Below are 144,179 nucleotides of genomic sequence, written 5' to 3'. Positions count from 1 at the left end.
GCTGGGGTGGCTGTATTTTGTTATTCTGTCACTGTGAATTATTGGCGTTTTAGGATAACGAGCTCTGCTTTATGGCCTAAGTGTTTATGTTGTTTTATGTGGGCACATTACATCTATGTCAGAAATATGGGTACGTTAATAGCAACAGAAAACGAACCCTCGGATAAATCATAGAAAAGATAGTCCCCTTAAGAAGCAAAAGCTTATTTCTTTTATTCCCATTTTCAACCTATCTATATTTTACTATGTGAGGAACTGCCTTACCCTGGCTTCTTTAAAAGCTCGTTCCACTTTCCTGTCATATACCGTCAGACAGCAATTCCTGCCTCTGTACCGCACGCTAGCAACACGGAGCGTGGGTCTGCTGTCCCGAGGCTCGGAAGGCTGCCTGAGAGCCACACGCTCTAGCGTGAGCCTCTGTCTAAACACAGACAGACTCTGAGGGAGCCTCGCCTGGAGTGACCTGTGGTTAATCTGCTCAATTGTAAACAAATACCCTCCCTTCAGTGTTCGTTTGCTGCATTTCTCTGCCTCTGCCTTTCTTTGTCACTATATAAGGACTGGCTCAAACTGGGCTTCAAATTTCATTCCAAGGCAAATTTCATTAGAACAAACTCTGCTGTACTGTCTCAATTATTTTTATTATTGTGCACTTTGTTATATCTAGTAATGTTTATTGTTAATCAAGCATTTATCTGGGTACCTTGAGACCCTATTGAATCAGTGAGGCTCGTTTTATAATGAATGAAATTTATTATTATTTATATACGGTGGAGTGGTTAGGGTTTTGCAAAACCAGCCAAAGAGATGAGAGCCCTATATTCTAGAAATTTACACCTAAAAAAATCAGTGAGGGCACTGCCATCAGTGCAGCTAAACATACTTATACATTTACCTGCACATAGAGAGCAGCCAGCATCAACCAAGACCAAAGCGGAAGCACGATGTCCGTTAAGCATAGACTTTGCTGTCTCTTAGGCATAGTGATATTAACAAGGACTTCAAAGCATGACATGCTTTACGCCGACCGTTGTCAATCAGGCTTCTCCAGTTGCAAACAATAGAAACCCTCCTCAGCATGCTTAAGTAGACACAGAGTTTACTGAAAAATGTTTAACAGTTCACAGATTCTCTGGAAGGACCAGAGGAACCGTCTTGGAAGCAATGCTTCCAGGAACAGTGCCCAAATCACACGCTAGAACCAGCCCAGTGAAAAATGCAAAGGCCCCACTAACGAATGGCCATAAAGTTTCTGTGAAGCAAGGTGAATAAGCTCCAGCTACCTCTATGCAACATTGTGCCTATGTGCTGTACACTTAAAACACTGGTAGGAGGGTAGAGCTCACGTTAAGTGTTTTTACAACAATAAAAGACCATTTTGAAAAAAAAATGAAAAGACTGCAGGTCACAGACACTGAACATTGTGTTTCTGATACTGAGTTGGGGCCTCTCCTCCTGGAAAGGCTGTCTCTGCCGCCGCCAGAAGCCTGGGGTGTCTGCTTCCGCCCAGTCCTGGGCGCATCGCCTTCTCATACAGTCTTACGTGGCTGTGTCTGGTTGGTTGAAGTCTGGAACCATCCCCTGCTCCCTGGCTGCCAGCGAGGCTGAGAAAGCATGCTTCTGTTTGCACAGAAGGCTGGAGGAGCTGGTCTGGAGGCACTGACGCATAAGACAGGGAATTCCCAAACACAGGAGGAGTATTTAAAGGTCCTGGTCAGCCAAACAGAATGGAAAATGTCGAAGTCATTTCTCAAAGTGCGGTATTTAGCCTCTGCATTGTAATAACTCAAGGCGCTGAAGAAAAAGCAAGATTTCTGAGCCCTCCCCCCAGATCTTACAAACTAGAATCTCTGCAGGGGAATCAGCAACCTACATTTCCCACAGGCTCCTTGGGAGATTGGGATGAAGGCTCTAGAGGGAGAATATGCCCCCACAGTTGACATTTTCAAAAGCACTTTGAAAATTGTTATTTGCTTTATTTTTAGAATTGAATAAGAACAAGCGCAAACGACTTCTGTCAGAGATCAAAATCTCTGTAATCCTACACAGAAAGGCCTGTGGATAAAAGAGATGATAAATGTCGCTCTTCTTTCCACAGGAGAAGCATCAGAGGAAGAGGAAAGGCAGAAAGGATGGACTCTGGGCTGTAGCTTTGCTTGGGTTTGAATACATTCTATGTACCTCGATTAGCGTGTGTATCAGAGCGTATTTTCCAAAGGCAGCCACAACATTGCCCGTCGCACATGCTATTCTAGAATCTTTTAAAATCTTGACTTTCCCCCCATCAAGAGATGGAAGCAATTTCTCCCCCTCTTGAATCTGGATGGGCCTTTGTGACAGCTTCAGTCCGTCCAATGTAGCTGAAGGAATGTGTCCTGACTCCTGAGACAAAGTCATATAAAGTGCCAGGTGCTGCTGCCTGGTCCTCTGCTGACACTCACTCCAGGAACCCAGCTGTCACGCTGTGAGGAAGCCCAAGCAGCCGCAGACCAGCTGACACAGTGGGCCAGGGCCCCTGGCTGGCCTCCCAGGTGACCGACGTCCTGCCATGGGAGCCATCATGAAAGTGGGTCCCCAGCCCGCAGCCGGGCGGCCCGCCTTGATGCCACACACAGCAGGGTCAAGTCACTCCTGCAGGTCCTTGACACAATTGTAGAGGACTGCGAACTATTAATCATCGTGGTTGCTTTGTCACTGTATCAGGGAGGTTTGCTGCAATAGATCACTGGTAAGGAGATGAGTTAATTAACCTCTTTGTGACTTGGTTTCTCTGTATACAAACTGAGAACAATAATTGTATCCACTTCATAGAGTTTCGATAAGAAATAAATAAAGTATTGTGTGTAAAGTACTTAGAAAATAGCCTGACTATAGGGGCTTCCCTGGTGGTGCAGTGGTTAAGAATCCTCCTGCCAATGTAGGGAACACGGGTTCAATCCCTGGTCCGGGAAGATCCCACACGCCGCGGAGCAACTAAGCCCGTGCGCCACGACTGCTGAGCCTGCGCTCTACAGCCCGCGAGCCACAACCACTGGAGCCCGTGCGCCTAGAGCCCGTGCTCTGCAGCAAGAGAGACCACCTCAATGAGAAGCCCGTGTACCACAATGAAGAGTAGCCCCCCGCTCGTCGCAACTAGAGAAAGCCTGCACACAGCGACAAAGACCCAACACAGACAAAAATAAACACAAGTAAATAAATTAATTAATTTAAAAAAAGAAAGAAAATAGCCTGACTATAATAAGTGTTGTATGAGTGCTTGTTTGAAGAAATAGGTAAAAGTAGATAGGATGACCAAATAAGACCTTAATAGGCAACCCAGAGTTCCTTAGATATATGGTACAATTGCCCCAGATTCATGTCTCTGACGGGCGGCAATTTAACTTAGTAATCACCCAAATGATAACTGTTTTAAAATGTCAAATAAATTTTACCAGTGTTAATTCTACCTGTCATTTCAGCTTGACTAATTTCAATGAATACTTATTTAATTTAGATGCATTATTTATTCTTGCCATGAATCATTTATTCTTACCATTTCCGAGTCAGACCTTAGAGTCTAGATACCCAGTTCGGTTTCAAATCTCTCTTTCCCTTATAGCTGAATGACCTTAGCCAATTGCCTTCGTTGTCTCCAAAGGCCCAGTAGCTAGCAAATAAACATTTGGAAAATACATAAAGCTATCCCCCTACGATACACATTTCAGCTCTGTTCTTTCTAGGATGTGGTTCTTTTTTTTTTTTTTTTTTTTTTTTTTGTGATATGCGGGCCTCTCACTGCTGTGGCCTCTCCCGTTGCAGAGCGCAGGCTCCGGACGCGCAGGCTCAGCGGCCATGGCTCACGGGCCCAGCCGCTCTGCGGCACGTGGGATCTTCCCGGACCAGGGCACGAACCCGTGTTCCCTGCATCGGCAGGCGGATTCTCAACCACTGCGCCACCAGGGAAGCCCAAGGATGTGGTTCTTTTCCAGGCAGATGACCTGTTGGAAATAACAGAACCGAGAGTCAGAATATATGACACTGCAGCTCAAATGTGATAGCATCTCCCGGGGCACCAAGATGTCGAAGGGACGAGGTGTCAGCGGCTGGACAGGAAGGACCTATAGGAGGACTGCGCCCCCCGGCGCAGGGTCCCAAGCGTCCGTCCCTCTGCAGAGGGGCCTCTCGACACGGCGGCCTGCTTCCCGCAGCGCAAGCGGCCCACGAAGGAGGGAGGAAGAGCCGGGGCCGGAGAGAACCCGGTGGGAGCTGAAGCATTTTTCGTAACCTCGTCTCGCATGTGTGGCTTGGCAGCCAGGGCTGCCGCATTATCCCGTTTCACCGAGCGACCCACCCCGGCCCGAGGGGGCGGCCCGCCCCGGGGCCACGTTCAAGCCTGCTCTCCACGGTCACCTTGTGTGACCGGCTCTGTCCCTCGTGCCCCCCTCAGGCCTTCCCTCAGTGCTTCGGCCGCATCGCAGTGCTGGGGCTGGGCTGGGAAGGGAGGGGCCGCCGCGTTCACGTCGTGTCCGTGGCTCTCCGTGCAGGCGGCGCCGCGTGCGTGGCTCGGAGCTGCTCGCTACGGGGCCTGCGGAGAAGGACGGCTGCGCGCGGTGCCCGCAGAGCGGGCGTTTTCCCGGGGAAAATGCCAGAACGTGCATAATTACAAGACAGGGCAAAATACTGCAGGTATAAAGCAAGGAAGTTGTGTTTCACATCAAGCACGTCGTCAAGTGTTACTTAACTTTTAACTAGTAAATTAAAGGAAGGGGTTAGGCTAGGTGATCTCAGATCCTGATCAGCTTTGAGTTTTCTAGGGATTGTGTGTCTAAGGAATATATCAGAGTAGAAGGAAATCCAGTGCGGCCTCATGATCTAGAAGCTTCCACGGTTGGCCAAAACGGCCTCCTGGCCCTCACAGAATTATGGGATGTCTGGGCTAAGAAAGAAAGAGGTGGAAATGCAAAGTAGTGCCTATAGGACGGGTAAACAAGGTCCTACTGTAGAGCCCAAGGAACTATATTCAGTATCCTGTGATTAACCATCATGGAAAAGAATATGAATATATATATGTATATATATATATCTGAATCACTTTGCTGTACAGCAGAAATGAACACAGCATTATAAATCAACTATACTTCAAAACAATAATTTTTTTAAAAAAAGAAGGAAAGGGGTGAGGTGAGGGAGTACAGTTATTTCTGAAAGTCTCAGAGGCCAGAATTCACAATTTCATTGCACTTTAGCCAAGAATGACTGGAGTGATTTTGAAATTTCCAGCAGCTTTCCTTGTGTACATTTCATGAGAAAAAAGAGGGACTTAAATGTCTCGTTTTCCTTTGAAAGCTATACATGACTATACATTGGAACAATCTATGTGATCATGTCTGTTTTTTTCCCTGATGTCCTTATTTTCTCCCCCCTTGAAAATTCATAAGTATTACTACTTAGGGTGAAAAGTCACCCCACTTCACTTAAAAGGCTCATGGTTTGCTCTTGTCGCCGTGGGGGAAGACGAGCACTGGAACAGCATCCCAGCAAAATCCGTACCTACTTCAATTCATTTCGTCACAAAAATTGACCCAAGCTGAAAAACAGGTATTGGGGGTGAGTCAAAATCATGCTGAAGTTGTTCCTTTTTTTTTTTTTTTTTTTTTGCGGTACGCGGGCCTCTCACTGCTGTGGCCTCTCCCGTTGCGGAGCACAGGCTCCGGACGCGCAGGCGCAGCGGCCACGGCTCACGGGCCCAGCCGCTCCGCGGCACGTGGGATCCTCCCGGACCGGGGCGCGAACCCGCGTCCCCTGCATCGGCAGGCGGACCCTCAACCGCTGCGCCACCAGGGAAGCCCTGAATTTGTTCCTTTTCCTTCCACGAAACTTCTATTTTTTTAAAAAAAAAATTGTGGATATATTTTTTAACATTTTCTTTCTCATTATTCCCCTATATGCAGCTTTATCGTCTATTTCTTCACCTGTCTATAGGGATGCTTTTAAAACAGGCAGTATTCTGCAAGTCGTGGTTGCTGAATGTCTTCCCTGTTCAAGAAAGCCAACGTGCTCTAGACTGTTCCCCCGGGGACAGAGTACCAGTAGAGTACCCGCACTAGGTAGAAATGCAGAATTACAGGTTCCACCACCGACCTACCGAATTAGAACCTGCATTTTACACAAGATTCCCGGGTGGCTAGTATTCGTGTTAAAGTTGGGAAGCTCTGTTCTAGAACTGTCATTGCGAGTGGAGTGTTACTTGTATTCCTCGCCAGTGCGTGTGCACCAGATCAAGCTTGCAGATGGACACGAGGAGTACCGGGGGCTTCTGGAGATCTCTCTCTTTCTCTCTCCCTTTCTTCCTCTCTCTCCTCCCTCCCTCCCTCCCCCATCCCTCCATCTCTTTCTCTTTCTCACTCCTTCCCTCTTACCTGCATTGACTTTATCCTTTGATTTTCCTCTGGAAATATTGAAACAATCGAGACTTGGTTTTGTTTTTCCTCATCGCTTGGAGCTGATCCTTTTCATCTTTGGTTCAGCCAGTTCCCTTCAAAGCTAAATATTAAACAGATCTGTCTCCTGACAGCTGACCCCAGATCGGGACGTGCCCGTGGTCCTCCCCCTGGGGGCGGAGAGCTGAGCCGACAAAGGTGGAGGGGAGACAGGATGGAGCCAGCCCCCGGCCCCTGGGGACGCCCCTAAGTTGTGTCTCTGCCTTCACGTCAGCCAAACAGCCAAGAGTCCAGCAACGGAGCACTTCTGGAAGGCATTCTTGTAGAAATTCCTTTTTTGCCAGAGGGTGAAAGGCTTACTAATTGATTTTGTCTGCCTTTCAGATGAACTTAGAGAGACACAAGGGTTTGAATTCTAACTGAGAGGTACCATTTTTAGATACTGGAACAAATGTTTCTATGTATGTCATATGACTTAGCTTTGCATGTTAGTTTGTTGTTTTTTTTTCCACAAGCTTGTCATTCTGTTCAGGGAAGTAACAGCAGTTAAAGCTCATTATGCTGACTTTTAAAAAATGTATTTCTTTCAAAAACCATTACTTCTTCACAGCAAGTTAATAAAAGAAAGCTAGCTCTTCCCAAACGCTTTGAGACTTGACGGCCCTGCTTCTCCCTGAAGACCCCTGGCCACTGAGAACCCACCTCAGGCTCTTCGCTGCCCCCAGGGCTTGTGCCTAAACTCGGCCTGCTGTTGGGCTCACATCTGATGAGCTGTGTGTCTCATTATGAAAATGTGGAAGCGAGGAGGTGGGCAGAGAAAGCAGAGAAATGACAAAACGCCCCTTTGCCCGACCACTGCGAGCCGAAGTGAGCAATGGAAAATGACAGAAATGGCCGCCTTACAATTTCCAATTGTTTTAGACACAGAAAAGCCAACCGGCCTCCTAGGCATTGTGAATGACCAACGTTTTTTTTTTTTTTTTTTTTTTTTTTTTTTTTTTTTTTTGGTATGCGGGCCTCTCACTGTTGTGGCCTCTCCCGTTGCGGAGCACAGGCTCCGGACGCGCAGGCCTAGCGGCCATGGCTCACAGGCCCAGTCGCTCCGCGGCATGTGGGATCTTCCCGGACCAGGGCACGAACCCGTGTCCCCTGCATCGGCAGGCGGATTCTCAACCACTGCGCCACCAGGGAAGCCCTGACCAACGTTTTTAAGAGGACAAAAATCACGGGAGTCAGAAAGCCCGCACATAATCCTGAAGGAAAGGACCTGGGCTCAGAGTAAAGAGTTGGTAGGGGTACCCTTGCTCATCTAAAAGGAAAATTGTGCAAAACCTATGGATTTGGGTTCACAGTCTTACGCCCTGTAATTTCACCTTCATTTCTCCTGTCTTGTTCTTTTGGATTGGGGTGTTGCTTATGTGAGTTCTGAAAAAAGGAAAACATGGGCTAGTACACTTGCTCATTGCATGAATCTCTGGAAATAAGAGGTGAAAAAGTGTGTTTATTTCCTCTTTAGCCTGACGTCAACTAAATATAAACTTAGGAGCTCTTAAAGTGTTTGTAATATAAAGTAGAAACTAGGGATATATTGGGTTTTATTGTTATACCTTGTTTATCTTTTAATTTGTAACACCATAAAGTTTTGTGGACACTATGAAACTTAAGATGATTAATATGCATTTAATACAGTAAGTATTATAAATGGGTAGTGGAAAATAATATTCATAATTGTATGCCCTATTTCTGAGAGAAATCTCTTGACACTCAAAAACTGCACTGGGTTCGTAAAAGTATAACCCCAGAGGGAAAATTTTAAAACAGGGGGGAATATTATCAACTATCCTTTGGAAGGAGAGAGAGACAGATAGAGAGAGAGAGAGAGAGAGAGAATTATTAACCTCATTCAGAGCTCCAATTTATATCCTTTTTTCCCTACAACCCCTTCATACATCTTTCTGTAATTTACTTATTTCTATGATGGACCAAAAATCTTTCTGGAACAAGCAAGAATATAAATTTCTTATCTGGATAGTTGTCTGTTCAAAATTAATCTTTACCTTTTTTTTAACCTAAAAGGTATCCTTGAGCTTAGTAACCGATGACTTTGTAGCTATTATTAAAAAGCAAGGGCTCCTCCTAGTGATCCGGCTAAACCAATGCAGTGTGCTGATTCCAGGTACATTTGTTTTATTTGTGATGTAACAGGTTCATTACCCTTAAACACAGAAGGAGAATCTACCGTCTTCAGAGACCAATAATGAGTATGTGCGAATTTTAACGAAGCTGCAGTAACGCCTTCAGGCCACTAGGGGCCATTTGAGTAAATTACCTCTCCTGCTCAAGGGAGAGCTCCAGCGTGGGCCCCTACAAAAGCAGGACCTGCTCCCATTCCAAACTGGGATGTTCTTGGGGTACTAATCAGGCTCATCATATGCAATCGTTCAGTATTTCTCTAATCTGATGGTTGTTCAAAATCTCTTTAAAAGGAAACATAAAATGCGTACTGTCTCCATCCTGACTTCACAACCAATTGTTCCACGGTAGAGCTGCTGGAGTCAGATAGTCCTTGCCTACCCCTTACCCTAAAAAGAAACGTAGCTAAGAACGCGACCGCCCAGCCCTCACCAAATCCCGCATCCGTCACCAGCCTTTCCCCCGCCGTGTAAGAGAATAAAGAAGGAAGGCACCAGTTACGGGGGGCAGGGGGTGCTATTTTCTTTCTCCTTCCCTGCCTGAGTTCATTTATTAAGTAGTACTATTCCAGGCCAGGTGCACAAGGAACCGTGGGCTTTTTGAAAGTAATCAGCAGATTTTGTAGGACAGCATCTTCCTGGTTTTACAAGTGTTGAACTCTAGAAAAGAGTATTGGACACACCCAGGTAACCACGCAGGTCCGGGACACCCAGGTGTCTGAGCAGGTTACAGGGAGTGGGACCCAGGCTCAGGCAGCAGCAGGAAGGCCCCAAGACAGTTCCTGCTGATGGGTTTACAAGACGGTCCATCGTTAGCATGTGGAAATCGCTTTGAAGCAAAGCATTGCAAGCCGGTTTGTTGCAACTGGGTTTCAGCGCTGTGTTGAATAGAATATAAAAGTGACGCATACTCCTAGTAATTACACTTGTCGCGTCTCCAGGTTTCATTCGAAGCTTTAGTCATGCTCCAACGGGCAGGTTTGCCTTAAACCTTCCACGCTCCGTCTCAAAAGGCACTGGCTGTGGGTGAATCCAGAAGCAGGTTGGAATTTTCCTCCACAAAGTACTGTGTTCTTTTTTTCTTTTTATTTGAAGTATGGTTAATTTACAATGTTGCGTTAGTTGCAGGGGTACAGCAAAGCGAATCAGTTATAAATAGATTCTTTTCCCGTATAGGTTATTACAGAATATTGCGTAGAGATCCCTATGCTACACAGTAGGTCCTGTTGGTAATCTACTTTATATATAGTTAAGGTACTGTGTTCTCCACACACGATCCTGGTCATCTGGACAGCCTGTTCCTGCCACGTGGGGTGGTGGCTAAACAGAGGGTTTCAGCATCGCTGGACGTTTCCGCTTCTTCTCACGCATGCGGTGCTGGGGGCGCCTGCGTGAGGGCTGAGCGGTCCAGGCTGGCGTCTTCCTGTGGTCTCAGCTCCCTTACCCTGGCATATGGACTTGGCGGAGATCAAGTCTGAGCTTCAGGATGTGGACAGGAGGCCGAAGCTTTGCCTGTCAATTACAACAAAGTCTGAACTCGCGGGGCCTGGCAAGGGGACAAAATGGCCACGACAGGCTTGGGCCCAGGGCCAGGGCCTCCACAGAGCAGGGGGTGAGCTGGGGACCCTCCCAGAGCCGCTGCAGCCCGGCCTGTGCTCGGATGGCTCACGAGCTCTTGGCCGCTTCTTCCAAATCACGGAAACAAACAGGCCCGGCCAGGATGGAATCAATGAAGCTGAGGATTAAAGACAATTTCAAGAGAGACACGAGTTAGAGAGTTGCAGAGGCCGACTGTGTCTGTCACGTTCTCTTTCGGTCCAAGTATCCTCTCGCCGTCCCTCTCCTTGCGCCAGTGAGACCAGGGTGGCCGGTCTGGCAGCTCAGGCCTCTAGCAGGACGTCCGGATGCAGGAAGACCTGGAGCTGGCGGTGTGGACGAGGGGGAAGGCACAGGAGGGCCGTGGCCCGGAGCCCGATCATTGGCTTTTTCCCCACCCAGATCGGGAAGGCGGTCAGGGCCCGTCATGACGGCGGCCCATTATTTTCCTGAAGAGCTGAAAGTGAAGAACGGGGACACACCCGAGAGCCCACAGGTTAGTTCTACCCCAGCCCCTGTCGCCCCCCAACCCCCAGCCCCTTAGATGTCTAGGGCTTCAAGATTCCTCTGAGCTCACCATCTACTGCCCTTGGCCAGGACTGCAGGCTGTTTGTCTTGGTATGTTTATGAAATGAGCACTGGAGACTACAGTTTCACAATCAACAATGTACCTAAAAATAGAAGAAGTTTTGTTCAGAGATAATTTTGGCTTTAAACAGCAAGATCAACAAAAGATGCCTTCCGGGAACTGGTGGTCCTGCTCTCCAGTCTAATGAGACTGTGCACCGCCTCCCCGAGGAAGGGGACGAATGCAGCTCCAACACGATCCTCTTCCCGTCTCCTCACGCGGCCCCAGAGTAGAGACGAAGCCCCCATGGCTTAAAGTCAGCTGTGACTTTAAACCGTGATGACCTCATGACGTGGGTCTAGGTGGCACTATTTAATGGACTATCTCAGGGCAGAGCAAGGCCTGTGGTCTAATTGGTTGGAAAGCTTTTTAGACCCCCAGAATGCTGGTTGCCAAACCCCTCTTCCTGTCAATTTTTAAATCCCTGGATAATTCCCCGGAAATGTAATCCGGATGTTTCTGACTCATGTATATTTAAGCCCATCCCCTTGTTGTTTTCAGAAGGAATTTGATGGAAATTCAGAGTGAGATTTTTGCTTTTTCTCTTTACCCAATCAAGGACTCCTGTAAATTAGACCCACAAAAGTCAACATGGGTTGCTGTGAAGTCTGACTACTTCTGTCTTATGTTTGCTTACTTTTTTCTTAATAGTCTTGTTAAGTGTCCCAAAAAGACAGGAAAGAAAGGTACTATCCCGTAGCGCAGGGTGAAGCATTCTCCCCCTGAGCTGGCAAATTGGGATTCCAGCAGTAAGCAGTGAAGTAATAATGTTTCCAGCAAGTCAACTTAGGAAAGGGAGTGAAAAAAAAAAAAAATCAAAAATAAATATTGATTCTCAGGTTCTTGCTGTATTGTAGGAAGTCCTTTTCTCCAGCTGGTAGATAGAGGGACAGCTTGGTTTTGTTATGTCAGGAAGTAACAGATCCCAAAACACAACCTGGATTCAGTATAGGGTTTTGGAGCCATAAAGACTTGGAGTTGAATCAGAGTTCTGTCCCTCTCACCCCATTCGCAGCTAGATGTCTGCCCTGGATGCGTTACTGGGTGAGTTACCGGAACCCTCGGAATACCTATTTCCTCATTTTTCAAGTGGAGCTCATAATATTTAACTTGTAACTTCTAGCTAATGTTTATGGAGTGCTTCCTATGTGCCAGATATTTTGCTAAGAACTTGACATGCATTATTTTATTCTACCTTTATAATATCCTTATTCTCCGGATGGGAGAATTGGTACTTAACGGTGTTCCTCGAGCTGGGACACAGACACAGCTTTCTTTCTCCGGAGTTCTCACCCTATTGCTGTGAATTCCAAACGAGATAAAAGATGTATAGGGTGGTGCTCATAGAAGGTAGAGAAGAGAACCAATATTTATAAGAAACTGACCCTCTCTGAGCCATCCCCTCTACATGTTCCACTTTCCAAGGCTGTCCTTTGGCTTGCACGTGCAGAGCTTTTGTGGAATTTATTTGAAATCTCTAGCAAAGGATCCCGGGGACATGCATATCTTGACTAAAGGAAAGTTCCCCAATTTCCCTGGAAGAGGTTGTTCTTTTCCAACACGGCCACAGCTTTAAGAAGGATGCATTTGGAATGGTAAGTGAGGAAATAGGCAAGGAGCCAGTCAATCCTTGAATTAAATGGGGCAAAAGATGTCTCTTATGGACCCCACACTCTTCCTAAAGGGATGTAACCACACCCTGGTTCAGCACCAACATTAAATCTAGAAAATGCAGAAGGAGAAAACTTTTTCTGTTCAATGAATTATTTGTGCCAATGACAAAGTTTCTAAAATTTTCAAAAACATAGGAGTTGGGGCTTCCCTGGTGGCGCAGTGGTTGGGAGTCCGCCTGCCAAAGCAGGGCACATGGGTTCGAGCCCTGGTCTGGGAGGATCCCACGTGCCGCGGAGCAACTAAGCCCATGTCCCGCAACTACTGAGCCTGCGCTCTAGAGCTTGTGAGCCACAACTACTGAGCCCATGAGCCACAACTATTGAAGCCCCCACTCCACAACAAGGGAAGCCACCGTGATGAGAAGCCCGCGCACCGCAACAAAGAGTAGCCCCCGCTCGCCGCAGCTAGAGAAAGCCTGTGCACAGCAACGAAAACCCAACGCAGCCAAAAATAAATTAATTAATTAAAAAGAAAACCCATAGCAGTTGGCTCCATTCAAAAGGGCTGATAGTAAGTGCGTGCTCTGACCCACCCCCCAAAAGATTCTGGAATCCCACCTGGTCTGTACTCAGTCACCCTGATTCAGGAAATATAGCTCTCTGTAGAGATATGTGTCCTAAAAGTCCCTGGATTACTCCAATTAAAACACAAATACAACATGTTTGCACGATTGAGCTAAGACGTTGTGCTGAGAGCAGACAGTGTGGTTACATCAGATAAAAATAGGAATAAAAGTGCTCAGAAAAGTCAAATTCTTTTTTTTTTAAACAATTGACTCACAGGAGATAAATCCCATAGCCATGTTTATATTATAGACATTGTAGGACTTTGCTTCCTAAGAGATAATAGTTTCCATCTAACCGAATCTACTGGAACGTATATTAATCCCTTTTTTATTTCAGGAGGAAGAGAAATACATCGCAGAAAAGATATGAAATGATTGAAATATCCTTTTTTGCTCCCACAAATCATGATTCAACATAAGATTGACCTCATAATCTTAGTAGCATCTGTGCTTGACATGAATTATAATATAATAATGATGACAGCCATAACTTCTGCTTACTGAGCACGTCTTCTGTGCCCGGAACGGTGCTGGTCCTTTGACATAAATTATTTCATTGAAACGTCTCAGTTTTCCTATTGAGAAGATTGAGACTCAGATTTTAAGTGATTTTTCTGAGGTCACATACAAAATGCATAAATTTGAATTCCATGTCTCTTTGACTCCAAAATCTACAGGAATCCATATCTCCCGCCTCTAAAACACGAATGACCTATGAAGGGGAAGAAAACAGGGGTGCAGGGGGATGGGGATTGGCATCTGGGAAATACCTGGTCCACATCAGGCGCTTTACACGGGGTCCAAGTTTACGTCATTAATCAGCTGAGCTGGGGGTTAACAGGAAGCGGATCTGCTTCCAGAGTTCACTCACGTTCCCTCAACTGAACTTGCTGCCTGCAATTCTTGAAATTGAGTTACTTTATGTGAATTTTGAAACATTGAAATACATATTACAACTAGACTTAGGAATCACCTAATCCTGAATCTAACTACAAACAATGTTAGGAATTCAGCTTGAGGCATTGATGTACCCGTGGTCTATTCTCCACGGCAAATTACCCTAAAGTGTAGTGGCTTAAAAATAACTGTGATAATTATCATGATGATTCTGTGGGTCAGAAATTCAGGCGGAGCTCAGCTGGGAAATACCTGAATGGTTGGAGAAGTGAAACAGCCAAGGGCAGACTAAGCATTCTCTCTCTCTCTCTCACACACACGTTCTCCAAATAGCAAGCTTGGGCTTCCCCACAATATGGCATCTCAGAGTGTCAAGACCAAGGGCTCCAAGAGCTAGAAAGTGAGAGCTGCCAGCCTCTCAAGGCCGGCACTCAGAAGCTGGGTACCTATTGTATTTCTACCATATTTCGTGGGTCCAAGCAGCCACAGAGCTCACCCTGATTCAAAGGGAGGGAACGGTGAGCCCACTTCTTGATGGAAGGGGTACCAACGAATTCGGGGCCATTTTTAATCCACCGCAGTTAATTTCAAAATTACCGAAATACATTCACGGCGGCTGAATCTCTGACGTCAACATGACAGGATACACAGTGAAGTGTTCCCCCCCCACCCCCAGGCTTTATCCAAACTTGTCGATACTTATTAATATTAGCCAATGAGTATTTGGACTTTCTTATACCTGCATGTGAAGATCTTAGAATGTATCTTCAGGAAGGAGTAAAGGACTATTTTTTGGTATCCCACCATGCCCAAAGCAGATAGGCTTTCCCGTAATGGTTCCTTTAATCCTCTAACTTACCTTAATGCATATGCCCACTTTACAGGTGAGGAAGCCAAGACTCGAAAAGGCCCAAAGTGGTTTCTAAATATCAACATCCTTGGTGCCTCAAAATTCTTCAAGCCTTCAGGGTCATTCTTCTTTTAGAATTTACAGGCAAACAACTCCAGCCTACCTCACACTCCATGTGAAAGAGGAATCCAAAGATCTACATCTCTCCGTCGTTCTAATTTCTTGTCTCTACCTGTGCTTGGTCAGGCGGAGCTTCTCTCTGGTTACCGGTCACATCTTTTCCTCCCACCCCACCCTAAATGTGAACCCCAACCACCTGCCACCGGGTCCATCCAACTCCTGTTAATAGCAGGAGGTTTGGGCTGTGCCTGAGTTATTCGGAAAGTTTGAGGGCAGCGGGGAGCTCGCGTCCTACTTGGCAGAGAAAGGGCTTTTCAGTGAATACTAGACAATACTGTTTTTTAAAAATTCCCAAGCCATTTCTGTCCCTGGGAATTGGCTGTCCCCAGGAACTACAGGCTCCCACCGTGGTCCTCCAAACTCACCTCACTCCGCCACTGGCTGCTGCTGAAAACGAATATCCCAACAACTGGTTTTATGCATAGCAATTCGGTCCCTCCTCTGTTTTGCCCTTGGCCACTGCAGCTGTGTCCTGACCTGGTGGTGTCTCCCTTCACGTCCAGAGAGGTCATCAAAATACCTTCGTGCACCATGACACTTCTCTTCCTAATGATTCTACTGTTACCTTCTAGGAAAACCAGGGTTTTCCCCTCTCCTTACTGCACTGCAATTAGACACAAGCCGATCTGAGTCTCTCTAGCCCGATCCTTTCTCTCTCCTTCTGCTCCTGCAAACTGGAGCAAAGGCACGGATGCCGCCGTGAAGGCGCCAGGGCAACGGTGCTCACATGCTGGGTACGCCTTGGGCCTAGTTTCAGGTCAAACGAATATTTTTAAAATCTAAAATTCATTTAGCAAATCAATATTCTCCGCACGTAGCAGATATTTATTAAGTACAGGAAGAGTGAATCAATGAACACTAATGAACGAGGAGCCATGATGTTGAATATGGTAGAAAAAGTCTCGGTACTTAGTTTCATAGTTTGACAGCTAAGCTGGCAAAATAAGGAGTGAAATTCAACAAGGGAAAAGGTGAAATTGCAGTAGAACACACCAAGCACGGCCAAGGGAGACCAGGGAAGGATAATGAATGGCTATAGACTGAGGTGGAAGAAAAGCTAGCAAAGTCTACAGAAATTAGTATTGGTTGGAAAATTTTTAAGTTTATTTAATAGAAACTTGGAAGAGTAAATGTTTTACTATAGCTTTTCAATCATTTGCAAAGTCCTCTGAATGCCAGGAAGTCATAATGCAGCTCGGGTTTACCTAAAGAACCACGAGGAGGGCTGTTCTTGGGACAGAGAAATATTTAGACAAAGGAATATGAAAATAAGGCAGCTCTGAATGCAGATAGAACCATCCAAAGAGGAAAACACCAGCATCAATGAAATATATATCCAATTAAAAGCCAACACAGCCCCCTTTCTAAGAGCTCGAAGCTGGGTATTCCATAGAGCTCCGTCCTGCTGCAATGTTGTTGTGCTAACTTTACAAGGGACTTTGCTACACACGATGGTGGATCATGGAAACTGTGGCGGGAAAATCACGCCCCGTCTTTAGCTCCCTTAATAACAGACCTCGGTCTACACCTCGGTCTACAGCAAGTCCACAGTGTGGACCGATATGTGGAAAAGAAGTTTCGCCACAGTGCCGATTTAGTGAAATGTGGAGGGCCCAGTCACTGTTGCCCCCAGGGCTTGAGCCCCACTGGAGCTAATCTTGATCCCTAGATAGAGTGAATCCTTGATGAACAGAAATGATGGTTCTCCTAGGACATGGAGTCCTGCTGAGGTCACCACACCCCTCTGCCCACTGGTAAATGTAGCACTTCCCTTTCTTATGTCAACAAATCCCAGATAGTGATTTTCACTACATTCCTAAGAGCAAAGGAGACCAAACAACAAAGAGTTCCAGTGACGAGCTATGATAATACAAGAGACAACTTAGTCCCACATTCAGTGAACATCTGGGGGACTCCTGGTTTATGACATGCTGTCATAATTCCATTTGTATACCTTTATTCTACAATTCTTAGTCTTCTAAGAGTTTCTAAAATATACCAATTCAGAAAGAATGCCATTATTGTTGTCATTTTTTTTTATTCATAGCAAATGAAAACCAACACATATACATTTAGAAAGTGATATTAGGGATGCTTGATCCTGTAGGAAACCTATATCTAGAAAATATGCTGCCTGGTGCCTTGAGATGATTTTAAGAACACACTGACCCCCCGGCAGTGTTTTACTTTCTTTGGGTGTATTTTCAGTATTGCACTCCCAAATGTTGTTTGGGGTTAAAAAAAGACTTTTCTTTTTGGCCTTTTCTGTAAAGCATATAAGGGCCCATTGGATACAGCCCTCTTAAAATTTAGTAACAGGAAAAGCAAGTATCTTCTGAAACAGTGAAATTCTCCCTTTCATCAGAATCTGAAAACAATGTAATCCATTGTGTTTCCTCTTTCCATAAACTGCCAGCAAGCCCAGAATTAAATTTAATGTTAAGTTACATTAACTATTTTAAATCTCTCTGTTTATACGCTTTCTGATTTTCTATTTTAACCACCTTATTGGGAATGCACATTTTACTGAAACCTGCCTAAAATATTTTCTGGGAGAAGGGAAAATAGAAGTTGTTCTTTCAAAAAAAACACACAATTCTAATTCCTTTGGAATGGATGGGTTCTTTTAGATGAAATTCCTCAGGTCAATCACGAATCATTAGTCACTTGGGAGAATGGTCTCCACACGTTCCCTGTGTCCTTGTGCATAAGAACACCAAATTAAAGAGGGTGTGGAGAAAAGGGAACCCTCTTGCACTGTTGGTGGGAATGTAAACTGATGCAGCCACTATGGAGAACAGTATGGAGGTTCCTTAAAAAACTAAAAATAGAACTACCATACGACCCAGCAATCCCACTGCTGGGCATATACCCAGAGAAAACCATAATTCAAAAAGACACATGCATCCCAATGTTCACTGCAGCACTATTTACAATAGCCAGGACATGGAAGCAACCTAAATGCCCATCGACAGACGAATGGATAAAGAAGATGTGGTACATATATACAATGGAGTATTACTCAGCCATGAAAAGGAATGAAATTGGGTCATTTCTAGAGACATGGATGGACCTAGAGACTGTCCTACAGAGTGAAGTAAGCCAGAAAGAGAAAAGCAAATATCGTATATTAACGCATGTATGTGGAACCTAGAAAAATGGTACAGATGAACCGGTTTGCAAGGCAGAAATAGAGACACAGATGTAGAGAACAAACCTATGGACACCAACGGGGGAAAGCAGGGTGCAGGGGCGTGGTGAGGTGGTGGTGTGATGAACTGGGAGACTGGGATTGACGTGTATACACTAATACGTATAAAATAGATAATTAATAAGAACCTGCTGTATGAAAAATAAAAACGAAATTGAGAAAAGTAGAAAGGCCATTTGGGATTTAACTTCTTGATGAAAATCTACCTTCTGATTTGATTCTCTGCTGAGTTTCTTCTCTGGGCATGGAGAACAGAAAAAATTCTATCTAATCACAATTTTTGTTCCTAGTTGATCCCAGGTGACAGCAGAAGAGAGTTCTTTGCCCCAGACTAGGACGCTGTGCGGACACTTCTCTTAGATGCATGTGGGTCTGGGTCTAAAAAACTAGCATAGGGCTTCTTTAAGCATCTTTATCAAGAGATGCTTGTGCTGTAAATTAACACAACATTGTAATCAACTATACTTCAACTTAAAAAAAAGAGAGAAAGACGCTTGTTCTTGCTGGCTCTGGAGGTGTAAAACAGCATCAAGTCGGACTTACTGGTAATGACATTAGTATTCTAATATCTGATATGACAGATTCCAAAGGGCTGCAAAAATACAGTCTAAAAAAGCCAACCAAATCACTCTAAAGCTTTAAAAATAAACATGTGTGTTTCAATTATGGGTAAAGGCCTGGGAAAGAGGAAAAGAATCTGCAGAAGCGTTTAAATGAAAGCCGTTTGTCCACCTCGAATCACATTCTTCGACCAGTGGCTTGTGCTGGTGGGGTTCTTCAACTCCTTGTCATTTTGCAGCAATAATAGCTTTTTAAAGACTTTATGAATTGTGATTAGAGTTTAATGCTGTAGTCCAACACTCCCTTTAAAAAGATATGTAGTCAGTGAATCATTCTTTATAACAAAGAGCCTGGGAAAAATTAAGGAAGGTCACACAGGAATTTGTGGAATTAGTAACCAATCAGAAATCCTGAGATAAAAAGTTCCCATTCGGTCTGACCTAGAGAACATTTTGGAAATTCAGTAAACCTGGAGCAAAGTAATTTGAAATCCCCCAGTAATAAATAAAATGGTTAAATTCCACTCATTCTTGCAACTGCTCAGAGCTGATGGCTGGGTCTTATCTGGGAACACAACCTCCAACCCTTGAAATCCCTGATGGGATCTGCCTGCCCTGGGACACAGCCGGCAGTGGGAAAGGGAGAAATTTCCCAAGTGCCTTATCTTTTACGATTAGTGCTTTCCACCAAAGCTGTCATCTTTTACTGCCATCCAAACTGGAAATTAAGGAGCACGGCCTCCCAGATGGCAGGGGCTACGGATGCAGGCAATAAATATATGAGGGAAATAAAAACAGACACAAAAGACCAAATTAAAACAACCACCTGAAATGCACAGCTTCCACTCCCAACAACCCTCTCTCAATTGATGACAGGCTTATTAATTCAGAGGTAACATGTCCAAGGTTTGAGTTTCCTTTAAAGAGCCTAAATATATACTAATATATATATTTTTTTTTTTTTTTTTTTTTTTTTTTTTTTGCGGTATGCGGGCCTCTCACTGTTGTGGCCTCTCCCGTTGTGGAGCACAGGCTCCGGACGCGCAGGCTCAGCGGCCATGGCTCACGGGCCCAGCCGCTCCGCGGCACGTGGGATCTTCCCGGACCGGGGCACGAACCCGTGTCCCCTGCATCGGCAGGCGGATTCTCAACCACTGCGCCACCAGGGAAGCCCACTAATATATATTTAAAAACTAAGAACATCTGATCTATGGTAAAGAATATTTAAATATGTAAACAAAGTAATTTTCTTTTTTTTCTCACCCACACATCTCACTTTATTCCAATCTGAATAAGGAAGAGGAGTTAAAAGAAAAACCAGAAACATCTGTATTTTAAATATAGTCAACAATTGCTTTAGACAAAACTTGAGCCTTTAAATCCTAGAAAGCCAACCCATATTCTAACGTAACTGATTTTTATTTACTTAAAAAATCAAATCTATTAGTATATAAATGGAATTCATCTATGAAAAACTGTTTCTAATATTTTTAAAGTTATACTCCATTCATAGTTATTGTAAAATATTGGCTATATTCCCTGTGTGGTACAATATATCCTTGAACAAAGTAATTTTCAGATACAACTACATTTTCTGATCATACTAAATCAACGGCGTAACAAGAACCCCACTGCCTGCCATGCTGTTATTGTGAGACCTATAGGCAAGATGTCTCTTTCCTGTTAGGAAAATGGTGGAAAGCTTGTCCCCAAGAGACAATGGCTGCTTTATGTGCCCCAAACGAATTTCATTTGACTGCATGTTCCTCTGTCCGTCCATGCCCTCTCTAACCGGACAAAGAGGAGCTGGGAAGAACAGTGAGTTACCAGGTCTAGTTTGTATTCATTTATCAAATATTAACAAGTGCTAAATCTGCCACTTCTTTCTGTATTAGTCTCTTCTGCCGTTTTCCCCCAGTGAAGTTAATTACAAAACATCCTTTTCATCGTTAGACCTAAGAGAAATGCCTGACAAAAATACAATTCCTTTTGTTATAAACAGAGGCACACAGTGCTAATAAACACAAGCTTTATGGTTTGGGTTGAACATTGCATTCCACTGATTTTGAGGATGTGTGGTTTTACTGGGAACCGATGGCTTTCAACATTGTGGTCCTGGGTTCCCGGAGCTTGTAGCCTGTGCAGATGCTCACAGGATAAGCGTGCAGTGGTGCTTGGGCAGCAGGGCCTGTGGGCACCTGGCATCCATAAGCACGGTCAACACATTTACAAATGGTCTTTGATGGGTACGTTCACAGATGCCCAGGGATAACCAGAATTTGATGTGCTAGAAGCTCCCATTCGCTGCGCTTTCTCCGTTGCCCATTCGCAGCCTCTGCATTTCTGTGCTCTTTGTGCCGTGAAAGCTGATTTCTGCAGGTGGCATCGTCCGTCCGGGGCATCTGCTGCCCTTTGACTTTCTTGGGGTTTTGGCACACAGACGGCAAGGTGTCTGCTTTCCTCCCCGGCTCCCAGGCGGAGATCCTACAGCACCTGCTGGGTTTAGGCTCAGAGGTGGCCGTGGGTTCCCACTGATGCCCAGAGAGGCTTCACCACCCCTTGTTAGGTTCTCTGCCCAAATCTTTGGATAAGGTCCTTCCATTAAACTCTTTGTAGTCACAGTTTTCCAGTGTCACCTTTTTCTGGCACATACATGTAGCTGTGTAGGTCATGGGGAATTGCTATACTTTAAAAAAAAATTAAAAATCAGTGAATCAGACTTTTCATTCATTCATCTGATATTTACATATAATCTAATAAGAATAGAAAAAAAATTTAATTGGTACTCCCTCCCCGCCCCACTTGGTGCAATGTATTGTGCAATATTGAAATATGAGAGTGATTACTAAAGGCTAATAATATCCTGTATTGAGTACTTGGATGCCAAATGTTTTCCATATATGATCTCACTTAATCCTTATTACTACTCCAGAAAGCGAGTGTTATTAGCCCCACTTTTCCACACCAGGAAACCGGGTCACAGGAGTGTGAAGAAACTTGCCCGAGATCGCCCAGCTGCTCATCTGCCAGGAGCTAGAGCCTCTGTTCTTTTCTCCACGCGCAGATACTCACCTTCCTTGCTTCTACTCTGCTTCACCCTTGCTGGATTTCCTTCTCTGTCTCCTACCGCATTTTGTCTTGCTCTCTACTCTGTAACTGCACCCGGTCACCTTCTCCTGGCTCTTCTCTTTTGCTTTCCTGTGAGCTGTAGGATCTCCTTCAGTGCCACACAGAGTGGAATAACAACCAATTGCTTTAAGAGTGAGATGTAGCCATTAGAAATTATGTTTATGGAAAGTTCTTATTTTTTTTAAATTGAGGTTCAGTTGATGTACGATATTATATAAGTTTCAGGTGTACAACAGAGTGATTCACAATTTGTAAAGATTATATTCCATTTATAGTTATTATAAAATATTGGCTATATCCCCCATGTTGTACAATATATCCTTGTAGCTTGTTTTTTTTTTTTTTTTTTTTTTTTTTTTTTTTTTGCGGTATGCGGGCCTCTCACTGTTGTGGCCTCTCCCGTTGCAGAGCACAGGCTCCGGACGCACAGGCTCAGCGGCCATGGCTCACGGGCTCAGTCGCTCCGCGGCATGTGGGATCTTCCCGGACCAGGGCACGAACCCGTGTCTCCTGCATCGGCAGGCGGACTCTCAACCACTGCGCCACCAGGGAAGCCCTGTAGCTTGTTTTTAAAGATTATATTCCATTTATAGTTATTATAAAATATTGGCTGTATCCCCCATGTTGTACAATATATCCTTGTAGCTTGTTTTATACCTGATAGTTGTTATAGCTCTTAATTGCCTCTCTCGTCTTACCCGTCACCCCCTTCCCCACTGGTAACCACTAGTTTGCTCTCTATAGCTGCGAGCCTGCTTCTTTTTTGCCGTATTCACTAGTTAGTTTTATTTTTTGATTCCATATATATGTGATATCATACAGTATTTGTCTTTCTCTGTCTGATGGAAGTTTTTTTTTTTTTTTTTTTTTTTTGTGGTACGCGGGCCTCTCACTGTTGTGGCCTCTCCCATTGCGGAGCGCAGGCTCCGGACGCGCAGGCTCAGCGGCCATGGCTCACGGGCCCAGCCGCTCTGCGGCACGTGGGATCTTCCCGGACCGGGGCACGAACCCGCGTCCCCTGCATCGGCAGGCGGATTCTCAACCACTGCGCCACCAAGGAAGCCCTGATGGAAGTTCTTAATGATATGGAGAAGCTGGATGATGAACTCACCCAGGCAGCACCCACGTGGCTCACTGTGTTTCCCCGCACCTAGCTCAGAGCAGGCACTCAGCAGACACTCTACACCCATCTGTTTAAGGAATGCAATATTAAGCTCAGAAAGCCAGATACACAGCCCGTACAGTACAATCCCAGGAAGAAATCACGTGTGAAGAGCGAAGACTGGGTGGATATGGGCCCATACAGGATCCGTAGTTGCTTTGAGATCATGGCTTGTCGGGTGTTTATCTGCATCTTTCGACTTTCCTGTATTTTCCAAATGTTTCACACTGGCCACGTGTTACTTTTTTAGATAAAAAAGTAATCAAGACAAAGCAAAAGGGTTCCCTGTAGCTGGGTAATGGGCTCTGGTTCTCTTGGTGTGGCTGGACTCTGCCCATGACCTGCACCTGATGTCCAGCCTTCCTGTGGTGTCATAGGCACTGCACCTCAAAAGGCTGTGCATCTGATCCAGAACTGTGAGTGATGTCAATGACAGGCACAGCGTCTGGGGAAACCTAAGCTATGACCTCCGGTCACTGTGTTCCTAGTGAAGAGCTCTCTCCATTTCTCTTTGCAGCTACCTACAAACCTAGAAGAATCATTTTCAAAGTTTGATGTCGAGCATATTTATTTCAACAAGTGTTTAACTGTGATTTCCATTCTTGAGATCAGGCACTACTGAAAAGACACAAAAGTGCCTGGTCTCCAAAGTACTCAACTAAAAGAGGCCACTTCCTGACGGTTCCAGAGACAGTTGTCAATGATTCTGGCTCATGACAGGAGTCTTATTTCTTCAGGCTGCTGGAGGAGTATAGCTCCTGGCTGCAGGCAGAAAGGCAGGAAGTGGCATGAGGACTGCACAGAGGGTGTCTGGACCCCAGATCCCAAATTCTCTTGCCTTGGCTTCTTACCCTCAGAAGCCTCTCTGCAAAGGATGTCACTGCTTTGAGCTAGTCTAGTGTGGCTGGAAATAAGTCGGTCTACTTGCCGCATCTGTTACAAACGGGAAGATTTGGTTGAGCATGTACAGAGCTCTTGAAGTTTGAATACCAACAGTTGCATCACTTTAAGAAGAATTTTATCTTTTAGAGAGAAGGATTGCACAATTTAGAAGCAATTGTCCGTCACAAGACCCTGGCGTTTGATGTCCATTTCCCAGGATGCGTTCTGGACACAGAGACTGTAGGAGCTAGAGGTGGACGACCAAAGCTTGATTCAGAAGACTTCAGACCAAAAGCATCTTGGAAACTAAATTCAGGGATAGTGGAGTTATGTCCAGAGGCCAATGGCACCTGAAATTTCATGGAATGGAAAGAAATGGGCCCTCTGCTCTTAATCAAAAAGCTAGCACTCTCTGGTCAGGAACGGAAGAGATCTTATGAGCCAGGTCTGATGTGTCTCTAAAGCGGGTGGTTGTTTTCCTCCTGGAGACTCTCTTCCTATTTCCTTTTCCTCCTGGGGGTGCCTTTCTTACTAGCTGACCCTTGCTATTCCAGATACCATGAAAGTGCTATAGATATTGGGAAGGGGAAGGCCGAAGTCGCCACCTTAAGGAATGAACAGTGTGTGGTCTACTGAAATGGATTTAACTGGCTTTATTAGTTTCTAGAGTCTCCTGAGGGTAGAGATCATTTTAAAAATTTATATGTTTAGTCTCTCCTAGTGTTGCTATAAACAAGTCTGCTTAAAGGAAAGAAAATGAACATACTTCTTGTTTCCTTGCAGTGTAGTTTTTTTTAAGCTAATACATGTCGCCTTGCCTCTTTTAGTGAAGCTTGTTATTCAAGTTGCAATATAGTTTTTAAATCTGGAAATATTTGTCAATAGAAATGAACTGAATTGGACAAGCCATTAATTTTAAGTAAGTTTAGAAAAAAAAAAAAACCTTGGTGGTTTGGTTGACTGCATTTACTATGATTCGGGGTTTGAACATTAATTCTACTCCAGTAGGTTCAGTCCGATAGACATTTACATAGTCCATCCTACATGCAGGAATGGTGCAGCCGCGCTGGAGGACAGAGATAAGAAGGACAAAGTCTTTGCCCTCAGGCGCTCACAGGTTAGCGGCTTCTAGAACTTTCGATCTGAGACGGGACATTTTTCTCACCAGATCAGCATGCGCTCCTGCAACACATGCAGTCATCTTTGTACAATCCAGGATGTCCGTCATCATTCACGGCATAAATGCTCATTAAACCCATGGTCCATCCCGAGCTCCAGACTCACGTCTCTACTGCCTGCCTGGCATCCGCCCTTGGTTTCCATGCCTGGAACCCAACTGCTTCTCTCACCCACCATTTCCACCCCTCCCCGCATTTCGCCCATCACATTGAACAGCAACTCCACCGTCCGGGGTGTCAGGCCCCGGCGCTGGCATCCCCCCCGCGTGGCCGCGCTTCCCTTCCTTTCCTGTGACCTTGCCGACAGCTGTTCCTGTGCCCCCTCACCCACCCCGGGCACACAGCTCTCAACGCAGCCACCAGAGTGAGCCTTTCAAGAAGTCAGATCATGACATCCGCTCCCGTGGCCCCTGCTATCTCACCTAAAATAAAAGCCAATCTCCCTCCAACGTCCTTTCAATGACCCCTGGGTCCCCTCGTGGTCTGGCCCCCTCAGCCCCCCGGGGCCCACCTCCTGCTAGCCTCCCCCCTTCCTCCCTTGGTCTCCTTGCTGCCCGTTGGAAACACCAAACCGGCCCCCAGCCTTTACTCTTGCTGTTCCCTCGGTCTGGAATGTTCCTTCCCTGCATGAGTGCCTGGGTCACTCTCCCCCTCAGCTCTAGCTTAAATGTCACCCCACAAGTCAGACCTTCCCTAAACAACCCATAGAAACAGCTACTAGCCTCCTGCCTCCGATCTCCCTTATTCTAGTCCATTTTTCTCCCGTAGAGCTTTATAGGCTGATACACGATACGTTTCCTTGTTTATCTGCAAGTTGTCTGTCTACCTTCCTCTCCACCGTCCCAGCCCCCGACTTGAATACAGGGGCAGGGTCTCTGTCTTATCTGCTTCTCCGTCTCCCACACCTAAGCAGGACCTAGCATGTCAGATATAATGCCCAGTCCCGGGTGGCAGAAAATGTAGAGCTTGGGCTGACCCTTCACACCTCCAGAACTCACAAGTTCTGCTTTGATGGAGACCACGAGATGGGTCTGTTTTCTAATCTTTTGTTCCATTCGTAGCAAATGGAATTTTAGCTTCTGCTAATTTGGGAGTGTCATTTTCTCAGAGGCTATTTTGACAATTAAAAAATCGCAAAGTCCAGTTAAATCACACATCACACTATGTGCCGTCATCTTCCAAGCGTCTGCCCCAAACTTAATCTGCCTTAAAGTCATAAAGGTGATGTGAGCACAAAACAATGAATTAGATAATGGTGGCTTTTTATGCAGTTAGACATCACTAAAATAAGTATTATTATTTTTAAAATCTACGGTTTTATTCAATAGCAAGCTGAATCTCTTTTGTTCAAAACTCCTCAATAATCTTCTGTTTTTAATTCTTGGAAAAATAAATAAATGAAAGAAGTTTCATTAAAGCTGAATCGTCTTTCAAGCTCACGATGGTGTGAAATAGCAGACCTGAGTTCAGACTCTGAACGCGTTCCAGTCCCCGGTCTGTCCCATGGAGCAATGGCAGGCCGGACAAACAGACCCGTCCACACCTCAGGTTTTTTGTTTTTTGTTTTTTGTTTTTTGTTTTTTTGCGGTACGCGGGCCTCTCACTGTTGTGGCCTCTCCCGTTGCGGAGCACAGGCTCCGGACGCGCAGGCGCAGCGGCCACGGCTCACGGGCTTAGTTGCTCCGCGGCACGTGGGATCCTCCCGGACCGGGGCACGAACCCGTGTCCCCCGCATCGGCAGGCAGATTCTCAACCACGGCACCGCCAGGGAAGCCCCACACCTCAGGTTTTTCATCCTTGCATCGGGAGTAGTAACAATGGTACTAAACTCACTGTGTTATCACGAGGATTAAATGACGTAATGGGTATAAAGTCCTTAGCGCGGCTCTTAGTTATCCCTCCGTAAACCTCCCTCGTTTTCTCTGGTTGCCAACTCGCATTATCTCGTGTTTTCAAAATGTGGGCTTACCTATCCTTCTCCAAAGAGGACTTGGGGTAGCTGTGGCTGACTACAGAAAAGATAAAGCCACACGACGGAGAGAAGCTGGAAAGCACCATCAAGTAAGAGCGGATTCAAATACTCTAAGTGAGGTGGTCCATCGGATTATTCTGGTCGAGCTTCAAATTAGATTGTGGACTTGCTGGCATCCCAGACTCCAGAGTTTCGTAACTCTCTTTGTGGGAAGGGAAAAAGGATACCAGCTCCTTAGGATGAGACACCAAATTGTGAGAAGAACTTTTACATCAGAATTTTATATGGAGACTGGTGGTGCAATGGGAATTGTATTTTGATTCCATCCTATTTTATAATAAATGTGGTTGAGGAGTCCTTCAAGCCGTTTCTGACGTGGCCTGAATAAATGGTTGAATTCTGGCATCAGGAATGAAGCAGAAAGACCAAAATACTCTTTTTATGACTGATAAATATCACATTGGAGGATGTGGCTCTTACCTGTATGCAAGCTGGGTTCCTAGCACTGAACCCCCAGACCTGGGAGGTTTGTCTAACCGGTCGTGGGCAAGGCTGGTCCGCCATCCACCTCACGTGTGCAGGGACCTGTCCCTGTGAGACACCCACAGGGGCGGCGTGGAATGCTGCTTTCTGTATGCAGGGTCACGTCCACGAGCAGAGAAAGGGTTGGGTTACACCAGCATTCTGCTAGGTGGGTGGGGGTACTTAGCTCGTGTTTTTCTTCCCAGGGGTACTATGTACCACCTCACACGGTAGTTTCTGCACTATTTCATAGGAAACAGCTTTACATCATTTTCAGAACTTGTATAATAAATATTCAGCTGCATCCCTATGCAGTCAGAGGTTTCAGGTTTGGGCAGAGAGGTCTTTTTTTCCCCAAAAGAGATTATCCGTCATTTATTTTATTTTTAGCCAATCCTTGAAAAAATTAATTATGGCTTACGAACATGTGTCAGTGGTAGAATGAAAACGTAAAGTATAAGTATGTGACCAAGAAGACGCAAGGATGGGGCTGGGAGGGTAGGTCCTCGCAGTGGAGCTGGAGCTCCAGGCGGCAGCCACATACATCCAGCCTTGGTGTGACGGAGGGGGAGGCGGGTCTCAGGCCTTTGGAATCTCTGTCTCTAAGCATCGTGGTCTCTGCTGTGCTCGCCTGAGTGCTTTGACTGCAAAATATACCTTTGGTAATCAAAAGTGATGAAGTGATGGCATTCGGAGAACACAAGTAAAACAGTACTCTTAAGTGTGTCCTAATTAACAGTAGGCCATTATTTCAGGCAGTAATGGAGTCACTTTAAAGATCACGACAGGTTCTTTCTCATAAAATGTTTCCTTAGGACATGGAAGACATTTTTCTTTCTTTAGTAGGCAGTTATGCAAGCAATTAATCTAAAAGAGTTTTAAATCATTCGGTCAGAAATAACAGGGAATTGGAACTCAGATGTTTTACACAACTTGAAAGTATATTGTCTATCTAGAGCTTAACCCAGTTCATCTTGATTCTCTGGCTAGAGTTAAAATATAGGCTTTGCAAGAGCTTTCGTATTCATATTCATAGTCAGATTTCATATAGACTATAGCATCCCCTCAGTATCGATGACTAAATACAGGTGAGTGAAGAACAGAGCTATCTCAGCTTTAAGGCAGATTTATCCATGAAATGATAAGATACGAAAGTAACTCTTCGTGAAAGCCTCTTGCTCCTTGATTAGAAGTAGTAAAGAAGCTAGTGGATTTTTTAAAAAGGGGGACAGACAACCAACCGCGATTTGTACTCTGTGTCTGTCTGTCTGCACCCTCCCCATCCTTCCAAGCTTCACGTTACCTGCGAACGCGATGAGATGCCTTCTACATATTCACTCGGGCCGCTGGGAACAGGGCTAAACAGGATCCGGCTGAGAACTCAGAATATCCCTCTAAGAAATTACTGTGCAGGAGGACATCAGTGAGCGTTCTTCGAATCCTTAGAGCTCTCAGTCCCTAAGTCTGTGTCTTTTCTAGAGAACAGCAGGAAACGTACGCATCGTCACGTGTGCCTTGGGGAAGGTCGCGTTCCCTGCGTTCACCCCTTCCCCCCGCCCCTGACCGTCTGTCTAATAAGCTTGACCGAAGCGGAAGTTTAAGTGGTTGGACTTGACCCACCCTTCGTGAACTGTACCTGATTCCTCTTCGTCCTCCAAGAGTCACCCTCTCCTTGACTGTCTAGATTGAAGACAACCTCAAGTCTGGGTTCTAATTCTTTTTTTTTTTTTTGTCGGATGAGAAAGTGCAGTTTGTCAATACATTGGATTTCGGTGACTCTCTATTTGACCTTTGGCGATCCTAACCGGGATCCGTTCAGACTCCCTATGAATTGACCCCCCCACCCCCAGTATTTTATTATTCAAGGACATTTAAGGTTTTCCCAACTTGCTTATGACAAAAGCAGAGACACACACACACACACACCCGGGGTAAGATATGATAGTCTAACACATTTTTTTCTATGTTTTTTTTTTTTTTTTTTTTTTTTTTGCGGTAAGCGGGCCTCTCACTGTTGTGGCCTCTCCCGTTGCGGAGCACAGGCTCCGGACGCGCAGGCTCAGCGGCCACGGCTCACGGGCCCAGCCGCTCCGCGGCACGTGGGATCCTCCCGGACCGGGGCTCGAACCCGCGTCCCCTGCATCGGCAGGCGGACTCCCAACCACTGCGCCACCAGGGAAGCCCTTTTCTATGTATTTTTATATGGTCTTTCCCTCCCTCATTCTTATGCAAGAGTTTCCCCCCTTTCTTTCCTTACCTGGGTCCCTCCAGGAACTTTCGGCATCTCAAACTTCCACACCTGTTTCAAACCGTCCCCGAAATCATCCTGTTGACCTGACTGAGGAGTTGTCTACGGAGCAGAATTATTCTGCTCTGGTGTCTCAACCAAGACTTCCCTCTCTTACCTGCTATTTTTGTATATGGGCCTCAAGCGCAAGATAGGCCTTCCTTAATTTTCTCTTCTAAGCATCAAAAAATAGTATCTGCTGACCTTCGTTCCTATTGTAAAAGGACTTTACTACTGGATTACCTTATCAGAATCCATCCTGAAAATAAACGTGGGATGTTGTTTCGGTTTGGGTTTGGGTTCTGAGTGACGGCATTCTGCCTGATTCTTGTAACTATGGTCTATGATTACGCGAAGTTCCGTGGGCTGTGGCCGAGACAGACAATTCTGGGTTTCTTTGTTTTTCTGGGTTTGCAGTAGAAATACCAACAGTAGTCTCACTGAAGAAACAGGCCCAGCACAGACAAAAACAGCCTGCTGAGGGCTAATGTGTCTCCCGGCTGCTGCCGGCGCCAACAGAAGCAGCTTCGTGTGAGCCAGAAGCAGAAAATAGCAGACACCCCCATCTGTGTAGACTCGGGAAGTGTCATCAGGAATCCCTGACCTCCTGCCCTGAAGGCAGCCAGTTTATCCATCGGCTATAAGGTCTGGAGAGCAGGACAGCAGCAGATTCCAAGGGAAGCGCTGGGGTTATCTCACATTATGTCCTGTTGCCAACTTCAACACAGCCTGCCCTCGGGCTGAACTCCACTCTGCCAGGCTGCAGAGGACTAAGCCCAGTGGCTACAACAAACGTCAGCTTTCCCAGCCAAGCAGGAGCCACCTGAACAAACCTATGGCCTGTTCCCCAGAGAACTTTCTGGTTGTTTCCGAATAGGGCAGTGGTGCAGCTCCACAGTGGTGGCATGAGATGGTCAGGCTGCGCTGGTACAGACTCAGAGCATCTGTGTTACGCCACGGCTGCAGCCTCTCCTCACCCAGAGCGCCTCGACCTCTTCTTGGACCCCTTAGAACCCTGAATGAAACCCAGGCAGAGAGGGTGGCCACCGCAATTTCTTAGTGGCCGGTGGGAGTCTACTTTTCCTTTTCCCCTAAGGGGGAAACAGCACCTGGGTGTAGGTTCCAAATCTGATGTCCTAAAACGGGAACTACGCGTTGCCATGCGTCCTGGGTACGTGCCATCCAACAACACGTTGACACTTGTTAACACATATATTCATTCATTCATCCTCAGAACGATTCTCTGGGGCCACCTCTCGAGGTCACAGGCTGACCAGCTCCGTTCACAGTTGGAAAAACCCAGGCACAGAAAGGGTGGGTCCTTTCCCAGCTGACAGGGAGAGGCAGGGGCCGGTCCCGAGTCATTTGAACACGGGATCTGCAGATTTGCATTCTTTCTGGGCACACACGGGTCACGGGGCAGAAGCTGCGCTCGGGGTTCTGGGCCAGGGCAGGCCGGGAAAGTCTAGGCGTCTCCGGAGCTTTTAAGTCCAGAGGAATGGGAGGAAACAGCAAAAGGGACCCCCGCAAGGGTTCTCTGCAGAATTCCGACCAGGCTACGAGGGTTTGGAAGGTGGAAAGTGCCCCCCCCCCCACGCTTGGCTGTCCTATTCCCAACCGCAGCCTGCAGGCAGAATTAAATTGCAAAGCCATTTCCATTCGGAGGCGCTTGCCCTCGTGATGTTAAACTCCTAGCGCCCTCAATCCAGACTCGCCTAACCAGAGAGACGAGGCCTTTCGCTGTAAAGAACGCCCTCCTTCTGGGCTGTGCTCACTGCCCGGGTCCGGCCCTCACCCTCGTCTCCGCGCCCTCCCAGCACCGCCCCAGGCAGCCCCCTGGCCCCGGCTCGGGCAGCAGGGACGGTCCATTCGTTGGCGCGTCTCACATGCTCTCCACGAAGGACGCTGATGTCCCTAAAGTGACTTTGCTCCCCTCCGAGGTCAGTCCGCAGTGACCACCAGAGAGCCAGACGTCGACGTAAGTTTTGTTCACACGGGCATCTGAGTATGTTTGGCGTCTTCGAGAGCTGCAATCAGGTGCGATACAGTGAACGCGGCTGTCGGGTTCTTTCCTTTCCTCCCGCGCTGGAGGCTCTCACCCTCTTAGTAGGAAGCGTCCCCGTGCAGGTAGTAAAGCACGAAGGGTACTGCTTCTCCGAGGCCAGCAGAGCGGCTCCAAGCGCCACGCAGGTCCGACAGCCTCAGGCGCTCCTGGCCAGCAGTGCCTCCCAACAGAATTTCTCAGCCTTGAAGGCGTCTGCAAGTGGCCCAGAGAGCTTGTTAAAAGGCAGATTCTGATTCAGGAGGCCTGGGCTGGGGCCTGAGACGGTGCGTTTCTGAAGAGCTCCTGGTTGATGCTACCGATGAAGAGCAAGCCCTTAAAGATTGCCTTTATCCTGAGGCTCTGTGAGGCCCAGATTGACGCAGCACAAAGGGACGCAACCCAGAGCCTTCCGGACGGTGTGCGCTGCTGAGTACTGACGCCCCCGGAAAGAAAGCGAACTCTCCCCGGGCTCCTTGGATGGGAGGGTCTTTTTAGATCTTGATGCTTTTCCATGTTTTGTCTGAGTGTTTTCCCCTAACCCAGAAAATATGTCCTGTTTGACTGATGTTCTGCTTTAACAGAGACACATCACTACCTCAAGGGAAGGCCCCGTTTCTGAGTTGGAGCACAGGAAGACGTTTCTGGGCCCTCGTGGGTCGGTTATTTCATGTCTCTGCACGTGGGTTACAGGGTCGGGCGGAACCGGGCTGCAACAAATGTCCACTCTGTTAAAACTGGAAAAGCGATCAGGACGAGAACTTTTCTCTGTTAGAGGAGAGCCGCCTCACGTAACCCCGGACGGGCCCCTGATGTCAGATGCAACACAGCAGGGAGGCGAGCCCCAAGGCCGTTCGCTCGGAAACAGGGGACCCCATTCAGATGCTCCTTCCGGGAGCCACGGGCGCTGTTGTGTTGGGCAAACTACCAAACCTGAGCCTCCTTAGCCGTAAAACAAGTGAGAACGCCATGAGCAAAGGAGATGAGAGAGGTGAACCTGCACGGCTCACCGGTTTGCCTGGGACCAACCCCCCACGGGCCCCATCAGGGCCCCCTGGCATCAAAGGCTGCCAGCCTCTCGCGGTTTTCCCCGGAGGAGGAGGATCTGACTTTTTTTTTTTTTTTTTTTGCGGGCCTCTCACTGTTGTGGCCTCTCCCGTTGCAGAGCACAGGCTCCGGACGCGCAGGCGCAGCGGCCACGGCTCACGGGCCCAGCCGCTCCGCGGCACGTGGGATCTTCCCGGACCGGGGCTCGAACCCGCGTCCCCTGCATCGGCAGGCGGACTCCCAACCACTGCGCCACCAGGGAAGCCCGAGGATCTGACTTTTGAAATACTGTGGAGCGGCTCCCTCACAGTAAGAAAGCAGAGACTCAGTCGCGGGGTCCCTGTGCAGAATCCCATCTGGGTTTTCTCCGCAGGGCACCTCCACTGCTTTGACAGGTGACGGGGCAGGTGGCGGGAGCGCTGAGGACCGCAGACAACTTGCCAGGGGCTGTTTTCTCCAACAGCCACGAGCGGGTGGCGGTTTAGGGCACTGCATAGGAAAAACATGCTCAGAAGACACCTTTGACATTTTGTGTTTTGGGAAAAGAAAACTCAGATCGGGTTCTCCTATTTAAGTTTCTCAGCTGAGTGCTTCCCGTTCTTTAGAAAACGTTTCCCACTTGCCTTTAAAAAAAAAAAAAAATTCTCAATGTAAGTGCCTCTACATCAGCGGAAGTGAGGAAAGCCAGGCTGTATTTCATCCGTCCGCCCTCCAGCTTGCAGTTAAGATGCACAGGTTCCGCAGATCTGGGCGGGGCCCGAGAGTCTCAGTTTCCAACCAAGTCTGGGGTCACGCCACTGTCGCTGGTCCTTGGGTCACACACTTTGAGGGGCAGGTACCAGCGATCGCCAGCCTGGCCGGCTCCCGACCCCCTCCTTGCATACAATCCTCATCGACTGGCGCTTCTCTCTAGCTCAGAACTCTTGACTGAGTGCCTGGCGTTAATCCCCACTTCTTTTGCCGCCCTGACCCTGTGTCCTCCTTGCCTGACTCTCCAGGGTTTGGGGCTGATTCTCTGCTGGCTGATTTGTGGTCTATGGCCCAGTCCTACGACTCGGCACCTTCAGTGTCTCACTGAGGACTCTCCAATGCAGTCTGCAGCCCCCCTGCCCGTCTCTTGGGCCAACCTGTTCTGAATGCCCAAAGGCAGGCTCACGAGGAGCTGGTCACCGCAGCAGCAAGACACAGAGAAGGACCATCCTCCAGCGGACACCTGGGACCTGCTGTATGCGTTAAACTCTGGAGGCAGAAGCCTGGTTTGCGCAAGCCTGAAGAGCATCGAATTTTAAAATCGAAAAGAGTCTTGGAGGTAGTCCTGTACAAAACCGTCGCTGTGTAGAGAATCAAGGTCCGTAATAGGAATAATGAACACTGACAGAACACTTACTGTGTCTGCTTTAATCTTTTTTTTTTTTTTTTTTTTTTTTTTTGCGGTATGCGGGCCTCTCACTGCTGTGGCCTCTCCCGTTGCGGAGCACAGGCTCCGGACGCGCAGGCCCAGCGGCCATGGCTCACGGGCTTAGTTGCTCCGCGGCATGTGGGATCCTCCCGGACCAGGGCACGAACCCGCGTCCCCTGCATCGGCAGGCGGACTCTCAACCACTGCGCCACCAGGGAAGCCCTGCTTTAATCTTGAGATAGGTCTAATCATCACGCCCAAGGGATGGGTGCAAAACTGAGGCTCAGAGAGGTCGAGTAACTTGCCCAAGATCGCTCAGCTTTGAAGTGATACAAACCCAGGTTTGTTTGATTCCGCGTTTGTGCTCCCAGCTACACTTAAACACGGCTTTCAATCAAGAGAAGCCGAGCAGTTCTCTCTGAGGAGAACACAGCCGTATCCAGAACCAGAACCTATCTCACCTGACTCAAGTCTTTCCCGACGGCAGCAAGATGGCTGTCTTAAAGCAAGCTTAGGTCACGTGTTTCTGGCTCGGAGTCTTGGCTTTGAGCACAATTACAGTAGAGAAAAGTATTCGTTATCTCACAAAGCATTTATAAGTGGATCGACAATAGTACAGAAAAAATATCTAAATCACATCAAAACGCAGATAAAAGGCTTGATTCAAAAAGGTCCCGTTTTGAAAGAGCCTATCAGATTTCCTGCTGTGTCTGAAAGTTTTGTACGGGGTACCCAGTACCACAAGCACGAGGCCTCAATGACACAGCATTTCTCACAGCTATTTCCACACGTAGGAAGAGTCTACCTAACTTCAAAGGAATTGACTGAGACATTGTTTCAAGCCAATGAATCAGCTGTTTGATGTTGTATATGAAAAAGACCTGCCTAAAACTGACTGATCTTCTAAATAAAATGGACTGCAATGTCCAACGCTTGGTTAGGAAGTAACATTCTGGGCTTATGGACTAGCTATTGATTTGTTCCTGTTACTACCGGGGAGAGGAGTTTGAAGGGCTGGTATGTTAGTTACGGAAAAGAAAAAGAGTGAGTAAGAGATTACCTGAACTTGTCAGAGAATGCAGAGTGAGAATTGTTTTCCAACATGCCATGACAAATTTCCCGCTGAGTGTCCCAAACCTACTGGAATATCCAGGCAATTACTTTAACCGAGCTTAGGGGCTGGCGTTCTGAAACGACGCACCTATACTTTCAAAAGCGCTTCATCTTTTTGCTTCTTTGAATTAAAGTTTCTGCAGAGCACTGGGATTTAATGAAATTTCTCACTCCTTTAATAATACCATGGTCTCTTTTAAACTCGACTATTATCTGCCCCGACACGTGGCTGGCTTGACGGTTCATTCCTCAGGGCCCCTGCCCGCCCAAGCCACGACCACAGGAGGGGTTCACCCGCCCCTCAGGGAGAATTCAAGCTATGGGGTTCATACTCTAGTACAGCTCTAGGGTCCCTACATTTTAGAAGGATAGAGTGGGATAAGGCTTTTGACAATGTCTACCTCAGAGGTTTTCAAGCTGTTCTAAGGCGGTGTTTTATAAGCAGTAAAAATCTTTACTCAAAACAAATCCTCCTCAGCCACCATCTATGAGAGAACTCAGGCAGGAGGTGCTCCGGGGGAAATGGGATTAGGTGCCCTCTCTTGATTCCTACATCCACAAGGTCCGTCTAAAACACCCCCAAACGCTCCAGAAGACTCTTTGTAATCATGCAAACGTCCAGCTCAGAGAATGCTTTACCAAAAGGTCCGGGAGCTGTTTGGCTCGGAGTGTGAATGGCTCCTCTGTCTCCTGTCACCTAGCAGAGAATTTACAACTAACTTCCAGCTGCTCGAAGAAAAGCCTCCATCTTCCCAAGCCCAGCGCTGCTCCTTTCAGCTCCTTAGCAGCGCCGTCCTCAGAGCGGTGGCCGGGAACGCCGCCGAAGCCCCCGAGGCCCGAGGGCAGAGGCCACCTCTGGAGCTGACTTCCATCCCTTATAGCCAAACTATGGAGCGGACATCTAGCTGCTACACTCCGGTGCCCAAGGGGGAATGATTCCTCTGGGTGATGCAACAAGGTGAAACCAGGACGTCGCCAGGTCTCTTGTATGATGGATGCATTGGAGCTACATGGGAACATGGGGGAATCCAGGAACTTTCTTGTCTGTGGACACAGCTCTTGCACGTAGCTCCGTGGGTCACCTGCAGGGCTACCCGCAAGCCAAGAGCTGGCAGATGCTGGGCTCTTCCGGCCCACGGTGCTTAGCCTTCGTTAGCGCGACGGGAGGAGACGCACGGCTCTTGGGGCAAACGTTCACGGCAAAGGCTGAGACACCACAACAAACCCTGGACGCTGGCGGGAGCGGGCCAGACCGCGGTGCGGGGCCATTACACACCAGGGGGCGGATACAGGGAGTCACGTCCTTGACGCCCTAGGGTGCCTTCACAAGGGCCCCACCCAGAAGGCACGGTTTCAACACCCGGACACGTCTACGGGCCCTTCGAGTTCATGGCGATAGCTTAATTAACAACATAAAGCTCGACAGCAAACGCCCCCAGATCCCTAGGGCTGAATGAGGGGTGGCGCCCCAGAGCTCTCCGTGTGAACATGCCGTGCACTCCGAAGCCACTTTTGCTCGGAAACTCGGTGTCCTTCCCTCCCTCATCTGATACAAGGGTCCCTCCCCACGGGCTGCGTTCTCGCTTTAATGCACCAGCTTCAAATCCGGTGCATCTAAGGGGGCAGATGTCCTGCATCAGTTGTGACACTGGAGCATGTGGCCGAGAGAACTGGGCTGAGTCGGGGAAGCCTTGGGCACTGCAGATCCATCACACAAAACTAGAGGTGGGCCTGATGCGCCAAACTCAGCGGGACTGTTAGAAGTTGTGTGGGATTCCCAGGAGGCAGAGGCCACGGCTGCGCGGATAGAAAATGGGGCGGAGACACAGAAGCCACAGGCATTGGCTCGTCTGGTCCTTGAGCCTGAATAAATAATAACGCCTCTATCCCCACAGCCAGCAGTCTCCCAAAATGTCCCAGTGGCCTCTCCTTCCAAACTTCAGGAAGCTTTTACACTAAGAGGACTCAGTTCTCCCCTTTTGAAGGCAGCACAACTTCAGTTTCTTCTTAGGAAGCGACAGGAAACTGGGGGTTCTCTAAGGGCATTTTTAGAAAACTGAACGTAGAGCTTTTATCAGCGGATGCACAGCCAGCCTTAGCACACAGCCCTCGCATTCATCAGAAGCCCTTCAGGGAGAGAAAATTAATGATAATCCTAAGTGCATAATGGCTTGCTGGAGACCAGAAGGCCCTCCTCTGACGGCTGGACCGTAGGCTTTGCCCTGCGGTAATGAAAGATGCCGCCTGTGTGCTTGACCTTGGTCACGGTTCACGCTGTAGAGGAAAGAGCTGCAGAGTTGGTACCGACGACTTACATCTCTTTCCTGGTAACTGAAAGCCACTCAGGTTGGGACCATGTCTGGCAGCGTTGTACTTGGTTGTTCAAAAAAAACGAACGAAAGAAAAAAAACCCTTGCTTTCAATATTTCTTTGCAGTTTAAACATAAAATGTCACAGAGCCCTGGGAGAATATTACAGCAATCACCAAATAACAGGTTATTGTGTACAAAGGACTCAAAGCCGGCCGCAGCCTTCGTGTCAGAGCACGTTAGATCTGAGGCGTGTCTGCAGGCAGAAACCAGCTACACCCCGCCTAGCGTGTAGGTGAAGCTGATGCTTTGCGTTTTCCAGAACATACGTTTTGTAGCTATTTCCCAGCGAGACAGTCTGCAGTGGCTTCGGCGGGTGCTGCCTTTCTCCTCGGTGCCCTATTGGGAGTGATCCTCCAGAGTGGCTGTCCCACGCGAGACGTCGAGTAAAGTGTTAGAAAAAAATCCTCCCTGAGGTGTCCATGACTGATACAGAGTTCGTTCTTGAAATCAGAGAGGGAAGGAGAAGCCTGGCTTCACCAAGCGCCGGAAGCCGGGGCAAGAGCTTTGCAGAGTCCTTGGAAATTGTTGTTTAAAGGGGAGATTCCAGAGCTCTGTTGAAGTGGTCGCCACTGAGGTGTCTTCTACACAGAAGAGACCTTGGAAGGAGCAGGGCCACGTGCTAGACGGTCTGAAGCAAACCTCTCCTGCTCAAGCTGGTGGACTTGACCTCCACAGCCCCGCCCAGTTCTGCTGGGGAGTTAGGCGAGGCCCCTTCACGTTCACCTCTTACGGCTTCTGCCCGTATTCCCGTCCTTGCAGTGTACACAGGTTGACGGCGGGGGCCTGAGCCGTCTGCGTTGAGTTCAAGGGCACGCCGGGCGGGAGAAGGGGAAGGGAGGGAGGGGGGCAGGGCAGAGGCGGGAGGGGGGCTCCAGGACTTCTGCCGCCCCAGGCTGGGCTGGCCTGGCTGTCGCACGGTGAGGCCCATCGGTTCTTTAGAAGCCGAGGCCCTGGTTGGCCTGGTGCCACCCCTGCCAGGGTTCAGAGCTAGGCTTTGTCCAGAGTCTCCGGATGCTACGGACCTACCGTTTCCAGGGGCCAGGGGCCTTGGAGTTTGGAGACCCAGCACCTCACAAGGAAGGAAGGAGACAGGAGCAGTGCAGGGCTCACTTCCTCCCCTGGAGCCCAGTGGCCAGATCTGGGGAAAGCTGCCCGTCCGCAGACCTCGCCTCTGTGACAGTTTTCCAGAACATAAGCAGGGCTGGTCTCTTCTCTCTTGAATTACAATTAGGAACAGATCCCCTTTTACAGAGGGTTGTAACCGAGCAGGACCCTAGGGGGCCTTCCTGGGACAGACCCCTCCCCCATGTCCTCTGCTGTAGCTCCCCTCTGAAGCACCCAGATAATAGTATCTGATGCACATTTCCTGAGCTGTTTTAGAGATGCTGGAACCACCACCAAATGGAAGAAATTAACTAATTCATGACCATGTGCACATAGCCCCCAGACCTACCGAAGCCTGAGAATTGACGTTGACCCTGTGACACCGTCCTGTTACCTCACCATCAACCAATCAGAGAATTGTGCCTGAGCTGATCACCTGTCCTGGGATGCCCCTGCCTCCCCTGGCCTTTAAAAATGCTTTCATGAAACCCACTGGGGAATTCAGGTGTCTTGAGTACTAGCTGCCCTGGACTCCTTGCTTGGCACCTGCAATAAACCCTGCACTTTCCTTCAACACAACCGGGTGTCAGTAGATTGGTTTTACTGCGTGTGGACAAGCAGACCCGAGTTTTGTTCTGTAATAGGGTGACCTGCTCTGTTGCCACATTCATGGCTCTGCACCGTGCCTCTCTCTCCTTTTAGGTCCTCAGTGCTGTGGTACACAGATCCTTCTTCACCTGGTGTCCTTGAATCTCAGCTTCTGTAGGGAGGAAAAACTTTTCTCTAGCCTCTTACATTCCTCAGCTGGACCCTGCAAATTAAACTGACGAAAGACAGATTAATAAGAGAAAAGGCATACACATTTTTTTTTTTTTTTTTTTTTTTTTGCGGTACACGGGCCTCTCACCGCTGTGGCCTCTCCCGTTGCGGAGCACAGGCTCCGGACGCGCAGGCTCAGTAGTTGTGGCTCACGGGCCCAGCCACTCCACGGCATGTGGGATCCTCCCGGACCGGGGCACGAACCCGCGTCCCCTGCATCGGCAGGCGGACTCTCAACCACTGCGCCACCAGGGAAGCCCCAAACACATTTTTTGATGTTAATATTTTAATACTTCCATGCACAGAGAACTTCCCAGAAAAAGTGAAGTCCCAAAGAAGTGATTAAACTTGACTGGCTTATATACCATTTTAACAAGGGGCAATAAATTGTGGAGAAGTGACAAGACAAAGGAAACGGGGGTTGGGCTTCTAGAGAAAACTGTGTGAAGGTAAACATGTGGAGGAAACTAATGGAAGATATGGGTGAGACAGTGAGGTTTTGTCTATAAAACTCATCTCAGTGCCACCTCCATCTCCAGTGAAAACCATTATTTTTCCCTCCCTGGTACGAAAGTGAGGGAAGCCTTCACAGGGCTATTTATGCCCTGTTTGGGGCAGAGAGTGGAAAGGCAGAGGGCTTTCCCTGGGTCTGTTTCTTCTCAGTTGTCTTCAGCTCAAAATAATCCGTATCCCATAGTGACGTATGTTGGGCTGGCATAGTCTGATCCCTTCCCCCACCCAGAGCTTGCCAAGGCCCCCGGTCAGCTAGCTCCTTCGAGGGCATAACTGGAGCACGCGGGTGCAGGGGGCAGGACCAGAGCAGGCCACCAAAGGCAGAAGCCATGCCATTTGAAAGGTAACCTCTGCACACCATACCGCCTGCAGTCTTTAAAAGAAAAATGCCATTTCAAACTTTTTATCGAGGTATAATTTTATACATAAAATAGATACATCTTAAGTGTAGAGTTCTATAGTTTTCACAATGTCTATACCCCTGTACACAATACCTGGAACAAGATTCAGAGCAGAAACATCCTTCCCAGCCACCCCCTCATCTCAGAGGCAGGCACTGTTCTGATTTCTGTTCCTGACATCCTTTGTCGGTGCGGCTGTGACTCTACTGGTGGAGCTTTCACCGCTCATAACAGAACGGGGCCTGCACTTTCTCCGTTCTCTGCTGGGCCTGTGTTGGCTGAAATACCCCTGGATGGGGCAGGCTGCAGGGAGGTGGACGGCTGAGGCGATCGGAGGGGAGGAGAAGGTGACGGAGGGCCACTGGTCTGTCCTGGGCAGGGGTGGACCTGGATTCTGACTCACCAGTATGGGAGAGAGATCTCGCTTGATTAGAGAGGGAAGCGTGCAGAGGAGAAGGGAGCGTGGATGGGAAAGTCTGTCCCCAGGCTCGGAAGGAGCGTGTCTCAGGGAAAGCACAGGCTCCGGGCTCAGGCGGACCTGGCTCTGAACCCTCGCTCCTCAGCCCTGTCCCCTTGGGACGTTCGCAGCTTCCGCGTCAGTTACGTTGGGTTAGCAATTTGGAAGCTAATAGCCAAGGCTGCAGTGAGACTTAAAAGAAGACCTAGTGCAGTGCCTGACACGTGACAGGTGCTTAATAGATGGGAGTAGCTTTGTTACTGCTTCCAGGTAATCCCAACTTTTAGTAAATTGTTTTCTTTTAAATTGTTTTGAGAAAGAGCTCCAAATGGATGATAGGATACACCTCTGCTAAGATCAGAGAAGAGGCTCTTGCTCTGCGATGAAATATCATCACTGTCTTATCATGGAACAAATTACACAGCAGTCACGTGAAGTGCTAATTTATTCTTTAAAAATGAGTGATCTCACAAGTTTCCTATTAGCATTCACTGCCTCTGTGAGGAAAGAGCCAACGTGGTTCTGTATAACTAACATTAACCACAACACGTTTCCATTCGGCCAAGAAAATGACAAATTGCTTAGGATTGATAGGTCCTGTTTTTAAATATATAAAAAGTCATTATTGGGGCTTCCCTGGTGGCGCAGTGGTTGAGAGTCCGCCTGCCGATGCGGGGGACGCGGGTTCGAGCCCCGGTCCGGGAGGATCCCACGTGCCGCGGAGCGGCTGGGCCCGTGAGCCGTGGCCGCTGCGCCTGCGCGTCCGGAGCCTGTGCTCCGCAACGGGAGAGGCCGCAACAGCGAGAGGCCCGCGTACCGCAAAAAAAAAAAAAAAAAGTCATTATTAAAGAGTGTTTGTCTGTAACCATGAGCTGGGCTCCCTCTAAACTTTTATTGCCACAGCAGACCACCAAGTAAAAAAACAAAACAAAACAAAACAAAAATGAATAGATATGAGTGTTCAAAACCAAAACATAACAAACAAAAGAACCCAAACCCCAATTAAGCAACTTCATAATCAAATAAGACCAGAGATACTGGATTCATATGGATCGATCAATTCTGGCACAGTCCAAGTTCCAATCCCTCGTGTGAGCCAGACCAGACAGAGCTGGTCGGGCCCATGGAAAATTTTCGGGAGGTTGTTTTGGGTTAACGTTCAAAATGCAGGGAGGAAAAACTGAGCCGCCGTGCAGCGCGATCTGCTGGGCCAACGGCAGTCAGAGGCTATCACGCCTGAACGCATAGGCACTGAAAACACACAGAGACACACCGCCAGCTTCGTGGGCGAGTCCCCAAGAAAGCAGGGCCGGCCAGGACACTGAACAGGGTAAGGCCTACGGTTCCTTCCAAGTGTGGGAATCCGCAGTCCTCGGTCACTCCACCCTCCCAACCTGCAGGGAGGTCAGGCAAACTCAAGGAGAGATGGAATCTCATCTATAACAGGAAAACGAAACGTCTGGGAGAAAGAGGCACTTTTCATTTTCTATAAAGCGCGGTGTTAAGAGAAAGGTTTCTGGGACCTCTGTTTCTGGTTACGGTACAGGAGGTAAAAAGACTGTCACTCTTGTCCCCCAAACCGAAGCAAGGTGAATCAACAGGAAGAGGAGAGATCTACTGTAGACGGTAGGGGGAAACCCACCAAACTTGTGAGAAAATCATAAGGACCGTGTGACACAATGTGAAAACTCAGAAAGCCGAGGAGCTCCGGTCACAGAGTCAATCCGTTCGCACCTGTCACACTTTTCAGTACAGGTCTTCACCAAGCTCGCGGACAACGTTTTGAAGGCTGGGACCAGAGAGCTGAGAGAGGTCTCCCGGGAGGTAAGATGGATCTCGCCCAAGTGCAAGGCAGCTGCCCTCGAAAGTGGGGCAAGGGAGACAGGGCACCATCGCAGGCAGTTAGCAGGAGGCGCAGGAACTCCAGGCTCTCAGACGTCAGAGGCATGGACGGTTCGCCCGTGAGCCTGGCGGCGAGGCCGTAAGGTAGTGTGAGATGTCCCGCGGTTTGGAAAACTGGCAGCTTTCGGTAAGAAGCATAAAGAAATATCTGGACCCTCGCAGATGCTCAGATTTCAAGACCTGCTGGAGGCAGTGGGAAACTGAATCAAGTTAAAACTGCAGCAAAGCTCAGATCCAGGCTGACCACATATCAGACGGACTCAGCCGTCCAATGTTGAGGACGAACGGGGGAAGGGACCTGAAATTTCCTAGAAGTATCATCTGCTTGTCTCTCTAGTGTCCTTTTGTGTAAAATATTCATTATCCAATAAAAATTATGAGACATTTGAAGATGGTAAAAACAAACAGAAAAAACCCAGGTGACTCACGGTGAACAGAGGGAACGGGTGAAAGAGCACAGCTGGAGACGGAACAGATCAGAGTTTTGAAACAGCGGTGATGAGTGCGCTGAAGGGTGTAGTGGAAGAGCTAAGCAACACGGAGAAAGAGACACGAATTTCAGCGGAGGGATGAGTGCAGTGAAAAGTAAGAAAAATAAATGCTAGTGAGATTCCACTTCTGACCCAGGTGGAGTATCTGTGATTAGATTTACCTTTCTGCATGGAACAAGTAAACAACAACTGGACAAAATATGGGAAACAACGATTTTTTTAAATTGCCTTGTTTTTTTTTTTAAACATCTTTATTGGAGTATAATTGCTTTACAGTGGTGTCTTAGTTTCTGCTTTATACCAAAGTGAATCAGCTATACGTATACATATATCCCCATATCCCCTCCCTCTTGCGTCTCCCTCCCACCCTCCCTATGCCACCCCTCTAGGTGGTCACAAAGCACCGAGCTGATCTCCCTGTGCTATGCGGCTGCTTCCCACTAGCTCTCTATTCTACGTTTGGTAGTGTAGATATGTCCACGCCACTCTCTCACTTCGTCCCAGCTTACCCTTCCGCCTCCCCATGTCCTCAAGTCCATTCTCTTCGTCTGCGTCTTTATTCCTGTCCTGCCCCTAGGTTCTTCAGAACCATTTTTTTTTTCTTTTAGATTCCATATACATATGTTAGCTTACGGTATTTGTTTTTCTCTTTCTGACTTACTTCACTCTGTAGGACAGACTCTAGGTCCATCCACCTCACTACAAATAACTCAAATTTGTTTCTTTTTATGGCAGAGTAATATTCCATTGTATATATGTGCCAAATCTTCTTTATCCATTCATTTGTCGATGTATACTTATGTTGCTTCAGTGTCCTGGCTATTGTAAATAGTGCTGCAATGAACATTGTGGTACATGACTCTTTTTGAATTATGGTTTTCTCAGGGTATATGCCCAGTAGTGGGATTGCTGGGTCTTATGGTAGTTCTATTTTTGGTTTTTTAAGGAACCTCCATACTGTTCTCCATAGTGGCTGTATCATTTTACATTCCCACCAACAGTGCAAGAGGGTTCCCTTTTCTCCACACCCTCTCCAGCCTTTCTTGTTTGTAGATTTTTTTTGATGATGGCCATTCTGACTGGTGTGAGGTGATAACCTCATTGTGGTTTTGATTTGCATTTCTCTAGTGATTAGTGATATTGAGCATCCTTTCATGTGCTTGCTGGCAATCTGTATATCTTCTTTGGAGAAATGTCTATTTAGGTCTTCTGCCCATTTTTGGATTGGGCTGTTTGGTTGTTTTTTTTTTTTTTTTGATATTGAGCTGCATGAGCCGCTTATATATTTTGGAGATTAATCCTTTGTCAGTTGCTTCATTTGCAAATATTTTCTCCCATTTTGATGGTTGTCTTTTCATGTTTTTCATGGTTTCCTTTGCTGTGCAAAAGCTTTTAAGTTTCATTAGGTCCCTTTTGTTTATTTTTGTTTTTGTTTCCATTTCTCTAGGAGGTGGGTCAAAACGGATCTTGCTGTGATTTATGTCATAGAGTGTTCTGCCTATGTTTTCCTCTGAGAGTTTTATAGTGTCTGGCCTTACATTTATGTCTTTAATCCATTTTGAGTTTATTTTTGTGTATGGTGTTAGGAAGTGGTCTAATTTCATTCTTTTACACGTAGCTCTCCAGTTTTCCCAGCACCACTTATTGAAGAGGCTGTTTTTTCTCCATTGTATGTTCTTGCCTCCTTTATCAAAGATAAGGTGACCATATGTGTGTGAGTTTATCTCTGGTCTTTCTATCCTGTTCCATTGATCTATATTTCTGTTTTTGTGCCAGTACCATACTGTCTTGATTACTGTAGCTTTGTAGTATTGTCTGATGTCAGGGAGCCTGATTCCTCCAGCTCCGTTTTTCTTTCTCAAGATTGCTTTGGCTATTCGGGGTCTTTTGTGTCTCCATACAAATTGTGGAATTTTTTTGTTCTAGTTCTGTGAAAAATGCCATTGGTAGTTTGATAGGGATTGCATTGAATCTGTAGATTGCTTTGGGTAATATAGTCATTTTCACAATGTTGATTCTTCCAATCCAAGAACATGGTATATCTCTCCCTCTGGTTGTATCATCGTTAATTTCTGTCATCAGTGTCTTACAATTTTCTGCATACAGGTCTTTTGTCTCCTTAGGTAGGTTTATTCCTAGGTACTTTATTCTTTGTGTTGCAGTGGTAAATGGGAGTGTTTCCTTAATTTCTCTTTCAGATTTTTCATCATTAGTGTATGGAAACAAGGGATTTCTGTACATTAATTTTGTGTCCTGCTAATTTACCAAATTCAGTAATTAGCTCTAGTAGTTTTCTGGTTGCATCTTTAGGATTCTCTATGTGTAGAATCATGTCATCTGCAAACAGTGACAGTTTTACTTCTTCTTTTCCGATTTGGATCCTTTTTATTTCTTTTTCTTCTTTGATTGCTGTGGCTAAAACTTCTAAAACTATGTTGAATAATAGTGGTGAGAGTGGGCAACCTTGTCTTGTTCCTGATCTTAGAGTAAATGGTTTCAGTTTTTCACCATTGAGAACGATGTTGGCTGTGGGTTTGTCATATATGGCCTTTATTATATTGAGATAAGTTCCCTCTCTGCCTACTTTCTGGAGGGTTTTTATCATAAATGGGTATTGAATTTTGTCAAAAGCTCTTTCTGCACCTATTGAGATTATCATATGGTTTTTATCTTTCAATTTGTTAATATGGTGTATCACATTGATTGAATTGCATATATTGAAGACTCCTTGCATTCCTGGGATAAACCCTACTTGATTATGGTGTATGATCATTTTAATGTGCTGTTGGATTCTGTTTGCTAGTATTTTGTTGAGGATTTTTGCATCTATATTCATCAGTGATATTGGCCTGTAGTTTTCTTTTTTTGTGATATCTTTGTCTGGTTTTGGTATCAGGGTGATGGTGGCCTCGTAGAATGAGTTTGGAAGTGTTTCTCTCTCTGCTATATTTTGGAAGAGTTTGAGAAGGATAGGTGTTTGCTCTTCTCTAAATGTTTGAAAGTATCTTTAATTCAAAGAAAGGAAGATCAAATAAAGACAATTTCACACCAGAAAAGCTGAGAGAATTCACCTTTAACAGACCCACAGCACAGGAAATGCTAGCAAAGTTCTTCAGGCTGAAGGAAAATGACACCATATGAAATCCTGGATCTCGTGGAAAGAATTGAGACCACAGAAATGGTAAGTATTAAAGACTGAGTATGTTCGTGTGTGTGTGTGTGTGTGTGGGCACAGATGCACACGTATGTCTGTATGTAATTTATTTTCTATTTATAGCATATATAAAAGTATAATACAGGCATACTTTGTTTTATTGCACTTTTCTTTATTGCACTTTGCAGATATTGCCACAAAGTGAAGGTTTGTGGCAACCCTGTGTTGAGCAAGTTTATCGGCACCATTTTTCTAACAACCTTGGCTCACTTCTCTCTGTCACATTTTGGTCATTCTTGCAATATTTCAAACTTTTAAATTATTTTATTGTTGTTGTGATCTGTGATCAGTGATCTTTGAAGTTACTGTTGCGAAAAGATTACAACTCTCTGAAGGCTCAGATGATAGCATTTTTTAGCAATAAAGTATTTTTAAATGAAGCTGGAAACATTGGTTCTTTTAAGACATAACATTAGTGCACTTAACAGACTGCGTTACAGCCTAAACATAAGTTTTAAATGCGCTGGGAAACCAAACATTTGGTATGACTTGCTTTATTGTGATATTTACTCTGTTTCAGTGGTCTGGAACCAAAGCCACAATATCTCCAAGGTCTGCCTATATAAGACAAAAAGAGAATAGGTTGAGAAGAGATTAAATTATGTTCCTGTAAGATTCCTATACTGTCTATGAAACACTACAATATTATGTAAAAATAGTGCACTTAAATATACATATTGTAATTTGTAGAGCAACCACAAAGAGATATAGTTTGAAAGTCAACAGAGGAGCTAAAATAGAATACCGAAAACTATTCATCCAAGGAAAACAGAAAAGTAGGACTGGAGGAATGAAAAAAAACACTTGGGATAAATAGAAAACAAATACCAAGATGGTAGGTCTGAACTCAACTATGTCAGTAATTAGCTGTGGTTTTCTTTCTTCCTTCCTTTCCCTTTGTTTTCTCCTTCCTTCCTCCCGTCCTCCCTCTCTATCCTTTTCTCCCTTCCCTTCTCCCCTCTGTGTTTCCCTCCCTTCTTCTTTCTTTTGTATCTTTCCTTCTTTCCTTCTCATCTTCTTTCTTTCTTTCATTCCTCATTCCCAACCTCCTTCCTTTCCCAGATACCCTTTACCAAAAGTATGGCCTGGTAGTCTGTGCACTAGTTCTTGAAAGCTAGTGGATTTCCTCTTGCGGCTGCTATTTGAGTCAGTTTGACTGACTTGTCTGCTTTAGGCAAGAATAAGCCTCAACTGGCCACCTTATGTCCACTTTGTCTAAAGCAGTTGGTTCTGCAATGATTGATCCATGTAATGATCCATGTCATGAAGACATAATCACATGATGTGTAATCTATAAAAGTTCAAATCACTGTGTTGTACACCTGAAACTAATATAACAATATTGTAAGTCAACTACACTTCGATTTAAACAAAAATATATTCAAAGTCAGAACGTACACAGTCAAGAAGAGAATAGGCGTATATCCAGCTTTGGTCTTTTTAACGACATTGTGAAGTCTTCTCCCTTCTTCCTCTGAGACTGGACATGCTCTTCACAGACATCCACGTCATAACTATGTCAAAAGGAAATGACCGTTATCTCAGCAGAAGTGGTCAATGTGAGAAGAATCTGAGGTGTACAGAGCCTCTCTTATTCCCCATGTCTCTTGGCCCCAGCTCTACCTCGCCTACTCTGCCCTGGACCTCACTGACACAGTAATTTTAACACCGCTGTTCCCACAGCAACATCTCTTACAGATATTTTTCAGATCCTAGGTTGGAGTAATTTGAGGGGATCATATTTTCCTGATGTTCATTCTGATGTCTGACACACATTTAAAGTTATAAGATAGATCCAAAAGGATGTATTTTCCTCCTAGGGGTGATGACTGTAGTTCCAGTAGGTGACATTGGGGGTCCCAGTTAGAAGGATGGGGCTGATCAATAGACTTGCTGCAGATTCATCTAACTAGCATCTTAGAGGAATAGACATAATTTCATCATTTATCCCACATGAAAGATTAAAGATGAGTCACCTCCATTTCCATTTTAATAATAATGAATGCAAGTTTTGGAAATAACATCTTCTATAGATATATTTTTGTCTGTTTCAATGATGGTTTAACTTAGCAAAACCCCAAATTTTTTTTTAATTGAAGTATAGTTGATTTACAATGTAGTATTAGTTTCAGGTGTACAGCAAAGTGATTCAATTATACATATACACATATACGTACATACATAGCACATATATATGTACTTTTTAAGATCATTTTCCCTTATAGGTTATTACAAAATATTGAGTATAGTTCCCTGTGCTATACAATAGGTTCTTGCTGGTAAAACCAAAAATTATTTTATCTGATTGCTGCCTTGCTTTAGTATTGAAAGCTTTTCTGAGATTTACTTATGTGTATAGCCAATTTGTTGACGTGTAATGCTCTTCCTTTGTCTGAGAGCAAAGCCGTCAGTACTCAGAGCTAATAGGGATGGGTGACAGCACGGAGGTAAGCACTGATTCCACTGGAAGCTCACTTTTCAATCTTAGGCACATCTTTAAACTTCTCTGAGCCCCAGTTTTCGTCCACATAATTTCTGCTCATATCTAATTCCTGTAAAACGGAAGTAGTCTAACCTAGTCCTTAATTTTTAAATAAAAAAATCCCCATTTTTATTAGGAAAAGGAACTTGCTTTCTGGAGAGGGAGTTCAATTAGTGTAATTCCAAGCCTCTCTCTGGACCTTTACTTTCTGGAAAGATGGAACGCCCTACATGACAAATTTGGGGAAAATGCCTGGGCACACATAGCTCAATTTCCTTCCTCTGGGGAAGAAGCCTGTCCATAGAAAGCATGAGTTTCCATTTTCTCCTCCAGGTCTTGGGCTTCTGAGATAAGACCCCCTACATGAGTTTAACATTGCTTTATTGGGAGGATAATTCTGCCTATTTCTAGAGTCCAGTGAGTAGACCTGTTGGCTATTGCAGAAAATGACCTTCTCTAATAATTTAGTGATATCAATAATAAAAGCATTTCACACTCCTTATTTAAACTATTATTTTATTTTATACAAATATGCAAACTCTGGTAGAATGCAGGATGCAGGTTATTGGGGGTTTCCTTGGAAACCCCCAAATCTATCTGATAGAGACTGGTGAAGATTCCACACAGAACAGAGAGGCAACACAGCATAGCGGTTAAAAAGGTAGGCTCTGGTACCAGCCTACCCTAGTTTTAATTCCAATTTTAGCTCTTCCTGGATGTGTCCTCAGGCAAATTGTTAAGTCACTGTGCCCCCGTGTTCTCATCTGTAAAATGGGGGAGAAATAGTACCTGCCTTATAGGGTGATTTTGTGGGTTATATGAATTAGTGTATGTAGCACTCAGACCAGTGCCTAGTACATTGTCGGTACTCGGTAAACGTCCATTACCATTCTTAACCATTATTATAGTGTAGTTGCACACAGTACCTGCATCACAGTGAGCGTTCAAGAAGTTATAGCTATGATTATCACCACGGCAGTGGGCTATACAAAAGAGACACTTGTGTTATTTAGGATAAGTAGGCAGAATACACAGACATGCTATAACAAATAGACCCAAATATTCGATGGCTTTGAGAAGAAGTTTACTTTTCAACTCAAGTAACAGTCCAGAGAAGGGAAGACTTCTGTGCACATAAAATCCTGTATGTGAGTGTACTCATAGCAGCTTTATACATAATGACCAAAGACTAGAAAGAACCCAGTTGTCTTTCAAAGGGTGAATAATTAAACAAACCGCAGATCACTAGTCAATAATACAAAGGTATGGACTGTTGATCCACATGACAACTGGATGAATCTGCAGAGAGTTAGACTGAGTGACAACAAGGTAACCCAAAAAGATTACATTTAGTAGGGCTCCATTTATAGACTATCTACGAAGTGTCAAAATGATAGAAATGGAGATGAGATCGGTGGTTGCCAGGCATTAAGGAGGGGAGGGTGGCAGCGGAGGGTGTGTGGCTATAAAAGGTCAACACGAGGGATCCAGGGATCCACTCAGGGCTGGGGATGTCCTCTACTTGACCGTGTATCAGTGTCAACATCCCTGTTGGGACATTGGGCTACAGTTTTGCAAGATGTTACTAGACGGAGGAACTGAAGCAAGAGCTCTCGGGGCCTCTTCATGTTTTTTCTTACAACTGCATGTGAATCTACAAGTATGTCCAAATTAAAAGCTTACTTTGAATACCCCCTGACTTGTTTCTTAACAAACAACATAAAAGATACAAAACATAACTTGCATTTTAAATTTTCAGCTGATTTTAAAAGATAGCTCAAAACTGTTCTTTAAAGAAGAAACTCCTCATTGGAGAGCTTATTCTCACTGGGAAAATATACACATTTGTAACAGTTTGTCATGGTTTCGGCTCATACGGTTCATTACTCGACCCCCACTCTGAGGTCATTCTAGACGGTTGTTCGCTGTGGCAAATGCCATTTTATTCAGAGTGCGCTGATCTCCAGACGGGCAATCAAATTCCAAAAGACCAGCAAGTGACCCACTGCCGATTTCCGGGGAGAAGCAGAAAGGTGGGTGTCCACTGCTCTTGACTTGAATGGTCATTTTGTGGTCCCTGGACCTAGCGTCTAGCAGTTTCTGAGACAGAGTCCGTTGGAAAGAAGAGGTTCTGGTATTTTCCAAAGGGCCAAGTCCCAGCGATTGCAACTGTCATGTCAAGGTGAATTTGGGGAGAAGGGTCTGGGGCTGGCTGACCCCCTTCCTCCCCCACAGGTCACCCTCTGCAGTTTATGGGTCCCCCTTGTGATAGCTCTCCCTCCGCATGGCTCCCCAGATATCCACCTTAATCAGATTCTTCGACTTCTTTAAAGATCAGTCATTTGTTCAAAAAATATTCATCGAGAGCCTATATTGTGCCAGGCGGTGGCATATAGTGGAGACCAAGGCAGCTCTGGCATTCCACCATCATCACCTTCCCTGTCTTCATCACGTGACGTATTTTTTGAGTGCCTTCTATGAGCAAGACACAGCGCATAACATTCGCTGACCCTGGTGAAGCCACTACTATCTATCCTCATGTACAGACAAAGAAACGGGTGCCCAAGGAGCTGTCAGTGGGCTCCACATTGTAACCTATCTATTTCCTCTGGGTCCGGCCACTGGCGCTCTGAGCCTTGACTTAGGAAATCGGAATGAGCTTTCCCTGCACCGATCTGATGAGCTCTTGTTCTCTCTGTGTTCTTGACCTCACATCCTCTTTGCTACATCTGCCTCCGTGGAAACCTGAGCCCTGCGCTGACGATCCCATTCTGACCACCTGACCTTCATTTCGCGTTCATTACTTGGAGATCTGATGTATCTTTTCTTTTTATCTAAACCACCGTCCCTCAATCTAAGGCAAAACTTGTAAAGGTGGCACGAGGACTTCTGTCACCACTATTGGACAGTCCATCATGCGGAAGGACCTGTGAAAACCCTTGCCCTCTGGCCACCTATTCCTTATTCCCAAGGATGACGTACAACGTCTCCACTGCCTTCTGCCGGCGTCACCCTTCTTTCTTGTCGCCTCTCCAAGACAGCAATGCTAATAACTCATATCTGAGGCCACTGTGGTCGTCCTTTGGTTAATCCCCTACCGAGCCGTCCGAGATAGTTGCTATTATTATCTTTAGTCAACACATAAAGAAGCTGAGGTTTAGAGAGACTGTATCACGTCCCCCGGGCCCTGCGGCTGTAGCAGAGGCAAGACCCGAGGCCCGTTTGCAGTTGCTCGTACCTCCCCGCACTCATCTACCTCTAGGAAAACGGTCCTGACCGACCGGGTGCCCTGCCGAGCTCTTGCCTGGGCGGCACCTTGGCTCTGTCTAACCAGGTGAACGGGTGCGTCAGCGGGAAGGATTCCTAAATCCCTTTGGCGCAGTTATTGCCTCGTGGTAGCTTCGAGGGCAATGGCCGCATCCCAGAAATAACGCAGGACGATTGCGAGGTTGGGTGGAGCGTGTGCGCAGTCCTTGCTCCACTGCTTTTACTCTGTGGCTGTCACTAGGCAGGTCACAGAGCTTTCCTGCACCTCGGTTTCCTTCTCTGCAAAATAGGGATGATGTTGGTACCTGTATCTCAAAGTTGCGTAAGGAATTTATCGTTGGGCTTGAGTCTATGATTCCTCTAGGTCATGGGGCATTTCCTTGCTGAGGTTCGTGAAAGGTTAACAAAAAATGGATCATTTCGTTTTCACAAGCCTTCTCGAGTCCCCGAGTAGGTTTTCATCACAGCCCCTTGAACTAGCCTCCTTTCCAGACTAAACTGTCCTAATCTTGGAAATCTTGCTTCCTTTGGAGCTGGAGTCACAAGTACCAAAGTAGAAAGGAAAACACTCTCTTCGGCATTTATGAGGCAAAGTGCTTGTTCGCAGCAGAGCTCTTCCTGTGAAAAGACTGAAACACTGAGGCAGAGAAGTTCAAAGACCCGGAGTCACCGAATAAAAACAAAATCCCTTAGAATTACACTGATGGTTCTTCCAGATAAGCAGGTAATTCTTCCGGTAATTTGGAGAGAATTCAACAGTGTTTATTACAGGTTCACTTAAGAAAGCCAAACATCCAGCCCTAAAAGCAATTTCAAAGCAAAACTCTAAACAGTATTTTCGAATACAGAGGAAATTATATGCAGTCTTACCTCCCAGGGGTTTTGAAGGATTAATGGGGGAAAAATAGAAGCTCTAAAGAAAAAAATCACTAGAAGGAGGACAGGAAATATGAGAAATTCACTATAAATGGGACAGGCTAACGGGGTGTAATGTGCATAATGTGCTTTTTAATAGACATTAAGTAAATACCTGTAGGTAGCTTGACTTTGTGTCGATGGGAAAACACCACTTGGGAGGCAGGACCAAATGGAACAAGAATCACTGCGGAAAATGGAAACTAGTTCGGACACACATGACTTTTCTTTTCTTCTTTGACTCTAAATATCAAAGGAGCATTAGCATTTGCCCTAAAAAGAATATCTTAATAATCTATTGGGGCTGCAAGACAGATTATTTTATTTACTAGGAAAATGATACGCAAAATACCAGATTTTATGATACTACTTATGGTACAGCACACTAAGTGCCCCTAATTGGGGGGGGAAAGCCACATTATTCTTCAATTAGGATAGAAGATATTAAAATGTCCATCATTCTTAATAATAATGAACAGACAATGGATGAATTTGAGGCCTTTATGTTTTTCTAAACCGTCGTGTGAGTTCTTTAGGGGAACACTGAAAATTGGGCTGGACTCCTCTCTTAAAAAGACTCATGAGGGCTTCCCTGGTGGCGCAGTGGTTGAGAGTCCGCCTGCCGATGCAGGGGTCACGGGTTCGTGCCCCTGTCCGGGAAGATCCCACATGCCGTGGAGCAACTAAGCCCGTGAGCCATGGCCGCTGGGCCTGCGCGTCCGGAGCCTGTGCTCCGCAACGGGAGAGGCCACAACAGTGAGAGGCCCGCGTACCGCAAAAAAAAAAAAAAAAAAAAAGACTCATGAGACAACATCCTCAAGAATACCTCTTTGATCTTCCTGGGAGCCTTCACTGTTTGGAGACTTCACCTCTGCCTCTTACTTTGGTAGTGATTCTCCCCAGAAAGGCATTCCTCTCTACACATGGGACCACACGGCAGCTGGGTGTATACACTCCATCAGGGGCAGCTGTGTTTCACCAACCCGGGTCAAAGCTCTGGACCTAAAGGCCTGAGGCTCATCCTCTCTGAATTCAGGGCTTTAGAATCGAGGCAGCATAGTCAGGAGCGCCCAGACTTTCGGGTCAAAGTGTCCCAGGTTTGAGTCCTGCCTCAGCCCTTCACTAGGTAGTCAAGTTCTTCAGCTTCTCATCTCCGATTCCCACCTGCACAATGGAGAGAGTAATACTTCCGTAGCAGGGCTGTTGTGATGAATAAATGAGATTATTAACATGAAGAAGCTTGCTTATGATGTCTGTGTCATTGTCGATACAGTGGTTGTCATGGTTCTAGGCCAGAACTCGGAGCTACTGAGGGGCTGCAAATAGCACACAGGCCTTGAGCAATCGATTAGGGAACGTGTTGTCCTCGAGTTGGCATTTTCTCCCCAGAGATGAAGTGCTTTTCCTTCCGGTGCCAGACTCACTGGTTCCTGTCTTACTGACCACTCAGTAACGAAACTTTGGTATGATCGTCTTTGTTGTAGAACCACCGTGTTTTGGAGGTTGTCCAAGGTCAACTTGGCAATGACGATCATCAAATATGAGGACCCCACTACAATTAGAATCTAGTGCTTTTCTTTTGGGTAAACGTAGGAATTGTCATAAAGAAACACCTAATCCATATAGACTAGAGGTTTAGAATTTTACAGTGTGAGATGCCTTTTCTTAAGTGCATGCTAGGTTTCCTCAATACATTTTTTAAATTGGCCTGGTCGATGTGAAGCTTTCTATATCCAGGCGCTGTAGTCACAGGAGTGATAACTCAAAACTGTATTACTTCTCTGTGGGAAGAAGGCTGGGGACCCTGGCTAAACACTTCACTAGAAGGGAAAACACTTCTCTTGCACTGATAATAGTTTCTCCTCCCACTTGTTTAAATAAGAAGAAAGTATAATTAAGAGGCACTTCTTTAGACATTGTTAATATGGGGACAAAATTCTCAAGAATGAAAAGCTTATGACAGCTCCCAGCATGATAGGTAGAGAGAGGGCTGCTTGATATTTATGTGCTTATTTGAAAGTTCATTTTTCTCCAGTGTTTCAACATCTCATTTTGTTAGAATGCACACTGAATACCTAGATCTCTTTCTTTTGGAAAAGACAAAGCTCTCTTGTTAAAGGAATAATATTCCCTGAGAGAAGGCCCAGCAATGAATGGTTAAATGGTGACTCCATAAAGAGATTAAAAATGGAAATTAAGGAAGGTAAGAGAGGCGACACATGACTATGAACCTCATGGATTCCACTAGTATTATTTCTCTTAAAATATTGTCATTGTCTTTTTCTTTTTTTCCTAAGGGAAAATAAGCCTTGGATTTAACTGGTATCTAAACTGCATTTCTTATTTTATTACTGATTTCTTGGGTGGCCATGGAAAACACATTTAGTCTTTTGACACCTTGGTTTTAACAACTATAAAATGGCTTAATATCTTTTACTTTTATACTGGACTTTGTAATAGCTATCTATTGCTGTGTAACAAATTGCCCCCAAACTTAGAGACTTAAAAAAAGCACTTAGGGCTTCCCTGGTGGCACAGTGGTTGAGAGTCCGCCTGCCGATGCAGGGGACGCGGGTTCGAGCCCCGGTCCAAGAAGATCCCACATGTCGCAGGGCAGCTGGGCCCGTGAGCCATGGCCGCTGAGCCTGCGCGTCCGGAGCCTGTGCTCCGCAACGGGAGAGGCCACAGCAGTGAGAGGCCCGCGTACCGCAAAAAAAAAAAAAAAAAACCAAGCACTTATTGCACCACTGTTTCTGTGGCTCCATTTCTCTGAAATCCAGACATGGCTTGCTTGGGTGCCTCTGCCTCAGAGTCTCTCAAAAGACTGCAGTAAAGGTTTGGCTGGGGCTGCTGTTTTATCCAAAGGCTCAATTGAGAGATAATCCACTTCTGAGCTCACTCCTGGGGTTGTTGGCCTGATTCAGTTCTTCCTAGGCTGTTGGACTGAGGCCCTTAGTTCTTTGCTGGCTGTTGCCCAGTGGGGCCACCCCCAGTTCCCTGCCACGTGAGCCTCTGCATAGGGAAGCTCACGGGGTAGTAGCTGGCTTCTATCTGGATGAGCAAATGAGAGCCTCAGAGCAACCTTGTGAGACAGAAGCTGCTGTCTCTTTACAGCCCAATCTCAGAAGTGACATCTTACCGCTTTAGCCATGTTCTATTCATTAGAAGCAAATTTCTGGGTCCAGCCGCACTGCAGGGGAAGGGGTTACACAAGGACGTGACTGTAAGAGACAAGGAGGCTGCCTTCCATAGATCTGTGGTATCACAGGGAAGCATGCATCTAGATCAGGGGGAGTCTCTCAAAACTTCACCCTTTCCCTTAAGTAGCACATCTTTGATTCGGGCATTCAAAACCACATTTAAAAATTAATTCACTCATTAGGAAACATTTCCTGTGTACCTGTTATTTATAAGACACTGTGTGTGTGGGGGGTTGCTTTGAAAATGTCAAAGATAAAGGAGTTAACACTTCAGGTAGCACAGACCACGCTTTGACAGAGAAGTCATCTGCTCTGTGGGTATGTAAGCATCACCCAGGGACAGACGGGCAGCTCTGCATGAAGGCAGCGGTGGAGCAGGAATGCATGCAACTTCCACATCCCTAGCCATGCTTCCATCATCTGAGACTTTGGGAAAGGATGTAGAATGGGAAAGGGATCTGCCTTTAATAACTTTTAGGGGAGTCTCGTATAAAGTTCTTAACAGTCTTTTGGGGTAAACACAAGGTACCAGTCCTTTTTAATACTCTTTCCTCGGGGCCCAAACCATGGGCTGTGGCTCCTGTGCGATGGGACGAAGACAAAGATCTCTCTGGGCTCAACCTGCCACTAAGCAGTGATGCTTCTTAGGTTATGTCATTGTTGCTGAAGTCTAGACTTCCTCCTTGACTTTTACATGTGTCCTTCTGGTCCCCGCAACTAGATTACTGGTCTCTAAGAACAGAAGTCACTTCTTACCCTTCCTTGCAGCAAAACAACTTTGATTAACACGGCATATGTGCAACAAATGATTTATACACCGATGCCTCTTTCAGAGGGGCCTAACGTACACCTAGAACCGGTTAGGAACAACCAACTAAGATCATTGGTTGAAGGGCTTCTAGGAGCATCATCTTGTTTACATTTGCCCAGCTTTCGATTCCGTCTTTCTGCTCCAGCTTTCTTTGAGTTTTAATTTAATCTTTCCTGTCCCTTAACCTCATTTTTTTTCATGAAAACATACTTTCTTTCCTGTCATGCTGTGCTTCAGCTCAGTTTTGGCTCCTGCAACAGCCCCAGATGGGGGCAAAATGGGCACCAGGGTGTCTCCCAAGGAGGACAGCAAGGAAGAAAGACGTGCCCACCAGAGAGGGTCCACGGCCCCTCCGGAAGCATGAGTGTAGGCTGATTTCTTTGCTCTTTCCTTCTGCATTTTTCAGAGTTTTTCTATTTAAATGCAGGGACCCAGGTCTACTATGGTAATAGTAGGTATTTTAATACATAAGTATCTTTATCCTCTTTGGGAATGTGTTTCCTGTTTTGACTTGTTCTCTAAATATATATAATTTCTAAATTATAGGTTTATGTCAGGAGGACAATTTAGTCAAGTATAACTTTCTTCACAGAACATGTCCTGGTCTCAGCACATAAACCGTGGAATGTGAATGGGCTCGGAGAACGCGTGAATCGAGGTACCCTCTCCTTGACTCCTCTGCCCCGACATTTAAAAAATGCATCTCTGCTCTTTTCTTTAGCAACTAAATCTATAAAAGGCGCTGCTCTCTAAGAAGTGTAGTAGAGATCAAATCCTTAGCTCACGTCACTCAGGTAGAAAGATATTCAAAATCCCGTCACAGAGAGAAAAAAGCTCCTTTCTGGGAGCACCTTTGAGGCCCAAGGCTACAGAGGCACAGATGTTTCACCCACAAGCCCTTAGACCCTTTGGTCCTGAGCTCCTGCACAAGGCTGAGAGGAAAGGCAGCCTCCCGGACAGCTGGGCTGGGTTACTGAGCGTGTGGTTGGACATCAGTGCGACCCACGAGCATCTCCTTTTCTGCATCTCATTCTACTTCTGGGATGCCAATCTGTGAAGTCAAAGGAAGAGCTCCTGACTGGGAATCCAAGGGCCTCAGTTTGAAAACGGAGAGGCCTTCCCTCCAACTGGGACACGATCAGAAAACTTCAGTGGGTCTGTGGCCTCAAAGCGAAGTCAAAGCAGAAACGTAGAAATGGGTTGAGGTATGATTACATAAATGCGCCACACAAGTGCAACACACACTTCCGCTGAGCCGCACGCTGGGTTTCCTGGAAGCGGCTGCTGGGGCAGAGGTGGGTCTGCAGACGCTTTACCTGGAGGAGCGCGCCAGGGAACAACGCCTGTAAGAGACTGAGGGAAGCAGAGCTCGGCAGGGGCGACGTGGGGCCCCACTGCACTCGTGACCGAGACAGGACGCCCGAGAGCTGGGGTCATCTTGCAGAGTTGTCACAAGCCAGGCAAGAGGCGCAGCTTCTCGAATCCCCTCCCCACGTTCCTCACTGCCTTTGCAACTGGGCAGCTCGAAGGGCGCAAGGGGGGGGATGCCTTGGAAAACAGGGCCCTCTGATGCTGAGGGTAACTCGCTGTGAGCCAGTGGCAGCCCCCCCGGCGGCTGAGGGGAGGCCCAGGGCAGCCGTGCACCCCCCCTCCACTCTCTACTTCAAAATGAGGTAAAGGGCATCTGACAAAAACCTGGGACTTAAAGTAAATGTTTATGTAATTGCATATTTAATTATTAAATATAAGATCGAAGAATTAATATATACAAACGAAATAAGAATAACTAAAAACTCGCTCACAAGTGAATAGAAAGGAGCCAGAATAATGCCAGCGGTGAAGGCTTCGGTTTGAGCACAGGCAAATCCAACAGCGCCCACGGCAAGGCGATCAAAGGAGAGCCCCATAGTGGGACAGTGTGAACGACGACGGATAAAGAGAATGAGTTCTTCCTCTTCTTCTTTATTTTTTTTTTTTTTTTGCCATGGCTCGCAACTTACAGGATCTTAATTCCCTGACCAGGGATCAAACCTGGGCCCTGGCAGTGAAAGCAGGGAGTCCTAAGCACTAGACCACCAGGGAATTCCCAAGAGAATGATTTCTGAATAATATGCGTGTGTCCTTCCAGGCAACAGTCAACAGGAAGACATTCCTTCTTCCCATGCTTAAATTTGAAGAGCTCAGTGAGATGCAGGTGACATTGCAATGTCTTCAGGAGGCTTTTTGTTTTTAACATCTTTTTTGGAGGATAATTGCTTTACAATGGTGCGTTAGTTTCTGCTGTGTAACAAAGTGGATCAGCTATATGCATACATATATCCCCATATCTCCTCCCTCCTGAGTCTCTCTCCCACCCTCCCTACCCCAGCCCTCTAGGTGGTCACAAAGCCCCGAGCTGATCTCCCTGTGCTATGCGGCTGCTTCCCACTAGCTATCTATTTTATGTTTGGTAGTGTATAGATGTCCGTGCCACTCTCTCACTTCGTCCCAGCTTACCCCTCCCCCTCCCCGTGTCCTTAAGTCCACTCTCTACAGCTGTGTCTTTATTCCTGCCCTGCAACTAAGTTCATCAGTACCACTTTTTTTTTTGGATTCCATTTATATGTGTTAGCATATGGTATTTGTTTTTCTCTTTCTGACTTATTTCACTCTGTAGGACAGACTCTAGGTCCATCCACCTCACTACAAATAACTCAATTTCATTTCTTTTTATGGCTGAGTAATATTCCATTGTATATATGTACCACATCTTTATCCATTCATCTTCAGGAGCTTTTACAGAGATCCTTCACAAGCATCTGACCAATGGCATAAGTAGGTACAATTTACCCTCAGAATTTCCAGCATTTGCAGTGATTCGTGTCATACAATTAGAATCAGAAGAATGTCAGCGATAAAAGAGTTGATGTGTGTCATTGGGCAGGATGCTTCTGCAGACCACGAGACTCAAAGTCTGAGATGAGTAAGTCAGGCGTAGGCGTGTAGGAGGGTAAGGAACAGGAGCTGTTGAGGGCTGGGGATCTAGGGAGACGAGGGAAGGGCGTTCGGACCCGGTCAAGACAGGAGCCATTGGAAGTAATCCCTGGAAGGAATTCACCAATACAGGGAAAGTAGGACTTGGTAGTTTCAACCAGAACTGATTTAGCTACCGCCATGGCATCTTATATATTTAGTACACTGTACAATTTATTTCAAAGAGTACATGCAGCTCTGCTCAATGAATCTTTCAATATTTTTCCTGAAGTCCCAAGTCAAAGAACATTTTTGGGCTGGGGCGTCCTAAGGAGTATGTAAACTCACGCAACATTGGTTTTCACTCTTCCGGGGCCCCAGGGGAAGACTGGGAGACCAGCGTCCTTTAGAAAATGGCTCTACACAAGGCTATTCCTTACTGGGTGGGCCACTCACCTATTATGTAATGTTTTCTTGCATCCCTTCCCGAAGAGAAAGAAAAGAGAAGAGGAACTGGATATTAGAAGCAATTATCATTCTTATTCAGCTGATCTAAGCCCTGGGAAGTTTCCCTGATCACATCCTGATACAGAATTTTATTTCACTTCTTTCAGTGCAAATGTGTTTTTACGTTGACCTAAAAGCTGCAAACTAATGAATATAACTGTAGAGTTCCAAATTGATTCCACAATCACAAGTCCTCTTGTAAGAAAAAACAGAGTGTTTGACTGAGGGATCAAAGATCAAACACCAGACGCTTGAAATGAGATTTGTCTTTGTCACACTTTCTTAAAGGCAAGAAAAAATGCCGTAGCCTGACTCCCGGCCTCCATTTGGACGCCAGGTCTCCTGAGTTCGTCCTCCCATACACCATTGCACCCCTGTCCCCGCCCTGAGAGCTACCATCCAACTGGACTTGAACAGACTAAGGTGGAGACTGGATTTCAAAGTCAAGGCCATATTCAGGTGAAAGTTGTCCTGGGTCTGGAGTCCGAAGCCCTGGCTCTGGGTTCCAGTTCTCTGCTTGTCCTCTGGGGTCCACAGGTGTCCTGAACCTGCCCATTGGAAGGTATGCCAATGTGGGCCTCAGGGTATCTGTGGGGATGAAATAAAAATGAAAACTTGAAAAGGGCTTTGTAAACTGCAGAGCTCAATGCAAACATGTTAGGTGTCATTATACATCTTTATCTTCGTTTCTGGGGATGTTTGCTGAATGAGTCTTGATAGAAAAATCACATGAAGGAGTAAAGACGTAAGAAGTTTCCTTCAGCCCCTGAGGATCAGCCCCTTTGCCCTACATCTCCTCCCTGACTCTGCACTTGTAGCCATAAGAATGTAGAGCAAGGGCTTCCCTGGTGGCGCAGTGGTTGAGAGTCCGCCTGCCGATGCAGGGGACGCGGGTTCGTGCCCTGGTCCGGGAGGATCCCACGTGCCGCGGGGCGGCTGGGCCCGTGAGCCGTGGCTGCTGAGCCTGCGCGTCCGGAGCCTGTGCTCCGCAACGGGAGAGGCCACAGCAGTGAGAGGCCCGCATATCACAAAAAGAAAAAAAAAAAAAAAAAATGAATGTAGAGCCATTACATGTTTGAGCCTGGGGCTGATGTTCCAATACTTTGGCCAGCTGTGATTTTCCCTAGAGATCCTATTTCCATCTTCTCTTTTACACTGTGTCCTGAAGTGCCTTTAGCCTCTGGCCTTCTCTCCTTCCCTGTTAGGACAAGCAGATGGGAGAGGGCACACAGGCCCAGAGAAAGGGAACAGGGAGAACCCAAAGACAAAATTCACCCTGGAATCTGGGTCTTTCAAGCTTTGAGGCAGGAGATTGAGCCCCATTATTCCGTGGGCAAGATGGGAATCCAAGAAGCAGGGAGGCAAGGGAGTTCTCTGTGACTTTTCAGTTCTGACCCAGAACAAAGGGTGAGAAGGCCCACACTGAAATATCTGTGCCTCTTAACTTCTGTCATTTCACATTCATAAAAATTAGCCCCCCGCAAACTTCCCTCCCCAGAACGGCGTAAGTCCAAAAACTGTTATTCTTAGCTCTGCGCCACTCAAGTTTCAGGCTAGCAAGGCATCCTCAGAGGTATTAGATCTAGAAAAGTATATTTCTCCTCTAAACAAAGAGAGAGGCCAGCCTGTTCCTGGGTTCGAATCCTGACTCTGCTGTAGCTCTGTGACACTGGGCCACTTCTCTTTGGCTTGGTTTTCTTTGTAGCAAAACGTGTTGGGTTAAATTCTGACAGTGGTTCTCACACTTGGTTGTCCGTGAGAATCACCTTTAAACGTTCTTGATGCCTGGCACTTCTCTGACGTGTCCCACTCTAGAACAATGACAATAGGAGTCGCCAGGGTTGCTTTCAGACGCGGCATGCAGTCAAAGTTCCCCAGGTGACTCCAGAGTGTAGCTAGTTTCATGGACCTCCAGGTTAGGCGATCTTCAAGGATGCTCCTTGATCCAAGGTTCTAAGCTTCTGTGAGACTGCGCCTGTGGGACTTTACGTCTGGGTACCACTATTCCCGACCAGGGTTCCTGGCCTTCCCGAATCAATAGAAATTGATAAGAGGCCAGACAAGAAACTCAGGCGAGGCTTTATTGGGGTCCCTGCTGCAGGGGGAGAGAACACACCGAGGTGTGTTTATGTGTTTGCCACCTCGTTCTGAGTGCCTGCCTTGACCAAGCGGCCATGAGGATAAGCGTATGTGAGGGTGTTGGAGCCTGGAAGGGACTGGGTGAAGGGCCTGCATGCAGTGTCCGTCTGTTTGGAGTAGGACTTGGACTCTGACCTTGGGAGGGCAGGTGGAGAGCCTGTGGACCCACCACACACCAGCCGCAGTCCTTCGTGCTGGGAGGCTAGAACTGGAACCAGATGTCTGAGAAGCCATCTCCCAGACTTCACACAAGCTGCCAAAGTGGCCACGGGAGTGGCCCCAGATACCCAGCTGGTGAGGGTCAAGTGGTCTGCAGAGAGTGCAAGCCACGCCTGGCCTCTGGGCGAGCTCTGTCCCCAGGGCGCTAACGTCACAAGCACGCCCGGCAGGCGCTGCCGGGAGGGTGGGTTGGGCCGCTCTGAGGGGTCCCAGGCCCCCCAGGAGGGCACAGCCTCGTGCTACCGTGAGCCTTGGGCGGCTGTGTCCCTGGCCAGCAGCCCCACGGCCCCATCTGCCCCCAGCCCACCTTCTCTGACAGCCCTGGAAGCAAGGGATGGGTGAGAAGCAAAGGGGAAGTTCCTGTCTGGGTCACCGAGCTTCTGTTCTGTATGGTCACTTAGAGATGGCAGAGGAGCCCCCGGGACCCCAGGAGAGCTTTTCCTCTTGAACGATATCGAGGAAACCATCAAAGAGGACTCTCAGCAGCAGTGGCGATGTGTGTGAACGGGGAGGCTGCCTGGGGGCCTCAGAGAACCTGAGCGATGGCGCTGCTGGGGTCAGAGGGCGACGAGGAGGGAAAGGGTGACACAGCCTTCGGAGCCGTGACTTCTCATCGCCAGGCTTCGACGGATGACACACCTCCAACCTCCAGTCCCTCAAGTGCATCGTCTCTTCTCACCTCGTCCCACTGGAAAAAGACAGGCAATGCACGTGGTGCAGCAACAAACAGACGCAGAGTTTGCAAACGTTTTCTCCCAGTTGCCCTTTTGCTGCCCACGGGCTGTTCGGCGACGGCCGTTTCCAGCTGGGACAGAGGAAGACACACAAGCAGTCTATTTTTTCAAAAATATTTACTTCTTTGGAAATAAAGATAGGCATGTCAGTTTCTTCCCATCAAACAAGTGGTGTGTGTTTCCAAGCTGGGGCGTCCCTCACTGTCTTTATAGGTCTGACAAAAGACGCTCTCTACCGCAGACTCGTTTGCTGTAAACCTTTTTTCTTTTGGGGAGAGAAGCCGTCATGTTCTGCACAGAATTGCATTCCAGTGTATCTGAGTCACAGAGCGAGGACACAAACAACGGCGGATGGGCCTAACAGGAGGTGGGAGGTCTCCCTCTGTGGCCCCCCGTCTTGCTGACTCAGCGGAGGCACCAGCAGCCACAGGAGACCCAGCAGAACCACCTAAGACCCAAGGACTCGCCAGCTCTCTTGTTCGCAGGACCTCAACTCCGCAAGCCTGTTTCAGTGCGGTGAAATGGCGTTGCCACCGTTGACCTTGGCACCTGGCCACGAGGTTCTTTCCACACCCGGGAAGAAATGGAACAAAGCTCTTCGAGTCTCCGCCGTCGAGGAAGCTGCCATGCAAGGCGACTCTTCCTTGCGCCCGCTGGGGTGAGGGGGGCACGGCCCTCCCTGTGCCAGAGAGACAGGGCTTCCTGTCTGTATCAGCCGGGCTCCAGCCGGGAGGCGGGCCAGACCCGGCAGTCTAGGAGAGAAGTTCCTGTAAAGCATCGCGAACTATGGATTGCGAAGAACTGAAAAGGCAAACAGAACACTTGGGTGTTAAGGAGATAGAAACTGGGGAGAGCGACCCTGTAGGCCGAGGACACAAAGGGTGAGGCTGGGGTCACTACGACTTGGCGCTTTGAGGACAGGACGGCTCTTTGGGGCCGACACTCTGACCTCGGAGAAGCGGAGCCGTCGGGTGGCTGAAGCCGTCTCGTGGGAGCAAAGGGGCTGCTGATATTGGGAACCCTGCAAGCCGGCCTCCAGTGCTGCTCCTTTAAGGGAAGCCAGGGCGAAGGGCCGGCGCTGCTAGGGTGACAAGGACGGAACAGGAAGCAGGAGTTCACCGTCCTTCTTCCTCTGTCAGCAGCGCCCAGCAACTGCAAGTGGCCGAAACGTCATTCGCAACTCCCAGTCCCAGCGAGAAGGCAGAGAATCGAGGGTGCGAGACGCTGGTTTAGTAACCAGGACACTCAGCCCGGTCTCCACTGCTTTATCACCGTGGTCCAGCTTTCCTCCTTTCCCTGATCCGTCGTTCATCGCAAGCTGTGGAACTGGACCCTTTTGCTTCTTGGAAATCGCTAAGCTTCGGCAGAAGGTGGATCTGGAGAGCTTCCGACGCAGGTTACCGACGTGCCTGGAACCCAGGGTTCCGTAACCTCAGCACTACTGATGTCTTGGGTTGGACAACTCTTTGTTTCCGGACACTGTCCTGTGCCTTGTAGGGTGCTGAGCTGCATCCCTGGCCTCAGTCCACTAGGTGCTTGGAGAACCTCCTTCGTCCTGCCTCCATTCAACCCCAAATGACAACCAAGAAGGTCTCCGGACGTTGCCAGTGTCCCCCGGGGAGCAAAGTCTCCGCCAGCCGAGCGTGACTCTGCTCTAGCGACTTTCAGTGTTGGTATTCTGCATCTTCTGGTCCGAGAATTGGAACGGTAAGGCTGCCAGTGCTTTCACAAACTACCTTGCGCTCTTCAAAGCCCTTTCTCTGCTCTGTTGAACCATATCCCAACAACCCAGGAGGCAAGGAGGGACAGATACTGTACTTTCCACTTTACAGGATAGCGAACCGACTCAGAACCACCCGCCAGCCCCCAACCAGGAAACCCTATCAAGGCAGAGGCTATGCTGCTCAGAGAGTGCATCCTCAACTTTTCAGAGGGAAAGGGGGATGGCTGCACGTGGGCTGGCGGAGAAGGGAACCTCCCCGCACCCCAAGCTACCAATAACGTTCCTTTTATTTTCCTTTTCAAGTGTCCAGCTGTTGCCAGGAATACCATGTAAAACATCTTTATGGGGTGAACACAGGCCCCGCAGCTTATACAAGCTGGCTCCGGAGATCCCAATGAACTCTCGAGTCAGCGCTCCACGCCAGCCCTACCTGCACCCTGTCCCTTAGAGTTTGACTTCTGGCTCACTGCACGGTGGGCCTTGTGCCTACGACTAATAAACGCTTCTGATGTTTCTCGCTGGGTCTGGCAGGGCAGACATAAAAGTCACTTCCAGCTAGCTGTGCTCCAGCCTGAACACAGACCCTTCACGGGAGGCGCTGGGGAGATGCTGACTGGCCCCGACCGATCCGGCCGAGTAGCCCCTGCGGACGAGCGCCACTCCCGTGCTCGGGGTCAGGTGCGGCCGCCCCAGGGCCTTTGGGCGACAGCAAAAGGAATCTCCTCACCACCGCCTAGAGGAATCACTCTCAAAGCGTCGGGCAGGTGTCCTCACAGCCCTCCCCACACTAGAGATTTCTGGTAGTCGTGAAGAGCAAGGGTGAGAGACCGTGCCATCACTGGACAGGACAGGACAGAAAGGAAATTATGAAAATCATTTCCGTGTGCTCGTGGGCTTGCGTGGGCATGTGTGTGCATGTGGGGGGGGCAACTGTGTGTACATATGTGTACACGTTGATCCGTGACTTCTCATACGGAGCCGACAGAAACCAAGGTCATGGGTGTGCAGACCTTTTGCAAACCCTGTGTTCTACCTGGCTAACTTCTTGGCTAACTGATTACTTGATCACAACTTCACAATTCGTTACATCCTGTCCTTACGTTCCCAGTAGAGAATAAAGCCACAAAACGTACCTAGATGTATTACACAAATACTTGGAAATATTCGGATAATTTAGCATATTTCCTGCTACTTACAGATGTTGAGCATTTGAAAAACAAAATCTAGATCTAGATCTTTGCAGCTCAGAATTCATAGATAAATAGGAAGCTCTGCTTTGGCAAGGACTGTGTTACAATTTGCCTGAATTTTTCATGGCATTTAGCGTACCGCTGGAATGGCGATTAAACTGGCATTTTGTTGACACTTGTTAATTAAATGACCAGAAGAATGACGTAAAAATAAAAATACTAATTCTTTAAGTGACAAGTTGACAGCTGGGGTTGGGTCTTTCCAAAAGGGTGAGGGGATTTTCCTTCTCTTTTTGTTGATTCTCACAGCACCCGGGAGGGTGGCTGTCCTGGAGCCAGGAGCACGTTCCAGGCTGATGACGGGGGTTGTGACATCAGACCGTATGCCCTACAGAGGACTCAGTTTATAGGAAGTTTCTCCGTGCACCCGAGAGACGAGGAAGAGCATTTGATTGGGAGTTCACCTCCTAACTGTGTGACCCAAGGAGACTAAAGTGGGGAGAAGCAGGGCAGTATTCATATCCCAAAGTTGCCGTGAGGATGAAATCAAGCAAGGTCGTGCCGAGAGCAGCACGCAGACGGGAGAGGGCTTTCCACAAGGCGGCGGTTATTAATGAGGGTGCTTGAGCAAAATCGTCTGCATTGAGGAAAGTGGACTCCTTGTGCAACTTCTGAGGAAGTTGCCCGAAGCCACACAAGCACGGGATTTTAACGCTCATGACGCAGTCACCTAGTGGCAGCCTCTAGGGCATGAATTTGCCTCCGGTGCAAAACAAATCTGAATTCTAGCTCACGAAGTCAGAACGAGTAAGGACTAACTAGCTACTGGTGTGTCTGGTGTAAAATAAATATTCTGCAAAGCTCGCTTACAAGGAAACCAATTCACAACAAACAAAAGCAATTCGTTTATAAAAGGAAACAAAAGCATGAAATCCAGAAGAAAAAGATGGCCCAAGTTCCTAATTCCTTAGAATAACCACCTTTGTTTTGGCATACTTAGACTAGTTGCATGATTTTTAAAAAGGCATATGATTTTTAATAAATAATAACATAGATGATCCATAGATAATGTAACCAAACAGTACCCTCTGGGGCCTTCCCAGAAAGACCCCCTTCCCCATGTCCTCTGCCTGCCTCTTGTGTATAGAAAAACTTTAGTCTCCCAAGGTTCCCCAGTTCCAAAGAGTACATTTAATCAGACAAGTGAGAAAATGCAGAAAGAAAACAGTCTAGCGAGACAAAATAATAATAGTTTAGCCATTAAGCAAAGTCAAGGACCCTTAGTTCCTCCTCAAGGGCTGTAGATACTATTGAGCCATGTCCTTTGAGCTGTTTTGAAGAAACTGAAACCCCCTCCAGGTGGAAGAAGTTACCTGCATGCTGACCACTGCATGTAGACCCCAGACCAGCTGGAACCAGAAGGTTGATGATGTTGACTCTTGATTACCTCACCGCCAACCAATCAGAAGAGTGTCCACAAGCTGAACACACACCCACAACCCGCCTCCCTCACCCTGTCTTTAAAAACCTTCCCCTGGGGTCTTCCCTGGTGGCGCAGTGGTTGGGAGTCCGCCTGCCGATGCAGGGGACGCGGGTTCGTGCCCCGGTCCGGGAAGATCCCACGTGCCGCGGAGCGGCTGGGCCCGTGAGCCATGGCCGCTGCGCCTGCGCGTCCGGAGCCTGTGCTCCGCAACAACAGTGAGAGGCCTGCGTACCACAAAAAACAAAAACAAAACCTTTCCCTGAAAGCCTTCAGGGAGTTGGAGATTTTTAAGCACTAGCTGCCTGGGCTCCTTGCTTGGCACCTGCAGTAAACCCTGCACTCTCCTTCACCACAGCCCTGTGTCAGTAGATTGGCTTTACTGCACTCAGGCAAGAGGACACAAGTTTTTGGGGTTTTTTTGTTTGTTTGTTTGTTTTTGCAGTACGCGGGCCTCTCACTGCTGTGGCCTCTCCCGTTGCGGAGCACAGGCTCCGGACGCGCAGGCGCAGCGGCCACGGCTCACGGGCCCAGCCGCTCCGCGGCACGTGGGATCCTCCCGGACCGGGGCACGAACCCGCGTCCTCTGCATCGGCAGGCGGACTCTCAACCACTGCGCCGCCAGGGAAGCCCAGGACACAAGTTTTGTTTGGTTACAATTAGATAAAGATCATGAATGCGATAGGAAAGCTACTGAAGTGAGAGAAATAGCAGGCTGGTACGCCAACTTGCTTTGTGGGTGAGAAGAAGTGGGTCAAGTTTTTCTCACTCAGAGGTCAGCCTACAAAAGCGATGGAGCACCTCTGATTAATCCTTCAGCGGCCGCGAGCACCGGAGGCCCGTGAGCCCCCGCTGAGCACCGGTGTGGACTCTGCACAGGGTGGCCTCTCTGCAGCTTGTCCGACCTGTCCCAGTGCTGTGAGTCCTGTACCCGAGCACCGAGTACTGTGAGAGTGTTATTAGTCGTCTGTTCCAACACTTGGCCTGCCAGTTCTTCCTACTCTACCTCGTCATGAGTTAGGCCAGCACGACGGTCTCCATTTACTCTGTTGGGAAGACCTTTTGTAACCAGGAGCCTTTATCAAGTTCCTGAGTCCAGGAAGCCTGGCAGAAGCGAAGCCCTGCTTAGGCTGGGGCTGAGAAGTGGCTGAGCTGGGCCCCTCTGCCCGGCAGGAAGAGAGCAACAGAGGGTACAGGGCAGTGCCTGGGCTCCCAGCGGCTCTGCTGAAGGGGCCGCTTATGTCATTCCAAAGAGAACCTCAGAGCCAGAGATCCATTCCGAGGCTCCAGGTAACCTTCTGTTTTCCCGCCCACTGTCTGCCTGGAACCAGAGGTGACTCTGCTGCACTTTAATCAGTACAGATAAGTAGCTGCTAAAGTCTGACCTCGTTTTTCAGTGTTCCAAATGCACCGGTGTTGAGGCTCTGTCCTGCTTGCTTGGAAAGAAAGCAGGATAAACAAACCTAGAAAAATAACCCAAAGAGTACGTGATGGCTAAAATGAAGACATAGCAGAAAAAAGCATTCGGTTAGAAACAATTTCTACCACTTTGAAGCCTAAGACGGTATTTCTGAAAGACAAAATACAGAGCAAACACATGCGTGTATATACACTGTTACGTGCAATATCTAATTTGCAGCAATATATTGTGGGGGAAAAAAAACCCTCAACAAATGGAAACTTCTCCCAAAGTCTGGCAAAAAGCCACCCTTCTGCTCTGATTTGGAAAAGAAGTCTGTAAACAGTGTTGTGGTGTCTGGTTTTACGTTACAGATGATTTGCAGATATCTAGCTTTGATTATAGTTTAGCTTTGGAGATTTTTATCACAAAGAGCCCTAGCATTCAGATGGGGGGGGCGAACCTTGTCAAAACAAACGCTTGGGCTTCTTTAAGCCTAAGAAAATGAGAATAGAAAGAGTGGCCAAGCTGAGGAAATGCCCCTGCTGGTTTATTTCTCCGGGCTTTGTTCTGTACCGCGAGCTCTTTTTTTTTTTTTTTTTCCTGCAAACGGAAGGTTTGCTCACTAGGGTGATGGTGGCACCAGCGAGAGCGGGGGCAAGAGTCAAGGCGGCCCCGCACCCGCAGATGCTCTGGAAAGGGTGGGTCCAGCTTGCCTGGTGGCAAAAGAGCAACGCCAGGGGCCAAGGGCCACATGCCTCTACTACAGCGAGGCGCGCTCACTCATGGCCGGGCGCAGAGCCGAGGGCAAACCGCACTACCCCGCAGTGTGTGCCGCGCAAAGGACAAGGCACCTCAAAAGCAGCCTCGAGCAAGAAGGGCGGTCATGGAGATACAGCGCTGCCCGAAAGGGGATGTGGTAGGGGAAGCAACGCCCCCGAGCTTTCCGGGACCTCTGGGGCAGGGCAAGTGTGATCCGCGGCACTCGTGCCGGGCACGTCGGGCGCCGGCTTTCTAGCACCCGTGGGCGCAGAGACTGTTTCCCGGGTCTTCCCTCGGGTGGTCCCGACCTCGCCCATCAGTGCGCATGCGCTGCGGACCCACCGTGCTGCCTTTCCTGGGCTCATCCCTGTGAAAAGGAGACAGGGCGCGAGGGAAGGGCAGGTGGCAAGGCCAGCTCTCGCTGGGGCTCTTTGCAGGCCCTTCCCGATGACCTGCGCGCCCTCGGGAGCCGGTGCTTTGACCTTCTCCCTACCTGTCCTCAGGGCATCTTCGTGCCTCTCCCGTCCCTGGAGATCCGCAAGCTTTGCCAAGATACCCACGGGCGCGCGGGGCCAAGGGAGAGCGGAATCCTGGGCTCCGGGGAGAAGATGCCATCTGCTGGGGGATCCCGCCCCCCGGCGTCTGTGAAATGACACACACGGGGGGGGGGGAGCCCCGGGAGGAGTGCGGGGCTCAGGGGCCGCTCTTGAAAAGCTTAGAGCGCGACATGGTCCAGGACGCCGGGCAGCGGGCTCCGCGGAGACGGGCAGTGCTGGACCCCCACCGGCTGGCCCTGTCGTCTGTCGCCATTGAACCTATCGAGTCACGTCACCTCTGAGCCTCAGCTTCCTCACCTGCCGAATGGGTATATGAGCCCCGCCGCACAGACGTAGACGAGGCCTTGTGTGCGAAATCGGAGAATGGCGGGCTCTTCGGGAAGGATGAATTAGACACTGCGGGTCGCGGAGCACCAAAGGCGGAATGTGCACAGGGTCCCCGGGGGCGCGCGCAGCCCGGGAAAGGGGGGTGGAGAGGGACTCAGCCCAGCTGTCGCCAGGGGCGGAGGCGGGTCCCCAGCAGGGCGGCCACGCGGGGCTTTGAGGGAAAGCGCCTCCATGCTTTGTGCCCAGGTCTGGGGCCTTGAGTCTCCTTTGCCGAGGCCGGGCGCCCAGGAGTCAGCGGGAGCTTTCAGCGGGTTTCCTGCAGGGGAGCCTACAGGGAATCACGGCAGAAGATCACAGGGGGCTTTTTCCTGTCCGGAGACGAGGCCCCTGCGTCCTGGCAGATGGTACTGTTTTCTCGGGCTCGGGGGTAAACGCAGCAGAAGGGCCTCAGCGGATCCCTCAGTCGGTGCCTTTGGGCCGGTTCGCAGACCCTCCTGCGGCAGAACCGCGCTCGAATGCCTTGGGCTTTGCCCGGCCCGAGGCCCCCGAGCCCCGCGTGGCCCTCCCTCCGCCCCGGCCCCGCCGGAGCCCCCGCCGCCCGCCTCCCCGTCCTCTCCCCGCCGTTCGACGGGCCCTGGTGCCCGAAACGCGCGCGGTTCTCTCCGGGACCGAGGTCAGCGCCGAATCCCCACCGAGGCAGAGGGCGACCTCGGCGGGCGGCGCCCCACCGTCGTACGCGAGCTTCAGGCCAGCGCGCGGTTGGCCCCCGAAAGGCGACTAGCGCCGAGCTTCCGCCCGCAGCGGCGCGCCTGCCCGGGAGGTGCCGCGCGGAGGAGGACCTGCGCCGGGTACGCGGGGCGGGGCGAGCGCGCGCTCGGAGGGGCGGCCGGGGGGCAGGTCGAGTCCCGCTCTCCGGGTCGGGGGCCCCGAGCGCAGGGACCACGGCGGGAGCCCCGATGCGGCAACGGCCCGGGGCTCGTCGGGGCTCTGGCGCACCGCCGGGGGCTCCCCGGATGCAGGGGCTCCGGCCCGCAGAGCGCGCAGCCCGCCGGGCACGGCCTCAGGCCTCCGCGCGGGGCCAGGCCCCCAGCCCCCGGGACAGGGGCCCCCGGGCCCAGCGCGTCGCCGCTCGGAGGAGGCCCCGCCTGGGCCACAAGGCCGCTCGCCCGCGCCGTCTGTGCAGCGTGGCCCCGACGCGCCCCAGGCTGCAGGGGCCGCGCTCATCACTCGCGCGACTGAGGGGACGGAAGCCCCCGCGCGGGGTTCCCACGGTTCGCCTTTCGCCTCCCCCGGTGTCGCGCGACCTCTGGTCAGTGTCCGGCAAACAGAGGAGAGCCTGCTTCAGGCCATCACAGGTCAAGCGACAGCGGCCACGGGCCCCATCTCTCCCTCTCCCTTTGAAACGACCCCACCCCCACCCCCGCAGCGCCGCCTTTGGCCCCGCGACACGAATGCGGCGCTGGCTGGCTGAGAGCAGGGGCTCTTTCCACCCCCAGCCGCTGAGCAGCGGCTGCTGGGACAGGCCGTGCCGGGAGGTGGGAACGATGAAAGCCGCGCTTAACTGCAGAGCGCTTGCGTCTTCCGCGTCCCTTTAGGCACGGAACGAGCGCCCGGAGGGAAGGCGGCCTCGGGAGTGGGGCCCAGCGAGGCGAGAGGCAGGGTGTGGCCAGAACACACTCTCCAGCAAAGGGACGGACGAGGCGCCGTTTGCTGCATTTCACATCCTGCTGCCGCATTCCCCGAGTCACAGCTTGCCTTTGACCGCCCCGATTGCTGAGATACCCACTCTAGCTGCTTGCAGACACCACCACCTTAATTTTCCAGGTGCGGGAACCAGCAGGTGAGGAGCCCATCTCAGCTGCGTTTCAGCGCCGGCGGCGGAGAGACAGCCGGCAGCCCCAGGGGGGAGCCTTGGACCTCATGCCTGGCTTGGCTCAGGGCCCCGCCCACTGGATCAGGGGAAGCAATGCCTGTTTCCCTTTGCAGTGACAGCCCCCAACTCAACTTGGTCATGATACGTTGAGCCCATTTATACAGAGAAATCATTTCCAGTGATGGCACTATGTGACCTCACATGAAAATTCAGTTTGCTCGAGGTTTTCCCAGGTATCAACGTAAGGTACAGGAAGCCTTACCCGCGGGGAGACAGGCCATGCATCAAGGTGGGCAAGGATAATGAACAGGAGGTACCAGCTCTGCCCAGCGCCTCCTAAAGCTTCGGCCCTTACACAGTGACGCAGTGCTCACGGCAGAGAGATTAGGCTTCACTGCCTGCAACTGGGGACTGCGACAGACTCTGTGTCTCCTGATGGTCACGTCACAGCTTCAGCACAAAATTTTGTTTCTACGAGGCAAGCTTTCATAATGCAAATTGGATGTAAGAAGTCAATTCATTATGGAGCGCTTTTGCTCCACGTGACTTACAAACGGGCCGTGGGCTCCCGGAGTGGTCCCGGATGGGAGGTAGCCAGTGTGTAGCCGGTGGCCCAGCTCCCCCGGTGACAGCTCGAGGCATTGTTTTTCCTTTGTTTTCCGACGCTGGTGGTCAAAGCTGCTGCGATGTACTTTCCTGGCCTGGAAACTTGTTGATGTTTATCTGCGCTTACATGCAGTCCAGAGTCAGCTCAATATCTGGCTTTCCTTTTCTCCATTTTTGACTCCAGTTTTGATAAGCCTGGTTATTATTTTTAGGTTGCAAAAACAAAATAAGTTTACAAAGATATCTTTGTGGTTGAAATCCCTGCTGAAGACAAGGAACCTTTAGCTGGCAGCCTGAACCTAGCTCTTAGCCACCCTCTCACACCACCGCCACCACCACCTTTTTCTCATTGAGAGGATCCTTATCAAATGTGACCCAAAAGGAACCGAGTGAAGTGCTTCAGGAGCACAGCCCTTTCGGGGGAGCAGTAGTTGGCCTGGGGTATTATAAATTTGAGGGCTTCTGATGAACTCAAGTGGAGTCAAAGACCAGAAGGGTGAAGGTGCTGGAAATCAATGCAGCGGAGCAGGGCAGGGTCAGAGGTCTGGCCTGCGGGTACATCCTTGAGACCTGACCTGTGTTTCTGCAGAACGGGGCTCCACAAGGTCGATGTTACGGGGACTCAGATTTCTAATCATTGGAGCTGTTCACAGGGGGAACGGGCTGCCTTGTAAGGGAGTGATCTTCTCACCAGTGAGAAATTTCAAGCAAAAACTAGATGATGTCCTGTCATCAGCTTAGAGAAAGTACTCCTCTTGTGTCAATGAAAAAAATGTCACCTGCCATATCAGTAAACAAAGGACGCTGCAGCCATCGAGCCATCACATTATAGCTGCCCCTGTGGTGAACCCTGAGGAAATTCAGGATGGAGAAAGGAGGATCCTGGCCCTAGATAGTTACGGTACACATCGGAGGAATGACTTCAAGGAGCCCAGATGACTGCATCTTCCCGTACAGAGAAGAGTGCTAAATTCCTTAACTTGAGATGTCCGGTTTTCTTTCATTAACATGAGGTCTTCGGAAGTTCCGACTACCTGGTCTTTGTTGCCAAAACTCCTATGTAACCTGGCTCTTCCCTTCCCTCAGAGCGGCATGAGAGCCTGTCTCCTGGCCTTAAGTCCTCAGTTTTGCCCTCCAAATACAACATAATTCTCGACTTTCAGGTCGTCTGTTTCTTTTCAGTCGGCACTGGTAACGCTCAGATGTGGCATTCTCCACTGGGCTCTCAAGAGCGCTGGGGAGTCCACAGGCAAGCAGGACTGGGTCCCAGGCCACGAACAAGGAGGGAGCAATGATGGCCACAGGGGCCACACGAGGGAGACCTGACACTGTCTCAGATGCAGAGCCCCTCGCGGGCTCTCTCCTCCTGCAAGGTCAGCTCCTCCAGGCTGGCTTCTGCAGCCTTCTGGTCCCATCTTTACATCCACTTCAGCTTATCAGATCTCTCTCCTGACAGAACCAGAAATGTTTTCTCCAACCAGGTGCCACCGAAAGCTCTGTGTTCTGATCCCACCAGGAACAGACCTCACCAGGGCCCACTGGTGAAGCCACCGGTGTTAAGGAAAACCGCCCGAGAACAGGATCCGGTCTCATTCATCTGGGCCCTGGCTCGCTGGGCGCGGAGCTGCAGCGTGGTGGCCACTGGAGACCTCCCCGGCCCACCTGGTGGTGTGGAAGGAAGCTCTTGGTGTGTCTGGGAGAGAGACTCCAACAAGTCTGTTTGAGAAGCTCCAACCACATAAAAGCAGATGCTGGGCCCCTTGGTTTTCTCCCATTTGTGCTCCAGGGCACTCCTAATCCACGTTTCCTACTAATTTACCCTTCATTCCTCACGATAGTATTTTGTAAGAGCTTTCTGCTGTCTGAGATGCCCGACGAGTCTCTTAAGCCCTTTCCCACTTTGTACCACGAAATTGTGTGCTCCCGGCGCTCACGGGAGCAGGAGCTAGGGAGACAAGCTGCTGCGCTCGCAGCCACAGAAGGATGAGAAGAGCCTTGCAGACAGTCCCCGCCCAGCCTGCAGGCCAGCGTGATTATGCCACGTGCAAGAAGGCACGCCACTTCCTCTACGGTGTTCTCTGGGTCCTGCCTCTCGGCGGGGTGGGGGGGGGGGGTGTCCCTCTCCTTTGGAAATTCAGTAAATCATTCCTTTCCTTGACTCCCTCCTTGACCAGCTGTTGTTGAATGACAATGGGCATTGACCCGGTGTTGGGTATCCAGATACGAACAACGCTCAGCTCTTGCCCTTGAACAACTCACATCCTAGTGGAGAAGAGAATTGCATAGACCATTCCAGGAAGGGCAGTGGGTACCGTACGGATGGAGTGCAGGACATTATAGAGTAAAAGAGGGCACCCACCCCAGACTAGGATGGAACACGTGTGTCAGGGAAGGCTTTTGAGGCTCTCCAGAAGCAATGAAGTCGTCTTCAGACACAAGGTATAAATTCTCAGCTGTTTATTTAACGTCTCTCCGACCAACCAATTGCAATATTTCATAGATAAAGGGAGCAGGTGAAGAGCAGGAGGCACGTGAAAATACCCGGTGGCCTGGGCTTGACCTATAGATGCTTTACATGCGGGGTACTCTGCTTTCTTAATGCCATGAAGTGATAGCGCATCTGATGTTTTCATTAAGAGACACAAACTCTGACCCTCAGCGCAAGAGTCAGTCCAGCAGCTGCGGGCCAGCCCCAGGCTCCAGGGCACCAGCTCTACAAGCCAGGCTGTGCTGCTGCGTGGGCGGGCTGTTGGCGGGCTGAAAATACACGGGATTTCACGTGCTGGTATATTTCATGTGCATTTCAAGGACAATTTTAAGAGAAATTATTTTAGCCTCACCCATGTGAATCAGAGATCTTTGGTGCAGGCTTCAAACTCCATCTTTATTCATCTGCCTCAATTACCAACAGATTTTCCTCATTTTTTTCTGATAATAGAAATAACATCTTAATAGTAGGAATTTTAGTTGATTAAATCAAAACTTAAAGAAGAAAATCAAAATTACCCACCACATTACCTAGATAAGCAATTAAACGTTTTGGAATTTCCCTCTCTGATTACTTTTGATAAGTCAAATGCTGTGTCCGAGTGTTTGAAGCTTTTAAGCCTCATGATAAATAACCTACAGAAGATTTTACTTTTTTTTTCGGTTATACATATGTATTTTTTTATACTCTTTTCCATGATGGTTTATCACAGGATATTAAATAGAGTTCCCTGTGCTCTACAGTAGGACCTTGCTGTCTAGCCATTCTATGTATAATAGTTTGCACCTGCTGATCCCAAACTCCCCGTCCTTCCCTCCCCACCCCCCTTGGCAACCACAAGTCTGATCTCTATGTCTGTGAGTCTGTTTCTGTTTTGTAGATAAGTTCATTTGTGTCATATTTTAGGTTCTGCATATAAGTGATATGATATGGTATTTGTCTTTCTCTTTCTTACTTACCTCACTTCGTATGATCATCTCTAGGTGCATCCATGTTGCTGCAAATGGCATGATTTCATTCTTTTTTTAAGGCTGAGTAATATTCCATTGTATATATGAACCACACAGAAGAGTTCCTTCTAATGATTGGACCTCCTCATTCTGTAATATCAAGTCTCAGGGTCAAAAATTGCCCTAAACTAACCATGAGTTTTTACATCCAATTAATGGCCAGCTGATCAGATAGGTCCAGCCCCAGGAGGCATAGAGGATTTGGGCAAGGCAACCTGGTTTACACATTTTAGTCCTTCTGGGTCCGATCTATTCTTTGCCTATAGGACCTTGTGACCAGTCTTCCATAGGTACTGATGCCAGACTTTGAATTATGGGAGGGACATGGCATCCCAACCCTCCTTTATTTATTTATTTTTTATTTTAAAAATAAATTTATTTATTTTATTTTCAGCTGCGTTGGGTCTTCATTGCTGCGTGCGGGCTTTCTCTAATTGTGGCGGGCGGGGGCTACTCTTCATCGCAGTGTGCGGGCTTATTGCGGTGGCTTCTCTTGTTGTGGAGCATGGGCCCTAGGCACGCGGGCTTCAGTAGTTGCGGCACATGGGCTCAGTAGTTGTGGCACGCAGGCTCAGTAGTTGTGGCTCGCGGGCTCTAGAGCACAGGCTTCAGTAGTTGTGGCGCATGGGCTTAGCTGCTCCGTGGCATGTGGGATCTTCCCGGACCAGGGCTCGAACCCGTGTCCCCTGCACTGGCAGGCGGATTCTTAACCACTGTGCCACCTGGGAAATCCCCCCCCCCCTTTAAATACACAAAATGTTACCAACTCTTCAGAAGATCTAGAAGAACCCTATTTTCTATCTAAAAGGAAGGAGTCATGAGACTTACTTGTGATATATGTGGAAAAGCAGAAGACAGAACTTTCTTTTTCTTTCTAAAAACTGAAAGGAAAACCAACTTCATTCCTTTCAGAGCATGATAAATCCGTGTATTAACTTTCTTCTCAAAAGAGGAATAGCATTTTCTTATCTACTAATGTGCTAATGTGTTCTTTGTGCTTGGGGTCAAACTTTGAATTAGCCTTGCAAATTCACATTAAAGTTTATCTTCAATCTTGTTTGAATTCTTTATCACTCAGAATTCAGTATCACTCAGATATACATCATAATTAACTCAGAACTGAATATCACTCAATACGTATCTTTTTGTAAAAGTGGCAGAGAAATAGCTGTGACCAAGGAGAGAAATAACTAGCAGGGTGCTGTGTGACCTTTAATGGGTTTTATAACCTCTCTGTGCCTCAGTTTCCTCATGGTAAAATGGGGACAATAAGAGTACCTACTTGTGGAAGATTGAAAAATGTCCACAATCCTTCACTCCTTGTGTCCAAACCCTTTGCAACGTGAGCTTGCAGTTCTTTCCACCAAGTATGTAATGAAGTCTATTTCCCACTCCCTTTACTCTTATCTGAACGTGTGACTTTCTTTGGCCAATAAAATGTGACAGGAGTGTCAGTGCCAGTTCTAACCGGAGCCCTGAGAGGCCTTGGCTGCTTCCCCTGCCTCTCAGAACTGCCCAGCCACCACGTGAACAAGCCCAGTTAGTCTGCTCAAGAATGAGACATGACATGGAGCAGAGACAAGCATCCCCTCGGAGGCTACCTGAGACCAGTCAGCCCTCCGTCAAACAGCATCTGACCACACAGGCAAGAATGAGCCCAGTCGAGACCAGAAGAACCATCTGGCCAAGCCCAGCCCAAATGACTGAGCAGCAGAATCAGTCATGAGCTAAAAAATGCATATTGTTTCTTACACCATATTTTGCACTTTGAGGTAGTTTCTTTGGCCGTAAACACTAACGGATAGACAATATCATGTACACAAAGGAGAATTATCGATAATGAGAGGTTGAAAGATCAATATGTGTAAGATATTGATAACTGTTCCCTGTTCTATGTAATAAATTCTAAGTGTGTGTTTTCACGATCATTATCATTATTAAGGTTTTAGGAAATCCACGTAGTTCCATGATCTATTTGGAACGAGCAAAAACCAAAGTCTCAAGTATTGGCTTTAGAAGGATATTTTGACTTGTGTTTCAGCCTCACATCCAACAATGGTCAGTAAACTAGTAGATTTATCTCTACCGATATTTTTGTTGCAATACTAATGTTTCCCAGCGTGACTGAGACCTTTTGGCATATGAACAAGTATTTTTGCTGAAAGACAAGGCTTTAATCTTACAAGTACTTACTCTTTTGCCAGGGAAATTATACTTGTTTGAACTTTTCAAAAACAAGCATAATTTTGATTTGCTTAGACCCCACCCACCCACCCCCCGGTTACTACAGTATTATGTTGAGACCAGACATGTCATAAGCAAAATCTACTCATTTCTCTATGTGTGCTGGAAATCAGCTGAGTCATCCAGAGTGACGTTAAATATAATTTCAGAATTGAAAAGAGTTCTTGTTCCTTCCTGTGGTAACAAGTACTTTAATATATATTTATAGTTTAGTATAATTATTCATTATGTTACATTATAACAATTACTGTTTTTATGAACATAACTTTCCTACAACTTATTCAAAGTGATTCTATATGATTACCTGTGTAACAGAAAATCTAGAGAATTGCAAATCAGCTCAAGAAATGGCATCTAGGATTGCTTTTTCACAAATTTCAGAGACTAGAGATACCCTCTCTGCTTACTTTAGTAAGTAGGGAAGATTGCCAAGGGCTGCTAGAAGACATCTCATTTGCCGAGTCTTACATTATAATTTTTCTCTATCATCCCCTGTTAGTAAAGCAAACTTCACTTTATAAATAATAATACCTTACCATTGCCTCAAAATAATTGTATACATCATGTCATTGTTGTTTTAATGCCCCCGCTATCTAGAGAGGTAGACCAGATACCTGTGATTATCTCCATTTTACAAAACAAGCAAATGAGAGAGAGAATTGGTACACTCAAGTCGCCTTCCTGGCAAGTGGCATCACTAGGGTCAAAGCCAGTTTTTCTGATTCCAAGTGTGGGGCTCCTTCAACAATGTATCATCCAGCCCTTCATAGAACCCTGAATGACAAAAAGACAGATGTGGCCAGAAAACAGTCAGGCACATCTAATTTTGAATCCTAGCTTGTCCACATATTAGCTAGGTGACATTGGACAAGTTATTTAACCTTGCTGAACATCATTTTTTTATATATAGAAGAGGGATGATATTATATACCTCATGGAATTTTAGGGAAGATTAAATTATCTATTTAATTTATTATTTATCTATCATTATTATTATTATCTATTATTTATCTATTTAATTTAATCTATTTAATTATCTATTAAGCACTGTAAGTGCTTAATTAAATGTTCATTGTTGTTACGATTTTGGTGTTATTATTGCTATTATTAGCCTGCTAGTTGGATGAAGTAGCTAGAGATTTCAGGGTCTGAGATTGTTCTTAACTGTTGTAGGGATGCCGATTTCCCCCATTCTCCTGATTATATTTGTGGCACAATTCCACCTCAAAGTGGAATGGACAAAAATGTGACTTAACACGGATCGTGTTACTATCTTAGAGGGTTGGTATACGGGGAGTGTGCAATGGGTGGGTAGTTTCCACCCGGGTGGGTAGTTCCCACCCAGCTGCTACTGTTTAATTATATGAAAGATTGCATCTTCAGTGATGACATATTTGTGATAGAGGGGAATTCAGGGTAAATTTAATCCATTCTTAGACCCCCATCATCCCGGGTATATTGAGTTTAAGAACAACCCATCATAACGCACCCAAGAGATAGCATCCCTGGGAGTCTCTGAGGTGGCCGTTTTCCATTGAAAATTGTGAAATAGGCTCTAAGCAATGAAAAAAAGATAGTGCTTGTGTTATTCATAGTTTGATCCCTACCCCACAGCCTCTTCTCCGCCGCATACAAAAACTTAACTATTGTGCTTATTTTTATCTTAAAAATTCCTCAATCACTTAGAGAATTTTCAACTAGAGCTGCTTGTGAGTTCCTGTAGACACAAAGAATTATGTGTGTGTGTGTTTTTCTCAGCTTAGAATGCTCACCCCATTCCACCACCCAGCTAGTTGCACCTCATTCTTTAAGACTTATTTCAGACGTCACCTTCTCTACAAGTCTTCTGGGACATAATCTCTGGCCCCTGTCCCCACCCCAGCTGGGGTTAGAGTCTCCCTCTGGAGATTATCAAAAGTCCTCACACATTTGTCTGTCTTGTCCCTCACCTCATGGTGTTAAATTGTCTGTACACGTCATGTGTTTCCCCCACTCGCCTGTGAGATCTTTGAGGGCAGCAAGTGTGTCTTAGTCGCCTTTGTAACCTACTTCCAGCAGAGAGTACCACCTGCTCCGGCACAGAGCGAGTGTTCAATAAACAATCTTTAAGTGGATAAACTGAATGATCAGATTCTGTCCTTGCTCGCACTCATTACCTTTAGTGGCATGTTTGAGCTAATTGCTTTACTTCTTTACTCTCTTTCCGAAGAGGATCTATGGTAATTTCTGTAATTTACAGCCAGCTCATGGCAGTCACAGACCTTTCGAGCCTCCATGTGCAATGTTTTGACTATTGTTCCTAAGGCATAAAAGGTATGTACACGTAAAACAAAGGAATAGACATCGAAAACTATACGTATTGATAAACTGCATTTATTCGTATGATTTAAATATACACACACACGTATTTGGTTGTAGCACGTGTGTAATGTATACATGTGTTATCTATAGATGTATCTATGTATATATTTACAATTTCTCATCCATATTCTCAAACTGATGGCTCTAGCTTTTGGTGTTTGAGAAGGTCCCTATGTCCATTCAGTCTCCCCTCTTACAGTCTTCCTGTAATAACTGCCGTGACAAAGTCACTGAAAGCCACCGCTGCTTTGGCATTCCTGCGTCCTGTCCCATGCCCAGGGTCTCTGCCGTGAGATTTCGCTGTCAAGGCATATAGGACTTCTGAACCTCTCATCTCAGCAAGAAGCCTGCTAGGATACTGTTATTCTCTCTTCTCGGGAAGAAACATATAGAAAACCAAACTAGCTCTGCTTCTCCATAGTTTTTCAAGGCACTCTGCCTGAGGAAGACAGAGAAAGCTGGAGAACTCTGAGCCGTAGGAACTCACGGGGTGGCCTCTCCTGCTTTTTCAGCCACATTTCTCAAGGCAGTTGCTGTCGGGGGAGGTGGCCATAGGGTTAGACTCACAGTGAGTGGGTGGGGACAGGGGAAGGGGCCCATCTTTCTTATCCAAGAGGGCCCATCAAGCCTCGTTAAGGTGCTTTCCTAAATCTGAGAACCCTCTGTCCCAGACTGGAATGAGTCTATTTCCCCACAAGGCAGAGACCACTGCCCTCAGTTTTTGCAGAGTAACCCTTTGTGTCCCCTTCCTACTGTGTGCGTACGCACACAGCGTACGCACCTAGCGTCTGGCACGCCACAGCAGGGGATGAAATGAAGTGAATGGAACTGTTGAGTTTGAGAACTATGGGGAGGAAACATGACATCCAACTCACAATTTTCTTCTTAAAACTTCCTAGACCTGGGCAATCTTTGTTCGAATGATGCAGAAGAAAGTCAGTTGGTTAAGAGAATAACTCTGAAAAGAACTCAACTCAGGAGTGAATCTCAGGACTTCAGCCAGAGGAATTGCCAGCCGCTCCCCAGAGATAAATCTAATATTGTGGGAAAATAACTCGGAATTACTTTGAAGATTTGTGTTTTCTATATTCTTTCAACCCCAAAGCTTAAGCTACCCTCTTACATTTATAACCTGAGAACTGGGTTGCCCTTCTCACGGTCAGTGCTTTATCTCAGCTGAAAGGAATAAGTAACAATTCTGAGACTGAATCATGCCTCCTTATAGGACTGAAGCAATAGGAAGAGAGTGCATTTTGGTAGCTGATTTCATATTAATTTGTGATTACTTTTTGCCTTATTTGTGGATGATAACATTAAACTCCAAATGGTCTCTGAGGATGAGTTAGAATAATGGTCCATTTATGTTGGAGCAGCTGCCTTCTTAGTTGGTCACTAGCACTTTCTTGGGTCAAATATCCCACAGATAATTTTTTAAACTGTTAAACACATACGAATGTGTCTCTGTATTGAACAATCTCATGGCATAGAACTCTGGAGCTCATTTGGTTACAAAACTGCTGCATATGAAAGAGGTTTGACATCTTAGCTGATTCCTTTTAAGGTTTCAGCTCTCTTTTCCAAAAGATACTCAAGGGAGTAGAAGGGTGCCCAAACCAGGATAGAAAAGGGCTAGGCTACATTATTTCCCCCAAATAATCCTTCTCCTAAAAAGTCAAATGCACGTGAGGCACTTTGCAGTTACAAATGTGATATCTGACTAAGGCAAGCATCACCAAAGTATAGTAAGACCATTGGGTGAAAGTTGTCGGGAGGGGATAGTCACGGGGTCTCAAACGCTACCCCTCAGATTATTAATTATTTACAGAAAAGAAAAGTTACCTTCATAATGGAGAAATCTGTTGGATAAGAAATCCAACTTAATAAATATAATAACGGAACACACTTCAGTACTTTCTGATGTGATACACAGAGAAAGATTCAACATTACCTGTGTGGTATTCTTCCCCTCAAATACATAAACTGAATCTCATCAAGAAGAAATAATCAGCTATATCCAAATTCTACATCATTCCACGTATCCAAATTCTATGACATGCCGCAAACCAATTGGCCTGGATCCTTCAAAACTGTCAAAGTCATGAAAGAAAAAAAAAATGTGAGGGAATTTTCTGGATTAAAGGAAAATAAAGAGAAATGACAACTGAATGGTACCTGTCATCTTTGATTAGATCCTGGACCAAAAAAACAAAAACAAAAACAGCTGTAAAGTATAACTATAGGTTAGATGATGTTATTGGTTCAATGTTTAATTTTTGGAGGTAATAACGTAATAACATAACTTACTTTTAAATAGTTAAGCAAATATATACATATATGTGTGGATATATACACACAAAAATTGTGCATACAATTGTGTCTCGAAAGAGTCAAATACAGAGAGAAAGCAAATGGGCTAAAATGGTTTTTAAAATGCAGGTGAGGGAGGACAGCTCAGTTGACAGGGTTCCTGCAGAAAGGCCTTGGCAACAGCCTGGCTTCCAGATGGGATCAGAAGGCCAACACCGGCCCAGCCCAAGGACAGAGATGGCCACAGTGCCTTCCTAACTTACATGCTGTTTCTTCAAGACGCTCCCAAGTTTGCTTGTAAAATGAGGCTCCTACAGCATCGTAATCTGTCACATGCTGGTTTTCCTGAGAGCACTACTTGATTTCTTACTATGGCCCTTGAGCCAGACTGCTGTGGTTTTAATCCAGGCTGTTAATTTACTAGCAGCGTGTGTGGATTTGGGCAAGTGATTTGATCTCTCCTAATTGCAGTATCCACCCTCGTAACAGGGGTGTAAAAGGAATAACTATCTCACAGGATTACTGGGGGGAATAAAGGAGGTAAAGAAATGGAGTCTCGGTACAATGTCACAATGCCTTGGGCATGGGGAGACTCGATAAATACTTGTTCTTACTAATATTAGTATGCATGCAGCTCAGAGCTTGCCCATGAAAGCTACAATAAGAAAAGTAAGGAACAAATATGTATCGGGCACCTACTATGTGTTAGGCGCTGTTATAGTTCGATGACCGACAGTAAAAGACCATTCCCGATGAAGGTTATATGGTAGAGCCCACACTTACATAAGCCAGGATAATTCAGAGTAACTTACAGGTATTAACATGTTTAATTCTCAAAACACCTCTGGCTCTAAAGGTCTCATCTCAAACATTCTGCCTAGTGGCTTGACTTGGTGGACATTTCTGGGGCTTTCGAAAAATAATTGAGTCAACGTTGAGGTGTATAGAAGAGGAGTAGTTCGTCTTGCTGTATTTTCTTTTTGTCTTTCCAACTCTGTGAAAAGTGTTTAATGACAAAATCATTTTCTGGTTGAGCCGGAAGCTAAAGATCCAATAGAAATAATTGAAGAAGTGCATTCATTATTTTTAGGTCAATGATATTCCCTGGGGTGGGGTAAGGGCAGAAGAGACTAATGGGAAAGCGGAACAAAGAAAAAAATTCCATCTCCCTTTCTTACATATTTTAAGAAGCTTAGTTCACGAGGTCCAGGATTTCTACCGGATCTCCCCATTCTTGCCAAGGTCACCATGGTTCTATGGCCTGGAGAAGAAAAAGCACCCAGCGTTCAAAGGAAGGCACAGCTCTGTATCATATTCTCAAGTCTGGGTTTGTCCCAGCTCTCCGCCAGTGGCTCTCCCCTCAGCTGCCTGGCTAGACCAGCCTTGTCGTGGCCAGGCGTGAGTCACGGGGGGGTGCTGTAAGCTTTTCGACAGTCAGTCATCATTTCTTTCCTTGCCAAGCCAGACCTGAAGACGTGTCTTTGTTGATCATTTTTGATGTGCTGATGAAGGCTACACATCTCTCGAAACCCCATGACACCTTTTTCCAGATACATTTCCTCTCATTTTATAAACCTCTGAGTATTTCCAGGCAAATATTATCCATATGTTTCTGTTTTGTGTCCACTTACTTCATCCTACTGTTTAGTAAGAAAAATTGGTATGCTCCAAGAAGTCTCATAATCTTTCTTTTCCTTCCATTGAGAGAAAGGGTGGCCACAGTCTTAACCAAGTTCAAGGCTGGCTGGAGACTCAAAGCCACAGGCTTTTTTTTTTGGCTGTGTTGGGTCTTTGTTGCTGAGCGCAGGCATTCTCTGGTTGCAGTGAGCAGGGTCTATTCTTTGTTGTCACGCATGGGCTTCTCATTGCGGTGGCTTCTCTTGTTGCAGAGCACGGGCTCTAGGCGTGTGGGCTTCAGTAGTTGTGGCACGTGGGCTCGGTAGTTGTGGCTCCCGGGCTCTAGAGCGCAGGCTCAGTAGTTGCGGCGCACGGGCTTAGCTGCTCCGCGGCGTGTGGGATCTTCCCGGACCAGGGCTCGAACCCACGTCCCCTGCATTGGCAGGCGGATTCTTAATCAATGCGCCACCAGGGAAGCCCAAAGCCACAGGCTTTTCATTTTGCAAATACTATTTTCTTCTTCCTAATCAAAGCGATCAGGGTGAATACCCACAGCAGGCAAAACCATTTTAATAGCAGGTTGGACAAAACAGAAAGACCCAAGTAAATGAACCATCACACAATTTATACTCTGTTGACAATGTTTTCTTGAGTATTTCAAATGTTCTTATCCTCTAACCCACAAAATTCTACTTCTAGAAAATTGTCCTAAGGGCAAAGTCGGAGATATACAAAGAGATTAAATTTATATGAAAATAAATATCCAACAATATGTTATTGGTAAACTGAATTATAGCATGTGTGCCAGACATGAACTACTGCACAGCCATCAACGAGCGCTTAGTGACACAGGAAACTGTTAGTAACATAGTAAGTGACGAGGCAAAAGCGGCACCAACAGGGCTTGAGAGTTGTTTAAAAATTAATGGGAGGGAATAAAGTGAACGTTCAGCTGTGCCATCTGTAGGATCTTTGCTCTCGAATGAAAGGGAATTTCCTTCTGTGTCTCAAGAGCTTGTTTCTGGAGAGTTGGGACTCTACACTCAGAGGAGACTTAACAAAGCTTTGTTTTAAAAGCCCAAGACCTTTGCAAGGATAGAGGTTGTAGCTTTGGAGAAGGAAAGAATGTTGGCTGTCTTGGAGGAATTGGAGTCTTTGGGACTGGGAAGGGACGAAAAGGGTGGCAAGTTTCTATGGGAGCTGAAGCCTGGGATCTTACTGCAGCTCCCAGGAGGAGGGGCGGGGTGACAGCGTGACTCCCAGGGACCCTCAAGCATTTGTGTTACGTGTGATGGCTTATCCTCGTCTCTACCTTCCTCTACTGGGTCACTCCCACTAGGATACAAACATGTTCTGGTACCTTTCGCTTCAGAACAGCCACCTTCCTAACCCCGTGTTTCTCCTCACCTACCTCCGCAGTGCTCCAAGTTTTCCCATAGTGGGCGGGCTCCCCTGCCCTGCCCGTGCCCCCCCCCAGCCCATGGCCATCTGTGTGTGCTCATCCCAGGGGTACACAGAGAGGGAGACTGCTCTCCTATGGTCACCCAGGACCTCTCCATTCCCCTTCGCCACGGCTCTCCACCTCCCCGGCTTCATTCAACCCCCCAGACTGTCTAGAAACGTCAGCTGCTCTTAGGTTCCCGGACCCCGAGCCCTCCTGGTTCTCCTCTGTCTCGCTGGCTAACCCTCCCCATCCTCATTAGCGGACCCTCCTCACCAAACTCTAAATGTGGATGTGAAAGAAATCAGTCCGCCTCTCCTTCCTCGCCCTTCCTTCTCTCCCTCGGTAATAGCTACTTTTCAGAAATTTAAACACCATCTTTACTCAAGATCATTTTCACCCTTGTGTAAATCTAGACGTCCTGACTTTTTGATCCCTACCCTGCATCATATAAAACATACGCAGTGCACCCATAGTTCAAAGTAAATGTACTTTCTTTTGAGGGGATGCATTTTTTTAGTATAAAATATATATAACATAAAATTTTCCATTTTAATCATATTTAAATGTACATTTAATTCAGTGGTATTAATTACATTCAGGCGTTGTACAACCATCACCACTATTTCCAAACCTGTTGCATCACCCCAAACAGAAACTCTGTATCCATTAAGAAATAACTCCCATTTTCCCTTCCTCTCATTCCCTGGTAACCTCTCATCCATCAATACTTTCTGTTTGTGTGAATTCAAGTACATATTCTAGATTAAATGTGCTTTCTTGCTATTAAAAAAGACAATTTTATAATTTTACTTTTGAAACTGTTTGGATAAAGCATTTAATTCAAACTTGGCTCTTGAGGCAGAGTCAAGATGGCGGCAGTTGTTCGCATCTCCCCACAACTAGGGAGCCTGCCAGATCCTGGTGGGGGACCTCAACACCCAAGGAGACAGGAGGAACCCCCAAGCGACTGGGTAGGACGTGGGGGGAGGAGAAGTGGAGGCTGGTCTGGACCAGCACCACTGAGGGGTGGCTGGGAACAAAAACAGAAATATAGATCAATGGTACAGGATAGAATGCCCAGAGATAAACCCATGTGCATATGGGCACCTAATTTATGACAAAAGTGGCAAGAACATACAATGGAGAAAAGACAGCCTCTTCAATAAATTGTGCTGGGAAAACTGGACAGCTACATGTAAAAGAATGAAATTAGAGCACTACCTAACACCATACACAAAAGTAAATTCTAAATGGATTAAAGACCAGAATGTAAGACTGGACACTATAAAACTCTTAGAGGAAAACATAGGAAAAACACTCTTTGACATAAACCACAGCAAGATCAAGATCTTTTTTGACACACCTCCTAGAGTAATGAAAACAAAACAAAACAAAACAAATGGAACCTAATTAAACTTAAAAGCTTTTGCACAGCAAAGGAAACCACAAAGAAGACAAAAAGACAACCCACAGAATGGGAGAAAATATTTGCAAATGAAACAACGGGCAAAGGATCAATTTCCAAAATATACAAACAGTTCATGGAGCTCAATATTAAAAAAGCAAAAAACCCAATGAAAAAATGGGTGGAAGACCTAAATAGACATTTCACCAAAGAAGACATACAGATGGCCAAGAGGCACATGAAAAGATGCTCAACATCACTCATTATTAGAGAAATGCAAATCAAAACTACAATGAGGTATCACCTCACACAGGTCAAAATGGCCATCATCAAAAAATCTACAAACAATAAATGCTGGAGAGGGTGTGGAGAAAAGGGAACCCTCTTGCACTGCTGGTGGGAATGTAAATTGATACAACCACTATGGAGAACAGTATGGAGGTTCCTTAAAACACTAAAAATAGAACTACCATACGACCCAGCAATCCCACTACTGGGCATATACCCTGAGAAAACCATAATTCAAAAAGAGTCATACACCCCAATGTTCACTGCAGCACTATTTACAATAGCCAGGACACTGAAGCAACCTAAGTGTCCATCGACAGATGAATGGACAAAGAAGATGTGGCACATATATACAATGGAATATTACTCAGCCATAAAAAGAAACAAAATTGAGTTGTCTGTAGTGAGGTGGATGGACCTAGAGTCTGTCCTACAGTGAAGTAAGTCAGAAAGAGAAAAACAAATATCGTATGCTAATGCATATCTATGGAATCTAAAAAAAAAAAAAAAAATGGTACTGATGAACCTAGGGGCAGGGCAGGAATAAAGACCCAGACATAGAGAATGGACTTGAGGGCATGGGAATGGGAGGGGAAGTTGGGCAAAATGAGAGTAGCATCGACATGTATACACTACAAATGCGAAATGGGTGGCTAGTGGGAAGCAGCCGCATAGCACAGAGAAATCAGCTCCGTGCTTTGTGGCCACCTAGAGGGGTAGGAGGGAGGCTCAAGAGGGAGGGCATATGGGGATGTATATATACATATAACTGACTCACTTTATTGTACAACAGAAACTAACACAGCATTGTAAAGAAATTATATTCCAATAAAGATGTTAAAAAAAATAGCAAGAAACAAAATTGGCTCTCATTTTTCATATCCAGGTATTCCTATAAAGTGAAAAAATCGAATCCTCATATTATTTGTAAATAATACATCTTTATTATACAGTAAAACTTGGGAATTCATAAGTATGATATAAAACTGCAGCTTGTAAACATTGAATGCATTATTTATTAATTTTGATTTTTACTTGTATGTTTTGAATTTTTTTAGAAATAATTTTAGATACACGAAAGTATCAGAATTAGTATAGAGAGTTCTTTTTTAATGAATTCTTATTGGCATATAGGTACTTTACAATGTTATGTTAGTTTCTGTTATAAGGCAAAGCGAATCAGTTATACGTATACATATATCCACCCTTTTAGATTTCCTTCCCACTTAGGTCACCTCAGAGCACAGAGTGGAGTTCCGTGTGCTGTGCAGTAGGTTCTCACTGGTTCTCTATTTTACACATAGTCGCGTGTATATGTCAGTCCCAATCCCCCTGTTCGTCCCATACCCCTTCCCCCTTGGTGTCCATACGCCTGTTCTCTACGTCAGTACAGAGAGTTCTAATGTACCCTTCCCCCTGCTTCCCCTGGTGGTGACAACTTACACACTTGTAGTTCACTATCAATTATCAGAGCTTTATCTGGATTTCACCACTTTTCACAGGCACCAATTGTGTGTATGTGTTTCCATCAGATTTTATCAAACGTATATTTATAGATGCATGTAACCACCGCCATGACCAGGATACAGAACTGTTCCGTCATGACAAAGAAACTCCCTCAAGCTGTCCTTTTATAGTCACATCCTCTCAGGTGGTTGCTTAATCCCTGGCAACAACTGATCTGTCCTCTCTCGATAATTATGTCATTTTGAGACTGTCATATACCTAGAATCATACCTTTTGAAATTGGCTATTTTTGCTCAGAGCCTATTTTTCCCCCATCTTTCAAGTATCCTGCTCTCCAGGAGAGTGGTCTGCATGACCACCTAGAATTCGGGGTGGACAACGGTATCGCAAAAAGACCACAATAAGAATAATTTGGTGTGTGAGTGATTTGGTCTACAAACCTTGAAAAGCAGGTAATACCTTTCATATTGTGTTGGAGATGAAGATATGTCATGAAAATTTTTCATGATGTCTGGCATCTCTGAGCTCCTTGTGGAAATATTCCCAGGACATAAAACCCGTCTATCTTTGCCTCTCTCCTCCACATCCACTTCTCCCTCCTTCAGCTAAACCACTAGCCCTTCTCACCTGACCTTCCAATAAGTCTCTGAACCCTTCCCTCTGTTTCCTTTCTTATCCTTCAGTAACCCATTCTCAGGAGCAGCTCAGGGCACCTTGGATCCGGGCCTGGTCTCAGCTCTGAAAACACCTCTTTCGAGGGACTTCCTCTGACAGTCTAATCCCTCCTTCCCTACCCCCACCCCTCCCCAAATACCTGACCTCAGTAAATATTTATTGATTGAATGAATAACTAAATGAATACTCACGGGGCTAAAGAACTGCTCCCAATGTGGAATAAGCATGACAGCTGCGCTTACTACACTCTACCACTGCTCAGAAAATGCAGGAGGACATGGAGAATGGCTACAGCACGTGGGGATACTGGCCAGATCTTGTTGATGATTTTTAAATCCATCCACATACTGAGTTCAAAACCCCAGCACTGTGGAAAATGCTGTTGAAACTTGCGTGGTTATGGTGGTTAGGATGTTGGCTTTCACCAAACTGCCTGGAAAATAAAGATCGCTCTCCCTGCCCTCTCATTGTTGCCTGATTTGATTTCTTTATATGTACAGTAATCAGCCACTTGTAAACTCCTAAGCCACATGCCAGCGGGAAGCACATGGCAGAGAGAGGCGAGTTTCGAGCCAGTGAAGAGGAGGAATTTCTCCAAATCAACTCAGGTCTGTGGGTTCACCCGAGGTACAAAACGCTAGTTGGCTCTAACATCCTTACGGCAAGCCCGGCCAGCTCTACTGGATTGAATATTTCCTGCTTCAGCAAGAAATTTCTGGACTGAGCTCTTGATGGATGGCGTGGGGTAGGGGTGGATATTTGGCATTTGGGACCACACGGCAAAATGAATTCATGTTTTGTAGGGAAAGGAGATTTTTCTCAGTGAAGAAAATTAAAGGCTGCTTTCTTCAAAGAAAAGAAGTGAGATGAGATTTTCTGTTCCTAAATGAGGAAAAAAATGGTCCTCCACATAAAATATTTCTGTACCATCCCGATAAGACCAGGATTGGTCTTGAGGTGTGGGCTGCAGGGGATCTCATGAAGGATACATACCTCTGTGTCCAGGGGGTCATAGCACAGGAGCAAACTGAAACATCTGAGGAAGGCAGCTTATCTCACAAGGCATGACTGTCATCTGGAAAACACGGGTGTTGGGAAATGGCCACCAGGGCAGGGACAGTGACATCCAGAGTGTGAGTCACTCTTCCTTGAGGCTGTATGTTCAATCTTTCACCCACCAAACAATGACTGTCTCTACCCCGAGTGAAGGGCCCAGGACCAGGTACCACAGGGGATTTCCTGATGCCTGAGACACAGCTTCTGCCTCCAGGAAACTCGACGTCTAAGTACAGGAAACAAGAGCATATGCAGGGAACCCACGGAGAAAAGCCACAGGCAAGTTACAGGGAAGATGTCTTTGAAGGTCTCAGGAAGATAGAACTTATTTTTCCCGGCTGACGGAAGCAAAGGCTAAAAGGGGACAGGAAGTGAATCAGGCAATTCTTTGTAAGAGGTGACACCTTTAAGGGAACTCGCAAGGTGGGCAGGGTTTGGCCAGGAGGGCATGTAGCCGAAGGGAAATCCTCGCAGGTGGAGGCATTCACAGAGTCACCAGCAGAAGGCCACGTCCCTGGGGAGGCAGAAGGGGACGTGGAGAAACGGGGTTTGAGTTCTTCTGAAAAGAGCAGACAGGAAGCTGTAGGAAAGGGCACACTTCTCTGACGCATGATCAGTAATGACATCAGCTTCGATGTGCAACATAAAGACCAAAACTGGATACAAGGCCCCAGAGTGCAGTCGGCAAAAGTAGCTTGAGGAGACAAGCCAAGAAATGCCCCAAAGAGCTTTGCACTGCAGACCCAGAACTGCCTCGAGCTGAATGCGGGCACGTGGCGACTTCATGGCTTCATCTCCCGGTGGCTTTTTCTGAGTCGCGTCCCTGGCTTCTCCTGCGTTACGAACGAGATCAATAAGCTCAGCTTTGGGAACGTCCTAGAGGCTTTCGAGGCAGAAATTCACAGAGGCTAAGCGCACAGGCTGGGGGTCAGTTTGTCCGTATTTTTTTTTTTTTTTTTTTTTTTTTGCTGTACGCGGGCCTCTCACCGCTGCGGCCTCTCCCGTTGCGGAGCGCAGGCTCTGGACGCGCAGGCTCAGCGGCCACGGCTCACGGGCCCAGCCGCTCCGCGGCACGTGGGATCCTCCCGGACCGGGGCTCGAACCCGTGTCCCCCGCATCGGCAGGCGGACTCCCAAACACTGCGCCACCAGGGAAGTCCTGAGCATACATTTCATGGGCTTAATGTTTAAAGGCTAAATAAGAATATTTGTACAAGGCTTAATCCAGTTTCAGCACCTAACAATTTTGTTCCATTATGAATAAGCAAATAGCGGCCCCCTAATCCGGAAGTGGGTGCTACACGTTTTGCTACAGATGAAAGCCTGGCGATGAGGGTCATTAACTGACTCAAGACATCCAACATACCGAGGCATCATTATATGACTCAGAGTATAGAATAAACCGCATAAAGGAGAGCCAGCTTGCGAGCCTGAGCTTTTCGGCTCTGGGTTGGAAGAGATGACATGTGGAGACAAGCTGGAAAATATCATTCACCTGGAAAATTTTGAGCAGAATCCACCTCTGTCTCTGTCTCTGTGTCTCTCTCCATCAACGTTCTGGAAAGTGATCCCTCCGCATGTGGAAGTTTGGGGCATAGAGGGACCCTCCATAAGTAATCATCTCACCCATCTTTGGAAGCATCCCTCCCAGAATTGCCAACAGAGCTCCATTATTCATGCCTTTCAAATGAAATTAATATCTCCCAGGGCTCATTTGCCTTAAGGCTGTTCCTTTGATTTTTTTTTTTTTTTTTAATCCAAGGTGTCCACTAGATAATCGGGTAGACTTTTCATGCAGTGGGGTCTTAGAGCATCCAAGCTTTTTGTACCTCCCCACGCCTGAGTCATTTATTGTAATATTCTATTTCACTGGAATTTTAACACCTTCATTTAAAACAAGAAGTGAAGCAGCTTCACACAAGATAGTTTAGAACCTATAAACACCTTGCTCAACACTCACCTCGGGTTCACGTTCGCTCGCCTATGGGAATGGAGTAAAACACACAGTTTCTCCAGGAAGGCTCATGCCAAATGGGGACACAGCACTTTGTTTAAAGAGCAGATATCAGATATTACTTACCACCCTCACCTTCTGGCCCTGGTTAATGCCATAATGACTCTCTTAAATTTCCCTTTATTTAACACCATCCATCCTGCCTTCTTTTGTTACCGTTATTTAACTAACTAAACAGACCAAATACAATACCAAGGGCTAAAGGAGGCACGAATCCAACTTGCAGAAACCTGCTTTTAATTTAAGATTATGGGTCCAGTTTCCTAGAAATTGTCACATGTTTAAAGAAAATGTATTTTTCTTCTTTATGGCAAGAGAAGGCTGATCTAATTAAATTCAGTTTAATCTAATAATGAGTATATTAGTGCTGTCTTCAAAATTAACATTTCAATCCCAAATCCAAACTTTAATCATCAGATATGCATTCTTGCTAGCCTAAATTAAAAATTGAATTATCGAATTCCTATAAGAACTTTCTCCACCCTCATGGAGACCTGTTAGAAGGTATGAGATGAAAAGATAAAGCAAACTTCCATTGGCCACCAAGTAGAACACTATGAATCATTTTCTAAAGAGATACTGAAATATAAAAACTACTGGGAAATTAGGAAGCTCTCTGTAAGCTCCTGGAAGGTAAATGACATGATTCATTTTTGCATCTCAAGTGCTTTACGATGTGTCACCACAGAGTAGGTGCTCAGTTAATGCGTGCTGAATGGATGTGAACTTCAGCCTTGAAAATACTAAGCAAAAGTGAGATGATCCCAAGGGGGAAGACTCCTTTCTGTTTTGTTCTCTGCTGTACATAATAGGTGTTCAAGAAATACGGACTGAATGAATGAATGATGGTTACTGATACTGACCTGGACCCCTCATTGGGTTTCTGTACCCAGTTCATATGGAATCTTCAGGCCATGGAGAATCTATGGCGCCTGAAATGCTGAAGAAAAAGTAACTGAGCAGGACACTCAACCTGTTTCCCAGTGCAATTCCTTGGGGAGACAAGAAAACAGCAATCTTATAGTAGATAATTTGGACCTTGACTGTTAGGAGGTCCAAGAATTCAGCCAAGTGTGACCGGTTAGAAATGCAATTAGAAGGCTAGATTCCCTCCTTTGTCCTGCTAATAATAAGGGATGGAAGGCAGCGTCTAGACAACTAAAGAAATCACAGTGAGTTGCAGGACACTTCCACTGTAAATACATCAGGTGACTTTAGATCTGTCTGAAAATAGTCAGTGTATGCCCCAACCCAGGACAAAATGGGAGGGAGAACAGCAGGACTGTCTCTGGGAAGTTTCTACAGCTCTGGTGCATACAGACAATTGTTCTCTTGTTCTGTGCCTGTCCAGAGTGAAGTCCATTCTTCTCTGTGTTAATATCACGGAAAAAAGAAAGAGAGGAAGGTTTCAGCTCCCAAAAGAAGGCTGGCTCCCCCAAGATGAGTAGACCCGCCAGAAGCAAAAAGCATCTCTCACCAGAGACAACAAAACGAAAACCCCTCAACCTCAGATCTTTGTAAAAATTGATGTACAGTCGATTTACAATGTTGTGTTAGTTTCTTGACTTAAGCGGTGCATGCTGCGGAGAAGAGCTGCAAGTGCTGCAAAGCTAAACGAAATTCAGGCTCTTCCGAGACACAAGAAGCAGAGCATGACGACATCAACGACCACAAAAAATCACAAACTTCAGCAATTATTACCGAACTCTGGTCACGAGGACTGAGTCGTATCTCTGGACCCCCCGTTAGCAGCCCCAACTTTGTTTATGGAGGCTGGATTTTAATATCACTCGTCCTGCTTCAAGTTTTCAAATAATTTCACAAAGAGGGAAGTTGGCGCGCCTGTAGAATATCTGCCCGTTGCCCCGCAGGTTTACATGAATCTGCGTGCGGAGTCAGGCGAACAGGGAAGGAAGGCTAAGCACGCTGGCCTCTGAAACGGAGCTGGGTCTGGGGAGAACTCGGGGCATCAAAGCTGCCTAATGATCTTCTGACACGCCTCCCGGCAGTGGGGAACGGCATGTCCGATTGGAAGCAAGGGAGGGCTCTGCAGGCCTCAGAGAAGACGCGAATCCTCCTCTTTCCCTCGTTTTCTTTGTGAACTCCGTAATACAGTCTTGCAGCACGGACCTTTTTTTTTTTTTTTTTTTTTAAATTTTTTTTTTTTTTTTTTTTTTTTTTATTTTTTTGCTGTATGTGGGCCTCTCACTGTTGTGGCCTCTCCCGTTGCAGAGCATAGGCTCCGGACGCGCAGGCCCAGCGGCCATGGCTCACGGGCTTAGTTGCTCCGCGGCACGTGGGATCTTCCCGGACCGGGGCACGAACCCGTGTCCCCTGCATCGGCAGGCGGACTCTCAACCACTGCGCCACCAGGGAAGCCCAGCACGGACCTTTTGAAGGCTGCCATTCCGATGGAAATTCCTGGAGGACGTGAGGGTGCAGACGCATGACAGAGCCGGGCACGAACGTCCCTTAATGTGGCTCTTGAAGGAGAGGAGGGACAGAGGAATGCTTAGACGCCCTCCGCCTCGACTCCGGAAGCCCGAAGCCCGGGGAAAGGAATCTCCGCTCCGCCCGACGAGCGCGGACACGACAGGGGCAACCAAGCCGCGCATGCGCGTCCCGGGGCGCCTGCTCCCGCGCCGACGCTCCGCCTCCTCTGCCCTCGCGGCCTCGCCCGGCGCCCCCCGCCGCCTCGGCGCAGCCGGCCGCGCCCGGAGCCGCCCTGTGGCCGACGGCCCGCCTTGTTCGGCCGCCCTTAGGGGCCCTTCAGCACCGCCCCAAGCCTCCCGGGCTCCCTTCCCGCTCTCTGGAGTTGCCGTTCGCCTCCGTGCGACAGCGGCCCAGAGCCCGGAGTCACGGCCCCGCGTGGCCTCCCCTCGGGGCAGATCCGCACCCGCGGCTCCCCCCGCTCTCGCCAGGCCCGCCCCGCCCTCGCTCACCTGCACGCTCAGCCACCTTCACACCAGGCCCAGCCGCCTTCCAGAATCAGAACACGAGAGCCGCCCTGTCCCGGCCAAGGCCCCAGGCCCCCGGACCCCAGGCCTCCTGCCGGACCTGCTCCGCCCCTCCTCTCACCCCCATTTTCCACTTAGTCCTCGTCTCCCCCTTTCCAGCGTCCCCGAGTTGCCCCATGGCTGACAAAATTGCTTTAAATCAAGCTCCTCTCACTCTCCAAAAGCCTGATGGAGTTCCATTGACTTCAGCGCCCTTTTCCACAGCAACGCTCTTCTCATCCGACGGTCACGAAGGGGCAGCGGGGCACTTTCTGTCTCCTGATCGGCGTTTCTCACTCACCCCTCGAGCCAGCCCTTCCCACTCACTGTTGCAGGTCCCCTCAAGGCCACCCTTTCTCCTGGGGACATCAGGGACCGCCGCAATAATGGCTCTTCGTATGACCGAGCATCTACTGCACTTGACACTGTTGACCCCTCCCCGCTTCTGGAAATGCTGTCTTGAGTTCCCTCAGGGGCCCTGCACTTGCTGAACTTGCTTTCATCTTCCTTTCCTGTGTTGGTACCTCTTTCTCCCGCACTCCTCTAAACAGCGGTGTTCGCAGGGGGTTGGTCCTTAGCTCTACCTTCACTCTGTACATTTCCTTGCGCTGAGGTCACCTAATTCCTAGGCTTGGGAGTCACTGACATATACAGGATGGGTAAGTCCAGATTCCTCTGGCACATCTCACCCCCTGAGCTTCGGACTCCTAAGTACCACTGCCTTGTGAGGTTTTCCTTTCTGTAGCGATTAGCATGTCAAACTCGGCACACCCAGGGCGGCCCTCGCTTTGTACTCTCTCCAGATTTTCTGTCTCCAGTGGTGGCGGCAGCACCCTGGTTGCATCACTGGCCGCAGGTAAACTTCCCTCTTCACGCTTCATTCCAGCTGCTTTGTGCCACCGCATTGCTAACCAGCCGCCGAGTGCTTTGATTCACCCCCTGAATGCATCTCACATCTGCTCCCTCTCATGCAGCCAATACCCTCACGTAGGTACAAATCCTCTCCCAGGAGGATTCGTGCAAAGGGCTTCCAATGTATCCTCCCGCACCCAGTTTCATTCTCCTCAAATACATCCGGGGTACCCCACCAGAAAGATCCATGCCTAAAATATGACCTGTCCTTCACTCCCTATTACCTACAAGATGCAGTTCAAACACTTCATCTGGCTATACAGAGAAATAAAGCACAGTACTTGCAATCAGGAAAAGCCGAAACAAGCTCTCCTCAGGAATGCTGGCACCCGTATGGTAAAAACGTGATATGTCAGCCCACGTCTACTGGGAACTATAATAAAATTATTTTCATATGCATTTATGTCCCAGACCAGCTCATCTTGAGAAAGGAGATTGTCGCCAGGGTCTAGCACAGTGCCTGGAAGACAGGGAGAGACGAAATAGGTGTTTGCTGACACGTGCACGGAGAGGTCTCACTGAACTTGCTGAGGTTCTCTGGGACTGGCTTCTAGAAATCTGAAGAGAGGGAGGGGTGCTACGTGAGGTGAAGGGCTGAAGGGGGGGGGGTCTGTGATGGGGGAGGTGACGGGGGGGGGGAGTCTGGCTCATCAGTGTGACTGATGTTAAAAACAGAGGTGCCTCTGATTAGGATGACGGGCTCATCTACCCCAAAGGACAGAGGAGGAAGAGATGCAAAGAGAAAAGCTGTTTCTGACCTGCACTTACCCTGTGCTGATAAGGACAGAATGTACACGGGAATCTCTCTCTCTACGTTTGTCTGCCGTTGGGAGAACCTCCTGGCATCTTATAGGTGCTTCCCCAATAGGTGCGAGTATTTGGGGGGCCTGATTAAGCCCAAGGAGGTCAGCACTCAGGGAACTCTGACCCGCCTGGTAGTGGGGTCCTCCCACGAAATCTGAAGAACCTTCCCTCAGCAGGGAAATGCTCTCCAATCTCCCATAACACTTGTGGAAGCAGAAGATACTGCCCCTATCTCTGCACTCACTTGGGCTCCAAGGGGTCCCATCGAGACCAGCAGCTTTGCCCCTAAAAGGAAGTCCTGAGTCCTTTATCATAGGAATGGCATTTTCCTACTTATCTAAACGTGAAGAGCTTCCCAGGGTCCTTTTGTCTTCTTCTTAAGTCCATGGGAATATGATTTGTGAAGTTAAAATTGCAGGCAAATCTCAGGCAACGTATTTGTTACTATTATCAAAACCTTCCTGTGCCCATCGACAGACGAAAATAGACGTCTTTTGAACCTAATTATTTTGAAGAAAAGGAAGTTCCTTTGGTTATTATTGTCCTTATCTATTGATTCAATCCTTTTTCTGGAATTCTAATTTTCTGACCATTAGTCAAATTCCCAAAGGAATTCCCAGGTATTGCCCACAAGGTCAAATGTTTGTGGTACGTTAGAAAATCAGCTTGTGTGAAGCTGCCTGGATTATCACAATAGTATCCAGAACCTCCAAGACAAGGCATTAAGAGGGTTGATTGAAGAGGAGTGTTACTTTATGATAAAGTGTCTGTCTTCGGAGAGCACCTCATTTTAAAACAGAACAAAGAGAACAATCATTTGTATAAAATCTTTCTTCATCCCTTTTGGTTTGCTTGTTCGTTTTATTGTTTTTCTCGCTCTGATACTGTTTTCCATTAATTCCCATGTATGGTGAGGAGTTATGTATTCATTGCTCAAGCTATGGTCATTCTTTTCATCTTGACTTCTCCAAGCCTCGCCAGATTTCTAAGTCGGAGGTGAGGTTTAAGGAAGACTCAGGTGAAGAATTAAGGAGCTGGAGAAGAATCTTCATCTCACTGTGGGTGGAGACCACCTGTTCCTTTCATCCTGTTATAATGTCATGTTTTAAAAATCCTATGGGGCTTCCCTGGTGGCGCAGTGGTTGAGAATCCGCCTGCCGATGCAGGGGACACGGGTTCGTGCCCCGGTCTGGGAAGATCCCACGTGCCACAGAGCGGCTGGGCCCGTGAGCCATGGCCGCTGAGCCTGTGCTCCGCAATGGGAGAGGCCACAAGAGTGAGAGGCCCGCAAACTGAAAAAAAAAAAAAAAAAAAAAAAAAAAAATCCTATGATTGGTGAGAGTAGAATTTTCTATAACCACTCCAGAGGGTAATGGGTGGCGATGTATGAAAAGTTTAAATGTCTTGCCCTTTGACCCAAGAAAAACTACAGGAATGTGTCTAAAAGGATATTCGTCCATTATAGCACTTTTTATTAAAACCAGAAAAACTGAAAACCACCTAAAGAGGTTATCCATCAAAAAAACAACAAAGGAATTCCAGGCGGTCATTAAAAGTAATGACATTGTTTTGTAAAGATACTCATAGTATAAGAGAAAAAAAAGATTACTAAAGGAGTAAACAGTAAAATTTCCCTTTTGTTAAATTGTGTGCGTTCAGTCCGTGAGAATATACAAAATGTTAACAGTAGTTAATCCCTGGGAAGCAAAATGTTAATCTTTTTGAGAAATAGCTTTCCACACTGTCTGAATACTTGTCATTTGGGGAAGTAAAGCACTGAACTCTGACATCAGAACTTTGCAAGGTCCGTGACAGGGCACCTCCCAAGCCCCAGAGGGAAGGCAGGACATAGGAGAGTCTTTTCCTGAACCTGCTTGTGAGGAACATTCTGTGGTCTTGGTTCCCCCAAGAAGCTGAGATTCAGACAGGTCACGATGGACGATTTGTTCTCCTTGCCAGAGAGGATGCAGGGAGCCCAGGCTCTGGGAATGGCGGTACCTACCTTGCAGGTCACACCCATATGAGACCAAAGTCATGGGCCAGCCCAGAACGTTACCTGGAAAGCTGAGTCCCACTCAGGGCGAGAGAGGCCCTAAGACCCACTGATGAACAGGTTGCCCTGCCCCCTGTGCGTCCTGGCCCCTCAGTGCCGACGCTGCCGCCCAAACCCTCTCGGTCAGGGTCAGACAACACCAGGTTGGCAGGTGTAAAATTCTGTGCGTGCTGGACGGGGCTTCCCAAACAAAACACACCTTGGTTTAAAATAACAGACCTTCCTTTGGTGTTGATGATGACGGGGATATGTTGCTAGGTCTTGCCTAATTTTGAAATCTTGAAAAGTAACTCTTCGCGTGTGGGACTAGTTATTTTATAATAAATAAGTAACTCGAGCTATTTCTCCTCGGGCTCCACAACAAGCTTTTTGGGTTCGGGGTCTGCTCTGACAACATTAGCATGACGCGATGCCCTCAGATTTCCCAGTCCGCAGGCCGGAGTCGCTGACTAGCTCTGGATACAGCCCAGAGGCGGCTGTATGGTGGGACCAACTCTGGGCGCACCGCTCCATCCCAGGGCTTTGGCGTCTATCTCCTTGGAGAGCGTCACTGACGCCCACTCCTTCCGGGTGTATAACTCTGAGATACTTTGCTCTCCATCACCTTACCAGAACAGAGAGAATAGCATCTCCAGGTTCCAGCTGCTGCCTAAAAGGCCTCTGTGGGAGAATCTCACCTTCTGGGGAGCAGGACTGGACCACTTCTTAGGTGATGGGTAAGGAAGTTGGGACAGCACCCAGGGATAAAATGAGGAGTGGGACAGGTGAGCCTCTGGCTTGACCTGGAACTAGAGATGTGGGTTACACTGGGGTACAGTGAGGACAAGGGATGAATTCGATTTCAGGAGCATTTCCTGTGTATAAGATGCATCACTGGTGTCTACAGGTCCTAACGTCTGCTGAGCGCCTACCGTACGCCTGGAGCTGTGTCTGGTGCTTTATGTATGCGATCCCCTGGGTCCAACCACAAACGTAGCCCATTAGGACACAATTATGCTCCTTTTTTTTTTTTTTTTTTTTAAATTGAAATCTAGTTGATTTACACTGCTGTGCCAATCTCTGCTATAAAGTGACTCAGTTATACACATATAACCCTTTTTTCTTTATATATTCTTTTCCATTATGATTTTTTTTTTTTTTTTTTTTTTTTTTTTTTTGCGGTACGCGGGCCTCTCACTGTCATGGCCTCTCCCGTTGCGGAGCACAGGCTCCGGACGCGCAGGCACAGCGGCCATGACTCACGGGCCCAGCCGCTCCGCGGCACGTGGGATCCTCCCGGACCGGGGCACGAACCCGCGTCCCCCGCATCGGCAGGCGGGCTCTCCACCACTGTGCCACCAGGGAAGCTCTCCTTTATGTTTTATCACAGGGTGTTGAATATAGTTCCCTGCTCTATACAGTAGGACCTTGTTGTTTATCCATCCTAAAGAAGATGTGGTACATATACACAATGGGATACTACTCAGCCATAAAAAAGAATGAAATAATGCCACTTACAGCAACATGGATGCAACTAGAGATTATCTTACTAAGTGAAGTAAGCCAGAAAGACAATTATGCTCCTTTAATAGGAGAGAAAACTGAAGCTTAGAGGTCACAAAGCTCTTAGTCATGGAGCCAGAACAGCCAAGCAAGTGTTTCCCAAGAACCTGAGCCCTTGACCATCAAGTAAACTAGCAATACAAGTGTCTCGGTCACTCTGCTGAGAAGGAACCCACGTCGGAGAGGCATAAGTCATCTGCTCAGAGAAGCACATAAGAAGCTGTAGAGCAAAGGATTTGAAAGCATGTCTGTCTGACACCAGAAACACGTGGTTTTCCCCAGATTCTGGCCGTGAAGGAAGACTCTTGCCCACGTAGCAGTGTGACTGATTTGTCTCCACCTGGAGTCTTTGAGTCCAGCCTTAAACCCAAAATACGGTTGAGAAAATGTTTTAGAAAGATGTATGGGTCTACGTGACCAATAAGCCACTCAAATAACCAAAACAGAGATCTTAGGACACATGCTGTAACTGCTGTGGTATTTCCTTTGGAATTCCGTGTTGCCTTTTTAATGCACCTTTGAATGGCTGACTTCACCCGGAGCCATGCCAGCAGGAGGGGAGCACAGTGCCGGCCAGTGGTCAGCAAAGCTCCAGGCCCGAGTGCAAAGCCCAAGTGAGGGTACTTGGTTAACTTACCTGCTGCTGCGACGACCTCTGCTTTTTCCTCCCCGCCTGGTGAAAACCTTGATGAGCCTGGGAGTAACTGATACTATGTTACATCAACACCCCAGATTGCAGTGACAACCTTTGTTCACGCCTGTGTGTGAGTGGGATTGTGTGGGTGTGACTGTGTGGGCATGAGTGTGTGTGACTGTGTGACTGACTATGTGTGAGTGTAAGTTTGTGTGAGTGTGAGCGTATGAATGTGTATGACTGAGTGGGTGTGAGTGACTGAGTTTGTGTGAGTGTGTGTGACTGAGTGGGTGTGTGACTATGTGTGAGTGTGAGTTTGTATGAGTGTGACTGTATGAGTGTGTATGACTGAGTGTCTGTGAGTGACTGAGTTTGTGTGTGCATGAGTGTGTGTGACTGAGTGGGTGTGAGTGTGTGTGACTGAGTGGGTGTGTGACTATGTGTGAGTGTGAGTTTGTGTGGGTGTGAGTGTATGAGTGTGTACGACTGTGTGTGAGTGACTGAGTTTGTGTGTGTATGACTGTGAGTCTGTGTGACTGAGTGGGTGTGAGTGTGAGTGACTGGGTGTGAGTGTGTGTGACTGAGTGGGTGTGTGAATATGTGTGAGTGTGAGTTTGTGTGAGTGTAACTGTATGAGTGTGTATGACTGAGTGTCTGTGAGTGTCTGTGAGTGACTGAGTTTGTGTGTGCATGAGTGTGTGTGAGTGGGTGTGAGTGTGAGTGACTGAGTGGGTGTGTGACTATGTGTGAGTGTGAGTTTGTGTGAGTGTGAGTGTATGAGTGTGTACGACTGTGTGTGAGTGTGTGTGAGTGACTGAGTTTGTGTGTGCATGAGTGTGAGTGACCGAGTGGGTGTGAGTGTGAGTGACCGAGTGGGTGTGAGTGACCGAGTGGGTGTGAGTGGGTGTGTGTGTGTGAGTGTGCATCACCTCCAGGTCTCCTGCTCCGCTCCTTCAGCATCTCTTTGGTGCCCTGTGTCGATTCTCAGCCAGTCACCAGGGTCCTTGGCGCCCTGCCCGCTCCTCGCCGGCTCCCCGCGGTCGGCGGGCGTTCACTGCCCTCGTCTTCACTGCAGGAAGCATCACCACCCCCGGTAGCCGACCCTCGTAGAACAGAAGGGGCTGCCCCAGGCTCTCCCTCCAGGGCTCCCCGGGTCCCTGGTGGACTCGGTGGCTCACTTTCCAGCATCTCCTACAGCTCACGGCCAGGGCTGCTGTGCTGCGCTCAGCGTCTACAAAGGCTCGCAAGGCAGCAGCCTCTTGGCGGCCGGCCCCCCGCGGCCTGTGTGCAGGGCGGAGTCGCCGCCATCCACCTCCATGGGCGCTCTTCTGCCCAGCTCCCATGGACTCTCCAGGGAACAGCTCTGCCTTCCTCTGCAGACAGGAAACAACGAGAAGAAATGGCGAGGGTGCGTGTGATCGGCAGCTTCTGAGAGGCTCCCAGAGATCCCAGTGCTCATGCCCCGTGTGGTCTCCTCCCTCGGGGTGGGGCCAGACCTAGAGACTCACTTCCAGTGAGTAGACAACGCAAAGGTGATGGATATCACTTCTGAGATTAGCCAATGCTATGGAGAGAATTCATATATTGACTCCTCATCCCTAATCAACCTGATGGTGTTCGGGAGGTCATGAGGTCATGAGGATGGAGCCCTCATGAATGGGATTAGTGCCCTGATAAAAAAGGCCACACAGAGCTCCCTGGCCCCTCCCACCCTGTGAGGACACAGAGAGAAGATGGCTGTCATCGAGGAAGTGGGCCCCCACTAGACACTGAATCTGCCCCCACCTCGATCTTGGACTTTGCAGTCTCCAGTACTGGGAGAAATAAATGTTTTGTTGTTGATAAGCCACTGAGTCTAGGACATTTTGTTATAGTAGCCCAAACGGACTAAGACAGGTTACAAAGGACTATGCCTTCCATTTTGTGTGCCCTCTTCCTTTCCCTTCCCGGCTCATCTGATGAAGCAGCTGTCCTGTGATGAGCTGCCCCGTGGAGAAGCCTCCAGCCTCGGCTCCCAATGGACTGAACCGGAAGCAGATCCCTCCCTGCCGAGTCTTGAGATAAGGCATCCTTGGGAGGGGACCGAGCTAAACCACACCAGAGTTCCTGAGCCACAAAATCTCAGAGATAATATATGTTTTTAATTTATTTATTATGGGAGTAATTTGTTACCCATCAATGTATAACTAAGACAGAGCAGGAACGGAATCTCCTTCTTCCTTTGGAAAACTCCCAACACCATTGGCTGAGCTAGCAGGAGAGGGGGCCATGCAATGGTGGCCCAAAGGATTCCCATCCAGCATCTGCAATGGAGGCCTGAGCTCTGACACACAGGGAGGTGACCGACGGTCGACTGTGCCGTGAGCCAGTCTGCTGATCCCATCCTCCAGTATTTTATCTTCCAGGAAAGTGCTTGGCGGGGACCACGTCTGAAGTCCACAGGGAAACTTCAAGTTGAAGGTGAAGATGGAGCTCTCTTGACCTGCTCAGCTCCATGCCAGCTCCTAGCAGAGGCTTAACGATAAAATATGTTTTAAGAGTTTACTAAAGGCCAGGAGCTTTGCAGTGTCTGATACAGAGCTGGGTACACCCATTGGCTAGTAGAACTCACAGGAGTCCCAGTAGCCGCAGCAATTATCATCATTATTATTAGTGACATTAATTATTATTATTATTGTTGACACTTATTCTGTGTCTCCTCTTTTACCAGGTATGATACCGAGTGATTTCGATTCTTTTTATTAATCCTCACAACCACCCTCTGAGGTACATTGCTAGTCCCATTTTGCAAGTGAAAAAAAACAAAAGCACAGAAAGTGAGAGTAGCTTTTCAAGGTCACGATGAGCCTATAAGAGTACAAATAAGACAAGGGGTTCTGGCTCCACTGCTTCTGTTCCCAAGGGGATAACTGTTCTTGCCATGCACCCTGGCCAGTGGGTGCAAAGGTCGTGGAAAGGCAGATAATGCTCTGAGGACCGCACAGAACGGCATCACACTTGAACCTACATAAGACCGGGTACTCTGGCTCCTACCGCTTGACGTTGACACCTTCTCCGGCAGCTTACTGAAGGCCTCCGCGCCCGCCCCGAACAACTCCAAGGCACGTGCCTCTGTGTTCCTGCAGGTCCTTTACCTCTTCGACATATTCTGTCTGGTGTGCTTCCAAAGGGAATTCCTTATGCGCCTCTCGAGCCTGCAGGGCATTTGGCTCTTGAGATAAGTGGATCAGGGCGCACCAGCCGCCAGCACCAGGCTTCCTGGCTGAGAAATCTCAGTTCCTTCAGGCCCATCTCCATCACTTTCCCATGTCCAACACATCCAGAAACACATTTAGGAAACTGAAACACAAAAATACCTTCTTGAGATAAAGCTTATTTCAGCAGGAGCCTAAAAATAACCTACAGTCCTGATCTGTGTGTGCCTACATGTCAGACTGACGACCTGCTTGAATTTCATCTGCAAAGCTTTGGCTGCTTGATGTCAGGCAAGGAGAAGTTTTCGTCCTCAAGTCTCCATTTATTCATCTATAACTGCACCGTCCACCATAGTAGGCACTGGCCACTTGAAATGTGCTATAGGTATAAAATACACGCTGGACTTCAAAGATTAAATCCCCCCTAAATGTGAATAATATCATGAATATATTATCATGAACTACATATCATCAATATATTATTGATAACAAGTTTTACACTGATGATATGAAAACATAATATTTTGGATACATTGGGTGAAACTAGACTGCCCTCACTCGTGTGCTTGATACAGAACAATCCTGGCTTGGAAGGAGGGTCACTGGGGCCCAGTGAAATGCTACCCTTTTGTCCAAACGATGGACAGGTGATTCCACAGAGGAAACCCTGGGACCAGGATGGAGGGATTCAGAGTCCCATGGGCATATTTAGTGCTCTGAATTCTTTCTCAATTTACCACCAAGTTCATTACATGTTTGTTACCCTCTAGGCAGAAGGAATTAAATTTGAAAAAAAAAATCTACAGTGGAGAAATAGATCAAAGGCTGAACTTGGTGAGTGCCATGCAGAATAAATATTATCTCACTGCTCAAACAAATCTTCTGGCTGCCGAGGCAAGATAAGATACTTTTATGTCTCTTCTCTCCAGTCCCCAATCCCCCAACCCTGGTGACCTCATTTTTCTAGTTTTCTGAGGGGCCCCTGGTGATATTTGAATAATCAGAAAGCAAAGGCCATTGTCTGAGTCATGCAGGAAAAGCCTTCAGATTCCAGGCGGGACTGAGATGAGTTTCATGTCCCCTGTTCACCAGGCTGACCACTGGGAGGCTTGGATATTTGGTTCTATTCTGTGTCGACATCTGTGTTACCACAAGCTGTATATTGGGTGGGCCAAAAGATTCGTTCATTTTTTTTCCGTAAGATGGCTGTAGTAGCACTTAGTTGTCTTTAACTTCATTGGAAACAATTTTGTTCGATTGTATGTGACAGCTGTCATATCAGAGTGCATTTTTAAAAAAGATATCAAAATTGGTGAATTTTTGTGTAGCCATTTTAATATTGAAGATGGAAGAAAAAAGCAACATTTTCAGCATATTATGCTTTATTATTTCAAGAAAGGTAAAAATGCAACTGAAACGCAAAAAAAGATTTGTGCAGTGTATGGAGAAGGTGCTGTGACTGACCGAATGTGTCAGAAGTGCTTTGTGCAGTTTCGTGCTGGAGGTTTCTCGCTGGGTGATGCTCCACGGTCAGGCAGACCCGTTGAAGTTGATGGCGATCAAATGGAGACGTTAACTGAGAACAGTCAACGTTACACCACGCGGGAGAGAGCCGACATACTGAGAATATCCCAATCAAGCGCTGAAAATCATTTGCACCAGCTTGGTTATGTCAATCGCTTTGATGTTTGGCTTCCACATAAGTTAAGCGAAGAAAACCTTCTCGACCATATTTCTGCATGCGATTCTCTACTGGAACGTAATGAAAATGTTCCGTTTTTAAAACAAACTGTGACGGGCGATGAAAAGTGGACACTGTACAACAATGTGGAACGGAAGAGACCGCGGGGCGAGCGACAGGAACCACCACCCACCACAGCCAAGGCCGGTCTGCATCCAAAGAAGGTGCTGTTGTGTATATGGTGGGATTGGAAGGGAGTCCTCTATTATGAGCTCCTTCTGGAAAACCAAACGATTAATTCCAACAAGTACCGCTCGCAATTAGACCAACTGAAAGCTGCACTCGACGAAAAGCATCCAGAATCAGTCAACAGTAAACGCATAATCTTCCATCAGGATAACCCAAGACCACATGTTCCTTTGATGACCAGGCAAAAGCTGTTACAGGTTGGCTGGGAAGTTCTGATTCATTCGCCATATTCACCAGACGTTGCACCTTCAGATTTCCATTTATTCTGGCCTTTACAAAATTCTCTCAATGGAAAAAATTTCAATTCCCTGAAAGACTGTAAAAGGCACCTGGAACAGTTCTTTGCTCAAAAAGATAAAAAGTTTGGGCTTCCCTGGTGGCGCAGCGGTTGGGAGTCCACCTGCCGATGCGGGGGACGCGGGTTCGTGCCCCGGTCCGGGAGGATCCCACGTGCCGCGGGGCGGCTGGGCCCGTGAGCCGTGGCCGCTGCGCCTGCGCGTCCGGAGCCTGTGCTCCGCAATGGGAGAGGCCGCAACAGTGAGAGGCCCGCGTACCGCAAAAAAAAAAAAAAAAAAAAAAAAAAAAAAAAAAAAAAAAATTAGTGATCCTGTTTTTCTTGTGTCAGCTTATAAACAGGCTCCTGGAAATTCCAAGAGGTGTTTTAAAATATATTTTGAGGGTTGGCGTCATCCTGAAACAAATATGATTATTGTAAAGAAAAACAGTCATTGAGTCTATAAAAGGAAGATTTAAAGAAATATTTCATGTTCTTTTAGTCACATCTGTCATGAGAGAGAAATGCACAATCTCCGGTGCCATGCTCCTGATTGCATGCTTGAGAGTACGAGGTAAAAATAAATTAAAATAACTACCCCAGAATGCTAAATAGAACTCCGTGGCCTGGCATAGAATTGAGGGCTTATGTTTAAAAACTTATTTTTAAAAGAAAAGTAATTCAGAGGAGGGAGAGACCACTGAAACAGTAGTTCCTCTGCTAACTCTAGCTCGTGACCTTCGAGATGCCTGGCAATTGTCTGTTCCACACACACGCTCAGAGGATGCCTCACTGTGGGAAGAGGCCAGCCTGTTGGTGCATCTGCCAGAGATGGGCTGCCGAAGGCCAGACTCAGAGGGTCCGCAGACGTGCGTGCTGGAAGGGGCCCGGGCAGAGCCCCTGGGGGGTGAGGCGGAGGGCTCTTGCTCCCAGCAGAGTGCGGGCTGCACGCCCCCACGCCACCCAGCCACCCTTCCCAGTCACAGAAAACACCCCACCGTCCCAGGGGCCGGGTTAGCCACGGGGCAGGGCCGGGAGCATCACAGCCGTGGAGTCCCCTCCGCCAGGACGGACGGTTTGCAGAGGCTCCTCCCTGACTATTAAACTGTTACGTGGGAAAGAGCATACAGGGAACCCAACTTAGGTTCCGCCACCCGGCCGCCGTTTCGACACCAGCCCCTCGACGGCACGCCCGCCGCAGAGTACTTACCGCTAAACGTGAGCTGCTGCGGTGTCGTCTTGAGCCCGCTGTTGCTTTCTCTGCAAGACGAGCTCCTCGGACCTGGTTTCCTCTGAGGTCCCTCCCAGTCTTGCAGTTTGAAAAGAACTTGCTGTTTGACTAAGGTCGTTTATGCGACAGCGTGGAGTTTGACTAAATTAAACATTCCCCTCCTAAGCCAGTTGGTTTGTGTAAACACAGCCTAGTGACACCCACTCCCCGGCAAAGACGGCAAAGTGGTGCCTGAGACACCAAGACGGAAGCTGGTCTCTCCCGATGAGCCGCCCTCTAGCCCGTGGGACGGACCTGGGTGACAAGCTCCGGTGTGTTTAGAAATGGAAGTAATTGCTTAGAGAGAGAATGGCCGGGGGAGACAGGGGATATGAGCCGAAAGGGGAGAAAGGAGAGGAGGAATGCAGAGCCAAGAAGCCAGCGACCAAGGCAGTGCAGAAACGGCAGCGATAATAATCGTCCGAATAACAGCGACAGTGGGGTGGCCCCACGTGGTGAAGACTTGCGACCACAACGTGTGAGCAGTAATGAAACGGGCCCGTCATCTCATTCAGGTTGGGCAACGTCAAAACTTGCCCAGCGGCAATTTATTGTCATTATTTTATTTTATTTATTTATTTATTTTTTTTTGCGGTACGCCGGCCTCTCACTGTTGCGGCCTCTCCCGTTGCGGAGCACAGGCTCCGGACGCGCAGGCGCAGCGGCCACGGCTCACGGGCCCAGCCGCTCCGCGGCACGTGGGATCCTCCCGGACCGGGGCTCAAACCCGCGTCTCCTGCATCGGCAGGCGGGCTCTCAACCACTGCGCCACCAGGGAAGCCCTATTGTCATTATTTTAAATGAGCATTTTTCAGGAGGAGGTGTGCTTGAGTGCTCGAGGCCAGGGCGCGTGGCCTTACCAGACCGATGAAAAGCATGAAGACGAGCCAAGGGGGACCCTCCCCGGGGGCGCCGTGGCTAAGACTCCCGCGCTCCCAAAGCAGGGGCCCGGGTTCGATCTCTGGTCAGGGAACTGGATCCCACACGCCGGCCGCAGCGCAGCTCAGCCCAGGCAACGAAGATCCCGCGAGCCGCAGCTAAGACCTGGCGCAGCAAAGCAAAAAAATAAATACAAAACGATGAGCCAAAAGACATCTCACTAAAGGCGTTAATCCGGACTTAAGATTCGCCAGCGGGTCCGGGGGATATTTGACAATATCTGGAGACATTTGGGGTGACAGCTGGAGTGGAGGGGCTACCGGCGTCTGGTGGGGGGGGGGGCAGGGATGCTGCCCAGCACCCTGCAAGGCACGGGACAGCCCGTGACAAAGAGCTATCGGCCCAAGACACCCACAGAGCTGAGGCTGAGAAACCCCGGTCTACGCTGGGGCAGAACAAATGAAAGACGTAGGCTTTTCATTGCCGTCAGAAGCAATATTTTATATGGTGCCGGGGGCTCTTGGAGCTGCCAGCTCCCTGGTGACTCTGTCTGCGCGTCTGATTTCCACATACTGAGGGTGAACCCCCTGTTGGTTGACCAGCACCCCCCAGGTAAACCCACCGGGGAAAAGCAGCCTCGGGTTTACAAGCTGAAATAGCTCAGCCTTGAAGATGCCAAGAGGCGATAACTATTCCTGGAAACCATTTCCCTATGAAAAGAAGAAGCCAGAGACGGTGGAAATAAGGAAATCAGGAGCTGCCTGGCTGCGCTGGCCAGACCACATGAGCCCGTCCGGCGAATATGTGAGTCTCAGGCCATTTGCACAGCCCCCTTCACCTCGCTGGAAGTTGGAGGAGGCCCCAGGTGCAGGCTAAGTGGCCCCTCACACAAAGGGTAGACGAGAGGGTGATCCAGGAAAACAAGGTCCAGATAGAAGAGATTAGTTATAGCAGTGGGAGAATGGAAAGTTCTAGATCAACTCGAAGTTTCCTTGAAGATCTAACAGGGGTTGAAGTCTGTAGACTTTGGAATAGCTGGAGTCCTGGTCCTCCGGGGGGACATCCACCACCCCCTAGCTCCTGTCTCAGAATGCCCAGCGTCAGCCAGTGTCACCAGCGTCGCTGCCTGCCTTCAACCCCCCCTCTGACGACGAGGACAGGCAGCAGCCCTCTCCCACGCGTGCGCAGAGACTACCAATCGCCCACTGGCTGCCGACGCAGGAGCGGGCGTTGCACTGAGTCCGCCACCTCAGCCAAGAAGCCTCACTCAGGAGCGCCACCTACTGGACCAAGGGAAAAGGGACAAAACCCAGTCAGACTGCTAAGTGATTCCTGTGCTCAGATGTTTTCCTTAAGCCCAGACTTGACGTGGCTTTGCTCTGCTTTGATTCTTAAAATTATCCTAGATCAGCAGTAAAAAAAAAAAAAAAAAAAAATATTTTTTTTTACTTTGGTTCAGGACCTGACCAGTGACCCAGCCTAGGGATAAAACGCTGCTCATCTCTGGGGCCCAGCTGGCGGGCTGGCCGGGGCTGCCTGGAGGCTGGGGGCAGAGATCTCGGAGGATTTCCCAGTATAATTAAGGAGGCGGGTGGCAGAGACAGCGGCCAGCCTGGACTGGGAAGGAGTACCACGGTAGGGTCCCAGTGGCCAAGCCGGACCCGGGTACTGGCAGGACAGCCAGGCTTTACCACACGCTTCTGTATCACTGACTTTGTGTCTGAAAAGATGGTCTGAATCTACGATCAACACAAACCGATTCAGGCCTTGGAAAGTTAGGATTTGGGCCATCTTTTTTTTTTTTTTTTTTTTTTTTTGCGATACGCGGGCCTCCCACTGCCGTGGCCTCCCCCGTTGCGGAACACAGGCTCCGGACACGCAGGCGCAGCGGCCACGGCTCACGGGCCCAGCCGTTCCGCGGCACGTGGGATCCTCCCGGACCGGGGCACGAACTCGCGTCCCCTGCATCGGCAGGCGGACTCGCAACCGCTGCGCCACCAGGGAAGCCCTGGCCATCTTTATTAAGGTTGTCCATTTCCAGTGAGGGCTCATTTACAAATCCTACATTTCGCTGATTTTTGGAAAATGGCAGAGTTTGAATCCTAGTCCTTCGCAGCCCCGATTTATACCGAGTAAAGAAAATAAAGTCACTCAGTAGGTATGCGGCACTGAAGCCTTAGTCACATTTTACCTGTGCTGGTGGCGGGCGAAGACTCGGACGCTCAGCTGCTTGTGTTAAGTCACCCACCGTTAGAGTCATTACTTAGTGAGTTTCCTCCAAGTGCAAAGCACTCTGCTAGGCAAATTAGCTGTCTGGTGTACACCTAGATATCGTACCATTTTGCAGCTAAAATCTCAGGGAGCTCATCGAAGCCGGGGGCCTTGACCAAGGTTACACTCTAAGTAAGTGATTGAAGGTCTTAGAGCCATGCTCTCTGGTCTCCTGTCTACTGAGTCAGATTTCAGAACTTGAAAGGAAGGCAGTGGAACTTCTTTAGGACCTGCTTAGCTAGATGGAGTCCTCAGTGACTTGTCGGTGGTGCTGTTTGGAGGAGGACCAGGTGGGAATCTCCTCTCAGAATTTCCTGAGAGCGGGATTCCAGCAGCTCTCCGGCACCCAAGATGGCGGGCCATGGAAACAAGGTCTTTGTACAACATGAAGCAGAGACATGGGGGTCAGGGTTACACAGACCATGAGCCAGGGGTGGGTTTCTCTTTTCTTCCACTTCATGGGAATATATGAGTGTCCTGGCTCATATAGTTGAACCCCCATTAATAAATATTAACATGGGCATGCCCATTCACTAAATGTTAGTAACTCTTCAGGTCTGTAAGTTTAACTTCGCAACTCTAACAAATGAAACTAAAAGAATCAAGACAACAGACGGAGGGGAAATGTGTTCTGAGGCTCATTTGAGGTTTTCTTTCCCCAAAAGAGCACCGGGCCAGGATGAACTCCAAATACGAAGAAACCCCCAAGAGAATGCATCTTCTGTCCCTCCCTCCCTGCCTGGTTGAAAACTCCACTCGCCGTTCCTCCAGTTAAGCTCCTCCCTTCAGCAATCAGGCCACTGTCCCTGAGACATAACCACCAGCAAGGGAAATGTCTTAACAACTCCGTGTAATACTGCAATAGAGGTTTCCTGTTAACAAATAGACAACTGAGGGCAAAGCTGCTGCCGCCGCTTCCACAGGCCTACCTGCTCTGCTCGCAGGACCCGCCAGCGGAAAGGGGGAAAAGGCCACGTCCCAGCAAAGAGGGATTAGCTCTGAGGCCGGAGAGCGGGGACCGCCGAGCACGGAGATTTGGGTTTGAGTCAAGATTGTCTCACAGAGGTTGTGACTCGTGGCAAATCGCTTACTGTTTTTAAAGCCTCATGTGCTTAGCACTTTACCTGCCCCATAGCAAGCACTCAATAAAGAGCGGTGCTTTTTCCCTTTACTTCTTCTAAAAAATTGCATTATTATCTACATAATAGAGTGCATAAGTAGATATAGTTTTGCATAAATCTTACATGTAGAATTTGGTGACTTTCTCCGTATATACACATCCCCCAGATCAGAATATGGACCATTTCCAGCATCCCAGAAGGAGCCATCATGCCCTGGCCCCATGATACCGCCCCCCCTCCTGATGTCTGGCACCCAACACACGTTTTGACTGCTCTTGAACCTTCTGGAAGTTTCCTCCTACAGTGTATACCCTTTTTGTGTTTGGTTTCTCTCACTCAGGGTTTTTGTCTCCGTGTTGCTTTGTGTATCAGTGGGTTGTTCTAATTTGTTGGACAGTATTCTGTTGTGTGGACACACCACAATTTATTTATCCATTTTACTGGTGATGGATATTTGAGTTATTTCCAGTTTGGGGCTATTATAAATAAATCTGCTCTGAACCTTCTTGTACATACATGTCATTATATTTTGTAGCATAGCGTATGAAGTCTGCTTCCCTCATTACTGGTAGACCAACTGTTCCAAAACCATTTTTCTCTTCTGCTTTTCTCATCTGTCCTTTCAGTGAATATATTCAAATCCTGACTGCAGCAATTTCTAATTTTTTCCATTTCTGTATCTCCCTACACATTGTATTATTTAGCTTCTGAAGACAAAAAAGTATCATAGGTAGCCAAAGAATCCCACATCGATATCGGCAGAGTTGTGTTGTTGTTGTTTTTTTAATATAGACATAAAACAATTTGACCTTAAAAACCCACAACAATTGTCTGCTCTTTCTGACAAGAAGCACTTCTTTAGACTAAACTGTAGGACGAGAACTGCGAAATGTGCTGGAGGAAAAAGCAAAGGTTAGCCCGATATGACTCTTACTTTCAGAAGCTTATAATCTAGGAGGAGGGAAGACGTCCATAGTCAATTACACCGTCACGGGGTAGCGCATGCCCAGTGCAACAGGAGAGTCAGGTAGAATCCCATGGATGTTCACGGGAGGAGATCTCAGGTCATCTTTCCCAAACAAATCACCGCACTGGAGCACAAAACCCTCTCCAAGATACCCCATCTCTAGTGCCTGTAATAACGCGGGATTTAAATCTGACATTTGTCAGGAACCCCTGAAAACACAACAGGAGGCAGTGGGCCCCTTTAAAGAAGACGAAGATGACACGTGCTCCCCCCAATACAGGGTCCATTCGATGGAGCGTCTCCTCCAAAGTATTTGCCCAGAAATAAGTATTTTCCACGTTATTTTGCCCCTCGTGTCCGGGGAAAAGCCCGTTTACCCGAAGCTGGGAGGCTGGAGACGAAGGACATTTCACTTTCTCCGAGTCAGGGGAAACCGAGGCACAAAGAAATTGCATGCATTTAATAAAAAAGGTTCTAAATAAAGGATACATTGGTTAAAAATAAAAGCAAATAAGGACACTGTACCGGAAGCTAAGAAAAGACCGGCTGAAGCGCTCTCCTCTTATCTCAGACATCAGGTCTCCCTGGAAAGCCATCCACCCGGCCCGTTCCAGCCCACGATGGAGACCAGGCCTGAGGTGGGAAAAACGCAAAGGAAGCAACAGCGAAAACCTGGTCAGTGGTGACAGACCGCCCCCTCATAAGTGTGTTTTCTATACTTACATATGCACGTGTAAGTCTCAGAGACTCTACTCAAAACACAGGTGAGGGCTTCCCTGGTGGCGCAGTGGTTGGGAATCCGCCTGCCGATGCAGGGAACGCGGGTTCGTGCCCCGGTCCGGGAGGATCCCACGTGCCGCGGAGCGGCTGGGCCCATGAGCCGTGGCCACTGAGCCTGCGCGTCCGGAGCCTGTGCTCCGCAACGGGAGAGGCCACAACAGAGAGAGGCCCGCATATCACAAAAAAAAAAAAAAAAAAACACAGGTGAGTCTCAGGTGCGGGCAAAGGGGTCACCTCCTCCTCCTTCTTCACACCCTTGCGGATCAATCCTCCACGCCCCGTGATGCATCGGGCAGGGGGGACCCTTCCGCCAGCATTTGCCTGCCCTTCCAGAGGCCTAGGAATTGTGCCACAAATGTCTTTGAGATATAAGTGTTTACGTTTCAAGTTTTTATATTTTTAAACAAATGTACTGTCCGTATAAAAATAGAGTAAGAAAGATCTAGCCACTCTCACTAAACTGAAGAGTAGAATTCCAAGGTCTCAGGCAGTAAAATCGCTCTCTCGGAGCAAAGCTCTCCGCGCTCCGCACTGCTGTTCGGAGACTTCGGCCCGGTGTGGGTGTGCAGGGCACCCGCCCCGCATCTGCCCGCAAGATTTCCACTGACGTAGGTGGGAAGCCTGGATTCCAAATAGCTCAGCAAAGGGGGCCTGTCACAAAGGGAGTCTGTCTCTCAAATGCCAGCCTGGGACGGCTCCCACGAGAGAAGTCACAGGAGCCCAAATATTTAATCTAATTATTTCGGATGATTTTCCAATTAATTAGAGAAGTCACTTAGTGGCAGCCTCTGTGAGGGTCTATCTGTAGCTGTAGTGATGGTTCATCGATAAAAATCCCTTCTCCCTTGGGCCTTTAAAGGTGAAGTGATTAACACGGTATGGACATCACTTCAGAGCTCAGCAAGGATCCAGACAGGCAAGAAAGATGCATCCAGAGTCAGCCCAGCTGGCGTCTGGGACGGCCTGTGTGTCCAGCATCCGGTCTTCAGCAAACATGTCCCAACTCATGCTGTGGGCCCTGCCCTGGACCACATGCCAGTTTTTCCCCGCCCTTTCCCACAGGTTTGAAACGTCACCCCTTCGGGGGCTTCATTTGTGGTCCCCGTAAAATCAAAGTGTCCCCAGGAAAAGGGAAAATGAAACCTGTAGACTTACTTCAATCGGGCAGCTGGTAAAGAGCAGGTGTTGATAGGAAGGAGGACAGAGAGGAGGGGTCGGAATGGCGAGAAAGGGATAAAGTCAGAGGAACAGCTGGGTTCGACTGGGACAGGGTGCTGCTGGGAGAGCAGGTGGGGGACGTTTCCCCTCCTCGCTACTTGGTGGAAGCATCCAGAAGGGTTTCCGAGGCTGAGACTTGTCCGTGTGCTCTGACACCCACCGCGTCATAAACAACGTGATGCCTTGTCACGATCTCACCTGACTCACGCAGACATCCTAGGAGACGGGTACTAAGAGTTCATTTTATGGATTAGGGTTTCCAGCGTCGCCTGCCCCAGCTGGACAGGCAGTGAGACCTCACGTCCTCTCTCACTTGCCAGCGCACTCAAGCCGAACGCAGCCTTGGCCGGGGACGCTCTGGCCCGGGGTCAGCGTTGGCATCACCCCGCACCAGCTCCAGCCACCCAGGGAGGAGGTGACAAGGAACCCCTGAGACCACTCCTATTCCCGAGTTCCGTGGTCCGTGCAGAAATGAAGGCAGCACGTGGCGAGGGCGGCAGGTGCCCTGCAATCAACAGTGAGATGAGAGAGCAGCTCCGTCGTGCTGTCAGCAGCTGCAGCCAAGCTCTCTCCCCAGCCCTCCCTTCCGCCCCAGTTACGCCACTGAATGGATCCCAGGACTGAACTCCAGGTCACCACACCCCCAGGGAAGGTCCAGACCTGCGTCTGGAGGCCTGCCCCGTGTTCCCGTTAGAAAACCACCCGGGCAGTGGGTAGGAGGGTTAGTGGGTGGAGCTGTGTTGGGGGAGGTGCAGACACGTCTCGGCAGCGTCATCCGGCGTCTGACCGATTTCTCTTCTACTTTAATCGGTGACAACTGACCATATTGTGCAGCGCGTCAGCGTTGCCAGAGGATTTTCATGCATTACTCCGTTACTCCTCAAAGCCGTGATCAGAGTTAATTCCTGATTTTACAACTAAGGAAGCCAAGAGGTCGAATGACTGGCTTGCCTGGCTTAGCCAGCGAATGTCAACATGGGAGCGGGAATCCAAGCGCTGGGGTGCTTTGTTAATGACTAGCATTTTCAGACGTAAGAAGCTCAGAGAGAGTAGATGATGCTCTCTGCGTCCATCAGCTAGCTTTCATCACTGCTAGTATTTGCTTTGTCTATTTTTGTTTTGCTGAAGCAATTTCACAGACACCCCATCATTTCATCCCAGGTGTGCTCGCTGTGCACCTCAAAAAGATAAGACCTCCCGCGGCTTTGGACCCAAGCCCAGTGGTCCGCCCACCACATCCTGACGCACCGACGGAACTCACTTTTGTCACCTGTACGTGCCGAGCACGTAGGACCTTTCTGCTCTGAACTGTCTGCTTTCCGGTTTCTGCAACCAAAGCAGCATCCACCATGATGGCTTCTGTGCACTGCTCTCTCCTCACCTTCTAGAGGTGTCTCCCGTCGTGTTTCTGTCTCTAGGAATTAATGGCTCGTTGGCAGGTGAGCTGCGAGAGCCAAGCTGTGGTGACTGAGAAAACCAGAGCTAGGCCGGCAGGAGAAACAGACTAAGAGCATATCCTCCGGACGTGGACGCGGTGGGGACACTGTAAGAGTCTCGGAAAGGACGGGTGGGAAGAATTACAGAGCTAACATCAAAGTCCTTGAGAAAATAAGAGCCCGGCTGGTCTTAGTGATGCTTAATTTATGGCGATATATGGTGATGTAGTGATATAGTGATGCGTAAGTTAGTCATGTTCATATGTTGGATTTTCGGGGCACACTGTAACTTGTGCAAAGGACCATCCTGGCTGTCACCATTATAGAGAACGGAGCATTAATCAAGGTGCCGATTAAGAAAATGGAATTCCAGGGCTTCCCTGGTGGCGCAGTGGTTGGGAGTCCGCCTGCCAATGCAGGGGACACAGGTTCGAGCCCTGGTCCGGGAAGATCCCACATGCCGCAGAGCAACTAAGCCCGTGGCCACAACTGCTGAGCCTGCGCTCTAGGGCCCGCGAGCCACAGCTACTGAAGCCCGCACGCCTAGAGCCCGTGCTCCGCAACAAGAGAAGCCACTGCAGTGAGAAGCCTGCGTACTGCAATGGAGGGTAGCCCCTGCTCGCCGTAACGAAAGAAAGCCTGCTCGCAGCAACAAAGACCCAAGGCAGCCAAAAATAAATAAATAAATAAATTTATTAAAAAAAAAAAAAAAAGAAAGAAAGAAAATGGAATTCCAGCCGGTGCTCGGGGCCAGCGAAGGAGCCCGGGGGTGTAGGAATTGGGAAGGGTGCTCCAAGGTGGGTGGATGGGGTGAGGTTTCCCTCCCCGCAGCCTGGCTGAGCAGCAGCCCTTCAAGCGGCTTTTTCAGAAAGGCCTGCGAGGCTGAGATCTCCCGCGTCTGCCGTGACCTGGTCCACACCCCCCAAACGAAGGCCTGTGCTCTCGCGGTATCGCTCGCTTCACGCACGCATGCCACGAGCCACGTGTCCCCCGCCCGTCGTGCGGATTAGAACATTCCGCCCGAGGGGCTCTGGGGACGGCCTCCGGGACAGCGCGTGCATCTCTCCGGAGCAGGGCGGCTAGGGGCGCGCAGTGCGGCCGCCGCTGTAAGAAGGTGGGCGAGCCGGACGGCACCCCTGCTCTCCGGAGGGGGGCGCCGTGCGCGGGAGGCCACCCGCTGCTCCCTGCGCGCGGGCTCGCTTGCCTTTGGCTCCCCGCTCTGCGTGTGGACACAGCCGCGGGCACAGCCGGGCCACGCCCTCGGGGACCCCACCCCACCCCGCGGGGCAGGAGCGCGGCGGAAGCCTGGCCCGGCACCCCCGCCGGCGGGCCCGGCAAGGCTGCTCTAAGGCGGGACCTGTTTCAGCCAACGCGCTTCACACCAGGCGGAGAATCTCCACCAGACACTGTCTTGAAAGGTCCAAACTCAAGAAGAAGTTGATTGCTCTGGCAGACGATTAAAAGACAGCATAGATGAGCTCAAGCGATGCCTTGCTTTTTCCATCCTGAAAGGGAATCGGACGTGTCCTTGGGGGGCCGTCAGCCCGTCTGCTGCTGCCGGGGACGCAGCTGTGGCTCCTCCTTTCAACCCAAAGTCACGCGAGCATCCTGGGCTCCGGGCTCTGCTCTGTTCTCGGCAATGCTCCTCGGGGAGTGACGCAGCCCGCCTGGCTGCGCGTCAGCACGTCGTCGAGATCGTGTCTGCGTCGGAAAGGAGCTGTCCCGTGGTCCTTCACGCGCACGGGCTCTGCCCTGGCCTCTCTGGGTATGGGATGAGGTTTGCGATGGCCGGATTGCTGTAAGGGCTTAGGGCTGCTCCAGGAGAAAAGGAGGGAACGGCTGGCGTGCTCACATCACAGAGAGCTGACCTTGTCCGCGAGTCTGCAGAAGGCGTGGAATTTGGGCTGGTGTATGTGAAGTCACCTGGAGCGGGCATCTGAAACCACACCTTGGGTGACCTCATGTCTCGCATTGCTAAGCAGAGAGGCTGTGGCTTGGGGAGAAATTACAGGAGCGTTTGGTGCTAAGCAGCAGATTATTTACAAGCTGTTCCTAAGGCAAGGACTTGTACCGCAGTGGTTTCGTAGACTAAGGTGCATACGAAAAGGCTAATGTGATCTCTCGAATCTGCAGTGACGTAGCACCGGGGCGGGTTTCAGCAGGACTCCAACGGCAGAGAAGCGTGCTTCGGGCTGGTCACAGCGAGCAGCCCTCTGCTGGGACGGACCCCACGTTGCCCAGGCCGGCAACAGAGGAGCCCGACAATTAACTTCTTCAAAGCAAACTTCCGTCCCCTCCTCTTACACACTCTCGGACCCCACTCTCGGAACTGTACGTGTACACTCTTTTGTACGCCAGCTACCAGAGAGAGCCGATTCTGCTTTGGAAACCTTGAGCGACAACAACAAGACCTCCATTCCCCTTCCTGCCTCAAAATTCTTTGCAAAACTTGCTTCTGGTAAAAATGCATTGTCCCAGAAAAGCACTCATACGGACATTTAGAAAGGAACGTCTTTGGACGTTTTTATGGAGGGATATTTTTAGAGATAAAATGAGCCCCCTTTACCCTCGCTTCCCTCAAACCCCCAACTTCTGCAGCCCACTGTTTTTTGTCAGCGATCTCTGTAGTTACAGCTCACGAGTCATCCATCACTCAGACAGACTCCACCGAGAAGGCTGACAGCGCCGTGGCCCCAGGCAGCGGCCTGCAGACGCAGGACAGGAAGGGCGGTGAGGCGATGCTCTCTCCAGCCTGGTCTGTAAGGTTGCCAGCCCAGGAGCCTGCAGTGCTCACTTCTTTTTCATAGACTGAACACTCATGCTCTAACTCAGGCTCAGGTCGGCTGGGCAAGCTCTCGGACACAGGGACTTTAGTACCAGACTAGGAATAGGCGTTCCCAGGCCATCTAAAATGCTGGTAAGTGGAAGCGCTCAGAAGGGCTCAACATCTTTTGTTAATAACGGTCACTATGCGGACTTATGCTCTGAAGGAGCAGATGAGTGCTGTTTTATCATTGCCTTGACAGTGCGATTGGGTTTCTGGATATTGGACAGAACCTTTTGTGACCTAAAAAGTGTGTACACAACACACACACACACACACACACACACACACACAGAGGAGGACATACATATTGGCCATATGTATGTGTTACATACTGGCCATAATTTCTGAACCCAACATCTGGTGCGGTAACCAAGAGTAACATAGTTTTATCTGGAAAAGTATATACAGCCAAGAAAAAAGTCATTGGGTACTAAACTGAAATCCAAAGCTCTCCAGATCAGACATTTCAACAAGCAAATACTTGCTTCTCTCCTAAAGAAGTAGACTAATATCAGCATACTAAGATTCAGCAACAGTTTGAAAGAGGCAGGTCTTAATCTGTTCACAAATATCTTTAAGGATTCCAGAGAGACAAAAGTGACTGCGCTTTCAAGGTGAGGATTTGGAAACTATAAAGACAAGATGCCCACCCCTGTCACCCGGGGAAGCCTTGTTCCGAGACACCCCATTTAATACTCATTCTATTAGCGACCCTGTCGAAGACCTCCGTTTCCTTGCTCAGACGCTGTCTGTAATGGGCTTAGAGTCAGGTTCTGGCCTATCACAGAACTTATTTCCTTTACCAGTTCTCTCTTCCAGGGAGATGGAGGGGAGTCAGAGGAGAGAACTCAGACGGAGCGGGGTGGGATAGGACGCAGAGCCCTGTTTAAAGCGTTAGATTCCCTGGTCAAGGGGTCGGAGCTTGCTACCTGAAGTTGAGACTAGCTGGGACCTTGTGGATATTCTGAATCAGACTAGGAGGGGTTGTGTGAGTCCTGGGATTTTTAAATTTTTAATTAAAGAAAAGATTTCAGGGACACTTGTAACTCAACTCCTTTTTTTTAAATGCCAGACATTCCACATTAGTCACCGGGAGGTATTCATTCAAACAGCATGATTCTAAGACAACCACCCTTACCTACCCTCCCATCTCCCCAAGGCTGAGCTCCAAAGAGCGTCAGATCTGAGTGAGGACAGTCAGCCCTCCTCATCATGGTTTCGCATCCGCGGTCAACCAAAATAATCCAGAAAGTTCCAAAAAGCAAAACTTGAACTTGCCTCTTGCTGGCAACTATTTCATAGCATTTACATTGTATTTACAATGATTTAAATAGCATTTGCATTGTATTAGGTATTATAAGTAATCTAGAGATGCTTTAAAGTGTATGGGAAGATGTGCTTAGTTTATATGCAAATAATACACCATTTTATACAAGGGACTTGAGCATCCGTGGATTTCGGTATCTGCAGAGGTTCTAGAACCAACCCCGCATGGATACGGAGGGATGGCTGTATAAATTAGAGTTTTCAAATGAAAAGGCAGACAGAAGCCTCAAGTTGGTGAAGGATGTTTGTGGGGTTTTTTTGTTTTTGCTGAGAGTTTCAGACAAGTACCTTTCATTAGTGTGGATGAGACCTATCCTGCCTTCAGCCAACTGGTTAGCAAGTTGAGTTAATACTCTTAATGGTACGAAACAAAGTCCTCTCTCTGTACGTTTAAAAAAAAAAGAAAGGAAGAAAGGAGAATTCAGTGGCAGGGTCCAGACATGACACAAGACTTTCTCCATAAATAAAGCGTTTTACTTAAGAGATAAGGTGAAAGCCGGGCATCTGTAATAGTCTTTCTCTGGAAGATAAATGCCACGACGTTTGTAGAAAATAAAACTCGCAGAGAAGCCAGGACTTTTCTTGTCAAAACAAGGAGATTATTTTCTAGCAACCAAGGTCAGTCTCTTTGACCTTGCCTGCCATTAGGGTAAATGAGATAATAAAACAAGGAGCAGGAGATTGAATGAGATAGCTCATGTGTGAAGAGAATGAGAAAGATATTTAAAGATTTGTGGAGAACTGTGTGCCATCCAGCTGCTTTTACTAAAAAGATGCATATTCTCCATTGCTTGCAATCGTATGGCAATGGTAGAACAAGATGACGTGGAATCGTGTTTTATTTGTATTTATGATCTGGAGGTGGTGACCACTGCATCATGGGTGAGTCCTAAGTCCATCAGCCGTGGGCTGTGGTTCTGGAGCTGCAGGCAGGGCTGCACGGGGTGGAAAGGGCATCTCTGGGAGTGCATTGCAGGCCTTTCTCAGATGTGCTGGCAGCACGGAGCCCTGGCTTGCCTTGTAAAAGTAGCTCCGGAGCAAATCATTAGCACGTCTAACCTCAATATTTTGAAATCCAAAAACAACATTGAGTCATGCTGGTTGCACTGTAAAGTTTTATTGCATTAAAAAAAACAAAGAGTCAAAAACAAGCTGGGGATCGTGTGAATTAGCTCTTTACCTGTGTCAAGCCCGGGAGTTTGACACATGGCTCACGATGATGGACTGAGTAGAGCAGCCACGGTGAATGCGTCGTTAGAGGAAAATCGCCCGCGGCCTCGGGGGGTGTACGGCACCTCATCTGGTGGCTTCCATACTGTCTGAACAGAACATCTGGCACGGGGTGTCTGATCTTTGAAAAACCAGGGCTATAAATACCCTTCGTCCTGTACTAAAAATAGACTCACTTAAAACCAAAGAATCCACGGGGGAAAGTACTGACCACTGCTGACATCGGTTTGTGACCCCCTAGCGTCTGCGCTGTGCTGGCCACGATCTCTGCGAGACTGTGAAGTCAGGCATCTTAGAATGCTTAGGAGAAAAATGAATGAATGAGTGAATCCTGATCTGGGGAAACTTCAGTATGTGTTGATGATTGAAGCTACCCGTAGACCCCTTCTAGATGCTTTCGTGAGTCTCCAGGTCAACCTTCTCTGGAAACAGTCCACCAATTTCATCTCAAAGATCAACTTTGTAAAAACGCTCAGTTAGAGGAACATCCCAGAATGGTTCCTTAGCCTACAGCGTCCAAAACCATGGGAGCAGACCACTTTCCAAGGTTCCCAGGCTCCTCAGGGGGGACTTAACTAAACTGACCATAATTCAAACTTGAGAAACACTAAACAGATGAGAAAATCCAATAAAGAATTTCAGAAGACAAATGAGCTGACTTGTAGTGCCAGGCAATATAATAGATTATAAAGCTATAGTAATTAAACATACGGGCATTAGCGCCAGGGTGGATAAAGAAATCAGTGGACCGAGAATAGAATGTCTAGAAACAGACCCCAAAATTCAATACTCTATGATAAGAGTAATATGTCCATTTAGTAAGGGACACATAGATTGTTACTAGGTTGTACAAGGATAATTATACAAGTTAAGAGATTGACCTCAAGGCTCATACCAGAAGAAATTCCAAATGGATTAAAAAGATAAGTATTTAACATAAAATTATAAAAGAAGAAAATGTAACTGACTGTTTATATAGTTGTTTTTTGAGAAGGGAAGGATTTCCTAAGCATGACCACAAGAAGTAGAAACCTAAAAAGTCTACAAATAACAAATGCTGGAGGGGGAGTGGAGAAAAGGGAATTCTCCTACACTGTTGGTGGGAATGTAAGTTGGTGCAGCCACTGTGGAGAACAGTATGGAGGCTCCTCAGAAAACTACAAACAGAACTACCATATGACCCAGCAATCCCACTCCTGGGACTATATCCAGACAAAACTATAATTCAAAAAAAATACATGAACCCCGATGTTCATAGCAGCACTGTTTACAATAGCCAGGTCGTGGAAACAACCTAAATGTCCATCGACAGAGGAATGGATAAAGAAGATGTGGTACATATATACAATGGAATACTACTCAGCCATAAAAAAGAATGAAATAATGCCATTTGCAGCAACATGGATGCAACTAGAGATAATCATACTAAATGAAGTAAGTCAGAAAAAGAAAGACAAATACCATATGATATCACTTATATGTGGAATCTAAAATATGACACAAATGAACTTGTCTACAAAACAGAAACAGACTCACAGACATAGAGCAGACTTGTGGTTGCCAAGGCGGGGTTGGGGGGAGAAGGACTGGGAGTTTGGGATTAGCAGGTGCAAACTATTATATAGAGAATGGCTAGACAACAAGGTCCGACTGTAGAGCACAGGGAACTCTATTCAATACCCTGTGATAAACCATAGTGGAAAAGAATGTGTATATATCTATCTATATATGTGTGTGTGTATAACTGAATCACTTTGCCATACCGCAGTAATTAACACAACCTTGTAAATCAACTATACTTCAATTTACAAAAAAAGAAGTAGAAACCATAAGGAGAAAAGACCAATGGATATAAAACAAAATTTCCATACATCACAGAGAGAGAGAGAGAGAGAGAGAGAATAAAGGGTAAAGGAAATGAGTTAAGAAGTCCATAAAAGAAGACATATACACAGCAGCCAGGGTGTGTGTACAGTGGGTGCTGTGGGCTGGCTGGCCCACCCCTTCTTTGTGACCCTCTTCTCTCTTATTCATTTTAACCCTAAAACTGAAAAAGCTCAATACTCACTTTCATCCCCTATGGATACGGGTGCCCATGTGATGTGAAATCTGTATAAGGAGCTGTAAGAAGAGGTTTGCATATCAGTCTTTGTCAGGTAGTTCAAAGATTTCTGTTTCTTTAGGGTCAGTTACTGGAGGTTTACTCTTTGCAGGTGTGCTGGATGAATGAGTTCAGACATCTGTGGCACGACATGGTTTCTGCAGTTAATAATACCATATTGTGTGCTTCCAAAAATGTGTTAAGATAGTAGATCTCATGTTAAGTGCTCTTAGCACAAAACAAAACAAAACAAAAACAAAAGGACCCAAGGAAACTCTGGGAGGTGTTGGAGATGTCTATTACCTTGACTGTGGTGATGGTATCATGGGTATTTCCATATGTCCAAACCCATCAAACTGCACACATTAAATACATGCAATTCTTTGTATATCCATTATACTTTAATAAAGCTGTTGAAAAATACATAAAGTTTAGGTATAGGATGTTAAAAAAAAAGGAAAAGAGGCTGCCAACTTCTTTGCTTCTTCCATCTGGAGTGAGGATGTAAAGCCTGGAGCTAGGCAGCCATTTTGTGGCTGTGAGAGAAGGTAAAGAAGATTACAGTGACTTTAGCCTGGACAGAGAGCCCTCAGCAGCCCCAGTCTCCTGGTTGTATAAGAAAAACTAAGCCTCATATGTCTAAGGTAACATAAACCTGGTTCTCTACTACTTGATAGGAAATGCATTCCTAACTGAATGCCTTAAGAGGATAACAACTGTTAGAAAGCATGACGCAACATATAATATACATCCAGTCCCTTGATACATAAGTAAAAGGGAAAGAAAGAGTAGGCATTCAGAAGATGTTTGTCAGAATAACATTTTAATTTTATTTTTCAGTAAGTGTGCTATTTGGAATAAGATGCTTAAATTCTAGAAATTCACAAACAGTCACGCTTGAACAGTTTGGATAAATAATCTTTTATTACACATCTAAAAAGCCTTTAGAATGACCAATTTTGTGTAATAACTTTGTATAGCACATAATCTATTAAAAATTGCTATGTTTTACACCTGAAGTTAATATAATATTGTAAGTCAAGTATACGTCAATTTAAAAAAAAAGAATGACTGGGCTTCCCTGGTGGCGCAGTGGTTGAGAATCCGCCTGCCGATGCAGGAGACACGGGTTCGTGCCCTGGTCCGGGAAGATCCCACATGCCGCGGAGCAACTAAGCCCGTGAGCCATGGCCGCTAGGCCTGCGCGTCCGGAGCCTGTGCTCCGCAATGGGAGAGGCCACAACAGTGAGAGGCCCGCATACCGCAAAAAAAAAAAAAAAAAAAAAGAATGACTAATTCTAGTATCAAACCACCAACAACAAAAGTAATAGAAACATAAAATGTACATTCAAGAATGTTTATTTTAACATTATATTGTCAAAATAAAAAAGGGAGGAGTAAGAAAAAAAGAATAAAAAACCCTAGCTGTCTAGCTATAAGTCTGGTTAATGAATAATTTTAAGTCTATTCAATGAAATAATAATGGGGCCATTATCAAACACATTCTAGAAGAAAATGTATTGATGTAAGAAAATCGATGCTCTATAACTAGGTGTAAAACGCACTGCCAAGGCAGAATGCCCAGCGCACGATCGCTTTTGCTACTGAAGGCTGAGGCCACAGTGGTGTTTATCGTTGCGTCCCCGGGTCCTAGTACGGAGCCTTCCACATACTGGTGGTCTGCGGAAATTTTGTTAAATGACTCAATGTGTGAAAGAACTCTAGCCAACTGTCACTGGCGGGGTTTTTTTCTTTTTTCTTTGAACAGGTACATATCCCTTTTCTTTTTTCCACCTATCATTTATTTTACATTAAATTATGACTTCTAGAATGAGGAAAAGGTTAAAAGGTAGCTAGTGACATAAACCCGCCTGTTCTCCAGGAGCGCCCTCCTCCTCGTACCGCCATCTCTTCCTGCACCTGGACCCGCACCTTTGCTCTTGCACTGCCCTGCCCCACGTGCCATCGTGCCCCTAGCTCATCTGCACGGCTGTGAAGGCCAAGTTCTTGCTGGGGCTGACCGAGTCGAGTCAGAGTGACTTTTTGTTTGGGCTTTGTTTCTTTGCTGCTCTAGAAAGCAAAGGAAATAAAGTTGAGAGGGCTGTTTTCAAGAAAAGTTCTATGGGGCCTTAGAGGCTTCTGAAAGTTTGCACGTTACGCCGCTCTCGTACGTGAAGTGTGGAGCAGGGAAGAGCATCGTGTCTGCTCTGAGTGGACACGTGCGCGTACGTGAGTCCCATCGGGGCTCATTCACAGAGTCGCACAGCTTGCACAAGAGTGTGAAGGGTTAAACCCCATAGACACACACATTTTACATTGAAATATATGTATGGAAGCGTAAAAGATCTAATGCGTGTGTCTCTCTGTATCTACAACACGGGTAAAGACAGAGAGAGAGGTCAACAGTGGGCAGTGAGCAGTGTCCTCTCTCAAGGGGACACCTAGGGCTCTGCACGGCCCGGACAAGCCACCTAGGCCAGGGGTCACCTTGATTTCCTGGTACAGCCTCAGAGAGAGAGGATATGCTGCTGTGACCATATCATACCTAGGCTGAAACACCAGGAAATGTATGGGCACGAGTTCTGCAGCCTGTTTCATGAAAAGCGTCTGTAACTTTTCCACGTGAGTCAAGAACGGTTATCCCCCAACGCACCACGCTGAAGCTTCTTTCCTTATCTTCACACCTGCAAACGTGCAATTTATTTTCACTGGAAATACATTCCAATCGTGAATGAAAGAGTCCAGAGAAACACAAGGGGATGGGGAGGGGAAACTTCAGCAAGCTAAGGAAAACAAGTAAAGTGTTTACAGAGGACAAGTAGTCTAATTAGAAGAACCCTCACTTCACTTCGCCTCCGAGGCAGTCTGGAGTCTTGGCCATTTGGTTTGCCAAGTGAAATGTTTTTTCTGCTCTGCTGTTGACCCAGCAAGTTACATAGCGAAGTTTTATTGGAAAAACATGTGCGAAGTGTCTCCAAAGCAGCAAGGAGGAGACTACTTACTTGTTCCACTCTCTTTAGAACAACCAGCAGTGTGGAGCCTGTGCCAGCGGATTCATGAGATGCGGCGGGGGCATCCTTGGCTGCTAGAGTCATCAGTTTCCAAAGCAGCGAACAACAGTCATAAATCGCTGCATGAGCCAAGCCCAGGATTGGGCCCGACTTACCCTCATTTTGTGTGTGTACGTGTGTGTGTGTCTTGTTTTGTTCTCGAGTCCTGGACCCATCTCCAATCCTGTCCTTGTTTTGTTTCTATCTCCAAAATGCAAACTGTGACTTTCTGCCTGGGAACACCGCAAAGTCCTTCCCCACAGACACTGAGGAAACAGAAAACTCACAGATTTCCCACCAAAGTGGCTGTCCACTCCTATCGGATGCAATGATCTTTATTAGCAGGTCCCAGAAAATAAAGTTTTTTGTTTTGGGTTTTTTTTTTGGCAGAGTGAAATAGAAGACTCTTGAGATTCACCTGAAAGAATAGGAGAAGCAGGGCTTAAGGGTCTCTGCTTTTTTAAATGCCATATAAAGCCTCTTGAATTGTAACAGGATGCTACAGACTTTTCTAGAACTTTCTATAAGATACACAGAGTCGTGGTACCTTTGGTTACACAGAAACTAGTGATTCCACGGTTGTGTCCTTTCATCCACAAAACGTCGTGGGGACCGTTTCTAACAGAGCTTCCTTCTTAAACAGTCTTCCTAAAACGCTGTCACAAGAGTTACATCAGGAGAGGACATGCATTAGGAACAGATGGAAACTTCCCAGCACTGAGCATCTTTCTCCCCACTCCCCAGGAATCTCTGGTTGGAACATTTTCAGCTGAGACAAAATTGAACACGACAATTCTACTTTTCTTCTGGAAACATGAGGTGCTCCGTTATGGCACTGGGGGCTGATGCCAATTGTACATCTCACTCCAGGACAGGTCCTTCTCGTCCAAGAGAACCTCCATCCTTATACGCTGGACCCTGTACGTGCTTTAATCGCTGTTTCCAAATGTTTCACACACCCAGCTCACTTTTCAGCTAAAAAGAATATTTTGGCCGCTTTCCAGTTATGAGTAAGAAAACTTCGGTCAGCAAGGCGGGTCTTTAAGAAGAAATGTCACCCAGAGCCCTGTGAGTCTCCTGCTGTCTGTATGTGGCGGAACGTGGGCTCTTTTGTATTCCAAGCCTCTTCCACGGCGCTCCTGCTGGGGGCCCGTGATTCTCCGCACCGGTCTCCCCTTCCAGGTTCAGCCATGGAAGTCTCGCTTTAAAATGCAGATCCTGGGCTTCCCTGGTGGCGCAGTGGTTGAGAGTCCGCCTGCCGATGCAGGGGACGCGGGTTCGTGCCCCGGTCCGGGAGGATCCCACGTGCCGCAGAGCAGCTGGGCCCGTGAGCCACGGCCACTGAGCCTGCGCGTCCGGAGCCTGTGCTCCGCAACGGGAGAGGCCACAACAGAGAGAGGCCCACGTACCGCAAAAACAAACAAACAAACAAAAAACAAACCAAAAAAAAAACAAAATAAAATGCAGATCCTCTATTTGAGACAAACCAAGACCAGTGAACGGTGGTTAACCCTGAGCACAGGGGCAGAGGAGGCCTCCGGGCAGGGACGGTGTCCATACTGGGTAGACAAAGGCAAAGAGTTAAAGGGTGAGGCTCTGCTAAGGCTTGCGGGCCTGGACGCGATGCTACAGCAGAGGTAGAGTCTCATGCTTAGGTTATCAGGACGCTGGATACTTCTGGGTTTGGGGGATGGAATAAGAATTCCTCTAGAGAAAGATGTGTGTTGTGAGGTGGCAAGAGAGCTGCCTGCCAGATAATGCTACCTGGGATCGTGTCGATATGGTCCAGATACGGACATTGTCCGGAGATTCTCGTAAATTTTGATTATCTATCTCCAGAGCCGGGACATCTGTTTCAAGAGGATGAATAGTATCCCACCACTTTTTATACCAGCATTTATCACAAGTATGGTGTCAGTTTTCTGAGTCTCCTCTCTAGACAGCATGAAAGAGCAACAGAGATGAAATTAAGGATGTACTATCCATCAACTCCTCGCTCAAGCTGTATTTCAAAATAATAAGTTCCTCCAGAAATGTGTATTGCTATAAAACATTTGGATGAAAACATCTGAGATAAAATGACTTTACGCTTCTAGGAAAAATGATATTCCTGGCAATGGGTCAAAATCTATCCATTTGGAAGAAAATATTGACATAAGAACATCAAATATTTGTTAAAATTTGCCTCCTGAAGGAAAAAAAGGAAATGACACAGAATTAAGCCTTTCACGTGTTTCTGGTGGGTGTGCTGTAGTGAGTCTGAGTTTCTCTTTAAAATTATAGAATCCAGTGATGGACATGTGTTAAGTTCAGCATATTGATCTCTCAGCTGGTGAGACAGTTCCTTGAGAAGCGAGAGAACAAATATACTTTCTCCTTCTGGCTTCCTTCAGCTGGTATTTAGTTGGTGATGAAATATTTTCCGCAGATTAAAACAGACATCTCAGCGTCTTATTTGTAACCCATTGGGACAGGGGAGTACCTGGCGGTAGAATGATTTCAGCTTCCTTGGAAATACACAAACGAGCGAGGATTTGTCAAGGAAAAGTGTTTTGACATCCAGCGAATGTGGGGGTTCTTGGGACAGGTCTATGTCAAACTTGGTGTGAACTCCCCATGTGTGTTTGCCTGTGTACATGTGCATATACATCGTTTGGGGCCGTGCTTTTCATCCGATTCTGAGGACATATGTCCACGAAGGTTAAGAATCAGGGGTGCAAAGTGAAATAAAAGTGAAAGAGACAGAAACAAAAGTGAACAGTCTCCCTGTTCCCAAAACGTTACTTTTAGGTTTGTACAAGTGGAGGACAGGATAAAAGGACCAGACTCACAGAATCCCGAAACCGAGATGAAAGAATTGAGGGAAAGGTAAAGAGTGTGTGAGGAGCAGGGCTGGCGTCTGAAGAACAGGCTCCGGAAGGATCCAGACCAGCTCTGCCTTGCGCTTCAGGCCTGAAATTAGGTGACTGAAGAGAACAGATCACAAAGCCAGCAAGCTCTTTGTCATCGGGTTGAACTCCACGTCTGCAAGAGGATTTTGTCTGGCCTACGGATATTGAAGTGAACATCCTTTAACCTCAGCGTGGTCAAAGCCCAAGACTGAAGTTAATGCAGAGCACATCCTTACCACACACCAACCAGCTAGAGGAGAAAGAGTGTGTCAATCAGTGTTCTCCAGAGGAACAGAACCAGTAGGACATACAGACAGATCTGTTATCTGTTATCTGTTATCTGTGCAGTTAAGGATCCCAGCAAGTCCACAAACTTGTCAGAGCCCATACGGTGTAGCTTCTAGTCCAAAGGCTGCCAGACTTGAGTCCCAAGAATTGATGTTTCACTTCAAGGCCGTCAGGCAGGAGGAGTTGTCTCTTACTCGGTCTTCGGTTCTATTCAAGTCTGCAGCTGATTGGACGAGGCCCACCTACACTGGGGAGGGCGACCTGCTTTGCTTAGTGACTGGTTCAAATGTTGATCACATCTGGAAACACCCGCACAGACACACCTAGGATGTTGGACTAAATATCTGGGCAGCCCAGGGCCCAGTCATGCTGACACAGAAAGTTAACCATCATGACGAGCCTGATTCTTTTGAACAAACACACTAGATCCTACACATCTGAAGCCTCCCATCCTCTTCAAAGCTGCTGGTGCAGCAGACTTGACAGTTGGGATGTTCCCTGAGTACTTACTGATGCCAGAAAATCTCCAGGCACACACACTGGATTGAGATTGAGTCTCTGGACCACACCACCACCCTGTAAAGGGGGTTCTATTATTCCCCCCATCTTACAGATGACAAAACCCAGGCACAGAGTCCAAAGACTGGGCAAGAAGGAAGGGGAGGAGCTGGGACTCCCACCCAGCCAGTCTCGATCGTGCTCCCAGAGCTGTGCTCCCAGCGGCCTCTCATCCCATGCCCTGCATTTACTCCCACCCTGTAAGGCTTCCCCAGTGCAACACGCTTCGTAACTTTTGCAAAAACGTACTCAGTGCCTACATGTTCTATTTTGAAATTGACTCCCCTTGAAGTTGTGTGTAAATATCACACATAATGTTTAAGCCAATGTAATTCAATATCACATCTGCCTATTACAGTCGATGATAAACTTTGATAATATGAATTATAACCTAACAGGTGGATGCTCAAGTGCTTCTCATATACTCCCTCCAAAACCAATGGCGAAAGAGGGTTTGGTCAAAAATGCATGTAATTGGACTGGAAATATTCTATCCTAACCAAATATGACCATAAGAATAGTCAACAGTGTTGATTCCTGGACTCGCCCACAGAGAGCGTGTTCTGACCGCACGTGCCGATCTCCTGCCTGGATTCAAACATTCAGGCACACCTCACTTTATTGCACTTCAGACACACTGTGTTTTTTACAAACTGAAGGTCTGTGGCAACCCTTGTGAGCAAGTCTATTGGTGCCATTTTTCCAAAAGCATTTGCTCATTGCCCGTCTCTGTGCCACACTTGGTGTATTCCTCACGATGTTTCGGACTTTTTCATTATTATTCATTTGTTATGGGGATCTGTGATCAGTGGTCTTTGATGCTACTACTACGAAAAGAAAACATACATGTCGTGAATGTGGGTCTGCTAGGAGCTCCAGAAGTGGGGAACGTACAGAATGGTGAAGTGGCAATGTTTGAAAATATAACGGCTGAGGATTTCCCTGAACTGAAGGAAAAAACAGAGTGTACATATGTATACTCACATATATTGTGCACATGTAGAAAGGATAAAGAGAAATAAAACTACACCTAGACACTGCAGTGAAGCTGGAACATCAAGGAAAAAGAGACAATCTTTAGAAGTTACAAGGGAGAAATGACAGATTACTTTCAAATGAGTAACAGCTGGGTCATGTATTTGTTTTCTACGCTATATAAAAAATTAGCACAACATTGACAGCTTCAAAGAACACACATTTTTTTGTTTTACAGTTTCTCTGGGTCAGGAGTTTGGACACGGCTTAGCTGGGTTCTCTTTGAAGGTACAGTCAAGGTGGCAGCCGGGGCTAGGCTCTCATCTGGAGACTCAGCTGGGGAAGGATCCCCTTCCAAGATCACACAACTTAGAGCCCGTCCGCTAGCAAGGCAGACCTCGTTTTGTCATGCTTCATTTTGTCGCACTTCACAGATAATGTATTTTTTACAAGTTGAAAAACAAATTTTACAGTTTGGTAATTATCGCAATATTTCAATCCCTCCACCAGTAAAAATGCTTATGACCCACTGACGGCTCAGGTGGTGGTTAACAGTTTTTAGCAATATAAAAATTTTAAATGAAGATATGTACATAGTTTTTTAGGCATAATACTATTGCACACTTAATAGAATACAGTATAGTGTAAACATAACTTTTACATGCACTGGGAAGCCAAAAAGTTTATGTACTTGCTTTAGTGCCATACTCGCTTTATTGGAGTGGTCTGGAGCCAAACCCACAATATCTCTGAGGTCTGCCTGTACAACATAATGTAATCCCAGCAATGATATCCCATCTCCACGGCCATGTTTATTGGTTAGAAGCAAATCACCCATATACTCAGAAGAGGAGGTGATATGAGAGCATATGAACACCAGGAGGCCAGGTTCTGACAAAACCACCTGAAAGCTTGTCGGCCAGACATCTCACCAATAATATATACCAGAGGACAGGGGGGTGATATCCTCAAAGTGACGCAGAAAGGAACCGTCAGTCTGGACCAGAACGAAAGATCATTCAATCAGGAGGGCCAAATAAAGTCACTGTCAGACACAGAAAAACTTAGAAAGTTGACTAGCCTCAGACCTTCCTTGAATTTTTAAGGAATATAGTCCTTAGCAAGAAAGATACTGGTAAACTATGTGGATATAGCTAACTACGCAGAGTAAAAAAAAAAAAATAGCTGATTGTATTTTGTGTTGAAGGAGATAGAACTGAAATTTTGGATAGGAGTAACAGATAGGGATAACAGGAAGATAGGGAGATAAAATGGAAAGTATGAAAGCATGTTGGCCTATTAACAGTATCTTTGTGTTATGGAAGAAGTACGACTTTGTGTGTCATTAGGAAAAGGTAAAATAAGACATACACATTAAAACCAAATGTTCCTTTTCATGGCTGAGTAATATTCCATTGTATAGATGGAATATTCCGTTGTATAGATGGAATATTCCGTTGTATATATATTCCACAGCACATTGGTACAAAATAGATAACTAATGAGAAAGTACTGTATAGCAAAGGGAACTCTATTCAGTGCTCTATGGTGACCTAAATGAGAAGGACATCCAAAAAAGAAGGGCTATTTGTATACGTAGAGCTGATTCACTTTGCTGTACAGTATAAACTAACACAATATTGTAAAGCAACTATACTCCAATTTTTTAAAAAGCAAATAAAAAAAACAAACGTTACTAAAAAGTGAAGAATTAAAAGCTATAATATTCAAACCAGCATGAGGGGAAAAAAAAGCAGATCCAACAACTAACAACAACAACAAAGCTTCATCATATCAACAGATGCCAAGAAAGTAGGAAAAAATGGCCAAAGAAAAAGCATGGTCCAAGAAAGGAGGTAGAAAGACACCTAAATGGGTCCATAAACACAATAAATGTGACATGATTACACTCACTTATTAAAATATGCTGCTTTTAAAAGACAGATTTACAACATCTGAAGACAGCTTAAAAATAGTAGCATTTTAAAAATTTCTGAATTTCAAGGCTCTCTATAGCTTTAGTCAATGGTTCTCCAACTTCTAGCGAATCCCCTGAGGTATCTGCTGAAAATGCAGATTTCTGGGCCCCGACCCGAAGCGTGGATTCCCTGGGCCTGGTTTGTAAACCCAGCAAAAATCTGCATGTTTAACCAGCCAGCCAACTGTTTCTGAGGAAGGGGATCTGGGGCTCAAACCCTTGAATGTCAGAGTCTTCAGCCTTGGGCTTTGCCCTCAAAACCTTCCATCATGAGACCATCTTGCTTCTCTCAACTTGGCCTTCCCGGACCCCAACAAGAATATTTGTCCTTTCACCATCTCCCACGTGGCCACCAGAGCGGGTGCTTCCTGGGGCCATGGGAGACACCTCATCGATCCTACTGAACCCTTACAGCCCTTGGGGTGCTCGACTGAAAGGCTGGGCTCTATCGTCTTCCGGCTTATGAAGTCAGAGAGACTGGGGGAGAGTAAATGCGATGAGAGGGGAGGTAAACAGCGCAAGAAGAAGAGGAAAGCGAAGGAGAGGGAAAGAGAGAGAGGAAGGGGGGGAGGGGAGGACGAGGGGGGAGGGGGGGAGCGGGGAGGGGGGAGGGGGGAGGGGAGGACGAGGGGGGAGGGGGGAGGGGGAGGGGGGAAGGGGGAGGGGAGGATGAGGGGGGAAGGGGGAGGGGGAGCGGGGAGGGGGGCTGCACGAGGCAGAGCCCGCCGAGGCGAGCCAGCCAGAGGGCTTAGGAGGAGCGCGGAGAGCACCCCAGCGGAGGTCGACGCATCCGGGCTGCTGCCTCCCAGGCTCCAAATCCTCCGGGCTCCTGCCCGGGAGCCCTACGGCCATCGTTGCCGCAGCAGCAAAGATGAAAGTCAGACCAAACATCCAAAAGTGCTGAACTCAGCCGGCTAAGTCTTCAGGCCTTTATTAGACTTGACTTTCCTGAGACATTGAGGAAAATCTTCAGCTGAAGTCCATTACGCAGATTAAAAAGCAGGAGAAAAAATAAACAGAGATGGAAGTAGATAGCTGTTTTATGAGGCAAAGGAAGCAGCGAGGTCTGACAAAGCTCCCGGCTGTTACTTAGATTCTTGGATCCTCAGCCCTTAAAAACTCTCAAGAACGCCTTCTCTCCAAGAAACCCCGCCGGGGCTCATCAAGGAAAGTTAACAGAAGTTTTTTCCCTACAAAGACAAGGGCTGGCCCAAACTAAAGCAAAACATATCTACATTGTTTCTCAGGAGAGCTCCTGACACCGAGCGGTCTGTCTCCAAGGAAGGGATTAAGGAATATATCCAATACTGCCATCTGTATAATATATGTTATATAATATATATTAGTTTCAAAGGAAACCAAGCCACATTAATATTGTATACATTCCCCCTCAAATAGAAATTTAAATGCTAGACAATCACTTCAAACGCATATCTTTTTTGTGATGATTAGTAGCATCTGAAGAATAAGACATTTTACAATGTTCCAGATCTTTAATAATGCAAGACAAAAAAAGGCGTATGACGTGCCAACAATGCACGCAGCTCCACGCCTGGGCCCGTGCTGCGCGCAAAGATGAACAGAAGATCTACGTTCCCATCGTCTTCCTTGCCTAGGATTAAAAAATAAAGTCGCCCTTGGGCTTTGTCTCCAAGGCGAGGACTGTTCCCTCCAGGCGATGATTCTCTGTGCTCCGCGTATTTTCTTCAGGGGCGGGGCCTCCTCACCTTTTGCCCAGAGGTTGTGGAAACCGAGCCTGGCGTCAGCTCTACTCTCTGGCGGAATCACGTGTCTGATGTGCCCAGGTGCAGAAAGCCGAGGGGGCGATGTACAAGTTTAGTCCTTGGATTTTCCAAGCCAAGTAGACTCTGCATTTCCAAACATTCTTACATTTTAAAAGGTGCAGGCTTTCCAAAAACTGCAAAATTCTTGACATCCAAATACCTCCAGCCTCTGCTTTATACTGAAAGTGGATATGCAGAATCACAGAAATCATATTATCTCCAAGCAGTTCTTTGGGGGAAAAAAGAAACCTGCATCATCAAAACCCGTCAAAAGTGAGAAGTATTGTTTTGCAAAACGGTTACACTATTTTCTGAAAAGGGAAAGAAGTTAAGTTGTGATAATTTTTAATAGATAAAAGTGCATACTCATCTTTTATGTGCAATTAGTTAGAGGAGTGTCTTTCACACATCACACAGGACCAGACAGATTCGCCCTTGGCCCATGTAAGTATCTTTAATTAATCTCCCCAAAGACCCATAATCATCCCAAAGCCGCTGCTGCTCTCTCAGCTCCAAAAACCAAATTAAATACGATGATTCTTTGTAGCAGGACACGGGAAAGGCATAACTAGTTTAAATCCACAGAAACCCCAACCTCATTTTTACCAATCATTTTAGCATCTCCTCCTTTGAAATCTTTTGCAAGAGCTGCCTTCAAAACAAAATGGGCCTGTACCTACCTTTTCCCAGTAGCTAGTGGGGATGTGAATCACCAGGAAAGTGCGTGGATTGTGTGCAGAAGCCAGAGACAGGAGGTTCGGATACTCCACAAACCAGGTTACCAGCCAAAGGAAAAAATATAAAGGATCAAGAGTTTCCCCAAATCCCCAAATGAAATTAGAAATAATAGCTGCCTGGAAGTGCCCATGATTTTTAACGTCCGTGGAATGCCAGCTTGAGTTCATATCAAATGTTCTTACCACATCTGGGTCAGCAAATGGAATTGCCATGAAGTCTTGGATCCTCGACTTTTCTTAAGCGAACTCATTAGTGGTGCAAACTCTGCCGTGAAAACCCATCCAGATTCGCAAGCAGTGTTATCTTTTCATCAAAAAATATTAAGTTGTGGAAGGCAAAGTGTATAATCCTGGGCCCTGGGTACAGGGGAGTAGCTATAAAGTGAGGAGCCGGCCAGGTGGCAGTTCCTTATGGAACCAGGCTGCTGATGCGCTGCTTCATGAACGGAGGTGAGGCGAGATGGGGGCCAGCCTTCCGAGCACTCAGCGCCTGGCGTGGAGGGGCGGGTCAAGGGTTCTAGGAGACGGTAAAAGAAATGACAGTTTCTAAAGGGGGCAGAAAGCCCTTAATCCAGGTCTGCCACCGTGAACGGAAGTATACTCCCCAGTTAACTGTATAAAGGATATTGGGCAACGGGCGATGATTATGTAAATAATTCTTGCTTAGAATTCTGCTAGATGGTGGCTCTGCTCAGAAGGCTGAGGGATGACTGCACTTGTAGTTGGTGATATTAGCCGGTTTGTGGAAAGCTGCATCTCTGGCTTAAATGGTTGTTTATTATGATTGGCTTTTACATTGAGTTTCCATAGATATGTCCTATTCACTCAATATTTATTAAGCTCTGACTAGGTAGTGCCAGGCACCAGGAAACTTTTTCTTATAGCAAGTCACTTGATCACAAAGATTCATTCAACATGCACTTACTGAATGCTCACTTGGAGAGAAACTGTGCTACACGCTAGGATGCAGCAAGGTAACGCTTCAAGCCGCATCTTTCTAACCAAAGACAGTACTAGACTATGGCATTTCTAGAGTGTCTTTCCGGTTGGAAAAAAAAAAAATCTCATTTTGATTGGTTTTATTATTTGTTTATAAATAGTTTGTCTTTCACTGTAAACTTCAAGAATCCAGATTCGTTATTGGGATTTTTCCTGAATCTAAATTATACATCGGAAAGGTCACCAGACGATTCAGGCCTCACCACTGGAGTCTGCCAGCATCAAGAACGGAGATACACGTTAGGAAGAATTTTAAACACATGCTTACAAATTACTGCAAACCTCGGGTACAATAAACAAATGACAGCAAGGGAATCAGGATTATTCCCATAAAACTTCCTTCCCACTTAAAAGTGGCAATGTAATCGGGATTCCAGCAGAGCGGGGCCCTCCTTTTGGGGGGACACGTTCAAGGCTAGAGGTGCTTTGGTGGGGACCTCATTCCACGGTCATCCGGCTCCCAGGAACATGCATTTTGCCTTTGACAGGGACCCGCGAGGGTTCTGATTTTCCGTATCCTGAGAGCGCACAGTTGGATTAAATGATGGAAAAAGTCATGCAGACATTTTCCTCTCAAGAAGTGAAGGAGAGTTCAGCCACAGTGCAAGTTTTTTCTGCATTTATCTTGGACTTCAAAAAAATCAGAAATGGTGATAACACGACACACTGACATCTGAAAGTGAAAATGGGGAAGATTGACGGCAACGGAAAAGGTCTACCAATAGGTGGGCATTTGTGGGGGGAAAAGGAAGCAGGAATTTGACGGGAAGGACTAAACACTCACACACGCGCGCACACACACACACACACACACACACACACACACACACACACACACAGATTCTCCCAGGATCAGAGCACGGATGACTGCCACAGAGCTTAGTTAGTGTGTGTTTCATGGAGTAATCAATGTTACCCTACGGTCCTGAACCATGCCTGAAGGATCTGGGGGCGTTTGGAGCACTGGAGATCTTTCATCATGCATTCTGCAAATGTCAAAAGTGTCAAGGAATAAAAACATTAAGAAGGCAAAACATTAAGCCAGGGCAAGATTCGTGTGGCATGAGAGACTCACGGAAGCTTCGTGTCCTATGCAAGCAGGTCCCTCGAGGCGAGGCAGAGGGTTCCAGGGGGCGAGCCGTCTAACCTGAGCGGAGCAGGCTCAAAAGTAAGCAGTTCCTAACATTTTGGAAGTCCCGGATTCCTTTGGGGATTTGGTCAAATTTAGAATCGCTGAAGAGAAAGAATGCACGTGAATTCCCTCACTGTACAATCACTTACAAAAGGTTTTCGGATCTCTCAACGCGTTGCACTGAGAGCGCTCACTCGGAAATCCTCCAGACCTGTCGACGAATCAGTCTTTACTTAGAGTGGCCTCGTGTTTCTTCGTCAAGATAGCTACCCACCCTGCCTGCTGCTTTTGCCCGAGACTTCATCTTCTTCACCGTGGTAATAAAAAGAGCCACGGCGGTCACCTCCACGAATGACGGTGGAGGCGCTTGTTATGCATCAGGCACTATCCTAACAGCTCAGGCATCACCCTCACGTGGGCTGCCAAGTAGCTACTCTGTTGAAGAAAGTACTGGTAGGATCCCGTTTTACAGAGGGCGCCACCGAAGCACAGAGAAGTGAAAGTAACCATTAGTAGTGGGTCAGGGCAAACGTTCAGATCCTGGCGGTCTGATTCCAGACCTTGCGTTCTTAACTTTCCAGCTTCTTCTGCTCATAAAAATGGCAGAGAAAACTGTAAAAGTAAACAAACACGCACGGTAAAACAACCAAAAAAAAGATGAACCAAAGCATTTTTTTCATTGTTTTATCCCTTTTCCTTATTATTTCAGAGGAAGGTTGCCTAGAATCCTGATCAAAGTCCATCCCTTGTAAAGATGGGTTCCTCTCCAATTCCAGGGGCCAGTCGCCAGCCGTCACATACCTGAGCTGTATTGTTCTTGAGTCTTTCATCCTATTTTACGTGCCCCAGAGAAGCAGGGTGACAGTAATACAGATACTCATTTCTTTCAGCTTTACTGCAACACATGGCAAGTTAGACAGCCCAGATTATCACCCACGCGGTCCCATTTTATGAAAAAGGAAGATCAGACCATATTAGTAGGGTTAACTGCATTAGTAGTTACTATGGTTAATTTTATAAACACGAGGCCTTTAACTCATAGAATCTTCACACTGATTTGTAATGAGAAGAGTGATCTCAAAAGCCTTTTGTGCCACGGGTGCTGGGTTTGTCATGGGCAGAGTAGCTAAAAGTGTTGTCAGATTTAGAGATCAATCATTTTTATTTTACCATAAACAAGTCCATCGAGTCTGTGTGTTTTCCCAACAGCACCAAGCAATTCTTCAGTTCTCAGTGGACACTGACTGAGTGTCCTGTACTTTAACTCAGTCCTGACACTATCTCCCTGCAGAAGCAGCATCCGATCCCACCGGGTAAGGGCTCGATCCCACAGGACAGCCGATCACAAGCACAGGTTGTTACTTGTGCCTCCCACCAACAGGCTAGAATTTGGAGGCTTCCACAGTCCCCTCTTCTGGTTTCATTAATTGGCCAGAGGGGCTCACAGAACTCAGGAAAACAGTTTACTCGCTAGATTATCAGTTTATTACAAAGGCTATTAAGGGTTACGAATGAACAGTCAGATGAGGACATCCACAGGGTCAGGCCTGGAAGGGTCCTGAACACGGGAGCTTCTGTCCGTGTCGAGTTTAGGAGGGACCAGCCCCCAGCATGCGGATATGTTCTGGTACAGCAACCTGGAAGCTCTCTGAGCCCCTCCTTTTGGGTTTTTATGGAGGCTTCATTACATAGACACAATTGATTAAATCACTGGCCACTGGGGACTGGACTCAAGCTCCAGCCCCTCTCCCCTCCCTGGAGGCCAGGGGTGAGGTGAGGGGAGGCGACTGAAAGTTCCAACCCTCTGATCACATGATTGTTTCCCCTGGCGACCAGCCCCCATCCGTAGATGCTTCGAAAGTCGAAAGTCGTGTCATTAACACAAACTCGGGTGTGGTTAAAAGGGGTTTGTTATGAACATCAGACACCTTTCTCAATCTTATTAATTAGGGTGTTTCCGAGAAACAGGGGTGCAGACCAGATACATACTCCTTATTGTAAAGCACAGTATCACACAATTATTTCATGGTTGCTCGACTTTGTAAGCGGCTATCAGAGTGACGGAAACGAGCAGACATCTTTAACTTTAGATTGATTTATTTCGAACAATTTTAGACTAAATTTATATTTATCTCTCTGTTCCCTTTACCCAGGTCCTTAACACTAACACGTGACCTAGCCACAGCACAATTTGTCCAAATTCAGAAATCAATGCGTTAACTACAGGCGCTATTCAGATTTCATCAGCTTTATGAATATTGTCCTTTCTCTGTTCCAGGAGCCGATGCAGGACAGCACATTAGATTGAATCATTGTATCTTCTTCACCTCTTCTGGTCTGTAACAATTTCTCATCTAGTTTTTCATGACTTTGCTACATTTAAAGAGTTCTGGTCAGGTATTTTGTAGAACGTCCTTCGTTGGGGTTTTGACTTATCTTAAGATTGGACTGGGATTGAGGATGGCAGGGGAGAAAACCACAGAGGTAAGTGCCCTTCTCATCACATCACATCAGGGGCTACAGAACATGACTCTTCACTGATGAGATCAACCTTCATCACTCGCTAAGGTGGGGTCTTCCAGGTTTCTTTAATATAAAGCCACTTTTTTTCCCCTTTCCGTACTTTCTCTGTTGGAAGCAAGTCACTAAATCCAGCCCCTACTCAAAAGGAAGAGAATTAAGCTCCATTTCCTAGACAAGGGATTATCTACAAAGATTATTTAGAATTCTTCTGTAAGATTTGTCCCTTCTCCCCATATATTTATTTATTTAACATTTGTTTATACCAGTATGCACTATAGATATTTATCTTATTTGCTGAGCTATAATCTAATCCTGTAGTTATTTATTTGGTCACTCAAATTATCCTAGCTTTGGTCATTGGAAGTTCTTTCAGTTTGGCTCTTCTTTGCCAGATTAACCCCTCCCTGTTTATCTCTCCACCCCTGCTCTCTCCTTTTAAGCACTTCCTTAACTTTCAGCACTAACAAGATGCTCCAGGCTCATCTTGCATTTTCCCCGCCCCAGTTCTGAAATGAACCAATCTTCCAAGGAGTCCTGGTTTCCTTTATAGGAGAATAGTGCTAGAAGCAAGATCTGGGTCCTGTGTGTGTTCCTTGTTACTGAGAGTTAATGTATTCTAGGTCCTCTCAGAAGATAGAGTTAAGGAACAAATATATATATACCAACCCATGTATGCATGCATACATATATTTATTTCTCTGTTTATCAAAGAAGATATATGTGTATGCATATTCCATAGAGATATAGAAGATAAGGAAAAATATAGGTACAAGTATATACATGTATGCATGTATACCTGTGCATCTCTATCTGAAGAAGGATGGATAGACAGATAGATAGATAGATAGATAGATAGATAGATAGATAGATAGATAGATAGATAATCTCTGACTCTAATCCAGGTTTTTTCTAGCCTTCTTCTTTTGCTTATTTGTAAATTCTTCCTCTGAGAGTATGAAATCTGGCTCCCATTATCCATAATTTATTTACTCATTTTTTAACCATAGCTTACATACAGTTTCAGAATGGCTAACTCTTACCCCTGTGAGAAGGTAATTTACTAACTACAGTGCTGACATGCAGATCTTTTCATCTTTAGACTTAAATATTCAGTGAAAACACTGTTTTCTAAAGTTACCTAGATCTGTAACTCTTTCTCCACCCCCTTCAATAGGATTATGTCATATATTCTAATACAGTTAGG

Source organism: Kogia breviceps, chromosome 3 (assembly GCF_026419965.1).
Source record: "Kogia breviceps isolate mKogBre1 chromosome 3, mKogBre1 haplotype 1, whole genome shotgun sequence".
Taxonomy (NCBI): Eukaryota; Metazoa; Chordata; class Mammalia; order Artiodactyla; family Physeteridae; genus Kogia; species Kogia breviceps.
The sequence above is the reverse complement of the archived record's forward strand: the minus strand, read 5'-3'. Positions refer to the sequence as shown.